Source organism: Chiroxiphia lanceolata, chromosome 2 (assembly GCF_009829145.1).
Source record: "Chiroxiphia lanceolata isolate bChiLan1 chromosome 2, bChiLan1.pri, whole genome shotgun sequence".
Classification (NCBI taxonomy): domain Eukaryota; kingdom Metazoa; phylum Chordata; class Aves; order Passeriformes; family Pipridae; genus Chiroxiphia; species Chiroxiphia lanceolata.
In genome coordinates, this window is record NC_045638.1 from 81,581,034 (window position 1) to 81,711,805 (window position 130,772).

At 45.2% G+C, this 130,772-nt stretch overlaps 2 protein-coding genes and 1 long non-coding RNA gene across 4 annotated transcripts in view; 1 reads left to right on the forward strand and 2 right to left on the reverse strand.

Annotated features, from left to right (window-relative positions):
- The window catches only part of CWC15 (CWC15 spliceosome associated protein homolog), a 17,282-nt gene extending 8,306 nt beyond the window's left edge, over positions 1-8,976 (forward strand). Inside the window, exons 6-7 of one of the 2 annotated variants that reach the window (XM_032678774.1) lie at positions 7,871-7,989; positions 8,521-8,976. In XM_032678774.1, the coding sequence (XP_032534665.1) occupies positions 7,871-7,989; positions 8,521-8,650 (249 nt within the window). In that variant the 3' untranslated portion in view covers positions 8,651-8,976. The remainder of the gene's footprint in view (positions 1-7,870; positions 7,990-8,520) is intronic. The other variant, XM_032678775.1, reaches the window with a different exon arrangement.
- A 20,808-nt stretch (positions 8,977-29,784) lies between these two features.
- Positions 29,785-86,937, reverse strand: AMOTL1 (angiomotin like 1). The gene is made up of 13 exons (XM_032678773.1): positions 86,892-86,937; positions 74,965-75,111; positions 71,572-72,457; positions 59,688-59,964; positions 55,335-55,479; positions 54,193-54,282; positions 47,760-47,905; positions 41,557-41,706; positions 37,854-38,044; positions 36,429-36,554; positions 34,751-34,977; positions 33,771-34,040; positions 29,785-32,801 (listed from the first exon to the last, which is right to left on the reverse strand). The coding sequence occupies exons 1-13, from the start codon at positions 86,932-86,934 to the stop codon at positions 32,698-32,700; spliced, it is 2,802 nt and encodes a 933-aa protein (XP_032534664.1). The 5' UTR covers positions 86,935-86,937; the 3' UTR covers positions 29,785-32,697.
- Positions 86,938-91,869: 4,932 nt separating this feature from the next.
- LOC116782316 lies at positions 91,870-114,738 on the reverse strand. The gene is made up of 4 exons (XR_004355197.1): positions 114,711-114,738; positions 99,558-99,693; positions 96,938-96,988; positions 91,870-91,953 (listed from the first exon to the last, which is right to left on the reverse strand). It is a non-coding gene; the product is annotated as an uncharacterized LOC116782316 (long non-coding RNA).
- Positions 114,739-130,772: the final 16,034 nt, after the last annotated feature.

The following is a 130,772-nucleotide window of genomic DNA, read 5'->3' on the forward strand; positions in this document are numbered from 1 at the left end:
CTAGAGGGTGCTAAAAGCCATGAAGTATTTAGGATAGCACTTGTTTTATTTTCCTTTCTTAACTGGTATTATGTTTTACCGTCATGGACATTCTCCTTCCCCCAGAAGCAGAGTTTATAATACCCAATGCCGTGTGCATACTCAATATTTGCATGTTTACATGAAATGAACGTTTGTTTCTTCCTAAAAATTAGTATGTTATTTATTTGCAATGGTGCCCACTATTGCACACTCACTGTCCAGACCTACACTGTTCATCCTTTCACTGGTTGGTGGCAGGTAGGCTCTCTTTAAAACTGGCATCTTCGGTAAATAGAGGGTGCTCTACAGATTATTAGAATTTTATTTTATTGGGGTTTTTTGAGAGTAGGAAACTCTATGTTGATGAAAAAAGTAAAAACCAGGGTGGGGCTCAGTCTTGGAAAGAATCTTTTAAAGGTATGTAAATTCCTTTTCCGTTCAGATATGGGGGATTTCATATAGCTATGTATTGCAAGCCATAATTTAAACATAATTTTGTAAGTAACCTTGTATTAATCAGTCAACTGATGTCAGGATAACATCTCATGTAAAGTCTTAATTGTGTACTTGCTGTTAATCCTAATCCATGTACAGGAATGCTTTATCTGCTGAAATGCTGCTGTCCATAGCAGGCAGTGTGGGTAAACCAGTGTCCAAGCAGAGGGAAACTGCAGAGTGAATGCCTGTTCTCTCTTCACTCTGCAGGTCATTCTTGAATCTCGTTGTTATATGGACAGATTAATGTGTCTTTTCTTCTCATCTTCTTGGAACATCCCAGGGTCTTAATAAGATTAAGTGGGTAAAATAAGTAATATATCCCAAACCTGTGCAATATGTAATTTTCCCCAGATACTTTAGTTATTTTGATTTATTAAAATGCTAGTCCAATCATTTCTGAGACTTCAGCTAGAGTAAACTGTGTTTTTGTTAACTCTTTTCACTCCTCACTTTGGTGTCCATTACTTACATTGCCATGAAAGGAGGACTGCTCCTTTCAAAATGAATATCTGGGTGAGACAGCAGTTAAAAAGAAAATATGAGAATCTGCTTTTTTCAGGTCATTTTGTTCTCTGTTAACTGCCCTTATGTGGTAATACCAATTTCCATAGAAATCCTCTAAATCTAATTTTGACAATGTTAGTTGTAAGAGGTTGTAATAGTTTGCCAGCCAAATAAGCAATTCCTCTCAAAGCTTGTTAACTTCTCGAAATGCTTACATTCTCTTGAATTAGGTAGAATCATTAAACAAATACCATGAATGTTTTTTAAAAACTGAGCATGGGAGTCCTCCTGACTTTTTTCACACCATCCACAATTGCAATCTGAGGTTGTTTCTAGTAGACACTAAACTAACCAGGAAATTCTAGTTTTGAAAGCCTTTTCTGTGGAATAATTCTAGGTCTTTATAAAACTGTACAAATGCTGGGGCTGTGCCTGTGTTAACTGTCCATGGATAGGCTTCATGTAAGCATTTCAGTGTTCTAAATTCAGCTTTACAACGCTCTTGATTTTCAATTTGCAAGTGCTTCCTTAAAAGGTAAATTGAAATAATTAAAAACAAACTTCAAATCAGTGAGCAGCTGAATGTACAAGTGCAGTTCCAGCAAAGCTGTTTGAACATCCAGTCATTTTTTGCCTAGTTGAGGGCAGACTTAAAGTTTTTGATATGTTTTCTTAACGGTTTTATTTCACCAAATGTTTCTCTGTAACTGAATATATTACTTTACCAGTGGTCACAGTAGATCTTAGCTCTGCCCTGTGTCTTAGCCGTGTCACAGGCATTCAAATAAAACATCAGAAAATGAGTCTTGATAAATATTAGCCTTTTCCCTTAAGTCTTAAGAGTGTGACTAAAACTAGAATATCAAATTGGTGATATAAGAAAGAATTTCAGTAAAGAGGCAAAAGCAGTTTCATTCAGTTATTTGAATCACTGTGTTGCACAGAGTTAGTAATTTGCACAGGATCAAGTAACTGGGGTGAATCTCTGCATTACTGAGTTTCGTTCCCTGCTGCTAAGGGCAGGGCTGTCACAATGTGTCATTCAAAAATTAGCATTCAAATCAGGTTATGTGGTTTTTATATTTTTTTTTTCAGCCTTCAGTGAAATGTGGGTATTTCAGGTTTCCTTTCAGCTGCTCAACATCTATGAAAACAAAGTAGGGTAACTGACTTTATTACAATGGAGTAGTTTCAGGAATTTCAGCACTTTCTGTAAAAGTAATCTTGCTCTGTGCTAAGGGTAGGAACTATACTAAAAAAAAATAACCATAGTAACAATACTGTTTGTCTTTCCTTTGCTGTCAGAAACAAATATGCCCAGGGACTGTTAAATCTTAAAGCAAGATAAGGAATAATTGTTTAGTTAAGGTTAATATAGTTCTGTCCACTTTTTTCCCCCCAGCTGTGCTGCTACATGGTGAGTGCAGTTGTGCAGCAAAGGCTTGCTGTGAAATCTAATTTACATAGCAGCATGTCTATCTGCTTGCTCGGGTTTGGGGCTCCCTCTGCCAGTCCAGTTGTATTCCCCACCCCACAATATTTGTGTATTGTTGCCTCTGCCCCTAACACGGTGGTTACAACGTGGCTGATGTCTGATGGATCTCTGCAGAGAGTTGGTGCAGCACACTACCTCTGAACAGCACAGCGTTGCTGGCTGTAGTGCGGGAATAATCCATAGCATGTTTTTTGCTGAAATGGCTTAGGAAAAGCGTTATAAACCACCTTGTGTTGCAGAACAGAAAGGTAGGCAAAGAGGCATTATTTTAGAAAGGGTGGAGTGAATACAGATGTATTGTTTTCCCCCTTAGGCTTCTGTTGTGGGTTTGTTGTATTTGTACTGCTGTAGCTTAATAAGCCTTTGTTCCACTGCACACAAGAACAACGGGGAGGCACTAGGAGCCGATTATTTTGTGAACAGCTGTGCTAGATTGTGCCTCAGAGGTGTGAAGCTCAGACAGCTATGAAGGTTATGTCTGGTCTGTTTGATTTGATACAACCCATGCTCCAGCGCCTGCAGTGTCCCAGCTTTCAGTGGAGGAGTGGGCAGTGGAAGATTTATGTGGAAAATTATGAAACATAATGAAAACCTCTTTTGGCTGGAAATGAGGGATTTTGTATCTCTGGCCAAAATATATCACTTAGCTTAAGTGTAAATGTCAACTTTACAACACTGTGAATTACACCTAGTATTTTCTCCACGTCATGTCTCTAAGATATAAAACTTGGTAAATTGTCTTTTTTTTTTTTCTCTTGAATACCTTCTTTGGGAGATTTTAGTGAAGCTAAATAATGCAAAAAAAGTCCTTGAGACCAGTCTTTAGAATTAGCCTGTTTCCTGAAAATCGTAGCAAATATATTGAAATGTCATCCAACCTAGAACAGCTTTGAAAAACTGAATTCCATAAATAAATTACCATATGTGCCGGGTCTTCTTTGTAAAGTGACTGAAACTGGCGATACCTTAGTCAACAGATCTGCTTCCTTCTGTTCTGAAAAATATATCTGTTTCTGCTATTATGAGTTTCAAAAATATCCCAGAGGCAGAGGAGCTAACTAAAACTTTTAGTCGAATAAAAGGGAGAGTTCATTAGACAATCCCCAGTGAGGTCTCTCCACTTGATAGAGGTTGCACCATCTTTTATCCCCTTGCCTGAAACCCAGGTCCCTCCCCATTTCCCCAGTGGCTGAGGTACTCCAGGGTTACAGGCTTTCTGACACGCCTACAATGTGTCCCCCATTCCATGGTCATTAGGGAAGAGGTCCCTAGCATTTTCAAAATGGAGGTTTACTGATCCTTTGCTGTTGATAGATCTCCTTGTTTCTGGGCAAACTGCACCTTTCTGTGACTGACAACTGAACAACCAGTAACTTGTTGCTTCCCACCACCAAATGCAACCACACTACAAACTTTGCAACAACACCTATTTATTCCTAATGATTCTTTGCTTTCACACTCTAAATCTGTTGATTTTTAATGACAAAGATAAGCTTATGCAGTTTGTTAATACTTAGTTGTTCTGCCTCTACACTTCTAAAAGACAGCAGAGCTGTGTTTGTTACCAGAGCTGAGAAGCAGTGAAGGGCCACACAAAGTGCCCATGGGCTCTGCAGCATCTCCTACTGCAAATACAGAAAACTTTTTTTCTGTATTTTCTGATTTTTTTTTTTCTGTAATTGTTGTCACTGTAAAATGACACTTGACAGTTTCTGTTAATGTTATGTTCATAATTGTTTTTATTAATTTAATAGGTGCAAAAGTAAAATGTAATCATATGAAATTCCCAAGATTGCCCCTACCACTTCTTTCAATTATAAGGCAGTTTTTGCCACCCTCCAGTCCTCTGCAATTGTAATTCACTTAAGTCAATGCAATATTTTGCTAGCAATAGCCAGCTTTAGACAGAATTCAGTTGAGCCTGAAAGGCCAAGTTGTTGGGGCCAATGTACAGGTTATGTATCCCAGCCTCCATGGTGGTGCCGTGGAGATGCAGTCAGTAGAGCCTGGAGTGTCGCTGGTCTCCTGTGTCAGTAGTTTAGTATGAGCAGAAGGCCCATCTTGACTTCATATTGTATCCTCTTGACCTCTGCCAAGACTTGAGCTCAGGTGCCTATGTGCCCATGTCTAGCTGTAGGTGTCTTAACCCAGACCTCAATCCCTCTTTTGGTCTTATACAATTGCCTGTAGTGTAATACTTCTTGAAAGTGTTATTTCGGCTTTGGGGTTTTTTTTCCTATCACCACATTTTGTCACTTCAGTCTGATAATGCTTTTCTTTGTTGTCAGGAAGTAAGCTATGTCAGGCTAATTGAGGCTGAAGGATATTACATGGGTTATGTCAAGCAGATAGAAGTTAGGATGAAGTGTAACATGCCTTTTAGAAATCTTATTATAGGAAATTTGAGTGTGCATCTTTATGTAATAAGAACACTGGAGTACTGTATGCATATTTTTTATGATTCTTAATATTAGCTTTATAATTCCCTAGTGATTCTCAATGTTTACAATTTAAATGACTGAGTGCTTTTCACTTCTCTTCATGCAGGGTAGAGAGTGCTGGAAGCATCAGCTTTGTAGGAACTGTTGAGATTAAATCCAAAATGGGAGAAGGGAGGGAAGAAGAGCTATAATTCCCACCAGAAGGTGCTGGCTGACTCCAGTTGACCTTTGATCATTAAAAAACCACTGTGTGTGGAGGGCATTGTAGTTCTGTATTTGTCAGTGGTGTGTGGATGCATTTTCATGCATCATAAAAACCCAGTCTAAGATAGTAATGCCTGCCCCAGATAAAGTAATGTGTGATGCAGAGGTTTAGTAACTTTGGGTCGCGGCTGAGGTTACTGTCTTGGAAGTTCGAGGGCAAGACTGTGCTGTGCTCTACATGCCACCTTCAGAAGAGTTCACCTGGAGTTCAGCTCTGAAATGGAAAACTGCCGTGTCTGTTTGCATATATAGGACTTGGAAGAAGTTCTTTCCACAGAAGCATTTTTCAACAGAGGACTATTATTTTCTTACAATGATCTTATTAGTGCTACCTTCTCTTGAGTATGAATTTTTGGTATGCAGCTTTCTTATTTGCTTTCAAGGTTTGTCCCAGGCTTCTTGTGTTTTCAGTGTCTCACTTTTAATGGAGCATTGAAGATTAAAGTTAATGATGCAGAGCCCACCTCACTTTGGACAACACAGAGAACATTTCACATGCTTGCATCCTGTTGTAAATTTGCTTAATGGTCTTAAAGAGAATGTGATCACCTCCCAGGAGACACCTGAAGATCAATACTGGGGTTTTCACTCATACCAGTATCCTAGATTTTGCTTAGTTTCAAATCAGTGCTTTGCATGCATGAGCTGTACAATAGTCTGAGGGCTGCTGGACTTCTGGTGGGAAGACACAGAGGGCAGTAAATTGTATTTCACTGCTGTTGGCTCCTCCATGTTACACAGAAAGATGATGGTAAATCAGAGGCTGACATGCTGTGCAGAGAAGCTGCATACATTTCTTGTCTCTTATCCACAGAGAAAAGTATAATGTGAATTTATATTTCAAATATGGGGAGAAATTGTTGTTCCATATAAAATATTTTTGCTCTCTGTGTTTCCTTATTTACTGTGGTGGTAATAACTGAAGTTGGAATGCAAATGTTGGATTTAGAGCTATGTTTGAAAATGAAAACTTTAGTTGATGTATGTTAATAACTTTTAACTGCTGTGGTTTGTGTTAAAGCTCCATGGATACAGCAGCAAAGGCAAGTTTTGCCTATGCATGTGGTTTAATAAGGGCATTACAGTGCTTGTCCTGAAGCTGTGCCCTGGTTTTAAGCAATATGCCCTTTTGGGGAGCTTTTGTCATCCCACTGGCAATTAATTGCAGCTGGTTCTACATTTTATTTGTGAGAAGCAGCGTAATGGTGGGTGTTTTTTCATAACTAAAACTTGAGTAGATTTTGGAAGGTAAAATCTTTACCAGTGATCCTGCATCATCTGGTATTCGTAAGTATGTGAAATCCGTGGTGTTCTTAGGAGAGTTGAAGTATTTTAAAAGAAAATTTCATAGAATCACAAAATGTTTTGAGTTGGAAGGGACCTTAAAGATCATCTAGTTCCAACCCCCCTACCATGGGCAGGGACACCTTCCACTAGACCAGGTTGCTTACAGCTCCATCCAGCCTGGCCTTGAACACTTCTAGGGATGGGGCATCCATCCAGAATTTCACATACCTGATTAATTTAATTGAAAAATATTGTAAGTTGTAGATAGTAATAAATCACTTAGTATTGATTAAATATTTAAAGCTAGAGAGTTCTGGCTAGCATCAGCATCGAGTTTAGCACTTAAACCTGATAAACACTTGCATCAAGGAAATTGTTTCCTCTTTTGGGATCCCATAAAAGTCCTCAGGCATGAATTTTCTGCAGTTCGGAAGAAAAACCTCACCAATCTTGTGATTTCTTTGCCTTTAATTTATATAATTTTTAAAAGCCCTGGTTTGATTCTTCTGCAATGCTAGTGAGACTTCATTTTTTAATTAGAATGTCTTCAGACCTGGTTAGTCATCCAAATTTAAATTTTTCTTTTTCCTCCTGATTCTTTCATCAGAGATCACTCCCGGCAATATTTGTGAAAGCTTGTGGAAAAATACGGTGACATAAAATGAATATTACACATCGATTCTGAAGTCTGTGAACATTTAAGTCACTAGATATGTTAATAGAGCTTGGAAGCGTGGGCAGTGAAATTACTTTGTGTTGCTTGTAGTGCATTGCTTCACTTAGGCTTAAGTTACAAGCATTTGAGAGTAAAAGGAGAAGAAAATTTTTCTGCTCCTTAATATTGGAACTTTTTGATAGTCTTATGACATCTTTTGTTCAGTTTCACTGAGGAATTCTCAATATCCTTTTTAATTGGTCCCAAGGGAAGTTTTAGTTGTGAAACCCAAACAGCTGCTGAAAACAGAGAAGTTTGAACATGCTGTAAGGTTTCTTCTACCTAGTGAATATTGTAAGATGTACTCTCTTTTCTCATGAGGATAAAGAAAGTCTTTTAAGCTGTATACAATTTTTAATAAATATGTAAATGATAAAGCTAGAATTGAAATGAATATTTGATGGGGCATCACAGCTAAGTAGAGCAGATATGAGTGTTTCTAGTTTGACAGTTTATTAGCAAAGTTAAGCTCTTTAGAGTATCTCTGCTTCTATCCTCATAAGCAAGTGCCAAACACTCTGAAAAGTCTGAGCTAGAAATTGAAGCTCCATCTGTGCAAGTGTTCACAATTAAATAATTATTATCTCTACCAACTAGAGGAGAAAAGTGGCGTAGAAAAGTAATACATCCTCTTCTGGTTCTCAGGAACAAGAGCAAAAGGCTGAAGAAGAAAGAATTCGGATGGAGAACATTCTGAGTGGTAACCCACTGCTGAACCTTACTGGCCCAGCACAGCCTCAGGCAAACTTCAAAGTGAAGAGGAGGTACTGTGCAGTTTGTTTCCTGATACCCATCCCCTTGCTCCCTCTCTCTATTCAGTCAGAAAATGTTATCACTGCTACTAGTTTTTGTTTCCTTCCTCAGATCTTGTCACAAGCAGTGTAATGTAGGATTGAGATAGTGATGCAGGTAGTGATTGTCTTGTGCCTATTAAAATTAATAAATACCAGCCTTCTTCTCAACACAGTTCTTGTTTACAGGTATTCCAGTTACTGTTGGGTTTATCAAAAATTAGGCCCATCAGATTAAAGGGGTTTTTTCTGCTCTGTTCAAATTGTCATTAATTTCTGTAAAGGTAACCTTTAATCTACTAATACTCACCTTGCTTCTAACCCATGAGTATGTAGGAGATGCCTTAGAATAGAAAAATAGATCTTCTTTTCTGAAAGACTAAAATCTAGTCCTACTGACTAGTTGTTCTTTAACTAGGAGCATCAAACTCCATTTATATGTTTTTTGTAAATCGCACCTAATTTTCGTACAAACTTACTGAAGTTAAAAACTTTTGTTTTCAGGTGGGATGATGACGTTGTCTTCAAGAATTGTGCAAAGGGGATAGATGAAACAAAAAAGGACAAAAGATTCGTGAATGATACTCTGCGATCAGAATTTCACAAAAAGTTCATGGAAAAATATATCAAGTAGTACAGTTTTATGTGGAGTGGTGCAGAAGGACTTGGAAGGTCATGGTCGTTTCCTCCCTTTCCCTCAGAATTTAAGTCTGAGTATTTGGTCATGGATTCCCAAATGATTTTCCAAGATCATCAGCATCTTCACAATTAGTAATTGCTATGTATCTAGAGTTTTTATTTCTGCATTATGTGTTTTCCTTTTCAGTTTTAATTAAACCAGTTTGTGTTTCGTGAATGTTTTTATGTTCACATGTGCTTACTTTTACTGACCACCTTGTAAATGGCAGAAGAGAGAAGCTGGTTTGCAATAAACACTGCTGATCATGTAAATTGCTTTCCGAAATGCCCTGTATTTGTAGTGATGGTGTTTCATAACTTGCACAATGTAGATAAATGTCAGTATTATCAAAGATGGGGACAAGCCGAGTATGGTAAGCAGTGTGAACTGAAAGGAGCTATACTTGCTTTAGCAAACTAGACTTCCTCTTAATAGCTAGTTAGAAACTTAATCTTCGGGGTTTGTTTCTTCCTACAGTCAAGCGAGTTAAGATTTGGCAGGATAGCTCCAAGTTCTTAGCAGCTTTCCTGCTTTTTGGGCTCTCGTGTGTCAGTACATCTGGAGCAATGCTGTGTAATGCCAAGGGGAGCCTTGAGCAGGGAATGCTTTGTGGAACCATGGGGTTTTTTCCCTCCTTAATAAACCGCTGCAGTGCTCAATCCCTCAGCCACAACCCCGTGGCCACAAGGTTCAGTCTGTGTGTGTGTCCTTCAGTGGTAATAACAGCACTGACAGAAACTTGCAAGTGTTCTCATCAAACAAGTGATCTCAAGATACTGTAGTACACTTTATTCCTTAAATGTCCATTTTAGCACTTAATTGGACAGTATAAAATATGATTGACTGCAAAAAAAATTTCAACTGTGAACGGCTTTATTTTTTTCTGCTCTTCTGTCCTCTTCACTTGCATTTGAAATCTTGGCCAAGTGATGCACTGGATTTGAGCATAACTTTTTCAAACTGTAGTAGTTACCTCTCTGCCTAGGGGGTTACAGTGGCAGAACTTGAGTGTGTTTATGGAAAATTCTAGCCCTTTTCCTTGCCTATGTTATGGTCAGTCAAGTTCATTCTTACAGACACTGTGGTTTAGTATTTTCAAGCTCTTAATTTGAAAACGTATTTGACTTTCTTTTTAAAAGAGTAAATGTAGAGCACAATGTTTTAGATTTTTGTTGGGCATGACTCTGGTATCCTGTTAAAGCTTTCCTTAGCTTTAGCTGTATTTGCCACCCTTTCATTAAGCTGTGCATAGCGTACTAATGCCAGCAGCTAATACCCATATTTACTTGGAAACGAGATTTTCAGCATGCTTAAGGTCATGTGAGCTCCCACAGCTACCAGAGGAATATGTGTTTGTGTTACTTCTGCTCCCTGCCTCATGATACAAATGATTCTTGGGAGGCAGAAAAATGGGTGTAGTTTGTAGTTCTCTTTAAATTAAAGCTACTAAAATCTTGGTATATAGGCAACATACTTAGAAGGGGGGATGTTGAAGTTCAGAGCCGTACTTATCAGGGTCTGGAGAAGCCAGCTGCTGCTTTAGGTCTGACCTAACAGCATAGTTGTCATGGCAACAGCAAAAAAAATACATCGGTCTTGCAGTATTCCAAGATATAATCACTGTGCCGAAGTGAGCAAGTGAGTGTACAGTTTTATTGGAGGGGGGAGATGTAGTTGAAATGCCAGTTCAATACCCTCACGGAAATCATAAGTGCGTAATGCCGTCGTTTGTGTTCCTGAAGTAACATAACTTTTCTTGGAGAAAATAATACTTCAGAGTCGGGTGGCTGGGGTTGGATGAGGTCTTCCTCAGGCATGCAGGCAGTTTTCTCCACACCTGCAGGAACATCCCTTTCTTAAACTTCTGTATAACACATAAGTGTGCTCTGTCATTTTTCCCAAAAGCTCGCTCTCCCTCCCTGGTTCTGATGAAAGAGCCATAGGGACGGTGTAGCTCTGGGCTGCAGCTTCGTTTGCGGTTTTTTTGTCGACATTGTTCTTCAGCTCCACCACAGAATTTGCAGATCCTATCTCTGACCTCCCCCCTCAAAGCTTTTGTATTTTAGCCTCCTGCAGTGTAAGCTGACCCACAGTCTGAGAGTCAGCAATACACCAACACAATATGATAATAAAGGAGTCTCAAGCCTTATCTCTTGGTGGGTTTTGCATCATTAACTACTGAGTTTTCTTCACCAGTCCTGGAAAATCTAAAGCGTACTGTGCTTTTCACTGGGGAACTGCTTTCAGTATGGATACTGTATTGATGTTTAATTTTCTACTGTGTTCCTTCTACTGATCTGAGAAAAAACAAAGCAGATAATTTGTTTTTGTAAAATTACAGTGTGACTGAGTTCTTAGAAAAAAATTAGACTGATATTCTACTCCTCCACTCCCAGCAGAGGTTTGTTTTTTTTTCCGGGAACCCCTGTTCAGTATGACAAATAGCTTTCAACAAGGATGGTGGACCTGGCAAAGGCAGCTTGTTTCTAGAGATGCAGTGAACGAAAGTTAACATTCAGCATTTCAAGGAAGGCAGTATTTTGCAGTTCCTAATGGTCAGGATTGTTTAATCCTGTGTTTTTGTAAGCAACACCTGGACTCACTGTAACTGGCAGCTTGAAACAAAGCCACTTGCTTTATTAACAGTTTTCCCATTGTTTATGGCTGTCTTTGCAGTAGCAGTGCAACTGAAAACCAGGATCTATTTTCCATAGGGACTAGCAGTTAACTTCTAAGGTTTTTTAAAAAGCTTTGTCTTTGAAAATTGTTCTTGGAATATGTTTTAGAATTCTGAAGGGATTAATAGTATGAGGAATAAAGCTTAATGATAGTCCTGCAGCTGGAAATAATTGTGCTGTGTGTATACAGGGTTCTGAAATGTTTAGCTCTTAGAGCATAAGGTGATCACAGCAGAGATGCAGGAGGTCTGAGCCAGGGGATAGAGAGAGAAGTGCTCAATGTTGGTCCCTTGGGTAAGTTCACACTTTCCAGATCAGACTCCTGTCGGAGGATGGAGCTTGGGACATGCCTTTGTCTGCTGAGATGCCTGTTAGCTCAGCCATAGCTGCAGAGGACAAAGATCATGTCCGGATTTAGGCTGAGAATGCCTTCGGCATTAAAATGTTATTAAAATTACACATTGTCTAAGGCAACATTTTTGGTTTCAGAAACATATTTTTAATTTTACTCTTCCTTTTAATAGACAGCTATTAGCACCTGCTGATTGCAGATGGGAGCATTTATGGATAAAGCCTTTCCTTTCCATAGTGCTGCAGCCTGGCTGGCTCCTCTTCAGCATTTGTGGGTTTGGAGTGGATTTGTTATCTAATTTCATCCATTTTTTTCTATGATATTATTCCTTGCCAAGAATATCAAATCTGAGAACTGGAGCAAGCGTGTTGCAAGGAAATGGAGAAATGCCATGAAGCGCCTTGGTACAAGGGAATGTGAGGAGAGACTTGACAGAAGAGCTGTAGGGTGCTTGGATTGCACTCAACTGGAGATGGATGCAGTGCAGAACTAGCAGATGCAGAAAGTTAAAGAAAAAACAATAAAATGATGAAATTAAGTGAAGGAAACAAGGAGATCGGAAGGAGTGTGATGGATGAACAGGAAAGATAAGCAGAGTAACACAAAGAAGCTCTTCCCACTCCTGCAATGTGGTTTAGCTGCAGAGGTGATAACTCACTAACTGGGACCAGATGGGCTCCTTTGTCTGCTCTCCACAGCTCAGCAGCACTTGTTTCAGCTGCCCCAAAGGATGAGTTTCAGTTTCAGATTGTTGCTCTTTTGACAACCAGTTCAGGGGCCTGTCAACAGGTTTTCCAAAGCACTCAGTGTCTTCGAGAAAATGCTGAGCAATCTCTGAGATTGTGGTCAGTTAAGAGGCATCTGAAAGGGAGCTGGAAGCTTTTGAAGCTCTAATTTCTATCCCAGAATGCTCAAAATCCAGTGCTCTGACACATTAATCCTGTGACTGGCATGATTCTGGTTTTATCCCAGAGTTACACCACTGGCTGTGGTGGAGTTATTCTTGGTCCTTGCTGCAGTAAATGGGAGAGCAAGACCAAGTTGTTTCTGAATACTTTGAATTCCTTTTTTAGTGAAATGTGTTTTCTAAGTGGAAATAACAATAAACCAAAGACTTTTTTTGAGTATCCTGGCCATCCTAAGAGTCAGCCACATCTTGTCCTGCCAAGTGCAGGGAGTCTGGTGAGATGAGCTGCCCCCACCAGCCACAGGGACAGTGAATAAATGTGTCTGAGAGTACCAGCTGCAAATCAGAGGTGACAGGCTGAGCTTAGGAGGGGCGGATTGCAGCCAAATAGCATCATTATGGACTAACCCAGCAGCTGCTCTTCCTAAGGAAAGAGATTTGTCAGCAAGTTGAAAACTCCCTGCAAGTTTTCTTTGCTGATGCAGCAGAAAGAGAGGAGACATAGGGACAGTAGAGTGGGGGCGTGAAGGATGTGGTGGGACCAGCACTGGATCTTCAGCTAAGCCAACTTCTGCCAGCAGGGGAGTGAGTCCAGGGCTTGCTGGGTTTTTCGGGGGTTTTTTGGTTTTTTAAATTCAGCATTCACTAGGACAGAATATAGCTAATTTTTTTAAAGTAATATCCAGGGGAATCAGAAAGTATGAAGATGGTCCCAAGCATTCTCTTCCTTTGTATTGTGATCTGGGAAAGGGAAAAAGGTTGATATCTACAGGCGTTGCCTTGTGGGAGACAATGTGAATTGGCATTGGTCACCAGGGCTAGAACAACTGCCGTAACAACTAATGCCCATGAACCCAACACAACAAATGCAGCAGGAATGGCTGTTCCAGCTCATACCTATGATCTCCCATATCCTTGGCCTCTGGTGTTTCCATGCTGGTATTTTTACAGGCACAGTTGTAGGGGAAAATGAGGAGGTAACGTGACACTCTTAATTTTGAGGTTATGAGCTTGTCCATGGAGTCACTGCCAAGCAGGGCACTGGTGTGGCAGGGTAGTGCATCTTGGATGTGAGTTGGAGCAATGCTTGCCTTTTTGCATTGGAATTTGGTTGCTGCTATTCCAGGCTGCCAGGTAAACAACAGCCTGATTGTGAGTTGCTTGTTCCTTGATGGAGTTTCTGCCTTTTATGAACCTCTTCAACATTGTAGTTGTCTTTTAAGGCTGTTTTCAGGTTTACGGGGTGGACGAGACTTTCTTGTTTGCCAGGATTATGCTGAAATCTAATCCAGTCCTCTAAAACACTTGTAAGCACTCCCTCACTCATCCCAGTGAATGCAATGTGGAATTTTACAGGTGTGCTCTATTTTCCATCCTGGGGAAGCCCAAGACATGTCCCTCACCAGGACCTCTGTAGTTCCCCAGGAGCGTGACTGCACCACTGGCACACCAGTGAGTATCAGGTGGAACAAGGCAGCTGCGTTACCATGCAAGTTTATGCCCCAGATATAGGAGTATTCACACAATGTGGGTCTGGTCCTAGTAGAGTCTCTGGAAACTTCTGGGACACCCATTGGTTTTGGTAGGGCAGCACTGCTGGTTTCACACCTCCTTGGAGATTTACCTTAATGCAGCGTTCAAATCCAGTTCCAAGAGCTAGCTTTTCCTGAAAGGTAAATGGACTAGAAACAGAAATCCTCTCCTCCCATCTCTGAAAAAAGGTTCAGGCTAATTCTAAAACTTCTCGATTGCCCTCAAATGGAAGAACTGTGTGATGGCTGTGTTGTGAAGGAATCATGGTGTCTTCATCTGGTAGAGCAGGAAGCGGAGCATATGGGCCTGGTGTTTGGTGGTTGTGTTCTCTGCCTGAGGAGCAAATGAGGGTGCCAATGGCAGCTGGCTTACTTGGTGCCAGTAAGGCAGCAAGATGGGTATGATTTGACTGCAGTGCTGTTGATAGAGTCAGGTCAAACACTTGGACCTTGTGATAAGTGGTGTATTGGAGCACTCTGGACAGTGAGCTGCTGTCGGCTGTCGTGGCTCTGCAGTTGGCGCAGGTTGCTTTCACTCTCTCTCCCTGCCTACTAGTACAGCGATAATACAGAGTGATGGAAAGCACTCACAGCTCTGAAAAGCTTATTTACACTTGTTCTGGGAGGCAGCAAAAGGGGCAGTAGTTGTGATTTGGGTGCAGAATGAGAGTTTCAAATACTGCATCTTGAGGAGGGCGGACAACCCCCCCTCAGACATGACACGTGTGCTCTCCTCTGCTTCTTTTGCGGAGTTTCTTTTGGGGGAGCTAAGCAGCTCTCATGGGGCTGGAGATCTGAAGGCAACACCCAAAAAGGGGGATGTTGAAGAAGAAGAGGAAGTACAACTGTGCTTCTCACCCCAGAGACCTTCACTTCAGCAAGTGAGGAGCTTTGAGTCATCACTTCAGCATCCAGAGGAGAGACCGATCAAGCCGCTTTCCAGGACACCCTGTACCACAGGGAACACCATTCCCTGGGGACATACGCTGAAGGTCTTCAGTGGTGGTAGAGTGGTGATGGGGAAACCCAGAACACCACAATCAAGTCTGTAGACCCTACCTTCTCACCCATTGGGAGAACTCATTCCATGACGTTTTAACAACTTTGGAGCTGCGGAGTTTGAATTCCCCCAAGTCCATGTGTTTGTTCTTTATTATGCCAACACCTTATTTCTTCTCCAAGCATTTTCACCCAGGGCTACTCACTGGATATCCATTAGCCAAAAGCTGGTCCCCACAAGGCTTCCACCAATGAGTGGGACTCACCAAGAGGGAGCTGGGGGAGAGAAAGCCCATGTGAAAGCCCTTCTCCTCAATATCAGGCACATGGAAGGAGCCCAGTGCTCATGAAAACACCCCAACATTTTTCTTCTTGCTTTGAAGTATTCAGATCCCAAAGCCAAGCCTTGGCCTCACTCGGCTGCATCTTTGTAATCCGTTAATGCTGCCCCAGGATGACGTGGAGACCACAGTGAAGACAAAACAACCTCACTTGTCTATCAGTGATATCTCTTGCAACAGCCTCTTTGTTGTTCCAGACCAGGGAACTCTTCCACATTGCAGGCTGTGAGACACTGCATGACGGGTCAAGGCAAGGCCAGAGATCCCAAGAGAAAGAAATGAAAGCAATCTCCTTTAATATAAACTACATGTTTCCTTGTCCATGCTCAATTTACATTCTGCATTTCTGACTCCTCTCTGGCAACCAGTGTTTATTTGGCAGGGGACAGGTCTCATTAGCTACAAAGGGCAACATCAGATTCTTCTGTGCCTTGTTTAAACTGTATTTTTGCTTGTGTTTTCCTTTTAAAATGATTGAGCAAATGACTCAAAAGTGGCAGCACCCTTCCCTCTTCCCACATGCCTCCGACTATTTTAAAAGTTCAAAGAAAAATAAAACATTGAGTCAAGTAAAGCATTTCAACTCACTGATTCAGAAGGGTAAAAGAAAACTCATCTCCAGAAGACAAAAAGAAGTGATCTTTCTGCTTCTGCTGAAACTGCTGGCTGACATTTATTAAAAAAAAATGGTTCATGGTAACACAGACTAATATTTTAATAATATTTATAATAATCTCTGTTTACACAGAAGTCATGTCTTATTTGAAGGTCACTTCTATTAATTCTGTATCTTTTCCAGGAATTGGACCTTCTTTCTTTGGAAAACCAAAAGAAAAGTGCAAAAGCTGTTATTTATATAAGACTGACCTGTTCGAGTACTCAAACACAGAGTGGCTGAGGGCTGGAGAGGCAGCAACAAGGTAACCATTGCCCCATTGCATTAACCCACACTCAGTGCCAAACCTTCCTTTTACCTCCACAGGCCAAAGAAATGTTCTTTTTCCAACTGATTTCCTCTCCCTGCTTCTCTTTGATCACACTGTGGAGCCAAGCATCCCACCTCATACCAGCTAACTGGGAGGAAGATTTACTCTGTTGACTATTGGAAACAATGAGCCATTTTCAGAGCTGGCAGCCCTGGCCTCTCACCCAAGTACCACCACATCTGCCAGAGGAAACTGTCTGCCCCCTCAGACCCCATACCACACCACAGTCCCTCCTTGCCCACAGGAGATGGCTCCATCCCATGGCCTCCTCCCCTGTGCTGGGATGCTCTGGCTCAGCATCCCCATTGGGAAGGCACAGTCTTCCTCCCACACAGCAGTGGCCATGCTCCACCTTGGGCTCCAACCTTGAGGACCTTAGTTCAGTCTTTTCAGACTTCAGGAGCCTCCACCACTCCTATTTTTGGCACTGCATTTCCAGAATCACCTTGTGCATTTAGAGCACTGAAAAATGTTCAGTGAAAGTTCATCACAAGTGTCATGTCAGCCAGTGAGCAAGAAATCCCTCTCATGCTTACAAGGTGCTTAAATAGTGGCTTGCCCCCATTAACCAAAGGTTCCACAGTGCTGTTCCTCTTCCATCTTCCTCCTCCTGCTCCCATGGTGTCCCCTGTGTGGGCTGGAGTCTTGGCTTCTCCCAAAGCTCTGATCTTCCTTGGCCTCCCACAGCTCCCACAGCCTGTTGCTTTGCGCTGGTCCCACTGCAATCCTCACCTCCTCCACTTTGTTGGATCATTTTAATAGCTCATTCAAATGCCAACATGTGCTGGTGCTCCTGGATTTGGGGAGATGTGTCTTGAGCATGTATCTCCCAGGTCACGTTCAGCACCTGCTTCCCACCATATTTCCTGACCAGGATAGTATGGCTGGACTAGTGCTATGGGATGGATGGATCCTTCCAGCCTAGCTTAGCAGAACCTCATTCATCCCTGGGGACTGTGTCAGATGAAGGTGTGTGACTGGGACCACTGGGTAAAGGACAAGCAGGAGCGAGGCAGGTGCTATGGATGCCCCTGCTCCTAGGGTTGCTCTCTTCTGTAAAGCCATGTCCCCACAACTCAGCACTCAGGCCGGCTCTCCTCTACAGCACTGCTGGGGCTCACAGACATTGTCAGTAGTTTGATGGTGAGGGGTTCTTTATTTTATGAAGTTTCCACCATAAAGTGAAGGTTGCACCTTAGCTGGCTGAGTTGGGGTTTTCCTAGCACATAGACGAGGGGGATGGGTGCCTAGGTGGTGGGGTCACAAGCATACATGGGTGTTTGAAAGTATATTGGGTTTCTGTGGCAAGGTTTTGGTAGTGGGGAGGCTGCAAGGGTGGCTTCTGTGAGAAGCTGCTAGAAGCATTTGACAGAACCAATGCCAGCCAGCTCCAAGACAGACTTGCTGCTGGCCGAGGCTGAGCCCATCAGCAACAGTGGTAGCAACTCTGGAATAACATATTTAAGAAGGAAAAAATTTATTGTGCAGAGGCAATTGCAGCCAGAGAAAAGAAGAGGGAGAATAAGTGAGAGAAACAGCCCTGCAGACACCAAGGTCAGTGAAGAAGGAGAGGGAGGAGGTAATCCAGCCACCGCAGCAGAGATTCCACTGCAGAGCTAGCAGGATCTCAATGCTCCATGGAGGGCCAACAGGCAAATAATTTTGTGCTATGGGGAACTAAAGGTCCAGAGTTTGAGCTTACATCCTCAACCACTTCTTTTTGGGTGTAACATCCATGTAACATCCTAGGTGGGGCTGTTTTAGCTTTCGCACCCAGCTGGTGGTTGGGTAAGTGCCTGCTCCTTTGGTGCCGAGGTACCTACTGCATCCTGGCATGGAGCTATTGGTGGGACAAGATCCCCCAGGCTACACTGGGTATGTGGTAGTGGGGGGACACCAAAGGGTGATGTGGCTGAGAGTTAAAAGGAGGGTCCCAACCTTGGAACCTCTCCAGGACCTTCCAGCTTCTCTGCATGGATTATTTTTATGACTTTCTGGATGAAAAATGAAAGTTTTGTGATTTATGCACAGCCTCAGACAAGCTGATGTGCTGATCTCCACTGGTGCTTTGGGCCAGTCTCAAGGACAGCAAGTAAATCCATTGAAGTGGCGGGCTTGTTTCCAGCCTTGCAGGCTGCTCCGATGTGTGTAGGTGTGCTAGCAGGAGCCAGGACCAATTTTGTGTCTCCAGGGGGACAGCATGGATTTCAGGGTCTGGCTCTGATCACCCTGCTCCTTGGGTATGACAGGGATCAGCCTCTTCAGGGTGCTGCAGGGCAAAGTCCCTTTGCTGTGGGGAAGTGGAGATTTCTGCTGTGAAAATATTAGATATCATGACACATTTCAGCTCCCTTTTCAGTTCTTCTCCAGACAGCATATTGCATTGTCATGTTGCCCATAGCAACTTGATGATCTCAGAGGTCTTTTCCAACCCAGTTGATTTTATGACTCTATGATCTTCTGGTTGAAAATAAGCAACCTGTGACAAAGGGATCAGTTTGCTGGTGGATATGTAAGAATGGTTTATATTATTACCGTTACTATTACTATTGCTATTATTACTATTATTATTGCTATTACTATTATTACCACTATTATTTATAACTTTGGGGGCCTTGCAGCAACTGTTTTTTGTTAAGAATGCAGAGGTGGGCAATCCAAAACAATATCACCCAGCAGGTACTTCCACAAGCCTCAGGGCACAGCGGCCTGGGGTAAAGGGACCAACGCCACAGCAAATCTGATTCTCCCTCCTTGATTTAACAACTGCTTTTCTTGGCAGGAATGTGGTGGGAAGAGGCCTATGGCATCACTAGGGCGTCCCTTTTCCCAGAAAAAATACCTATGTGTCTGTGTGTCCAGGGAAGTTGGGCAGTGCAGCGTGTCACCCACGCTCAGGCTGTGTGATGTGCTGCCAGTCTCCAGGGATGGTGCTGCTTGAGGAGGTTCCCTCTCACCAGCTCACGACCATTGCTACGTGACACACAAGTCAGAGGTTTTTGGCAGAAGGTATCTTCAGGTGGACTGAGCTGAACAGAAGTGACTCAAGGCTTTGGATGCCTTGGTTCCTGGGTGACCCTGTTAGAGTTATTTCACTATACTGTAAGTTTTCATTTTGTGTTTCAGGGAGCTTGTCAGAGCCTATGGCTCAATGTTCCAGGTGTGTGATGGGAGAGGAATCTTCTTGTGAGCTCTGCATCTAGGCCACAGTGAGCTGACAAATAACAATTAAGAACTTGATTCAGAAGTTGTTTTTGAGGAACAGTGCCTAGTGATTGGGCTGTGGACTTTGACCTCATAAGCTTTCACTTTTGATAATTTTTCTGTTGTTCTTTAAGCAATTTACTTTGCACTTTGAGGCTGAGGAAGGCTATGACTCATACATGGCTCCCCCTGCCTCCTCCTAAATGTTCAGCAGGCTCAGGCTTCCCAAGGTGGGCTCAGAAGTCATTACATCAATCCACAGTTTTCCTGGGATTTCTGGTTAGCAGGACATTTTGCCCCAGTTGTCCCAGAGCCTCCTGGAAGGAGTCTGGGAAAGCACCCTAATGTTCAGGGCACCATCTCCTACTCTGCTGCCCTGGGGCCTGTTGACCCACAGAGGGTGGACACAAGCATCCCAATGTGTGATTTTTCAAAGCACTTCCATTCCAAAGTAGGAAGGAAAAAGCAATTCCACCTAAACAACCTTTTGGTGTTTTCATTTTTTTAGGGCTGGTTTCCATCATTTCAGTCCCCCACCCAGGATCCATGCTTGGTTATTTATTGACAGGTCCCCTCCAAACCCCAGGGACATCCTGACCAGGATGGTCCCAGGAGGGAGACAGGGTATTTACAGCTGAAAACACTGGGAGAAAATGTGCTGCCATGGTGTTTTCTCTAAGAGCAGCAAATCCCAGAGGTTTCTCCTGACCCTTTCTACTAGAAACAAGGTGAAGAGATGCTTAAATGAAATGCTGCTGGCTACAGCAGTGGATGCTCCCAACGGTTCTCTGTTGGAGAGCAGTGGCAGGGAAGTGGCTCCTGTCAGCAGGACCTTCTGGGGCTGCACAGAGCAGCACATGACTCAAGCATGGTGCATCCTCCAGGCCATTGCAGCAGCTTGGGCAGCTCAGCCACGCGAGAGGCTCAGCAGATACCTCGGGATCCAGTACGATGCAGGGCGGTAGCTGGGGGAATGCCTCAAGCCCTTGCAACCTCAAATTTCACTTAGTTCAGCATCTCTGGGCTTTAGTTGCTGCTATGTAACACATACATGACCAAATAAACTGGGGGACGCACAGTAGTTCTACACAGGGGGACAGATCCATCCCTGAAGCAGATTACTTCCAACCCTTCTGGAGTGGGCTGGGTTGTGAAATGGGATATCAGAGGAAAGGATACCACAGTTGCCAGGCACCCATCCCAAGGGCAGTCCGGTAGTTCAGCATCTCTCCAACCTTCCCTGGTAGAAGGCAAGAGCATCAATCCAGCCCCTGTCCTGCAAGCTGGAAATGCCAAGCTGCCACTTTTAGCACGCTCTGCATCACTTCGCTCAGCCTGCAACCTGTCAGGTTTAGGCTCATTTTCTGTCAAACATGGATGGGCCATGTTCCCCTCTCTTCATGGCTGTCTCCTGCAAAAGCAGGAGGCTGCTCTTAAATGCTTGATACTCTTGTGAGGGTACTTGGATTTTCCAGGACACCACTGTGTTGGTGGTTCAGCATCATCATCTCCCTTCAGCATTTGAAACAAAGATATAGATATATAAAAATATATTTTTATATATTATAATATTTATTATAATATATTTATATTTCTAGGAGACATTGCCATAAATTCAAGCTTTTTGTCCTGTTAAACTTCATTGCATTTCTATTATTTTATTCTATAAGTTTGTTCAGTTCCTCCAAAGTGACATATAAATCCTTTTTTTTGGTGAAAACTTTTACGTGTTTATGTTACCACAAATTCATCAGCACATTATTTTTTGTGCCACTGGCACTGCCAGAAATACTAAATGGTCAAGACTGATCTTTGAGGATCATCAGGAGTTATCTCTGTGCAGCCTGAGTAAACTCTTAGTGAGACAGAGCACTAGTATCTCTCTTAGTTCCTTTGCTACCCATTTCACAGTTTCTTCACACCAGGTATTTTCTTCTCCATTTTAAATAAAAATTTCACATGAGACACTGTAGAAAAAGGTACTAAAGTCCAGAAGAATGTGACTGAATGCCTTGTCTTTGACCAGAAAAGTCAGTTACTCAGGAAAGCTTGAAGAATTCCCTAGCAAGGATTCCATTTGGCAGGTCTGCTGCAGACAGGCGGAGCTGCAGTTTCCCAGGGCATATTTCTTGCCTTCCTAAAATTACTGTTTTCCAGTACTGCTTCTAAACCACTGTAGATTAATTTCAAATATTTGCTGCTGGACTTGCAATTTCATGTCCATTTTGTCTCCGACTCTGGAGTGGAGCTGGTCCAGTTCCTCCAAATTGCACTTTCTTTCCCCCTTAGATGTGGTTGTTTCCATATTCCAATGTCCATCCATCTTCAGTTTGGCCTGAGATTCAGCATTTTCATTTTTCCAAAAGCCTGACACCAAACAGCCACCTCGTTTGAGGGATGTAGTATTTAAGAGGGATTTAGTATCTTTAGCCACACCCTGGGCATGCAAAAGCCACGTTTCTTTCTTGGTTTATGATTCAGGAACTTTTTGTTATTTGTTTTAATTTCTTTGGGAAGATCTTGCACAGCTTGACTTTGGCAGTTCTCATGTTACCCCTGCACTGCCTGAACTTTAACATAAACCTCTCTTGGCTGGTTAATCCCTTTTTCTGTCCATTACAGGCTTGCGGTTATTCCTAATTTTTATTTTTTTTTTGGTGGTAATTTAAGGATTTAGCCTTTCCCCTGAGAGGTCTCTTCTTCTTGCCTGGGATTGCACTCCAGATTGTTTTAAGTTAGTTGATTTCCCTGATTAATTCCCTTAATTTCTCAGAATTCCCTCTCTGCAAAAGTTAGCAGCAAGCTAACAACTCATTTTTAGTTTAAATGGAAATACATGGAGGCATTCAATCCAAGATATTTTTCTATGACAAATTCCTTTGGTTCTTATCAAATGCCCTTAGTTTTTATCAAAGCCAAGCAAAAAAGTCTTCCTTCCTGTTGGATTAATTACACTTCACCAAAGAAACCAGATTGTTGTGTCCAGGAGTAGCCACATCTCATCATTACTAGCAGTGCGATGGGAAATTAAGGTCTTCATTAAATACACCACTCCCACGCTTGACAGTCTCAGCTCTGTGACAAGACAGAAATCCTTGTCCATACACACATCTGACCCTAATGATCATAGAATCAAAGAATGGTTTGGGTTGGCAAAGGACCTTAAAGACCATAGGTTTGAAAAGAGCTTTAAGATCATCAAGCCCACCTGTCAACCCAGCATCACCACCATGTTCACCATTAAACATGTGTCATGTCCTCAAGTGTCATATCCACGTGTCTTTTTAACACTTCTGGAGATGGTGACTCCACCACTTCCCTAGGAAGTCTATTCCAGTGCTTTACAACTGTTTTTTTCTGAACTGAACTTCTTTCTGTAAAGATATTTTCCCTAATATCCAATCTAAACCTCCCCAGGTGCAACTTCAGTCCATTTCCTCTCATCCTGTCACTTGTTACCTGGGAGAAGAGACTGACACCCACCTGGCTTCACCCTTTTTTCGGGTTGTTGTAGAGAGTGATAAGCTTCCTTTTCTCCCGACTAAACACTCCCAACTCCCTCTGCTGCTCCTCATAAGAGTTGTGCTCCAGACCCTTTCCCAGCTCCGCTGCCTTTCTCTGGATATGCTAAAGCACCTCAATATCTTTCTTATAGTAAGGGGCCCAAAACCGAACACAGTATTCGAAGTGCAGCCTCACCAGTGCCCAAACAAGTATCAATATGACTGAGAACAATTTGCTTCACAGGTCTGGAAGGAAAGGTTTAGAAAAGACTGGAAGGGTTTGACAGAGATGTTTCAGCAGCACGAGGGGGAATGGCTACAGTGCTCACCCCAGGAATGCTGCCCAACAGACAATACACGGTCATATGTGTTCCTTCCAATTATCCCTCTTTCTGTAATGGTCTGCTAAGAGAAACCTTTGACACATACAGCAGCCAGCGGGATAATCCATGCAAATGCCTTTGGTGATGGGTAGAGACTCCACAGTTCTTCCCTGATGGTCCCCCACAGGGGAGATGTGGAGCTGGTGGGGTGAGGAGGAGATTGCCAAAAGGACTCCCAGCTGCTGGTCAGTGCCCAAGCAGCCCTTGCAATGTCCCACCAACAAATGTCCAGGGCAGTGCAACTCTAGAGCTGCTCCTGAGGGAGGCCTCAAAACAGTGTTCCCCTCTCCAGTGAGCCAAGTGTGAGTTCCTGCATCTAAAAAAGTCTCTTTTACTTAGGACTTCAAGCACATTTTTCACATGGGAAAAATCTTGCCACTGGTGAAAGATCCAAGGAGAAAGCCGATGTGTGCTGGGTGAAGGCTGTCAAGTGCTGAGAAATGTTTGCTCTTGAGAGGTGTATGAAATTCCTCTCTAAAACTGAAATGAACCTGGCCTGTTATAGCTGGTTTGGGTCTGAAGAGTTCAACTGGATGATGATGCAAGGAGGATTTCAAACCCAGAGGCTATGTAATAAAGAGTTTTCGAGTGCAGCCCAGTTCCTACGAGCACACAATTCCATTTTCTCCACGAAAACTCAAAGACCTGTGCTTAGATGGAGCTTTTTACCTGGAGAGGCCTATATTTGAACTGGCCTGGCCATTGTCAACAGACAGTTTTCCTCTGGCATGAATGTGTAGTTCACTGTAGAATCAAATTCTTCACACTCAAACCTTTCTTTTGCCACTTGCAAATTTTTTTCTCCTTCTTCTTCCTCTTCTTCTTCTCTTCCTAATTTTCTTGTTCCCCATGATTAATTGAATCTTTTATTATGCTTTTTCCTATTACTATTCTTTTTGGTTTTCTTATTTTCTTGTTCCAATTCCTATTCTTATTCTTATTTATATTTTTATCATAGGATAAGAGAATGGTTTGGGTTCCAGTGGACCTTTGAAGTTCACCTAGTCCAACCCACATGTAATGATGGGGGACATCAACTAGATGAGGTTCCTCCTGGTCTTAATCTTATTTCTCTTGCTCCATCTCTTCCTCTACTATTGCTGTTGCTATAGTTACTATTACTATAACACTTTTGATATTAGCATCATCATTACAGGCTGGAGTCACCCTTCAGAACAAAATCCATCTCTGCTGTATGCTGCACAAACACACGATGTTTGTGACCCCCATCCCAGAGCCTTCCTAGTTTAAGTGCCATGGGAGAGCAGGCAGGACAGGGCAGCAGGGTAAGTGGTTCCCATACTGTTCCAGCACAGAGGCAGACACCTTGCTGCCAGCTTGGTTTTGCCCAGGAGCTGGCACATGGCTGCTGGAGAATGGCACTGGGGACCTGTTGGTGGTAGATGGCAACAGGGACAAGGGATGCTGGTGCAGCCCCAGACAGGGTCAAGTGAGGCTTCAGGGCCCTGCAGGCAGAAGAGCCAGCACATACAGCCATCTGGGTAACACAATAAGGCACTCATGGCTTATCCATCTAAAAAAAGCCCTGTCATGGGGATAAGGCATTATTTAACGCCTAAGTGAAAGGGCTCTGACTTGTGCACCAGATTTAGGTTTGGGGAACTTGTACAATGATTTCATGTTAAAAGCAAAGGTGCACTGAGCTGGTGTGCAGATAATAATAATCATAATAATCAGCAACAATTACAATTATTTACAGCTTGAGACAAGGATTTGGGGCCACCACACATGGCCTCACTGTGCAAGGCACTGTACAAACACCTAGATAAGGGCATTCCCTTCCTACCAGCTGTTCAATCTTAAAACTTAACACTGAAACACGGGGAACTGGTGGCACATGAGAATCTGATTTTCCTGGGCTTTCCCTGCCTGTTTCTGGCAGGGTTGAGTTGGAAAAAGATGTTGGAGGCAGAAGGGTGAGAGGGGGGCAGTAAAAAGTCAGGGTGGATGCGTGCTGTGAAGATGAAAGCAGGAGCTACAAGAGGGGTGCTACAAGAAAGCCAGAGGGACTTTTTAGAAGGGTGTGTAGTGATAGGGCAAAGGGGAGTGGCTTTAACTTAAACTGAAAGAGGGTGGGTTTAGGTTGGGTATGAGGAAGATATTCTTTACTATAAGGGTGTTGAAGCACTGGAACAGGTTGCACAGTGATGTTGTGGATGCCCCACCCCTGGCAATGTTCAAGACCAGGTTGGCTGGGGCTCTGAAAAACCTGGTCTAGCGGAAAGTGTCCCTACCATTGGCAGGGGGGTTGGAACTACATGATTTTTAAGGTCTCTTCCAACACAAACCATTTTATGATTCTATGAGCCTGCCAGCTCTGCAGCAGGGGTGATCAGGACCAGGAGTGGGAACACATCCCTACAGGGAAACAGGGTATGGATAAGGATGTATCTTTGCAAGAAAACAGGTCGTGGTTGAGGGTGTTTCCCTGCAGAGGAGCAAGGCATGGATGATGATGTGTCCTTGTGGAGGAGCATGGATGGGGCAGGCTGCTCTGCTCACCCACTCTCCCCCATGGAGGGAGCAGACAGGTTACTGCTGCCCCTGGCATCATGCCCACACCAGACATGGGTTTGTGCAGGTGGTGCTTCAGTTCTCTAACTCACGTCAGTCCCAAACCTGATTAAGGCCAAACCCACACAACATAGATGCCCTGTGGGGTTGTGGTGAACATGCCCTATAAATAGACCCCTCTCCAGCCCCTGTGAGAGGTGGCTGGACCCACAGGCTGCCCCATCCCTACATCCTGCTTCACCCAGCAGCAAGGAAGGGAGGGGCTTCCCCATGACAGGGCTCTGTCCGAACCTGGATGATGGGCTGGTTCTGCTCCTTCAACAGTCCTGGGGCAACTCATTTGGGTGCTCCGTGGGGTTACCAGGTCCCACCTTTGATGGGCTTTGGATTTAGCATCACAGCAAAGACATAGTGGCCACCAATCCTCCAGTAAGTGCAGAAAGCCACTGGATTTAGGTACTTGGCCTGTCATTTCTGGGTGTGCTATGAATTCAGGTGGAATTCACACAAACTAATTTTTTTTGAGCACCAAATTGCAGTGTGATTTTAAGAGCAAGCCTACCAGAATGGGTTGTCTTAAAAATGCTCTGAATAACCTGCCAAGGGAGAGGACCTTCATCTCCTCACACCTTATGACACCTTTCTCCCTCCTGGAGCTTCCTCCCAGCAGGTTTTCCTACTTGGGTTAATTAAGTCCCAAACCAGATACTGGCAGAGGGATGTCAGATGCCATCACAGTCTCTTGTCCTCATTCTGAGCCCAGCTGTCCTGCAGGAAGCTTCGCATGCCTGGAGGGTCACTGGCTGCCCACCCTGCTTCTGCAGGGGCCTGAGGGTGCTCCCAGGGCATGCAGGAACTGGGGGAGCTATAAATGTGGAGTCAAAGACTCCACCGAGTAGCCAGGAAAGCCACTGGTCAGCTGTGGGTATGATCTCCTGAGAGCTCCATCACCGCCTCATCATGTGGTACCTGGGAAAACAAGACCCCATCCAGCACTGAGTTTTGCCACAGGTCCTCAGCCCCCCCACAAGATGGGGGGGGGCAACATGGACCTGGGTCTCATCTCTTACTACTGCCCTGCTTTGTGTCAAAGTGGAGGTCATTGGAATAGGACCGAGATCTGGGCTACAGCAGGGCCACGCAGGGTTACTCTGGAAAATATGCGCACTGATATTTTATTCATCTAAAGCTGAAGCGGTCGGTATGAAAGAAAATAGCTCGTGGTCTTCATACCTTGAGTCAATGAATTCCTGGGCCTTTTATAGCTCAGGAATGCTGGGCACTGGAGGGTGGTTTTACAAGGCTGTGAAACCACGGCTTAAGGTCTGGATGAACATTAATCACAGCGGGACGACAACAGCTGCTTGTGTTTTACCCATCTCTCAGGTGGTATCGCACTTTGCACATTGTGCCCTGTTTTACCCATTTGCTTTGGTCAGCAGAGAGGGGGGTTACTACCTTCACTGCAATCACCCGTTTTAGTACTGGCATTCAAGGGGTGGGCCCATAACCAGCACGTTGATGCAGTGCCAGCACTGGCTTGGCACCCGCCTCAGGCACTTCCCTGCACTTTGCTTTCCCCCCAGGCTGCTGTTTGAACAACACTCTTGCACTATGGGGAAGAGGAGGAGTGTTTCTCAAATTTCCACAATCTCTGTATAGTAAGAGCTACCAATCTGCAAGAAGAGGGTTTTGGGGTTCATGTGTAGTTGGCCTCCCAAGCCCCCATCATTGCAGGCTGATGGTCAGGAGGGGCAGCCCAGCACCAACCTCACCAGGTACCACCGATCCACTGCAGCTCTCCCATGCCCATGCTGCCCTCTTTCTGGGTGGGCAGCTCATCTGCCACAGGGTATCCAAAAACCTAAGGGTGGTCCAGGAACACAACACAGTGCTCAGGCCCAGTCCAGATTGCTGGGTTGCATCTAGACCCCAGACTGGGGATTCTGATGACAAGTAGATAGCTGACAGCATCCTTCCTGCTGGAAACTGATGTCTGCACTTGTGCACGTTTCCCTGCAGCATACCCTAAGTCCTACCCCAAGAGGCATTTAGCGACATGAGGAATCTTTTCCCCAAAAATGCACCTCACTGCTGTTTGTACACTTGCTTCTCTAAAACTTAGGGAGGAGAAAGTCTTGAATATGGTAACAAACCAGCGCAGAAGAGACATCACAGCTGCACAGTGCACTGAATCCCAGTGAATACTGGAAAGGTCTCATCATTTTGGATGGGGCTTGATTTTTGAATGCTTCTAAATGTCAATTTTGTTAATGTTTTTGGCTCTTCTGAGCTCTCTCCCTCTATGTGGCAAGTAAAAAGATCCCTGTCCATTACTTACTTTTGGGATCGTGGATTTTAATGTTTAAACAAACTGACTCTGGAATTTGCTTCTTTGCATGTCTGTGCCTGAGGTTAATATGCAAAACATACTTAACCTGCAGACTGTGTTACAGTGATATTCTCTCTATTTTTGGCTGGAGCACCTGTGGTGAAGACACAACCCAAAAATGGAATAAGCCCCCACTTTGTCATACCTGAACGCAGATGGCCATGAGACTTTTCCCATCCTCTGTTGGTTTCTTTTCTCCCATGACCTTCACAAAAACAAGATAAGCCCCAAATTTTGCTATCAAATCTCAACAATCACCAAATTTTTGTTCTTGTTGGTAAAGAGCCAGGGCACAACAAATACTTTCAGCTGCCATGTCTTGAAGATGGAGTGATCAGATGGGTCAGTCTGACCTGTGCTCACAAGGGGAATATGAGGTGCTGGGATGGGGGTGAAGCAAAACCACTGCTCAAGTTTCTGCAAACCCCCCAGACCTTTGTTGACAACATGTGCAAGGATTTGGGGAGAGGAGGTTGGGACAGGCAGAGGAGAACTCATACAAGAGAGAGAGATGCCCTTAGTGACATTCATGCCTTTCATGCCTGCAGCTCCCTGGGACCTGATTCAGGAATTTTCTAATAGATACCTTCAAGTGCATGTGACAGCCTGCTGAGCAAATCTCCCTTACTCAAAGCTAGATACTTGGGTAACTTTTTCACCCCTCTCCCCATTTATTTCAATTGCATAAACAAACATACAAACAATATTTCCACCAGGCTGGAGCATTTCCTTTGCCCGCACAACAGCTTCAAATGAGATCTGATCTTTATTCCTCACTGAAGACATTATAGTTATATACTTCAAGAATATCTAGATCTACAAGGTGTTCAGGTACCTCACTCACACTGACCCAACACCTGTCAAAAAAAGAAGCCCCAGACCCTGAAGAACATACTAAAAAAATCAGTAGGAGTTCTATGCTTAGCAGGAATGTAGGGCTGAACCATATTCAGATCTTCACCAAACTGTCTCATTAAGTTTCCACCCTCATTTCCTTCAGGTGAAGATAATCTCACTAAAATCCTACTTTTCTTGCTTGACCAAGCTCCCAGTTTGATCTTCTGCTTTGGAGACCCACTGATTTCATGCCCACATACACCCACTGGTGGCACTTGCTGTGGGGCCTTCCATTAACAATGGTGAAAAACAGGAGATGCAACCTTTAAGTCCCCACGGTATCCTCACTTTGTCTTAGCACATTGTGTGCAAAGCTTAGAGAATTGTTTTAAAAGGTCTTTCTTCTTGTAGTCTGAATATATTCACACTGGAAAAGTGAGAAAATAAACATGTTTATACATTTATTATATACAATAGTAAGGCACAAGTTTAAACAGCAAAGAATAAGAAATCTTTGGCTGACCAACAATATCAACATTTGCTGGGGGTGACACATAACGTTCTTAATTTCCCCCCTATGTACAAATAACCCTCCAGCTGTACAACACTGTACACAAACTTCTCTATACAACCAACGACAATAAAAAATGACAGTATTTTACAACTAGTTACCAACGTCACCTGGAATGGCTACAGCACAGTTTCCCAAAACCACAAAACAGTTCAAAGAGCTGGGAAAATCAGCACAAATGGAACTGTACCGCTCTGCTGAGAGGGTCTGATCTATGGCAGTAGTACTCCACACGAGTCCTGCTAGTGCTCAGGCTGGGAGGCAACCTGCTGCTCCTCCAGACCTTCCCCCCAGGAAAACTGACATCTCTTGAGTTCAACACAATTGAGGAGAATGAACCTTTGGGTTATTTAAGCTGTTGCCTACAACAAGAGTTGCCTACACCACAGTATCTAACAGTTTCCTATATGTAACCATGAACTTGGGGCACGATCAGTTGTAAACACAGCTTTGGAAACTGGAGGTATTGTGGTCTCCACAAGGAGAAGGAGGAATTCTGTACTCTAGCTGCCTTGGAGAAGCTGAGCAGAACCACTACCAAACATAACTGAAAGCCTTATCATGCATGCTGATCCAACAGTGTTTCTGCTGGACGCCTCCCTGTCCGCCTGCACACAACTTATTGAACAGTTTCATCAAAAGAAATAATACAGCTGGCAATAAAATGCTTAGGGACTTACAAGCACGTGGGTATCCTTATTTCTTGGATAAAAAAATGATGAAATTAAATATTCACAAACACTTTACTTGTATTCCCTTGCTTTGTCTTCCTCCCACCCCAGTCCTACCACAGACACTTGAGGAAGGGCCACAGAGGTGGGTCAGCAGTGATGTCACGTGCAGGCCTGGCTTTGATGCAAACAATTACAACGTTTAAATTAACTTTAGGGAAAAAAATAAAATTATCTTACAAGGCATATATTAAGCTGCATAACATCTTCCAAGGGTTTTACACATTTGGTTTCATAATGCAAAGCTGCTAATACTTAAAACACACAGTTCGCTTGCCCACACAACCTACCTACCACTACTGCATTTAACAAGTGCAAAAATCAGAAAGAGAGTGACAACAACATGTGTCTAATTCTATGTACACACAAAAATAAGTGCATAGCTTTAACATAGCAGGTTTTTTCTTTAAAAAAGGAAGGTATCAGCCAGGCAGTATTGACCACAAGGCTCTTGCCCGTGCAGGCTTTGAGTTCGCAAGGTCTTCAGTTTTCAGCAAAAGCAGAGTTTAAAATGCCTGGTGTTCTCACGGTCAAGGGCTATGATTTGATACCTACAGGAAGGGGTGATCTTGAGCCAGCCCTGAGCACACGATTACTTCTAGCACCCATCACTCTTCCACTCTAGGCAGCTTCACATTAAATCCCATCACCCTTTTTCCCAAAGCCAAGTTCTTCTTAAAGTCATTACGGTGCACCACAAGGTTCAGGAACTGCAAAGCCAATACAAAAATACCTCACAGAGGAAAATTTCCCTATCAGCATGTGCAATGCACAAAGCGAATGGTATGCCATGATCAACACAGCTGGTGAGTTGACTGCCTTACAGTCAGTCACCACCTCGTACTAAGAGACAAAGCTGAAAATGAGAAATGTTCCATCCTAGGTAAAATAAGGAGAAAAGAAACCTCAGCTCAGCACAGAAAATCCATGATGGTCACATACTGCTTTGCAGTTAAAGCCTTCCTGGCCTAATTCCACACCTCTTAATGCCCAGTCCCACATCAGCTTGAACAGCAGGTTTGTATGGTCAAGAAAAGTAGGATTTGGCTGTAGGCATTGAAAATAAGGAAAAATCTTACCACAAGCACACTGATTCTTCTAATACTATGAACCAGCGCACATTAAGAGGCATCTTCTGATTTCATGCACTTAACACCTCTGAAAACACAACCACGCAGCCCCCCTCTGAAGGAACTCTGTAGTGCACAGCCCTTTAGGGAGCTGTTGGAATCCTCCCGTAACTTTCCCTCTTGAAACCTTCCTATGGTTACAACACGGATTGCTTCAGCATGCTCCCCCCCCCCCCCCCCCCCCCCTACATTTATCCTCCATGAGAATTCCAGCCAACAACTGCTCCTACCAAAAAAAGAAGTCTCAGCAAGCTCTGAGATTGCAAGACATGAATATTTGCGCTGTAAATCCAGCTACAAGAGCAACACTTGTCCAGCCAGGAAAGAGGCACCTGACTTGCCTGCCCAGGAAAACCATACCATGCCACTTCAAATAAATACTTAGAAGAACCTGCCGTGTACACCTATAGACCAATTATTCACAAAAACTAGGCAGTGAAATTTTTGAGACTTTGAAACTTTTTGAGAAATGCATTGATACTGAGGAAGATGCAAGTTTTTCCTGCATTACTCAGAAACTCCCTCTGGCCTCAAAGGAGACAGGATTTCACTCCCTGTCCTGGCTGCAGAGAGGTAGGAAAACAGAGCGGCAGTGTGCAACCAGTCTTTAACTTCACTACTTTCTCTTTATGCCAGAAAACCCAGTTTCTTTTTGCCTCAATGATCCCCTTCTCACACGATCTTCCATTTTCAATGCCTCTCTCTGTTTAGAAAATCCCAGACATTCATTTCATCGCTCCTCTTCAGCGCTCTTGACTTCTCGCCTGGTCCAAAGTCTACACATAACAGACTCAAGCTTCATTTTGGGCAAAAACTTTATCTTCCTTCAAACTGTAAGGGTTAGTTTTCAAGGCTGGCACACTGAGGACCATCTTGGACCTGGCTGTACACACACAAAACCCCAGAGACGCTGTCCTCTGCTCAGATGAGGACTTCCATCATGTCCTGATCTGGAAACTCAGGCTTGTGGAGCAAGCTGCTCACTCTGCCTTTGCTGTCAGGCAGCTTCGTGTGGCTGGAGCTCTCTGAAATGGAAAGAAGGGAAAGTTGGTCTTCAGCTCAAATTCAACAGCAAGTTGTTCAAAGCAAGTATCAACCCATTTTTGGGGAAGCAAAGGTGGGGCATGTCCTAACTGTACGTCCTACATCCTGAAACCCAATTTGTTCAGGACACTGAGAATATGTAATGCTTAATTCCCTGCACAATGAGAGCAGGTGTGTCAGTGTACACAGACCTCAAGGGCAGGCACAAAGATGGTATTTAAGAGATACAGACCAAAGTACCTCTTTAATTAAAATCATAGAATGGTCTGGGTTGGAAGGAACCTTAACGATCATCTGGTTCAGTGACAGTCAGCCCTCTAATGATACATGGCATGTTTTTAGATTAAAAGCTTGCTTTTCAGAGGAGATGAATGTGTAGGAAATGGATATTTTCAAAATAACATGCACAAAAGAGATATCTCCTTCGTTAGGGCAGCAAACCAGCAGTTTCCACCTTTCAAAAATAATTAAAATTTTATTTTTTTATCCTCCCTAAAACAAGATCTCCACTTTCTCCATACTATTCCCTCCAGCTTCCCTTTAAAAATTAGGGAGAAAATGGTACTTTCACTAACCATGGTTTAGTTGAGAAAAAAAAGAAGAGTCTGAGTATGTGAGCAGGTGTGGAGTGTTTTCAAGGCATGAAACTCGGCAATTTTATATCTGGCAGCATGAATAATTGCATTTGCTGCAAACTCTGCCTGCCACAGGTGAGTGGAGCTTTACAGAAGCTGTTGAGCATGAAGCTCTGCAAAGCCAGACTGGGCAGCCTTGGAAAGTTCCCTCTACATAATTTTAGTTTCCCTGGAGAAACCTCCACTCCGCCTAACAAACTGTAATAGCATCACACACATACACACGCCATCAACACTGGGGTGTCTCTGGGGATCTGCTGACAGCCTGGGGGGTGCTGACATTTTGCACTGACATGGGGATCTGGCAGAGCTCACCCAGCTTCTCGCAGGCCACTCGTGTCCCCGGGGCCCGTGGAGCTGGGCTGTGTGACGGGGTGGTACCCAGCCGTCCCCGGCCGGGGAAGGAGGCAGTGCCGGGCCAGAAGAGCTCGGCAGCTTTGTCCGTCTGGGTGCTGCTGTCTTTGCTGGCCGTCTTCGCGTGGGAGGCTGCCGGCACTGGGACAGGCATGCACGACAAGGAGGGCAGAGGAGGAGGCAGTGAGGGGCCTGGTGGGTGGTCATGGTGCTCCTTCCCCAAGAGCAGCCCTGAAATCACATAGAGGTCAGTCACATGCTGGCTCAAATGCAAGTGCTGTGCCTTTGCTCCACCCCTTAGCTACAAGGTGCTGGTCTGGGTATGTCTCCAGACCCTTAGCTTGGATTAGCTTTTACCCTTGATGCTATCTGTTGCTCTTTTTCTGACATACATATAGTACTTCCCTACAAATAGCTTTTTGAAAGCAGGTTCCCCTTCCTGTGTTCCCCTCTGCACATTCATCCCAGTGGCACTTACTCCAGGCACATCCTTGCACACCTCCACACATTGATCCTATGCAGCCCCAAACCACAGGTAGTACTGCACTCATTTTCCCATTCAGCTGCCATATCATGCAGTCCTACACACATGGATGCTCACCCTCTTGATTAACTTTAATCAGGCTTTTTTTAATAGCCCAAACTTGTTATTTACTCCCAAAAAGTTGTAAACATTATGTTTTTGTATCTGGGAGGACTTCTTTCAACTCTGGCTTTCTGTTATCAATGCAGAATTATTTAATACAATTAAAAGTATAATTAAGATACAATGCAAGGTTTAAAACTGACTATTTTTTACTTAAGCACAAGGACACACGTTCTACCATGGAAAGTAATCTGCTGTCAAGGCAATGTGTGCTGAGGCACTTTTGCTAAGCTCAAGCAGAAGGATCAGGATGAAGTGATGGATGAGCCAAAATTTAAACAAAAGCTGAACTCACCTATGCTTCCCTTCCAGAGCTTCTCTTCCTTCCTCTCCTCAGCTATCTGGCTGCTGGTGAGCGAGGTCTGGCGTGAATGCACCCCCGTAGCAGCGGCGATGGAGGGGACAGACCGAGCTGGTCGCAGGCTGGCACTGTCAGCTTTCCCTGGATCTTTTCGTGACCGTTGCTGAAGGACCTTGATCATGGCATCCTTCTCAATAATTTTGGCATGGAGATTCTTTATTCTGGCAAAATATGAACACTCTGCTTACGGGAATGGAAAAGGCATTCATATGAGCAAGGCTCCGCACCCTGGGGCAGCGGGGAGGTCCCAAGGTACATGCCCTGCTGCTCTGTCCCATCTGCTTTTGAGCTACTTGGACAAGGTAGCTCCCAGCAGTTCCTCCAAGGATAACCATGCACTTCAAAACAGACAGCATTTCTAGCTATTAAGGCAAAACTTTTCTGCAAGGTTAACTGAACTCATCTATGCTGTCGCTTTATCAATGCTCCAGTAGGAGCAATGAGGGCAGTATCCTAACTGGGCTGCAGGTTGCTACCTTCACCACAATTGTTGTCAGCTGGAGTAAAGGCCTGCTGAAGCGAGATTTTTGATAAATCAAAATCCCTTTGATTTATCTAACAGCTAGGCTGGGCTCTTGCTTATCCCTCACTGCTGCAGAAATAATCAGCACATGGTGTGCAGAGCTGAGCAAAGCTCACTACTTCTCTCATACAGACCCTGAAGACTCAAATCACTCAAAACCAGGATTATCTGAGACTTTTCTCCAGGAATGATTAGCACCAAATCATACTGAAAGACTACAAAACTATATTTAAAAAAACTCCCGTACACTATGATAGTCAGATGATAGCTTGACTGTGCTGTACAATATATAGTACAATGCATCTGCATAGCTTTTGTGCAGCAGTGAAAGCTAAAATGCCACATTTGGAACACCTATATATACAAAGGAGACAGATAGTAACTTCATGTTGGCATTAGTTTTCATAATCAGATGTCTAATTTGCAATGAAAACACAAGATGCTAATCTATCTTTAATTAAGTCAATGGCAAAACTCTACTACTTCCCTGGAAGCAGGATTATCTTACATCTGTGAGCGGAAAACAAAAACCAAACCCAGTAAAAACAATCACTGACATTTTCCACAAGCAACAAATACACCTTTTTTATTAAAGTGTCTGCAGACTTGTGTTTTTCTGGGGAAGCCAACACTGAAGAAACAACCTGAATGTGGAAAACTGAGTGTATCTAGAAAGAGCAACAAGCAGGCAAGGAGCGAAGAGCAAGGCAAAGGAATGCCCTCATGTTGCTGATTACAAATGAGTGGGATTACAACTTCAGCTTTTATGGCCAGATGTTCCTGCTTCCAGAGGGGGATTTTCACAGAGATTAAACAAGCACTCAGCTGCCTTATATGCCAACCTACTTCTAATCGTAGAACAGCTTCTGTTTGGTAAGAATGTCAGTTTTGTCACAGGAAGTTAGGAAGGAAGTTATCTAACGACAACAACCCTTTAATCCCTGCTTTAACACTGAAGAGCAAAACTAAGTCAACGTAAAGCTAAGCCCATCCTTTCCAGGTATGCAGGAAGAAACATAAGGGCATCCTGGTTTATCTGAACCCAGCCCAAACACCACAGCAAGCAGGTATGGCACAAGGTCCCCTTACGTGTACTCCATGTCCTGGCAGCGCCGGTTGGCTTGCACGACCTCCTCCTCTTCCTGCCAGCCCCGCACCTCCAACGCCATCTCGCCGTAGCTGCCATTGCGTGAGTGGCTTGGGGCTGAGGCATCCCTGGCAAAGAGGGTCACCACAGTGAGTCAGGCTCCTGAGACTGTGAGGGTGGCTTTTGCAAGTGAGATTGGCACTTGCAAAGAAAACCCCAAACCCACGTTCAAAGAGCAAGCTAGCGATGGCTGCCTGTCAAGTGGAGGGCTATCTGGCACTGGGTCATCCTGCTGCAGGCTACTCTTGGCTTGGGTTTGGTCATTAATGCCATTAACTGGGTTGAAGGAAGAGAGAGCACGCTGAAATCATGGGTGACCCATGCAGGGCTAACAACCATCCTGAGGGACATGGTCAGACATCAGAGAGACTCACTCACTGGGTCCCAAGTCAGCAAGACTACGTTGCAAACTAGCAACAAAGCTCTACACTTTGCCAGTTGAAAAAAACCATGGCAATTGCTGCCTAAACTGAAGTGCAAAAGGAAAGGACCATCCTGAGTCATGCATTTAAAACTTATTTCGAAGGAAAAACTCTTCTTAGGATAATTTCTGAGGATTTGGTTTCTAAGAAACTGGGGGCAGAAGTTAATTATTCCATCCTCCTGATCATTGGAAAGTCTCACTGCCTTTTGTGCTTTTGGGCACCATGCTTTGACACAGACAAACTGGAGACAGATAGTCCAGACAAATGCAATGTGAATGGGAAAGGGTTTACACTAGGACATGTCAGGAACGGCTGAAGGAAGTAAGTTAGTTCAGACCAGGGAAGATATAAGAAGGAATATCTGTTTTCCAATATTTACAGGACTGTTTGAACATCAACAGTGATCTGTTTGTCATCGTGTACACCTGGGAAGGACAAGAATCAATGGAGGTAATTTGCAGTATAGAAGTTTAGCTCAGCTATCAGGAAAACCATTTTAGTTTGAAGATTAATGAAGCAGTGAAAGAGGGGATTTAGGCCACAAAATTTCCCTCATAACAGGTTAAAGAACTGCATTGCAGGCCGTGGAATGGATGCAGCCATATACCAACAGTCCCTTCTCACTCCATTGATGTGTTGGGAGGAGCTGCCTCACCTGTCCTGTGTAATTTGGCACCCTGAGACTTTGCCATTGAGGCTATTGCTTGAATCAGGCGCTTAGACCTGATAAACTTTTGGACCTAGTCAGAAGAATAAATCCTGTCTTAACCGAATATTGTATCTCACTGGCATGATACCACAGAGAGGTGCATTAACCCTGGTGGCGCAACTCAGCAGGGAAAGGCAAGCAGCACCCAGCCTTAAGAAAATATCCACTTTGTATTGTTTCCCCATACTTTCCATGGTGAAGAGAGCTGCCTGCTTACAGCAAGGTCATCTTACCTCTCCGTTGCAGCTGTGGCTGCAGCATTCATGGCAAAGTGCCGGATCGTACTCTCCTCCAGGTACTTCTGCTCCCATTTGGTCATGTCAGCTTCCAGGGCCAGGATCCTCTCCTCCTTCTCCCGCACCAGCTCCATCAGGGCTGGGGCATTGTGCTCCGGGAGGGTGCTTGCCTGGTAGCTGCCCTGCCTCTGTCATTGGAAAGAGCAACAGACATTCATCCCCTGCCAAGCATGGGAGTTGCTGACTTGTTTTTCCCCAATTCCATGGAGCATGTGAAGACATCCCCATGTCTTTTGACAGGGGCAGGTGGAAACCCCAGGCTAAACCCCTTAGCCTGCAGGAGAACAGGAAAATTGAACATATGTGCAACCCCAGCACATGTCTCCCCAGGCCATGCTGACAGGCTGCTCCCTGGATCTGCAGGGATTTATGGAATACCCCACACCAAGGAAAAAACAGGAAAAGAAGCTGGTTGGAAAAAGAAGCAACGAAGCTTTGAAAGATATTTTTCTTACTGCGACTTCATCCCATGGCTGAGCAGTGCTCACTATGGACAGTCAGTTTCTACCTATATATAAAAGCTGAAAGAAAGTGACATGTAACCCATTTACAACAGCATCTGGGAAAATACCCCACATGCATTTACACCAGCCTCTTCTGGCACATTAGTTCTCATGTGCCCTCAAGAGATGCTTTCTGCAGTGTAGCAGCCAAGTTTCTGATCAGAGGCACCGTGGGGTGGCTCCTATGGGATGCTGACAAGTAGCAGTGGCTGAGTAACTCTTTGCATCCACACTGAAAGGAAAGCGCTTACCCAGGCAGGATTTATCCCACCCAGTTACAGCACTTAATTAAGTCACCTAAGCAGCATGGGTAGCTGCCCTGAGCTTCTCTCACTGCACAGAGAGAGTGGAGGCAGATGGAGATTAGGTCCTCAGCTCAGGAGAGGGATGAGCACATGCCAAGGGGAAAGGTGTGAAGCTCTGGGAGAACTCAGCAGAAATAAATGAATTTTAAAATAAAAAATACAAGAGATTTGTTACACTGCATGGTGCACAGTATTGTGCTAAACTGGAAATAGTGTCACAGGACCGCTGGTTTCTCATGCATGCTACATCATGAATGTGCACTGGTGGACCTGTACCATCACACTGCAGTGCGGGCTGCAGCAACCATTTCCATTTTCGAACCTACATTTCCTTCTTCTAGACACTTATCTCCTGCTTACAAGAAACTAGAGATACTAGGGAAAGGCTGCAGCCTTTGCCTCTGGTGCAGTAACAATGTGTTTGGAAGCTGCTTTCTGGAAATGCAATATGGAGTGGCCCTTGGGAGCAATGGCTGTGACTCTGCTCCTGCAAAAATATTGTCAAATCTCTAGCAGAAAGGTAACATTTTAGAAGCATGGTCCTGGTCTACAAATGGCAGCTTGGGACATCATGGATGCCTGTCGTCTTCTGAGTCAAAAGCTCTGCCAGCCCTGCGTGCTCAGCCTCAAAGGGATTGTTTTTTGGGTCCAACTGTTTCATCAGTGATAATGAAGATTTGCCATTTGGACTCAGCTACCAGCAAGCCAGGGATAGAATAGATTCTGCCTCAGTGTCTCCTTGTATCTCTTCTGCTGACTCTATTAAAAGTGGGAAAAAAATCCCCTTTTTTTCTCTGCAATGAGAACATGTCTCAGTGGCTATAATTTTAATAGCTCAGAGAAGACAGCTCTGAAGCAAAAAGCTGGGGCATTTTGATGCCACATGATTCATTGCAGCATTGTGGCTCATAAACGAAAAGTATAAATAACAATAGTAAAAAAACCCCCAAAGTCTCCTCTCAAAGCTGACAGGTGAGAAAAGAAGTTAGAGTATCTTTCCTCTTAAAACTTACTAAGACAGAATGGGTACAGGCATTTGAGAGCTGCGTCAACCCAAAATCCAAATGCTAGTTACAATGCCAAAAAAATTTAAAAATTAAGGAATCTGTAAGTTACAGAGGAATTTTCTGCCAAAATGAACAATGTAGCCTGAACTCCCAAGACAAGGACTTCAGCAACAGTCCATCCCAAGTTACTTTATATATCAACTTGTCCCTATATTCTAGCCTTTCTTAGTTCTAGTTTTATCTTCGCTTGAATTTTAATTTTACGTTTCTCAAGTGTTCTTTCATCTACACCAGCATTAGCATGTCATACCCCAAGTAATTCCTTTGTTAAACTGGAGGAAAGCTGGCTAAGGGGGAACTGAGAAGAGCCACTGGAACAAGACTTGAACAGCAAGCCCATGGTGGACAGGGCAAGAAAGACTTACACTTAGATGGCAGCATGGAAGAGTCGAGATGAATGAGAAGGGTCTCCAGGGACCAGCAGTGAGAGCAGAAGGGTTCTGGGGGGATCTACCCTGCCCTGGGGCTGCTGGCAAGAAGGGGATGCTCTCAGGTCTGGCCATCTGATGACTCTGCAAACCACTGACACTCACTGTAGAGCTATTTCCCAATCCCATCCTGTTGGCAGGATCAGCCCCTCTGCTTTCTGGCAGCACAAGCTCTGTGTAACAGCTGCTTTGGTTTCCACTAATGCCTTATAAATAAGTAAAGGTTATAGCAGCAGATGCCTGCGATGACAGATATGAGTGAGCCCTTCAGAACTGCAAGAGCATCATGCTTTGCTTATGTTGCTGGTTCTTCCCCAAGCTGTAGTTTGATACATTTAGCACATCTGCTCGCTCTCCTCCTGAGCCAGTGCCCATGTATTTGACACTCAGTGTGGGCTGCAGCCTGACAATTCTTCCTGCAACCTCCTTATGCTTTTTTTATTTTCCTTTTCACAGGTGACTGGAATTTGGGACTTAGGGATGGAGGAGTTATAACAAAGGAATGATTGTGCATAAAATACAAGCATAACACTACCCCTCTAAGGACACAGGGCTGCCAAAAACCAAGGGGACACACAGAGAAAGGCAAATCTACACTTATAGCCCATTCTGGACTGGACTGATAAATAAATTTATTGTCTGAAGATTATACTATTTGCCTCCAGATCTGTCATGGACTGAGGTTTCTGTGAACCACATACATCAAGCTTTGCACAGAACAAGTATGGCCCAAGGTCCTGCTCCTACCAAATCCCACATAATCCCACCCTGCTTTTTCAATGAAAGACCAGCCAAAACCTGTGGGCTAAATCTCACACCCACGTGTACTGTACCTTTCCTCTCCTTCTTCTGTGGGGAGCTGATTTTGCACAATATGTCATTGCTGGAGAGAAACCTGGAAGGATGTTTTCCCCATGCAAGGGTAGAGCCCTGCCTGCCCTTGGGCAGGGGAACCAGGACCTCTCAGCCCTGCAGCAGGCAGGGCTTGTCCGTGTCCAGCAGCCCCACAGCAGAGCTGCCCCATCCTCTGCTGAAGATCAGGAGTAAGAATCATAGAGTGGTTGGGTTTGGAAGGGACCTTCAAAGATATTCTAAATCCAGTCCCTTCATCATGGGCAGGCAAAACTTCACGAGATCAAGTGTCTCAAAGCCCCATGCAACATGACCTCGAACACTTGATCCACAACCCCATCCAAAGGAATGGTTTGGGAGGAAAGCCCAACAACCTGAACCCAAAAGCAAGGTAGCAGCTAGCAGGCCTGCAAGTGACCGTCCCTCTTTAAAACCAACATCGAAGGCCCTGTGCTGGGGTACTGCACAGACCACCCCGTCCTCACCTGCTGCATCCTCAGTGAGTCCAGCTCCCGCTCCAGGCGTGTGCGCAGCCGCCGCTCCATCTGCTCCCTCTTCTCGCAGGCTGCCTGCAGCTGTGTCAGCGCCTGCTGCAGCTTTTCCACCTTCTCCACATAGGCCTGTTTCCTGCGCAGCTGTGGGGTACAGGGGGTCAGCAGTGCTGGAGGGCCCTGCACCCCCACCCTGGGCTGCTGGGACCCCTGTGCACTTGCAGGCATGCACTGGGCTCCAGCCATTTGCTTCTGAGAGTTTCCCTAGGGGAAGCATGGTGCCTCTTTGATGAATGGGGAATATGCACAGTAGGCATTGCTGGGGTAGTGCTACCCCTTTAGGAGGGAATGCTGCCCAGACCTTCCAACCACTGGGAATCTGTTAACCATGAACCCCCCTGGCCATTTCTAAGCAAGAGATATCACATTGGTGGATACTCTTTGTGCAAACACAGAGGTTGGACCCAGTTAAGAGAAATCCCGGTGGGTTTAACCGACTGGTGACATTTGGCACATTGCCTGCACCTGAACAGAGAGGGGGTTTTTTTCAGTTCTGCATATTTGTTCAACACATGTGGAACAAACAGAGTGCCAGCAGTCAGAAGTGCTCCATCTGCTCTACCCTGCTCACAGTCTTGTCCATATTGATCTGTAGATGTCCTGGCAGCTGAAGCTGGGCCCTTGTTACATATATAATGCAATTACTGAAGGAGTAAATATGACACAAGGATTTTCCAATACAGGGTTTTACAGCCAGAGATTGCTCAAGAAGCATACCCCAAAAGAGGTATGAATTCCTCTTCTGCCACCCTAAATCCATCCATGTCACAGGTGAAGTGAAATACAAGCTTGTTCGCAGCAAAAGCAAAGCTTGGCCTAAACAAACCTCACCAGGCAGAGCCAACAACTGGCAGTGTGACCTCTCTAGCTCTGTTGCAATCCAGGCTAATGCTTACAGCTCCCTAGGCGTTTCATGAAAATTAATGAGATTATAATCCCCCCTAGTCTCTGGCAACAGCACGAAGACTGCATTCCTCAGGAGCTCACGACTTGGCAAGACAGACACAGCAGTGGCTTCTTGCTGAATGTGCAATTTTGGCAGTAGGAAGGTGTTTGTGTCGCCTCCCAGCCACAGCAGCAGGGATTGGAGGGGGGTAGGGAGCTCCTCAGTGTCCCTCATCTGCTCTCCCACGTCCTGCCAGAAGCTGCAGGGTCCATCTGTATCACAGCAGCCACAATTTGGCTTTGGAGCAGCCCTCTGAGCCCCAGGGTTCACACAGTCGCACATCAGTGCACCTCTGCCCATGTGGGTGAAGTGATGCTCATGTGTCCTCTGCTTTCGAAAACAATTTTGTAGGAGATAGGCAACAAGACAGTTCTCACATTCATAAATTTACAGGGAGATTTTTGAGCCAATTCTTGACTTTTCTATCCTGCGTGTAGATTTATAAGCAAAACAATCACCCATGCATTAAAAAAATTAAGTACAAAATGTTGCTATTTGAATTAATGGGTTGTCAGTGAAGCGTGTATCCATAAGGAAGGAGGGACTACAATCAGAGATATGTGATACTAAGCTCTAACACCTCACAGACACATAGACTACAATAAAAAAAAGCTGGATGGCACCTGGAGAGGTACCAGTCCATCTTCCTGCTGCAAAGTAGGATCAACTGTACCTAAAACCTGGCACATGTCTATACAATCAGTTTACAAAATCCCCCAGGGGTAGGGACTCCACCACCTATCCCGCCAGAAAACTTTTACCCTAATGCCTAATCTGGATTTCTCTTACGCAACTTAAGCAAATTACTTCTTGTTCTGTTTCCAAACTGTGATCTGCTAGAGCGAGAAGCATTTAATTAAACAATTCTCTTATTCACAAGATCAGCAAACTTGCCTGAACAATGCCCTTGTCCCAGGGATTAGAAAAATCAAGATGAAGAAGAGCTAAGGCTAAAAAAAAGGGATGATCCAAGCAAATAAATCTGAGTAAAGATGAGTAGGTCTTGGAAAAATATCTACACTAGAAATGTGACTCCAGTTTGAGCAACAGAATTCTATAGTACGAGATTCGAGTGAAAGACTCTTACAGAGATGGAGAACCCACTATCACCTAAGTAGGTTGTTTCAGTGTTCATTACTCTAACTCTTTATTTCAAGCCTGATTTGCTCAGCTGCAGCCCCCAAACACTGCATCTCATTATTTCTTTTTATGTAGTTATATAGCAAAGTTTAATGTCTGACAGCAATCCCTTCTTCATCCATCCCTGGATGGATGAAGGGAGAGCAGTGGATATTGTCTGCCTCAACTTCAGCAAGGCCTTTGACACTTGTCTCTCACAATATCCTCAGAGGTAAACTCAGGAAGTGTGGACTGGATGAGTGGACAGTGATGTGGATTGAGAACTGGCTGAAGGCAGATCCCAGAGGGTCATAATTAGTGGCACAAAGTCTGTTTGGAGACCTGTCAGTAGTGGTGTCCTCCAGGGTTCAATACTGGGCCCAGTATTGTTTAACTTATTCATCAGTGACTTGGATGAAGGGGCTGATGCCTTCTCAGCAAGTTCACTGACAACACAAAGCTGGGAGGAGTGGCCAATACCCCAGAGGTCTCTGCAGCCCTTCAGAAGGACCTCAACAGGTTGGAGAGATGGTCAGAGAAGAATGGTCTGAAATATGACAAAGGCATGACAGGGTCCTGCACCTGGGGAAGAATAACCCCATGCACCAGCACAGTCTGGGGACTGACCTGCTGGAAAGCAGCTCTGTGGAGAAGCACCTGGGGGTCCTGGTGGACAACTAGTTGTCCATGAGCCAGCTGTGTGTCCTTATGGCCAAGGCAGTCAATGGAATCCGGGGATGCATTAAGAAGAGCATTGCCTGCAGGTAGAGGGAGGTGATCCTGCCCCTCTACTCAGCCCTGGTGAGGCACATCTGGAGCACTATGTCCAGTTCTGGGCTCCTCAGTACAAGAGAGACATGGAGCTCTTGGAGCAGGTCCAGTGGAAGGCTACAAAGATGATTAAGGGACTGGAGCATCTCTCTTACAAGAAATAGCTGAGGGAGCTGGAGCTGTTCAGCCTCAAGAAGAGATGACTGCGAATGGACCTCATCAATGTCTATAAGTATCTGAAGAGAGGGGGTCACGAGGATGGAGCCAGGCTCTTCTTGGTGCCAAGCCATAGGAGAAGAGGCAATAGGCAGAAACTGATGCACAGGAAGTTCCAGCTGAATACGAGAAGAACGTCTTTACTGTGAGGGTCACTGTGCATTGGAGCAGATTGCCCAGAGAGGTTGTGTAGTCTCCTCACTGGAGATACTTAAGAACCTTCTGGAGGAAATCCTGTGCCATGTGTTCTACGATGACCCTGCTTGTGCAGGGAGGTTGGACCAGATGACCTTCTGTGGTCCCTTTTAACCTTATCCATTCTGTGATTCATCCTCATGGGCATGGACTGGAGCTCAACCACCTCTTCACTTTAATTGTTCACAGCAAAGAACAGTTTCTGGGCCCCAAATAAATTCTACAGCTGTTTTCTGAACCCTCTCCAATTATCCAGTCTTCTATCCAAAGCATGGACCAGAAAACACAATTCCACCAGCAGTCTTCTAAATGACATGTGGCGTTAATGCCACCTACATATTTTTGAATTAAATCCTTCTACTAGCAGGCATTCAGGAAAATGCAGATGTACACAGTACACTGTCTTATCTTAATTCAACTTAGTAGCTACTGCTTATTTCTCAAGGCTTGATCTAAAAAGCTGTTAAACTTAATTACATTCTGGTGATAGAAGAAATCTGTGTGGATTTACCGAGCAGTGCATGAGCTAGAGCTCTGTTAACAATAAGTCATTGGATTTGAGTGATTTTGTGTTTCCTTTAATATATTCCCAATTATAGTAAAAATCCCTGGTTTAACTTGAAGGTTTAATACTACAGCTATATCTGCTGCATATGTCAAATTATGACCCAGAAACACTGGAGACTGTTGAAAAGTTGCTCTGCTTTAGCTATGAAACAGGACAAAAACAAGGGAAAGGGAGCACAGGCACTTGGGCACATGCCAGCAGCCTCAGATTAACTGCACTTCACCCGAGCTGCCTGATACTGCCTTGAACAATTAAAACATGGCACCTGGGCTAAAATTCATTTGGACTCCCCTTAGAATGAAAAAAGCAATTAAAAACTATCAGGTCAACATGAGTTTGTCCCAGCTGAGGGCTCTGTCAGACAAACTCTGGTAAATACTGTTGCATCACTTTCATATATGTCACCTCTAAGATCTATCATGCCCCGGGCAGGAGGTTACCCCCTCTGTAACATCTACAGTGCCCCAGGCAGGAAGTTACCACCTCCATAACATCTGCCACACCCTGGCAGGAGATTAGGAGCTCTCTAGAGGGGAAGCTTTAATCTCTCTTCAGCTCCGCCAGTCCACAATCCAGGATCCAGCAGAGGTACATTTATGTTGGATGACTAGACAAAAACCTGGCTACCGCCAAGCTCTTAGAGACAGAGCCCTAAGGCTGCAAACATATTTACTACAACCCAGCAGGCACGAGGCAGATTCTTGCACCACCTGCGTGGGAATCGGCATTTATGCTTCTGCCTTCACTAGTGTGTACTCAGCAAATCAATGTTACCTGCCAACATGACACTGACAGTCTATGGAGCAGACAGGAGATAAATGTATTTCTTCCCATCCTCTGCATGATGTCATGGCTGTAGGAGCATGTGTTGCCACCTAAAACATTCCCTTATTCAGCCACTTTGTAACGAAATGCAAATAGAAAACGTCAAGTTGCCTTTAAGCCAAACAGTGTCAAGTGAATCATGTACAGATTAAAGGTATGCTGCCTCCTGCAGCTGCCCCAAAGGGACTGCCCCAAATACACCAGGGCAGTGAGCAGGCTTTAATCTAACTAACAAAGGAGCAGTTAAACTTAATGTGATCCTCTTCTTGCTGCTGAGGGTATCCACTGGAGGAAAAGGAGTTTTTAAAGTGTTTCTAAATAGGAAGTCAGAATGGTCTAATGATCATGTACAAAAAGACAATGCCTTCAGCACTTACATATAGTACCATAAATCTTCCAGACTCAAATGAACCATTAGTTAGCCTAACAGGAGGTCTGTCTGCTGGATACCCTGATAGGAAACATTCAAATATCACTGAGGTCAATTCACCCTTTATCTTTCCAAGGCAAACAACAGCACCTAAGTTACTTGCACAAGTTTGAGAAAAGCTTTCCCTTCTCCTCACAAGACCCCTTGCATCCATGCACTCAGCAGGGTCCTGTGGATTCCCCTTCTGGCCAACCCTGGGGAGAGTGCTGGCAGAAAATGAGGCTCTAAAGCAGAACAGACCTGCCCAAGATTGTGCCAACAGTTTGTGCCAAAGCCTGAACCCCTATCAAATCTGCAAGGGTAGAGGTTCACCAATGGCCTTTCCCTCACCAGTGACCTGCCCACTCAGATGGTAAAGATTATGTTTCTTTTACTTCCCATAAAACAGTCTCCCTCTTTGTTGGTCCCATTGACAGACATTTTAGAGCCGAAAAGGCCTGTTTTGACAGTCTTGCCTGGTCTGCTAGAATGCGTAGACTTTGAACTAGGTACTAAATCCATACCTCCTGATTGAAGGTCCTTAAGGAATACAATAAATTGAGATATGGTATGACAGGTTCTCTTCAGCTCTCAAACAAAACCTCTAGCTCTCTGTACCTCTAAATCCTGGTCAGTCTGCCTTCAGCCAGACCTTTTAAGGTGTAAAGTTACCAAGCCCTACACTGCTGTGTTGCCGTGCACATCTCAAAAGCCTCCTGGTATTCTCTGGAGAGAAATGGGATGCACCAACATCACATGTCTGTATCACAGTCCCAGGTGAGTTTTTTAATTAGCTTTTTCTGTTAAGTTGTACCATTACCTCAGCCATCAATTAACTAAATGAGTTTGGTCTTGCTCCTGGTTACATGTTGAAGGCTCTACTCTGGAAACGTCTATGGTTGTGGTCTCCTTTGCTTGCTTGTCTCAGTATTGTATAACTACCCATTTTCTCTATAAGAGCGCCAATTCAAGCGAAACAGGAAGACCTACCACACTGTGGCTAGAAGAGGATCAGGACTTGGATGGAGAAAGACCTAACTGCAAGCCACATCTATCCTCAGAGCACAGAAATGTTGTCCATGCCTCACCTCCTCTTCCAGTTTGATGACCTTGGCTTGAGCATTGTTTAGGGCCTGGTCAAGGATTTCAATGTGCCTCCGCTGGTCCTCATTGGCAGAACGCACAGCTGCCAGCTCCATCTCCAACTTTTCCTTCTCCTTCAAGTGCTCTTTGTCTGAAAGAAAGACAAGAACAAGAGCCACTCCATAAGGACAGCTCACAGGCCCAAGATCACATACCAGAGGTAAGCTGCCACCTTCCTAGAAAAGCAAAAATTACGTGAAGCAGCACCGAGTAGGGCCATTACAACACAGAGCTGAGGCACAACGGGCAAGGAACTTCTACTGCCAGGGCTCAGCCCCTCAGTGCCCAGCCCTACATGACAACCAGCAGCAGAGACGAGTGGTAGCTTGGGCTGCATCTGCACTAGCAGAGCTTGTGGACATGAGCACTGCCTCACAGCTTTCCATTCTGCTGAACTGCCAGCACATTGCCCAGCAAAATTTTGGCTTGCACCAACTACTCCTTTCCCACCCAACACCCAAGCCCTGCCTGAGAATAGCCTATGTCAAGGGTTGCTTGTAGCTGTCAGCTTGGATGCTGCTGCCCTTCTGCAATGGGCAAGAAACCTCAGACCCATGGACGTGGGTTGTGCTGTGCCTGGTCCTTTTTATTTGCAAAGACAGAGATCACGACATACAGAAAATGTGGAAAAGTCAAATAATAAACACCAATCTGTGCTGGACAGCCTGAAAATGTAAAGAGGGGAAAGCATCAAGGAAGAGTAAGATAGAAGGCATCTGTACAGGCTTCCTCTAGGCATGCAGAGAAATGGAGGCTGTGGGAGACATTTCAGCTCCACAGGGGCCTGGGGTAACTTTCCAGACCAGCATGACCTAAGGATCCAGTGATAAGCACTCCTCTCCTACTAAACACCTTAACACATCACAAGCAAGACTTGTGCCAAAAAATCATCCCTTTTTTGGGTAAGATTTAAAACTACGTTAAAAAAACACAACTGGCTAAATTCAGTCAGCTTTGCTCACATCATTTTCTTCAGCAACAAACTGCAGGCCCACCATTGACTTCACTGGCAAGTTGCCTGGGGAAATGCTTGGCTCCGTCTGCTTCTGCCCTGACAGTGCTGAGAAGCCATTTCAGGGAACACGAGTGTCACAGGCCAATCACTGGATCCCCCATGTCAGAACGCAAACAGTTAATGACTGGACCAAGCAGGGGATCAAGGTTTCATTCAGGGAAATATGAGATTTCAAAATCTGGCCTTCATTCTTAATGACAACAAAAATAGAGCACTTGGAAAGCCTCCAGGAAGGAAAATTTCCTCCAAAAATTAATTTGGCATCAATTAAACATTGTTTTGATTTTTGACTTTTAAAACACAGCATTACAGAATTTATTATTTTTTAACTGAAATGAAAAGTTTCTCCAAAAACACTGAAATGTGGAAAATCTGCCCTAAACATCTAGCCCATCCCACCCAAATGTGACCACTCAAGCTGGAAGCCCCAAGAACGGTCAGAAAATGTCACATGGCCAAAACCAGTCAATTTCAGACCTGAACTACCCCCAGCAAGGCCACATTCTTCCTTAATGTCAGGTGGGATGAGAAGAGATTTAATTTCCACACCATCAGTAGGTGTCTGTAGCAAGGGCAGATGTATATGAGCTGAGCCACGTGGAACAAGGCAAAAGCCACCCAGCCATCTTCCCATTTACCCTTAAAGGAGGAATTCAGCACCTCATAACAAGAAACGCTGGCAGCAACACCGGCATGCTGGTCACTGCAGAGCCCACAAGCAAAGCCCAGTGAGTGCTGCGCACACCACGTCACTGACTGCCACCGTGGGCTGCCTTGGTAAGACGTGGCCTTAATCTTCCCTTGTTGGCAAGGAATTTTATATTGGACATGCAGACCTCTTCCTTCAATGCAAATACATTTACTTCAATCTGATTGACCAGAAGAAACATTATTATCTATTGTGCAAAAGTGTACATGTGGGCAAATTAACCAGGAGCTAATATGAGGGTGAGGAAGCTGGAAGATGAATACTATTTCAGCCCTATGGCACTTAACCATCTCGTGTTGGGACCACACGTGCTCTGCTCCAGATCTGAAACCCATATTTCATATTACAAATGGGGATAACACATAGCAAAACAGGACTTGGGATCTTCACTTTCAACTTCCTTTCAGGGAACTTGAAGCACTCAGCCTGTCCTGCTGCATTATGCTTTCTATCCCCCCAAAGGAGGAAAATAATGCCATACACAAAATAACCACCACTAGAAAGCTGGCAAGAAAAATTTCCTGAACAGCTCCCAACACTTCTCCACGTCAGCTTCAGCCTTCAAAATGCTAGGGGTACATTTTATGAATGCGTTACTTGCATTAATTTTTAGTGAAGAAGGAACTTGGCTGAACATACCTTAGGTTCTCTTCAAGTGCATACAAGGTATCCTTAAAGTCTAAAAATACTGGTTTACTGCACTACCCTTGCATACACCATTTTAACTAAAGGACTCCAGTTAATAACTGTTTCTATATTCTGGTAGGTCACTGCCACATCCCATTACAGAACAGTTCCCAAATGGCTTCTCTGCTGCAGTTCACAGTTGTAATCTCACAGTTTTCCACCCACTGCCTCTGCCTGTTGTACCTCCACACACTGTGGACATCTATGTTCTGGCTGCGTAGAAGAAAGGAGATTAAGCAAGAAGCCTGCTTCAGTGCTTCTCAAGCAGGCTTTCTGAGTTGTCAAGCTGGGTAGGTACACCAAAAGTAGATAAGTCTTGTAGCAGAAACATTAGATAAAAAGATACACTTAATCTGTATCATCTCTTCCCTATACTCAGATGTGAACTCCAGCTTGTTACACATTATATCTGAATATCAACTTATTTGACCAATTCAATGACCATCTCAATACATCCCAAGCTGCCTTTCTCCTTGCTGTGATGTTGCAGAGTGGTAACATGGACATACTTTAAAGACAGTCCTTGTTCATACAAAATGATCACTGTTGGCAGCAGAAAATATATCAATTTATGGCAGCCAGAGGGTAATTGGGCTGCAGGAGATTTGCTGAAAACAAGACTGGCTCCCATACCACATCCCTTGTGGCACTTCCAATAATTTCTCTTATGCAGGTTTGCATTTTCCGACGGTGGCTCTTCACTTAAGAGCTGCTAATTCCACAGATGCTTTCTGGTGACCGTGCCATTCCTCAGTGAAACCTGAGGGACTTATTTAGCCTCTTGTCAGCCTTGCAACTCCTGACTAGCACCAGGTCACCAGGTCCAGACATTGAGGTTTCCCCCCAGAGGAGCACCAAAGTCACTGTCTGCCAATCTGTCCACCTGTCTCTCTGCCCAAGCCTCACTCAGCTCTCTATAGCTGTGGTTTGAAGCTGACTACGCCGGGACAAGGGAGGCCTGGAGCAGCAACACAGATTATTTCCTGATTATTTCCTGTCTTAATACCAAATGGTACTTAGTCTGTCCAAAACCCCACTTTAAAAAACATCTGTTGTGGGCATTTTCTTTGGCTGGATACATTCAATGGGAATATTTATTTGCCTAGGATATTTGAGACAGAGATAGATACACAAGTTCATAGCGCATGAACTGAACTTTCCTATGGAGCATGAGGCTCTATCAACACACTGCTAAAACTGTCCATGCACCCCCACTAATGGGTGAAGAGCCATGTGGATGGGCATAGACCTCAATCTGTCTCAGACACCCGAAAAAACAGACCCTCCAAGGACCCCTGTTCCCAGAGTCCAGAAATCCCACAAAACCACACAAAATTCTCAGATTTCACCAAAACATATTTTCCCATGATATGCTATATCATAAGCTTTCTCTCTGCCCTATACCCTTGAAGCCATCTTCAATCTTCCTGTCTCTCCCTTCCCACAGAATCTCTCAGGCTCCTCCTTCCAGTCTGTTCTCTTACCTGTATTGGCATATATGCCTTCATCAGTTGTTGCTTCATGTCTTTCCTTAAAATAAACTTTTTCCCTGACAAAGCATCACATAATTATCAGGAAACTAACACGGTGTGAGTTCTCTCCTACCCTGACACAACAGTAGCATTTCTCTTAGGCACAAATGCCTAGCACTGAATACTTCCAGGCACGTGGCCTGGCTTCTCCTATTACTATTATAAAGAATAAGATTTTTTTGTCACCTCCAGTCTCCATCTCAGAGCTCACGACTGCTCTGCACTGTTGCATTGCTAATGGAGAGCTCTGTGAGGAACTGAGAAATGATCCTTGCACATCCTGCTTTGCCAGACTTGTTTTTCAGGGATTTTTTCCTATTACTGGAGTTTTACCATATAAAACTTTGTTTTCAGCATTACCAACCTCAAGTATTTTATCTTTCCTTCTTCAATTCATCATGACAGTGGCTTAAATATGATAACTTTTAGGAATCTGTCAGTGTTGGAGTTTTCTTGTATAACTTGCGTTATACATAGGGACTAGAAATATGCTTTTGCTTCCTAATGAAAATTAAGATTTGCATTTACATACCTGTCTTAATAAGGTGTGACCCTTAGGAAAAAAAAAAAATCAGTTTCATGACAAATTTTTTTCTCTTCTAAAAATGGCTATTTTAATCTCAGTAGACAAGTGTACATATGGCAGATAAAATTCAGTTTTCCAACTCTCAGTTTTCTGCCTGTGTATCCCATTAAAAGATACGAGGAGAGTACAAACTGTGGTTGTGAAAACTCCCATCTTGGCAGTGAGGTGCAACCCAACCTCAGTCATGGTCTGCCCCTGGGGAAGACTCACAATCATCAGCATATAAATGTAGTCAGCAACAGAGGACTTCAAGCAAAACCTTTCAGGGACTCTCAGAAGGGTGTTTTAGGCAGACACCCTGGTATCAAGGTCATTTCTGTGAGTGTCCCAGCAGCCCACAGAACACAACTGAAGAGAACCTGCTTTACACATGCCCCTTTTTCTATTCTCGGAAGCACTCTGCATTGCATTGCTAACATTTAGCTCTCTGGCCTAGCCAGGAGACACTCCAAGCATCCAGACTGTCTTATGTGATAGGATCTGGAGAGCTATATTTGTTTGTAAGCTGTGAATTGATTGCAGTAATACGCTGAGTGCACAGCGCAAAGTTTCACTGCTATTTATTTACCAGCAGAAGCACAGAGCATGTTTATGTACTGGAAAGTAACTCGAATTGAGTCCATCTTGGAGATTTAACTCCCCCCCTGTAGCCAACAGTATATAGCAACACTACCAAGCTGTCTCTATAAGAAGAGAGAAGATCCCAGTCTCCAATTTATACTGTGTAGTTTATCCCATTTGAACTCTTCCCAAGGATGACAAGACTTACACAGCAATGCTACTTCATTAACTGATCATCCCCTTGGATTCACAGCAGTATCTATACATCCTTATGCCATCTGCTAATATGGCAAAGCTAGCATGTCATGGAAAAGATCACCAGATCCTCTTCTGGTTTGTGCACACATGCACCAAATGATCAGCTGTGCTGGCATCATTGCTGCCGGTGGGAGCCAGGAGAAGGCTCTCCAACACTTGGAGCAGCTGGTGGACATTGAAAGGCTGGTGGTGAAGCATTTTGACTAGTATCAAACACTGTACTGCTAATGGAGATGGATGTTCTGCACCACAGTAGCGGCTCATCTTCCAAGGAAGCTCTTGGTGTGATAAATAAAACAGGTTTAGTTGTATGCAGCATTGAGCTTCAACAGGATTTAAGCTTACAAGATACTGCACAGCTCTCAGGTGATCAAGCCCTTCTGGATGTGTGCTAAAGATGGTCAGGATACAAAAGAAGTCGCACACTGCCACACAGCATCCAGCTGCTTGGGTTTTGGGTTGGATGATCTCACACACATCAGTGCACGGCAAGGAAATCTGCAGCATTGTGCCCAGTCATTATGGAAGCCTAAAATTTGTTGGGAACAGATGCTTTCATAGCAGTAGAAGCTGTAAAGTCTTTGTCTCTTCAGTCCTTTGTGAAAGGTATGGTCCAGCTCTGCTCTTTCTCCTGCTGGTTAAACCATGGCACTGATAACTAGTCAGTAGAGGCTGCTCTGGGCTTTTCCCAGCCAAGAGAAGAATTTCGCTTCTCCTAGAAGCAAGCATCTCTAGAGATGACCCTGCAAGCAACACTTCACAATTTCAGATAAATATTTCTCAAAAATAAGCTGTGTTACCGTTAACTCACACTGCTTCGTTCTGATGCTCAGAGAGAAAAAAAACCCTACCTACATAATCCAGTCTGCAGCTGAAATAAGAGTATGTGATGAATTAGCTGAGTAAAACCAAGCCACAAGCACAATAACAATTAATAGCTAAGTATTTACCTCCACTTCACCATGTGTATGCTTATATATACACACAAATACATATATGCACCTTCCAAACAGATAGGCACAGTACTCACTCTGAGTGGCATAAAGGCCCTCTGTTGCCTTATCCTCATGCCCATCAAAGTCTCTGCTGGCTAGCTGCCTATTGGCTGTCTCCAGTCGTTCTGCAAAAAACAGGAAATACTTTAAGTATAAATATATGTATATAAAATTGTAGGCCAACCAAGAAAATAAGACGCGTGCCAGCGGAGCAGTATAAATAGACTCTCTGAAGGAGGACATTAAAATGGAGGTTGACACATACATAAAAGATGAAGCCTTTGACCTCTTCCATGAAGCTGTGTCGTTCAGATTTACAGAAACTGGGGGAAAAGCCTCTGCCATTCACAGCTGACATGTCCAGGCAGTTCATCTCTCACACTGTCCAAAATGCAACAAGGCATCTGCAATCTGAATTAACCAGCTTTGCAAGGGGATGGGTGCTTTCCTGCAGTGAAGAGCTGCCCCTGGTGCCTCCTGAGGGAAGGCAGCCCCCAACCCATTAATGCCAACCCTTGGGGATGACCACAGGAAAGGAGGAGTTTTTTGCAGCCAGGGATAGTTTCCTGGGAAGTTTCCAGTGAAGATCCTGCCTTCAGATTCTTCCCTTCTCCAAAAAGACCATGTGACCCATCTTGCACCATTGCAAAAAGGTAAGTCAGTTTGCAGAAGACATCTCACTGCACAAGCAGGTACCAAAGTACCCCATTAAGAACCTGGATTGGCAATAACCATCCAACATACGCTCCACTTCCTTCCTCAAAAAGATATACCCTCAATATTATGTTTTTAATACAAAAAAGAGATGGCCTTTGATACTCGCTACTGGTCTGGGAAGGCACTGAACTTGGAGATTAACGGGTAGCACAGCACTGCTCTACATTGCAATTTGCTCTTCAGCTCATTAGATCTGGACACAACATTGTGACTGGTGGCCTTGCTCTCAAATCCATATTTGCAAGTGCTGAACACAAAGGCACCATCAGGAACTGACTCTCACATTTTGCCAGGCTTTTTTGCCACTAGGGGGGTGACAGCAGTTTTGTCTTATGCCAAGGGGCAGGGCCTTATTTCTCATTACATTTATCTAATGTTTTAAAGCCTGCTGCTCTGGAGCTAGTAACTGAAACACCATGTCAACCAGAGGAAAAAAAACACACAAGCAACTGTAACGTACCACGGAGATCCCTGTTGAAGTCATGAAGTCTCCTAATTTCTCCTTCAAGTTTGTTTCTCATTGCTTTGTCCAGAGACTCCCTTTTAGTGGTGGTCTTGACCAAGCCTTCGTAAGCTTCTGAAATCCTCTGAATCTCTATTTCAAACTGAAAAGAGAGAGAGGTCCTGTTAAAGCCCTGCAGGAATGTGTCCTGCCCCAAGGTTTGTCCAGCGTGTTTCGATGAGACGTGGGGGTACAGGCGATGCTCATGCCAAGTGTCACACCAGGTACCAACTCTACAAATGACCCATTTCCCTGGCAGAGGATGGTGTGAAGCCCCAACAGCGCTGGAGGTTCCTGCATAGGGACCCCTGCAAATGGCCTGAGGGGCAGCTCACCACGCCATAACACCCCATTGGACTTGATGGAACTGTTTGGTTGCTTTTCCTCTATGACCGAGGTTGCTGCTTTAATGCCATCCAAGAGGAAAAACAAAGGAAATGCTGTATTTGTGTGGGCTGTATGCTCTCTGAGAAAGGGTTGTAGGAGGTAACGTTTACTATTCTGCCAGGTCCCTGATACGAAACTTATCTCTAAGCTGTGTGTGCCACCAGAAGTATGTTAAGCTCAGCTGTGACCTCGCGTCAATTTTAAACTATTGTGGTCCATTTCTTTCCATCCTTGACTGAAGACTGTGTTATACAAAAAACTCTCTATAACAGACTGAACCAATTGTCTTGGTCTTTCAGTCTTCTTAACTTCATCTCCTCTAAATCTGGCAAACTGCAAGCAGGGTATGCAGAGGAAGCCCTTAACAGTGAACTTGCATCTTAAGACCTGATCCAAAAAGGCTGACAGGAGATTAGTCCTGGGCAGAGTTTTGCTGTCCAGCTTAATCCATCCAACTAATTTTTTTTAATAAGATAATGTCATGTTAAGTGATACAGTTTTGGTAAAATGTTTGCTGCAGGAATGATTAACACTGATGTAGGAATCCGCTCCTGCATGCCTGGCCCTTGTGTTTGTGGAGAAAAGCTTGATAATGTGCACAGGCTGGAAACCACAAGATATATATAGCCTCCCACATACCTTTCTAAATTTGGCACTTTTTTGGCCTCTTGAATCACGGCTGGGACAGATTCGTGATTTTTGAAGCCAGGGTACGAGCTCACCTCCACTTGCTGTGGAGTTAGGTCCCTCTCATTAAGTTTTAGGTGTGATTTGCCAGGGATGCTGCAGCTGTCACCCCACTGTCTGCGTTGGAACCTGCAGCCAGACTCCAGAAGCTTGGACTTGCACTTCGCATGATGCTGGGGCCACTCTGCCTGGATAGGCAGCACCTCCAAACCACACACCAAGGAGAGCCTGGCAGAGCCACGATGGTGAAACCAGGTTATCTTCCCCAATTTCTACTTTCAGCTCACTCACGAGCACAAAAGCTGAAGCAAGTGGGAAGGTTCAAACTGGACATGAGAAAGCATTTCTTTACTGAGAGGGTGGTCAAACCCTGGAACAAGCTTCCTAGAGAGACAGGTGATGCGCCAAGCCAGTCAGAGTTTACAAGGCATTTGAACAGTGCCCTTAACAACATGCTTTAACTTGGTTTGCCCGGATTTGGTCAGGCAGTTGGAGCAGATGACCATTGTAGGTTTCTTCCAACTGAAATAGTCTATTCTGGCCTATGACTATGACCTACAATTAAAAGCCTATCTCATGTGAATTTTCCAGAATCAAAGCACTTTCCCAAATTGTTAACTACATGATCCCAATCAGACATCATGCTCAGTTGGGTGCCCTGACACTCATCAGTTCCCATGCCTCCACTCTCCAAGGTGAGCCACTACATGCAGGAAAAGATGCCTGCTCCCGAGAGCTCCTACCACAGCAAAGCAGACTTGCCAGCACAGTAGTGGGTTTCCACAGCCCAGCAGTCTGGCCCAACACTGCTGGTTACCACAAGGGCTCTGCTTGGCCCTCTATATGCTGTTATTTCCCAAAACACATCACCATGCAAGTCTCCTGCAGCCCCAAAGGCAAAAACTTACCGTACGAAAAGAAAGAACCTCCGTCAGCACTGAATAACATTAAAGGAGAGCAGAACAACAGCCACAAATTGTGTCGGTGTTTCTCAACAGCTCTGGGATTTCCTTCTCCTTCTTTTATGGAGAAAAAAAAACAGTTCAGCCTTTTCTCTGCCTGGTAGCTCCTGGAGCTGACCCACTCAAACAACCCACACACATGGCATGGGGAAGAGCCAGCCCAGCCTGGCAATTAAATTTCAGCAAGATAACATCTCTCAGAAAAGGGAAAGTAATACTTTGCTTTTGAAGTAAAAAAAAACTCAAAATGAAATGTGCGCAACTCCTCTTCCAACTCCTTTTAGGTAAGAAAACCAGGCAACTTGTCAAACAGCACAAGCATCAATCACCACCTTGTACCTCTCTGCAAAAAAGTCTGTTCACACACAACTGAGAATATAACAAGCCTCAGGGCTGATCTGCTCGTCCAAATGCCCAGGGAGCCCTACAAGTCAAGTTGATTTTCTCTAATTTCTTCTATTCTGTAATGAATAAAAGTGATGGGAGGGTGGTCCTACCTAGAATAAAACTGTTATGCACAGACAAACAAGAATTACTCCTCCTGACCCTTCCACTTCCAACAAGAGGGAAGAGTTTTCACACCCAAAGTACGTAATTTAACTCAATCACATTTTCAGAGGTGACGTTCAGCTGAAACTGTGGGAACAGAGGAGCACCTGCCCTGTCCTTGTGTTCAAACACAGAAAAAAAGCATAGGAGGGATACCATGCGTTAAGGATTTGGTTTCCTGAAGAAAGAATGCACTTGAGTATGTGTTTCACTTTAATACTTCGCTTACATTCCCCCAGAGTCAATGGGACTCAAGTCCATGCTCTGTTGACTGAAGTGAGACTTCAGCCTGTGCTTGAATACCTTTCTGTTGGTGTCTGATGCAATCGCCTTGCAGTGCATCCAAGATAAAGAGAGAGTCATTTCCAAGAGTGAAAAATAAAATTGGAATATTTATAGGGCATTGCACTCAAATACCTTTTACTGAACAATGCAGCTTTTGTAAAATTAATAGCTGGAATATTTCTTTTTGCCCACAAAGGCCACAGGGAAGTTAGCATTAAAGTCTTTGCAGATGTCTTCACAAATAGTTAATGTTGCTGCAAAAACTTTTCAACTAAGTTTAGGAAAGTCTGTGAACAAACTCAACTCATCTTGTTGCAGAGGAGAAGGTAGAAAAGACAGCAAAACAACCGGTCTTTTTTCTAACCTGTTTGACCAGATTGTCACAGATTTTTCCCCAAGCTGAGGCTGGGACATGGTATCTCAGAGATGCCTCTTCTCCTGTGAAGGCTGTCTCCAAGAACACCCTGACCTGCACACCATAGAAAAAAACTGAGCTCCTATTTAGACTCCTAAATTCAGTGCGAAATGACCTGCAGTCTAAGCTCCTTGGTGTATAAGTGGTGAAAAATAGAAATAAAGTAGTAGTGTAGGATCCTAAATAAATTATTTGGTCTGAACCCTTGGGACCCAAAGCCAGCAGACCTGGGGAGCATCTCTGCTTTGCCTTTAGTGAGTCTCAGTTTTAAGCAACTTCCACTTTTTTGATTTGACTCTTCATCTTCTCACCCCAGGCAGTGCTCAAGATATTGCCCTTCTCCACTGAAAAAACCTGCATGCATACAGAAAAGAGGGTGCAGGATCTCTTAAAAAAGGGGTTCTGAGCAAAATCTTTACCAAATGGTCTTTCAGGTAAGGGGGCAGTGCTTTTAAAACCAGCATGTTCAAAGACGGACGTCTAACATCAGTTCTTAAAGATCCACAGAGCAGTCAGTGAAAGCCTCTAAGACAACACAGTTAATGCATTTCCAAATAATGAGCAAGCCCATCGATGGCTGTTACACTTCCAAAGAGCGTAGAGGACCACACAAGCTTATTGTGGTGGACAAGACTGCTTGGGACAGATGTGCATGTGCTCTTGAAATGGTCCTCTCTTGCAGCTCTAACACCTGTGCAGACGGTGCAGGACCCAGCTGCAACAGCAGCAGACTCTGCCTGTGGGAGACCTCCAGGAAAAGCTTCAGTGAGACCAGCATGGAAGGTTGGAAGGGGAAAATACCCAGTTGAGAGATATCTGATGAGTTGCCCTGTTTTGCCCTAAAGTCACGGGAGCTCATAAGCCACAGGATTACAGTTCTGGGAGACCACCATGGAGAGGCAATGGTTATAGATGGCCACTGGTGCATCCCCGTTGCAGTGACACAACTATGAAGAACACCTTGGGGAACCCAAAGACATCAAGATGGTTGTTCTGCCCAGGCCCCATCCCCACCTCTCCACGTACCTTCTGCAGCTTGTCTGCCTTCTCATAGTAGCCCTCCAGCTCCTGACGCAGCACGTGGTTCTCCTCGGAGAGCATCTCTACCATCTGCTGTGCCCGCTCCACTATGGCAAAGGCGTCAGGTGTCAGCTGCTGGCCCGGCAGTGTCGGAGTCTGGGCAGCAGCAGGGGCTGGCAGCGGGGGCAAGGAGCCTGGGAGCAGAGGGCCTGCAGTGGCCTGTGAGGACATGGGGCTGTGCTGCTGGGCTGGCGGCGGCGGAAAGGGTGGCTGGCATTGTCGGCTGCGGGAAAGCACACACGGACGAGGTGTTAGAGCCGCGCGCCCTCGAAATGCGTGCAGCAGCTTTCACCTAATGATTGCACAGTTTATTAACAGTGTTGTAACTGTGTGGTCATGATTACGGTCTTCAGTCATTCCTAAATACCAACAATCACAGCAGGGACTGGGTAAATTGTCTCCTGGCCTGTCCTTGACATCTGGCATGAACAGATAAAGGAAGCACTGACTCTAAAACAGCATTTTTGCCTAGGTGCACAGCTAATACTTCAGCAGCAGACAGCCTCTTCCTGCCTCCCCTTGCCACAAACAACACTGCTGAGAAGCATAAGCCGGCAGGCTTGAAGGAAACACATGGGATGCATTACTCACCCTTCAAACACCACTCCCTGCCTGGAGCAAGACCAGCTGATTGGCCAAGCTGCGAGGTAAAAGGAAGTGATGTGAGTGACACGGCGTCCCTGAGTGGCTTTAGTAAGCGGCAAAGGGAAGGGCTGCTGGGGAGCTGCTGGAGCCACAGCTCTGGTCAATCACAGTGAGCCACAAAACCCGCCTTCCAGTGGGAGACCTCATTGTGTCACTCCCTGACTAAGAGCATCCATCACTCACCAGGCTCATATCAGAGAAGAATAAGAAGTGAGCTGGTGGCAGATCTGCTTGTGACCGAGGATTGCTGATGGGGGAGGGCTCTTTAATCCACCAGAGTCACAATTTGCAATGTCTGGGGCATAACCTAGGAGGATCTCTTAGCAGTGAGGGTAACCCTGCAGCTGGTGGCCAGGTGGAATGGGAGTCCCTCCCTTCTGTCCCACCTGCCAGCCGTGTAAGCTCAAGAAGGGAGACGACCCCTATTTCAAAAGAAGAAAATTTAGGCAGGGCACAGCTCAAAGCTGTGTCTGCTCGAGCAGACATCTCCATCCATTGCACAGGCAGTCTCGGAGCTTCGGCAGGGTAAGCAGTCCCATGCAGAATCTCACTGTGCACAGGCTGAGCCACTCCTCAGCCCAGAGGCCAAAGCTGTGAAATTTCTACACTGCACTGGTTTAAGAGACTCAGCCCAGACCATGTGGGCCATCGGTGTCAGAGTCCAGTTTGGCTAGAAAATATGCTGCTGGACCCTACCTGAAGTCTGCAATCAAACATATTCTGGAACTTGTATTTTAGCTTAACCACAAGCTATTAGGCTGTAGATATCATTACCTTTATTTCTGTACCCTACACAAAGCACAAGACATACTGAACAGATGTATTTACCCCACCTGGCCTCAAAGATCCATGAATGCTATTTCTTTGACAGACAATTTTGTGCTATATTAATACAGAGTAATTATGGTTACTTGTCTTCAGCACCTACACAGCTTCTTGAAACAGGGCTTTCAAAACCTCTCAGTAACCCACCACTACCTTCAACTGCAGTAGAACAAGCTGAAAAGTGAAGGTAATTTTAAAGTCCTTCCCTAAAAGTGAATAGCACTGCTCTAACAAACTTGTCTCCACCAAGCCACACAATGGCAAAGAAAGCCAGCAATTTAGTCTTATCTTCTGTCCAAACTACAGTGAAAGCAAATGGGGTTCTGCAGGCCCCCAGACACAACACACACACAGCCCCATGCTCCTATCCCAGCTTTGCCCAATGCATCACCTGTGGCACTGAAAGGTATTGAAATGGAGTAAAGAGCGTACATGTGCACACTACTAACCTGCCCAGAAGCACAGAGCAGTGTCCTTGGGAAGAAGATTCCATCCCAGCTTCCTGCAGCCAGCATTGAGGAAGCCTGTGCTAAGCTCACTCTGGCCTTGGGATGGCTTTTACTTGCACAGCATAGACATTCCCTAAGGCTGTGTCTCTCCTGGTAAATTAAATATCCATGGAAGCAGCTCAAGAGCACAGGAGAGGCCATTCCCCCTGGGCAGCTCCCAGGGCCAGAAGGATTTGCTCTCAGCCCCAGGAATACCAGTTCTCTAGCAGAGGTGCAGGCTAATAACTAAGGAGCTACATGTCTACTAAAAGTGGATAAAACTTTCACAAAGACAGGAAGTCAAGGAGGTGCTGTATGACACTTCACAACAAAACACATAGAAATTCATAGAATCACAAAATGGTCTGGGTTGGAAGGCATCTTTAAAAATCGTCTAGTCCAACACCCCTGCCATAGGCTGGGGTACCTTCCACTAGAACAGGTTGTTCTAAGCCCTATCCAACCTGGCACTGGACACTTCCCATGCTGGGGCATCCACAACTTCTCCGGGCAAACCGTTCCTGTGCCTCATTACCCTCAGCATAAAAAATGTCTTCCTTTTATCTAATGCAAATCTACTCTCTTTCAGTTTAGAACCATTGCCCTTTACCTTGTGTCACTATAGGCCCTGGTAGAAAGTTTCTCTCCAGTTTTCTTAAAAGCCTCCTCTAAGTATTGGAAAGCCATAGTAAGATCTCCCTGGAGCCTTCTCTTCTCCAGGCTGAACAACCCAACTCCCGGTCTGTCTTCATAGGAGAGGTGCTCCAGCCCTCTGATCATCCCTCTGGCCTCCTCTGGACCTGCTCCCATGGGTCCATCTTATACTGGGGACTCCAGAGCTGGATGCAGTACTCCAGGTGTGGTCCCACGAGAGCAGAGTAGAGGGGGAGAGTGGTCTCCTTCCAGTTACTAGCCATACCATGACATAACTGGCTTTCTGGGCTGCAAGTGCACATTGCTGGCTCCTGTCTAATTTTTCATCCCCAGGTCCTCTGCAGGGCTGCTCTTTATCCCCTTGTTCCCTAGTCTACTGATGATGCGTTTTCCCTGCCCCAGACGGAGTTCCTTGCACTTGGCCTTGTTGAACTTCATGAGGTTTGCACAGGCCCACTTCTGAAGCCTCTCCTGGTCCCTCTGGATGGCATCTCTTCCCTCTAGCAATTCAACCGGCTGCAAAAGGCCTTCCCCTTCAAGGCCGTAGTCCCAAGGTACCCCCAGAGCCTCCAGCTTAATCCACCAGCAATGGATTAAGATACTGCTCCCTGCTCATCTCCTTTTGAAGTTTACTGCCTCTCCAGCCTCATCACTTCTGCCTGCTGCTGAGACCTTGCAGCAGGATGCCCTGGGGGTCACACAGACCTGGAAGGCCTGTTTTACCTTCCTTAGACCAAAATCATGTCTCCTGGCAGTGCTTGGAGACCTGAGGCCATGCAAGCCAGTAAGCCCATGCAGCCTTGTGCTGACCTTCTCTGCAGATCACTAGGACAGCCCACCATAGCTCTCACACCATCCCCACAGTACCCCTTTCCTTCTGGTGCTCCAGCACGGCAAGGGACACCATGCCTGTCGTGGGACTTCCATATTTTTTTGCTCAAAAATCTGAACAGTAAATGACATCATGAGTGAGGGATGTCACTCACAACGCGAAAGATTCTACACAAGCAAACGTGAATGCAACCAGGCACGCAGCACCTCCTCAACGCTGCTGACAGCCAGTCTGCGCTCACGCATTTTACCATAGCAATTAATCCAGATCAGCGTGAGTTTGTTTGTCTTTACCAAAAAAAGGGACACGATTTTAAGCAAGAAAAAGCTTGGCTGTTACACCCTACTAAGACACAGATTTTCTGTAGGTAAATATTTGCTCACTTCTTCATGGGAATAGCGGAGACCAACAGAATTGAATTGAACTCTGAATCTAAAACAGTAGAGATATCAATTTTTCTTTTTCATTATGAAGCAGAGCAATCTTTGTTCATCGATACACCCTTTAGACCCTTGCAGGAGCTCTTCACATGGCACTTTTGGGAAATTTCAACCTTTCATCAATTTAACATTTTTTCATCACTTTAGTCTGTCTAGCTTTACACTACAGAGGAAGGAAAGATCCCAGGGATCTCCATTTTCTTGAACTGCAAATGACTTCTTGAGCTACTAAAGATTTACACCCTGTAGCAGCAGCCAGCCACCAAAGTCTCAGCAGCCACAGCCGGGATTCTCCAAAGTGTTTTCCAACTTGGAAACTGAACAGGTACAATCAACTTTATGCCTTTTGAAGCATGGTTGTTCAACATAATTAACATCTTTCTTACTTTCCTTTTACTTGTTTAATCTGTCTCAATTTAGTTCTGACTTAACCAACTGCAAAATCTCTGAGTATATATGCAATAAAATCAACAGAGCAATTCACATTAACAAATCAACATTTGTAAAAATAGGAGTGTTATAACATCAGCTTAGTTCCCATCCAACTTCTCATGTAAAGCTCCAAAGAAACGCAGCAATGAGGATTATCCTGAGCTCCTTCGGGCTTAGTAAAGAATGACATTCTCAAAATGCTTCCACTGTATTTTAAATGTTGATCTTATTCGGCATTACAGCATGTTAGAATCTTTCAGCCAAACGCATTCTCATCAAAAATCATCCTTCTTAAAAGCATGAAACTGTGGAACATTATGAGTTTTGGATATCTCTGCAACACCTCAGCTACATTTCTATTAAAAACATATTTTTTTTGTTGACATTATTATAGTAGGGCCCCTGAACGCTTCTGCAATGCAATGTAAAGAAGAAAAAAAAATAAGAAAACCAGTTTTTTGAACAGGGAGCACAAGCAGGCAGTGAGGCTTTCAAGGGCTACTGTGCTGAGGTCACCAGGCTCTCTCTCCTTTCAGGAATGTATAACTTGCAATATATATATAACAGTCTGCTACCTATAGCTTGCAATACAGCATCTTCAGCAAAATACTTCACCACAGACCTCACCTTCATAAGAAATTCCTCAGATTTTGGGGCCACCCAAGACCCCAAATTCAGGCATGGTCTTAATACACCTCTTATACTGGAAAATCTGGGAGCAAGAATGACCAACATAGAAGAATTTGGGGGAAATTTGTAGCTGTATGTAGGAATAAGAAACCCCAAAATGAAAAGTAATTATAAAGTCCACTTGCTGTTGATGGACAGGAAATCATAAATACAGAAGAGCTGCTGTTCAATAAAGCCAGGCAGTATAAGGAATAAAATGAAAATGCCTGTAAATATTCTGGAAAGGAAATCCACCTCTGCCCTGCTACAGATACAGTGAAGCTCTCCTCTATGTAGGGAGGGAGAGGGGTCAGTGGAGAAAGGACTTTGTTTCCAACATACCATGGCATTTACATTCATAATTAAAATGCCCTCCTCTAACCTATTTAGCTCATCTTTCTCTGAATGCTCTGCCTTCCTTTGCCTCTAGGGCAGACTGGCCTATTTCATCTCTCAAAGACTCTCCCAGGGAACTTTATCTCCTAACATGCATCTACTGGGGATGCTCTGGCTGAGTCAGCGAAAAGAAAGAGGCGTTTCTGGGGTGCAGTTTTCAGAAACTGCCTTAGGCTTTTACCTTACAACACAAGTAAAAAAGTGTGTGAAAGGTGCTTATTCCTGCCCATTGACTGGGAGCATTCAGTCTGTATACTAACCTCAGACTCAGGTGTTTGCCTGACTTCACTATGACTTTTGCAGTCATGAAGCAGACTTCAAATGCTATTCTTTCTCACTGAGAATAACATAGAGGAAACAGCGTTATCACCATGCAGGAAAAAGACAGGATCCTGGGAAAGTCACTAAGCCCAGTCTGATGGTCATGGCGCAAGGAAACACAATTACAGACCCATTATTAAATGCTGCTACAACCCGAAATGGGATAACATTTGTCATAGCTCAGACATGGCCCTCATGGTATATTCTCTGGCTTATGGAATCAGCAATAGTTGCAGCACCTTGTAAACGCAAAGGTTTATTTCAGAAACCATTTTGCAGACTTGGATTCACATCTTCTGAATTAACTGTTTTGTTAGTGATATTTGTTAGTGCTGGAAAGATTTGGCCCGGCTTCTTTGGGGCAATTATATAAAGATTTGCAGGGCAAAATGATCACCTGAAAAGACATGCTGTATTAAACACATCTTCCATAGTTAAGAGAGGAACAGGATACTGTATTTCCTCACAGAGATTCAATCCAGAACAGATCCTCTTTCTAAAACCAGCTGATTTTCAGCAAAAGAAAAGCTCTGCACAACTAGAGGAAACAACTGGGATAATAACAGAGAAGGATAAGGAGGAACGACATGGGCATCACCCAGGCTGTGGGAATAGCTTCATTTCTCTTTCCTTTATTTTAATGTAAGGTATATTAGAACAGGAGAGGACACAAAACAAAGCTCTTCTGCAGGGTTGCCAGCATCCACGTCAGCTGGAAGTGAAGCCTCCAACCCACGCTCATGCTTGGGCTATCCTCACAGAGAAACGCCAGCACAAGTCAGCTTGGGTGTGACATCCCTCGGCTCAGCCACACTGCCAGCTCACCCGCCTGCCTGGGGTGTCTCGGGGAAGAAAGGGAGCTCCTTGTAGTCCTGTCAGCAGCCACAGACATGTGGTTGAATTAGTAAATATCAACAGGTTGTCTGAAAACAGCGGGAGTATGTGTGGGGGGGCTAAATACACAAATAACCAGAGAAGCCGCAGACTATTCCAGCAGTTAAATATAGGCTTCTACATCCTGGTAGGGTGGAATTTTATGAGGCACATAAAGAAATGGGATGTATTTAAAAACAGCACAGATTTATTCTCTTCATTGATTCTGCATGCTGTCTTTTAAAATGCATGGATTAAATCAGAATTAAAAGCTGCCTTCATGATTGTCTTCTGCATGTAGCCACAAATTAAGCCTCCTCAGTAAGCAGTGGTATTTCCAGTTCAAGGCTTCATTTGCATTATACACGCTTTTTATTAATTAGTGCAGAGAAAGAAATCATTCGGGATAAAAGACATCAGGATCTGACAAGGGCCACTGGGATCAATGAAGGGGATTCATTGCACCAAGTGATCTGGATCACTGCTTAAGCAGGACACAGAGAAACAATACGGACTTAAGCAGGTCTAAGTTCATCCACCCAGGAAAAAATACAGCAAGCTACAGTAAAAGGGTGGGAAATACTATGCTGGGCTGTGACAACCGTCACATGCCTGACCGGATAACAAGCTATATGGGGAGATCCTGGGGTGCCAACAGCAAGTGTTAATGAGCTATACAAACAAGGAACACTGAGTCGCATCGCAGAGGTGTTATTACATCTGATTAGCCTCTGGTCCAGCTGGTACTGAAACAGTGTTCGGGTCGGCTTTCCACAATGAAAAAAGGGGTTTTGACAACGGTGAAATAAGTACAGGACTCCAGGCTCCATCTGTTAAATGTATTAAAGGACTGATAGCACAGGGCTCCTTGCTATATCTGACAAAGATATTGCAAAATCTCTGGTAACTAGAAAATACAGACTGAAACTAAGATGCAGATCTATGCCAGAGATGGCAATTAGCTAGTGGAACAAGTCTGTAAAGGCTGTGATGAATTCTCCAGACGAAGAGTGTTATAATCACCAGGACTGAATGTTTCACAAACTGGAATTAATTCACGGCATTGTGCAAAAGACTAACTTAGATTAGTTCCAAGTCCATTTACCTAACAAGCTGTAACTTTCTGAACATGCACCTAAGAAAAGATAGCAAAGACACTATTAAGGAATAGCTGCACATCTAGGAAAGGAAAGGTTTTGTAAAGATTATTATACTTGGCCAACTTAAAGCATTCAGAAATTGTGAGTCAAGGCCCCAGGCATCAAGCAACTGGCCTAAAAATATTGGTATTTTAAAAGGAAAAATATTGGTTCATTTTTATTTGCCTTCTGGCTATTTCTTCTTTTGAGCTTCAAGGTTAAAGCTCTGCTCTGCAATTGTGATGTCCATAAAGCAGAAGTCACTAAATCTAATTTATATAAATGCTGAGATTACTGCATCATATGACTTTGGGAGTTCTTCAGGAAAACACCCTTTAGAATAAATTTCAAGATTTCATCCTGATGATTATAAAGGCAATGTTTCCTTTAAAACCAGTCACAGCAAAAAAACCAAAGCCAAACCAAAAAAGGAAATTAAGCAGCAGCTACGGTTATCCCATCTCCTTCAACAGTTCCCTGCCAGTGTTCGTCCATTTCCAGCCACGTTTCCCTTGTCAAAGAAGGACTGGGGGGGAGACCCTATAGGTCTTTTCCACCCCTGGTATCTGTGAGTGCTTCTTCTGGATCAAGGCAGCTCTGTGCTTCTCTCCTCTCTTTTCTGGAAGGCAGAAGCCTTTTGCATGGTCCCTGTCCAGAAGATGCCAGGAAGGATGGGCTGGGGAACTGATATGACCAAGACAGAGGAATGGAGATACTGGGATACATGAGATTCCCACCTGACCATGGGCAAAGCTGTTTCCATTAGCTTCTTTCCCAGGCCCCCTTGATGAGTTGAAAGCTGGATTTTCACACCTCACTTGCCCTATAAGGAAAAAAACAACCCCCACCCCTTCAGTTAACCTTATGAAACCACGTAGTCCCCTACCTCAACATTTTCTATCAAGGCTTTCCATCCCAGCCAGGTGGCTGGCAGGGAGCCTCCCCAGAGCACAGGTAATGGAGGAAGCAGTGAGCAAGGGCAGAGCCACAGGAAGGTCTGTGTTAGGGAGCAACCCAGCAGTATAACACAACCCCCATGCATTTTCCAGCAAGCGCTCAGGGGCTGCCACCCAGCAAGTCCTCTAGTAGAGACTGATTTCTCTGGATGTCCCAAGGTTAACCTGTCTTTATCCTCTCCAAAGAGGAATATTTGGGGTAGAGATCATTTTGTGAAATTGCATTTTAACCATCCCAGACCTGGGCAAGCCCATCCTCTGATGGAGCCTGACATGTGCACAGGGATGCACTGGAGCACAGCTGCTGCAGATGGAGAAATGACAAGTGATGAATGGCAAACAGGGATTACAATTGCTTCCCAAAAGCTTATGTCAGCCAAATCTTCCTGGGTAACAGGACCACAGCGGGAATCCTGCAGACCATCGGACCAATTATGAGCTGGGATAAGCACAGAAGAAACCAAACCAGTTCATACTGATTGCAAACAAGTCCAGGTAAAATGTCAGCAACGAATATTTCAGCGCACCCAAGCAACAGGAAAGGTTGACATCCCTGCGTCAAAAAATATAGAAAGAAGCCTGAGATGAGGATGAAGACCACCACTTTGCTGAGACCCAGAGGCTTGCTGTCTGATATCTGCACAGCCAGATTTCCCCCCAGTCACTAACACTGTGCAAAGCAAGGCCTCAAGATACAGTCTGCAAATGAGTAACTCGTGCCTCACAGGCAGCCAGCAGGAACACATATGCAGGAAACATCCCCCAAAATCCAGGCACCATGTGAAAGGAGCCAAGGACCCGAAAATACCCACCTGCACACTAGGACCCAAACTGCCTTAAAGAAAGCATATAAGAGACCATACACCTTAGAACAACCTAACTTTGGTGAAACAACCCCCACCATGCCAACCTCCTAACCTATATATGTAAAAGCATGCTGGAGTAGCCAGCAGGGATAAATGCAGACCAAGAGGTATTAAGGCCTTTGCTGAGTTGCAAAAAAGATACCACTAAAGATTGTTTTAATAAGTCTGCAAAACTCAGCAGCTCTGCTCTGCCAAGCTGCCAGTCCTCTGCTGCACAGCATATCCCTGTTGCATAGCATATCCCCGCTGGTGCCTCTGCACCTGATTGGAGGGATATTTCTCCACCATCATGCAAAGAAAACAGCACACAGGGGTAGCAGGCATCCTCTCTGCAGTGTGATTTGGGAGTTTAACTGTGCTGCCTTATCAAGAATGAGCAGTGACAACCATCATGAGCTAGTGAGTTACTCCCCATAGCTGCTGGGGTGATCCTGCAGTACCTCAGCAAAGGCTGAGGACTGGCATGGAAATCAGCACTGAAATCAAGGGTTTTCTCAGCATTAACGTTGCTGATCAGGCACCAGGGAAAGGCTCTGGAAGTGGCCCCAAAGGGTTTCCCACTTGACATAACAGCTGTTCCAAGTTAGCTGAAGCAGTGTATGTAGCACCTGGGTCTGCTCACTTATATGGACTCAGCAGAACAGACTCTGTGAGTATTGAACCAGCATTTTCCAAGAGTGAAAAAAATACTCAAATAAGCTCATTTTCAGTGGGGATGAATCTGCACAGTGGTGGAGATGTTTGTTGGTACTGCAAATGGCTGCAGGAAAGTATGGCCCCTGTTGTGGCAGGAAATCTGCAGTATATGAGAAAACTGTGGTTTAATCATGTTTCAAAATGGCTTTTTGTAGTCTCTTTGCTAACTCATGCTTTCTTCTTCCCAACACCCCCCACGACAAGTGTTATCCCATGCAAGAATGTCCTGAGAAGATATCCTGAGGTGTTCTCATTGGCCCCTTTTAACCCCTTCCTATTGGTTGTTAACCCCTTCCTGCAACCTGTAATTGGTTACCCTGTGAATCCTCCTAAGCCTACAAATGTAACACCCCCAACAATAAACTCTCTCTTGCCTCCTCTCCACACCGGTGTGCTGTTGGTGTGCTGTCTCTGTGCCGGCCATGGAACCACGTGGGTTGTGGAAGGAGGGGAGGGCACCTCTCCCCTCCAGGCTCAGGACCTGAAGAAACCCCTGATGCTGGAGTTCCCTTTCCCTATCCTTCAAGACGTCGGAATGGTTCCTCAGATGGAAATGGAACTAGAACTGGGTCGCCCCACGCCACGGGGGGAAAGAGACTCAGACCCTGTTGTCCTCACATTTGTATAGCTCTTTCTTTGCATAAACAGATATTTTTGCTGAGGTCTTAAAAGTACTGTCTTGCTCTTAAAAAATTGCATAAACTCTGCACATGTTTGATTTGGGAATCAAAACGCATGTGTAGCTGAAGGAAGACCAGTGATGCTCAGCGCAGGCACTCCACTTGTTACAGCCACCTTGCAACAGTCACCAAAGCCACGCTCTGAGTTCCTCTCTATCCTGACACAAAGCCTGTCCCTTCTGCAAACATGGAAAGGCAGAGCATTGCCTCCTGCATTTCATGCCTTACACATTTTGGAAAGGAAGAGCGAAGTCAGCTGCACCACTTTTTCTCTGTGTCTGTGCTGTGGTAAATTTACTGTGTGTAACTTAAGGTGATGCCAACAAAATCTTTGGAGATTCTGGGGTCAGAAAGACCCAATGAGGCAGCATGCAACATGTTTGTTCACACCAAACAACTCCAGCCTTCCAAATCCAGCAAAGTAACTGTCCAGGAGGTCAAAGAGACAGTGATGAGACAGAGAAACACTTGCATTCAGGTACTGTAAGGAAAAGGAGCCCTTAATGCATGGGCTCACCTCTGAAGGCAGGACCTGCATTGCTTGCAGGGATCAGCACACAGCCAGCAAACGCTCTGGATTATTTTTAATGAGCTTGGAATAAACCCGTGCTCACGGGGAGGCCTGGCATGAGGGGCCCAGTAGTGTGAAAGCCCCACGTGAGCTCTCTGGGAAGATTTAAGTAGGGCGTAAGCGGCATATAAGCTTTATAGAGCCCTCTAGGAGATGGAGGTGCCTCCACCAGCCAGCCCTGCCAGCCCGGCCATGGGATATTATGTCCCCATCACAGGTTGTGATGTCCACATCACACGGTCCCCACCATGGCTGTGTTTACACAAAGCCCAAGACCCACACATGCTGGCTCCTCCAGCAACGGCAGGACCAGTTGCCCCTGCAGACCCCCCCACGATGGGCATTACCTGCTGACCCCATACTCTGGGGGAGGCTGGTAGCGGACCAGGGCCAGCTCTGCCCGGGCAGGCTGGGGGTTGGCATAGGCGGCCTTGAGGACGTCCTGTGTCGGCTGCTCGCCATAGAAGAGCCCGTGCTCCTGTGCCTTGCTGCCCGGGGCTGCTGCCTTGGCTTTGTAGGGGTACTCGGGCGGTGGGCCCCGTGGGTCTGTGGCCTTGCCAGGTGGTGGGGCTGCCTTGAAGCCCTTCCCGCCTCCCGGGGCTGGAGGGTGCTGCTTAGCCCCATTCCTCTCCAGTGAGAGCTGCATGATCCTTTCGCTCAGCGAGCGGACGTGGCCCTGCTTCAGCTCCTTCAGCGCCTCATCCTTATGAGCCTGCCCGCTGTTGGCCCGGTTCACTGTCGGCCTCCCCTCCGTCCTGGACTTCTGGCTGGAGGAGCCATAAAAACCTGGGGTGGCAGTGGTAGCCGACTGCGGGGGCTGGCCACGGAAAAATTGAGACTGAGCCTTGGCCTCCTCATAAGTGGGGAGCTCCTCAGTGCCGTGCGGGGGCTGCGGGGCCCGGGGCTGCTTCTCCATCGCAGCACCGTCCCCCTGGTGCTCCTGCCCCTGTGGTTCCTGCCGCCCTGATGGCTGGACCATTGGCAGGTCTTCGGGAGCAAGGTTTTCTGCAGAGGAGAGAGTGCTGGCAGTGCTGTTGGAGGGGCCGGCGCTGCCCGTCGCCTGGTGCTGTATGGCCAGCAGGTTCATGTTCTCGCTGGGGTTGCCATACCTCAGCCGCTCCTGGATCAGGCGCTGCAGGACGGTGCCGGCTGCCACCTCCTCTGCCCCTCGCATCTCCGTCTCTGGGACCCGGCGGAAGCTGGGTGGACGCAGGGTGCAGAGGGTCTCCTCGGCTGGGCAGGGAGAGAGAGGTTGCCATTAGCTCTGCTGCCCAGGAGTCCAATACCCCCACTCTTTCTTACCTGCTACCTCCTATGGCTGTGACTCTGTCCCAGATGCACTTCAAGGCCAGTGCCCTGACAGCAGAGGAGGTATGGTTGGAAGCCACCAAAGGAGGCAGGGCCCTCCTCCCTGCTCATCCCCCCAGTCCCAGACCCTAATTCTGTTTCCAGTGAACCCTAAAAATATATTCCAGTCCCCTCCTTGGCCCTCCCTTCCATAATACTCCAAGCATCCCATATCCAGAGCTCTGAACTCCCAAGTCAACAAGGGACAGGCCATGTCACAGGGAAATTTGGTATTTTCTAAAACGCACAGGATAGGATAGGACAGGACAGCATAGGATAAGATAACTCAGTTGGAAGTGACCTACAGTGATCATCTCGTCCCACTATCTGACAATTCAAGGCTGACCAAAAGTTAAAGCATTTTATTAATGGCATTTTCCAAATCTCTCTTTAAACTCTGACAGGCTTGGGGCATCGACTGCCTCTCTTGGAAGCCTGTTCCAGTGGAACAGAAGATGCCTGGAGATGCCTTGCACAGCTTAGAGAGGCAGCCTGTACGCCAATACTAAACGAGATGCTGTATTTTTGATGACCGAAACCATAGGTGTACTGCATGCCATAATAAAATAAACCGCAAAATGTGTCACAGAAAAACTGTGAAATGGCACGGAAAATAAAAGGGTCCTAGCAGTCTAAATAAAGAATAATCTGTGCTTTGGCATCTTCCTCTAAAACTGCCATTTCCCTTCTGGCTGATAATGCTGTTTCTAAGGGAGTCAATACTAACTGTTGTAGTTTTGCCGGGTCAGCACAAGGAAGACATTATGGTCGTAGATGTAACACCAGCATTTTCAAAAGAGCAGCTGCACAACCCTAACACAAGCTACTGAAGTAATTCAGAGCCAATGGCACCATCTTCGCGCTACATACACAGTGGAGCTTGCCTAGAGCTAAGCATCTAGAACCATTTGGACAACACTCTCAGGCACATGGTGTGATTCTTGGGGTGTCCTGTGTAGGGCCAGGAGTTGGACTCGATGATCCTGACAGGTCTTTTCCAACTCAGCATATCCTATGATTCTATGACATAGCCATGGCTGAGAGGTTTGAAATCCCTCCCTCCTGGAGCCCTCCTTCCACTCCCATCTCAGAAGTGCCATAAGATATCTGCCTGAGCAATGTCTGAACCCAGAGGGATGTTCCTGAAAGACTCCAGTTCAGACAGAAGTGATAATAAACCCAGCTCCAGATAGAGTCCTCCAATGGCCCTAGGCATGAGGAGGTGCTGTTTCCAGTTCAGTTTTTTGAGATCATTCTTGGTAACTTTTTCTCTCCTGCTGTTTCCAATCCTCAGAGGAGTTCATCAGAAGGACTTACATTTGGGTTTTGGCATTTGAAAGTAGTTAAAAAACAAATTTTCTCTTGAGGTCAGGTATATTTCCCTGAGGTTTCATCAGTTACTGCACATGCTGTGGGATAAACTACATGCAACCCAGAGGCCAGAGGGAAAGAAAAGCCTTTGACTTGTAACAACGAGAATAGGTCATTGCCACTAACAATTCTGTGGCAAAGCCTTAAAGATGATTGTGGGGCTCAAGAAGGAGAGAAGATTCCCAGACTGCTTCATTCCATGCCTGTCCTAAAAGATACACCTCTCCTGCTTTCCCTGAAACAACATTATCTGCCTGCCAGCCTGACTCACTGGGGTTGCAGCCCAGTCACCAGCTTTCGGAGGGTCTGTCAGCTCCTTGGAATGGTGTTTGAGCCAGGAAGATACACAGACACACACATCTCCATCTACCTCTGTGCTCAACAGCCAAGTATCCATTTGCTTTATGTATCCCTGCAGTTACAGCAAACTCTTACTGCTTTATTCATGTTATGACAGTGCACAGCAGCCTCACCACACTGGACATTTTTGCAGAAAGGCAATAATGTCTCCATAACATATCAGAAAGCTTACAGTCTAGGTTGTTAGGCAATGCCTGAGACAAGCCCGAGGAAAGTGGATAAAGCCAACATCACGCGGTCAAGGCAGCTCTTTATAATACATCAGGATTTCCACTCCTGTGTTAGTCATGTCAGCATCCTGGGAGATGGACTTTAATTGCCTCTAATTGAGGTCCAAAGGGATCGACTACAGTGAGCTTTCAACAGGGTGCCTGCAGTCCTGCTCCATCAGCAAAAGAGCCGTGGACATTGGTCCAGCTGTGCAGTGAAGAGCAGCCACGCCCTGAAGGACCAGCAGAAATGCTGCACCTCCACAAGCACAGGTGACAAGTTATGATGGGTCATAACACTCTAGTCAAAGGTAACTCCTCTTTGACTCTACCAAGGATCAGAAGCTGGCCTTCAACTCCATAAATGCTATTTGTAAAAGGTCTAAACTGCTCAATTTATGCTTTGGGAAGTAAATACAGTGGGTTCATACAGAAGCGTGGCCACGCACTTACCAGCTTTTTCTTTGGCACTGATCACTTCAGCTGTTAGCGGAGAAACATCATGCCTGCCAGCAAACAACTGGTGATCCTGGTAAAGAAAGCCAGCGTCTTCCAGTACCTGGACGGGGCTGGTAGGCTTGTAACAAACAGATGTGGAGCCTGTAAGAAAAACAAATGGGATGTCAGTAAAGAAACCACTTGAATGATAAAATATGAAGCCATGACTTATGACAGAAATCCAAAAAAATTTTCTTGAGCATGGCTAGGGGTGGTGAAACCCTTCTGAGGCCATTGAGCAAATCAAGTCTTCTGTCCTCACCTCCCAGATAACACATTAGCTCTGAGGAACAAGAGGCAAACACCAAGTCATCAGTGCTGTTTCATGCACCAAACCAGCCTGGTCTTCAAGGTACAAAGCAGGGCTTATAAGAGCTAACAGTGACAAGTCACAAGCTCACAAATCAAGGCATGTCCCCAGAACATGAGGCCAAGAGAGCCAGTGTAAAACTGAAAGAGGGAGTGGGTAAAAAGAAGGAAAGGTGAGGACACAGCCACACATTCAATAGGGCTAAAGTCTGTGAAAGGCTTTACCACAAAATCTGCTCATGAGTAATAGTTTAACAATACAGAAAATTGCTGAGACATAAAATACAACCAGTGCTATCAAGGGAGAGAGTTTATAAATCACTTCGTCCAGATGTTCTTAATAAGGTAAGCAGTGGATGTAGCTGGAGGGCCATGGGAATTCGTCTGGCAGACAAACTGCACAGGAGCTGCATGCCCCAGCTCCAGCATCCCACAGACATAGATGGCTGGACTGCGCTGGTTTTGGTTGCGATAGAGTTAACCTTCTTCTCAGTAGCTAGTGTGGGGCTGTGTTTTGGATTTGTGCTGGAAACAGTGTTGATAACAGAGGGATGTTTTAGTTACTGCTGAGCACTGCTTACATAGAGTCAAGGCCTTTTCTGCTCCTCACTCCACCCCACCAACAAGGAGACTGGGGGTGTACATGGAGTTGGGAGGGGACGCAGCTGGGACAGCTGACCCCAGTTGACCACAGGGATATTCCAGACCATATGGCATCACGGTCAGCAATAAAAAGCTGGGGAAGAAGAAGGAAGGGGGGCACTTTCAGAGTGATGGTGTTTGTCTTTTCAAGTCAGTGTTATGCATCATGGAGCACTCCTGTCCTGGGGATGGCTTAACATCTGTCTCCCCAAGGAAAGTCATGAATTAATTCCTTGTTTTGTTTTTCCTGTGCATGTGGCTTTTGCTTTACTTATTAAACTGCTTTTATCTCAACCCACAAGTTTTCTCACTTATACCCTTCCAATTCTCACCCCCATCCCACCAGGGAGGAGCAAGCAAGTGGCTGCATGGGGCTTGGTTGCTACTGAGTCACTACAGTGCCCCAGCCCCTTCACAATCAGTGAGCAAGAACAAGCCCTCCTGGCAAGGAACAAGGCTCATCCTAAATCTGTTCTCAGGGGTACTCTCCAGTGTGCTTGTTTTAACAAGCTGATACAAAATGCATCACAGCAGTGTTAAGCCAGGAATGACATTGGCTTGACCTCATAATTTATGCCACAAATGACATTGGCACAACCCTACAATTCAAGAAAGACACAGACAGACTGGACAGGATCCAAAGGAGAGCCACAAAGCGGGCTGTTGAACCTGTCTTATGAGGAGAGGTTGAAGGAGTTAGGTCCTTCCTCCCTAGAGGAGAAGCCTAGAGGGAAGCCCTCATCACAGTGTTCCAGTATTTAAAGGGGACTACAGAGAGGACAGAGGCTCTCTCTTCACAAAGAGCCACATGGAGAAGACAAGGGGCAACAGGTACAAGTTGCACTATGAGATGTTTTATCTTGCCATAAGAATGAAATTCTTTACAGTGAAAACAATCATTCACTGAACAACCTCCGCAGGGATGTGGCAGACTCTCCATCACTGGAGGTTTTCCGGATGCAACTGGACATTGTCCTGAACAATCTCATCTAAGTTGCTCCCTTCCCTCAAAAGATTAGACCAGATAATCTGCTAAGGTCCCTTTCAATCTGGGCCGTTTTATGATTCTACGATTTTTTACTTTCTACTTATTTTTCTGAGCATTCCCTCATTTTTATAAAGAGAAGGTTCTTTGAGGTTCAAATCTTGGAGATGAGCATCTCCTGACCCCAAGAACCTGGCACAGCAGGGATACAGCAAAATCACTTTCCATTTACCCCACTGATTGTCATAGGTTTAGACTAAGGGAACGGCCATTGACCTCTGGCATGGCCACTGCCATGGCCACTGCCAAGGGACTTGCTTGAGCAGGAGGTGAAGTGCTCAAAGTGGCACCAGCAAAGCATCCATCTGTCCCAATGGGGCATCTGTCCACCCCTGTGGGGCAGGAAGCCCACAAACACAGAGACCTGCAGCACCCTACTCTTCAGCAAAAGCAACTGGCCATGAATGACCTGGATTTATTAATCCCGACTGCTTGCTTTGCGCTCAGCTAACTGCACGCTCACTGGCATATATGACGCAGGGAAGCTGCTTTGCTCCCCTCCTTACATACAGGTCATCGCTAACTCCATGCAACTGCATGGAGCAAGGCAGCAGGAGGGTCATGAGGGGGTAGGATCCAGCCTGTCTTTTCTACAGGCACGAAGACACTATTTTCTTCTGTGCCTAGAGGAGAGGAAATAGGCATTTCTGCGAAATGTTAATGAATTCATCACTTTACCATTCATATTATGCATGAATGTTTATAGCAGTTATCTATATTTAGAGAGCAAGAGGGAAAGACTGCTCGCTTGAGTAGATCTAAGCTGAATATGTTTGTGAAAACAAGCATGGTAGACTGGTCTGGAAATTGTGCTGATGCTGACACAGACTCAAGAAAAATCTCAAGAACCCTGATTTCCAAAATTATTGGCCTATTCTGGTAGAGAATAGGATTAAAGACATCCTTCATTACTTCTCCACACACAGTCCTGCATTGGAACTTGAAATCCTGGATGAAACAAGCGAGTTTTGAACCTGAGTCTGTTTTATGAATAAAAAATAGATTGGGGTGAAACAAAGAAAATCTGCACACCCAAGGAAGATGAGCAGCTTCAAGCATTACAGGCAACCTGAACAGCCTGCAGATACTGGTTTGGCCTCACCACTCACCAAACAGAATTCAAAAGAAATAAACTGTTAGTAAAACTGTATGCTCGCCTTCTGCATTTCGAGTCTGTAGGCACCCTTGAGTCATGGCTTCAAATTTTCCGAGATGGAGAACAAAGACATACTTTTTCTATAATAAGAGCAGAAATTCTCACCTAAACTTGTCTAACTTGTCTTTGGTTGTCGTGGCAAAGCAATATTCTACCAAAATCAGGACAGGTAAATTCCAGCATTTGCCAAACTGATCAGTTTCTGATCTCTGTTACATCAGAGTCAAAATCAAGTAGCTTGAACCCAGCCAAAAACTATCGCACTTTGCTGTACCCACATCGATGTTTTATCATCATAAAATGATGTAATGATGTTTTATGATGTTAAAAATGATGTAACGATATTTTATGTTCATTCACAGTAGGTTTTAATGAAATGTCAGATGTAACTGGCAAAGAAATGCAGATTTTGTGTAACACAGAAAATAGTCGCCAAAAGATCAGTCCTTGGCACACAGCCACAATCCAGATCATGAGCAATAAGGTACCACTTGCAAGTTTAGTGAAGCCTCATGAGCCATTTGGAGCATGGCAAAAACATTTTTTCTTTCTACCCTTGGTGTCACTGAAGCCTCCCAAATCCCAGCTCCCCTCTCTGAAGGGAAAGGCTTTGCTATACCCAGCTCTCTACGGGATGCAAGGTGCCTGTCCCATGCTCAGGCACTTGTTCCTTCCCCAAACGTCCTCATTCCTTTACAATGCTCACCAAAAGAGCAATTTTCATCCCTATAACTGATTCCTGGTGCCAGACCAGTGGTGTCCAGCAGTCATGAGTAAGCAGCCGCTTGAGGGTAACCTAGAATGAAGACCGTCACCACTCCAAGGACATGTCCCTGGGGAATGGCTTTCTACCCATATCTAGTCCAAACATCCTAAGACACAAACCACAGCTGCTGCCCCGTGTTTTGTGACTGCCACTACCAAAAAGAACTGGCCTCATCATGTCTGTAGGTGCCTGCAGGCAGCTGCCAGCTGTGCTGCACCCTCTTCCTCTCCCCTCCCAAAGCCAGCCCAGCCCCCCACAGCCCCAGCATGCCAGGATGCAATCCAGTCCATAGCCATCACCTCTTCAACTGCCATATATCCAGTGTCCCTTATAGCTAGTTCTGTAAGACATGACCACATCTCTGGCCTAGTTCAGTCCTTTCTAAATTGGGTAGCTGCTCCAGGCCTTCACTTCTGCATCTCTACCAACTCTCCTACATCTAAGTGACTGCCTGACACCAATTCATTTGTTTTCTTTTCCTTTTTCTTTTAGATAAGCATGCATTACACTGTACAGAAGCAGACATATTATCCTGGAGGTTACTGCATAGCAGTAGAATTCATTTGAAGATTCAGAACTATTTAAATGAATCAGTCACTAAGATTAACACCAGAAAGTCAGCCAGGACCCAGAGACAGAGGAGCAACACTTAACCATTTCCCGTTTCTGATGTGGTTTCAGTCTGGTTTTGAAAAGGATCTAAAGCAAAACCTCATAGGAAGCTCACTGCTGTGACATTAGAGGAAAGCCATGTTTTTAAAGCAATAACAGCATCTCAAGAAACAGATTCATAAAACAGTCAGATAAGTTGGTTTTCTTACAGCCAAACTGTACTACTACTCTCGTCTTCAGTAAAACACCAGAAGATGCCAATCGTGCAAAGACAGTTCGCTGTTATTTAGAGGCAACGCCTCAAGGTAGAGTCCAGGTAATGAGTTTCTGCATTTTACCCCACTGCCTACCCAGCTACCACACTGTGGCTGCCTGCAGCACAGCCCATGCTGCCAGCACGTATGGCTCCTTCTCTGCCACACAAAGCCACCCAGCCAAACAAAACCAGAGTTGTGCTCCAAAAAATCCTCTTTCAAGCGGTTCAAAAAAGACTGAGGTATTTCAAATACCATCCAAAGCAATCATCTGAAATTAAAAAGTAAGGCAGCTTTGCACTTTCCTATAAACCCTGCCACAGCTTGTAAGGGAAGTCCAAAAATGACAGAACAAAAATTACATCGTTTCCAAGCCCACATCTGTCCTTCTGTCTCATAGCCAAGCCAAAAAAAGTATAACTACTTTATTCCACATTTAAAATATTTTCTATTCCCTGTTGCCGTATAAAAATCTCAGGTCAACAAAGGAAGATAATTATTTCAGGAAAACAACAAAAGGACAGTCAAAGCATTGCAGGGTTCCAGGGGCTGCATGAAGGCTGTGCCATGAATTGCCCGGAATGGACCCATCAGTCCCTCCAGTGGGTCACAGGGACCTTGTCGAAGCCGGACACCCCATCCTGGCCCAGGAACCTTACTCCTAAGCATTGGCCCAGTCTTGAGAGCAGGGATTGCCATACCTCAGCCACACAGCCATGCCACTCTCCCAAGGCTAGGAGGAAGATCTGAGTTTCCTTTAGCACAGAAAAAAATAACTCATATATTCCGCTTCTTGGTTTAGGTAAAAAAATTGGACTTCTGACAACATCACAAGGGATGTTCTTGGTACTTTCAGCAGCTCTCCTTCAGTAGTGCTACAACTCCTTTGCATCCCCAGCTCCGATGAAGTGCAGAGAGTCAGGTAGCCACTGGTGATTGTTTTGCATCAGCAGGTCCCCAGTCAATGTACAAGCTTTCTAGGTCAGTTCTGGGGCCGACGGTCACTTCTGGGGTGGCTAATTCATTCTCGCACTCCAAAATTCTGCTTGTGAACCTCACATCCGCTGCCAGGGCTCCCAAGCCCTGAGAGGACTAAAAGCATCACTAATATTATTTTCACAGGAGCAGAGCAACATCTTGCAGGACAGAACTCCAACACATATAATGTACACCAGATGTGAGTGAACAGCACCTCTCATTTCCCACATGAAAGCCGAGAGAAGCTGTAACCCTGTGCCTGGTAGGATTCACCAGACCAAGCTCCCCCTCCACAGCTCACCCTAGGGAAAGAAATCTTCATCCCAGTATTGGCTCCAGGATCCACATTGTGCTATTCCCTTGCTCAAGAAGAGTTCCTGGACTCTACCATCCTGGGTACTGTCATTTCACTCTCCAGAAACTACATCATCCAAGAAAGCACTAGAAAGACTAATAAGAACAGGCAACGGAGGCAGCCAAGCCCCACCTCTCCCAAGGAATCGTGCTAACACATCCAAATTTAACTGCCTACAAGGATGAACACTTTTCATGAAGCTTCAGCCTCACGTGCTTATTTTCATACGTGCTTCCCCTCAGCAAAAACCAAGGCAGACAAGAAAAAAGGCTACGGGAGAAGCAAAGCAAAAGTGCCTTGCAAGCAGCTCCCAAACCTGGCATGAGATCAGATGGATAAAGGAAAGTATGGAGCCAAGTCTGCCTGCCCGGGAGATCCTCTTGGATGCCCGCACTTCTCCACCCTCCCAACAGAAATCAGGTGCACGGGTGTGTGGGGGCAAACAGTGCCTGTCACTGCTCTTTCATCTCAGAGGGTTACAGATTTTATAACGTCAGAACAACCCGCTGGATTTTCCCCCATCTCAGGCTCATCCCAGAGGAGAGGCAGGATGCAGGCAGAGTATTGTCACCACACTTCCAGGTACCAAACAGTTATCTGGGCATTAACCCGAAAGAGGAAGGGATGCATATTCCTTAGGCAGCCACGCTAGGCTTTGCACAAATATATGCATTTTTAAGGTCTCTATGTATTATAAGCTACAAATTTGCCTTTGCAGCTGTAACATTGGGTCTACTATGTGCAGCCAGCCTAAATTTATTCAAAGAATTGAATCAATAATTGAAACTTCTGCTTTGATCAAAGTTGCCAGTGGCACATTGACGACTCATGTCAGTGTTGCTGCTCTGAGATAAAAGGGTAAGTACTACAGAGAGTTGAAAGTAAGGGAAGAGACTGTCAGTAAAAGAGTGAAATACAAAGGCTGAAATGGAGCTCACAAGTGAGACAACGCTTCTGCTACAGCCGCGCCACTTGTCAGCACAACGACTGTCTGTAGACATTTTCACTACAGCATAAATTCTGATTTCCAAGCAATAAAAAAACCTCCAAGATAAAAATTCATCATGTAAATTCTTAGAGAAGAAATTTTTTCTTCCACTGGGGGGAAAAAAATCATCAATCAGCTAAAACATACAGACAAGACACTTGCAGAGCAGGAGTTTAAGCTATGATTAACTTTGCTGTACTTACAGCCTTGAAAAACGATCATGCTACAGAAAAGCACTGGCATGATCCGTGTCACTTGGACATTTAAGCCCTTCCATTAATTAACCAGAAGTGAAATAGGACCTAGGACTGTGGATCATTCAGTCTAGTTCCTTGTTACTTCGAGCAACTACATTATAAAACTCCTCATTTGAATTGAATAAACAGCATCTTGAAGAAGAATTTTTTTCAGCCTATTTGGAGGAGGTTTCAGGATCTCTCTTCCTCAGATACACACAAATATTCCTCTTGCTTCCCACTTGCAGTCACTGACATTGCTCTTTATCCATCTATTTTTTTTGCCAGTGGTGTCCTTTAGGTTAAATAGCTTTCTCCGTGAGTCATTCCCACAAACTTGCAGTGTACAAAGGAGCCTGGGATAAGGACAGAACAAAAATAGTACAAAGACTGTACAGTACTCTCTAACTGAAAAGGCAGACATTGAACTCTATAGTATGGATCTTCAGATTTCTAGAACTTTTCCATTTTTTTTAACACAAGCAACAAACCATCAGCTAAGGATCCACATTCATCTGATCTGTGTGAAGAATTACTTGTGATAACCCTACACTGAGTGGAGTCTCTGCACTATCCTTAAGTGTCAAAACTTAAGGCAAAAAGAAATTAGACTTCTTCCCACCCAATATACATTACGAGTCTTCCCTTAATAAATCATTATATGCAATGTGTACACAGCAACATTTAAAATGCAGAAATTTAATAAAGGTATTATACATAGAAATGCTAACAAGATAATTGCCTTTAGTTCTTGCTCCCAGACAGCTCAGCTCAGATTTAGAACAGGGAAAATCACAGTAACAGCCAATGACGTGAAGTCATCATCTCAGAAATGACCCCAAAACAGTGCACATTGCAGGCAGGGGGGACACATCCCAGGTGACAGGACATGTCACTGGCAGGGACCCTCTGTCCATCCCAGGTAGCCATCACGGGGAGGAATGCCCCCTGAGAAGTGCCTCCCTGCTTGTGAGGGACGCAGCAGTCCAGACCAGGTTCTGGGGAAGACCTGGATGCCTCCTGCCCTCCATGCAGTTTGGGGGACCCGCATGTCATACCCTAGCCCAGCAGAGACTTAATTAAAATATCTGCTCACAACATACCAAATAAAGTGGGAGAACTGAGGCATAACAGTTTTTTAATTACTTCAGTTAGTTCAGGTCTTAAATAGAGACTGAATTGCAGTAAAAGTATTTTAATTCATTAAATCATTCATTAAATGAAATTAACAACGGTATTATTTTCCAGCCTGAGACTTGATCACTGGAGTTACCGTTGTGCTAGCCAAATTGGTCAGAGCAGATGAATCCCAAGTATGGCTCAATTATTTAATCCCACGCTGTGTTTTCCTGAGATGTGGCATCCCCCTGTAGAACACTGCCCTCCTCAGCAGGTGCTGCCTTGACCCATGCTGGCCATTCCTGCCTGGCTCGCACAAGAAACGACACACTGCAACTCTAAGATGTGGTACAGACACTCGTCCAGAAAGGCACAGTCACACACCGTGGTGGGACATATCCAAGCTAGACAAGGCTACCGAGAGCCAGAAAATGCTGCAGGACCTTCTGCCACTCACAGGATACACCCTACTGTGTGGCAAAACTCTGTTCTCACATGTGCTGATCCAAATCCAGAGCAACTTCACCAGCTTCTACAGATTTACTCCAAATTTACACCCATAGAAGCATCTCACCTCCTGGAAAAGTCACTAGAAGGACAAAAAAAGAAAATATACTCTTCTTAAATGCAACATTTTAATAGAAAAATTGCCCTAAGATTTTTTTTTAATAGAGGTGATGTTGTTCTTGTTACTATTACTTTTGTTTTCTATCTACTTCCATCTATTTCTACTTCTGCCCTGAGTGAAAGGCAGGCTGCTCCATTTAAAAATTCAGGACACAAATGGGAACCAGATTACATCTATCCCAAAGCTGCCAAAAAGCAATTGCTGTATGAAACCGAAAATCCTCCTGGGATTTTTCTCAAATCCGCAAAATATTCCCGAGCACTAAAGTTTCCACTGGGACTATTACATTAGCAGATATTCTGTGTGTGAAAACCCAAGTATGCAGTCATTCTCCTAATGGTTTCCAGGACAAGGAAGCTGTGCAAGGCACACACTTTCACCTTAGTACCAAATATCATTTATACCAGATCTAGCTTTTAAAGTGAGTTATACACCTATCAGTGAAAAAAGAAGGCACTGTGGACTCAGGCTTTCATTTCCTGAGGAAAGCTGCAATAGTCAGTAGTAACATCTCTGCATAATCCTGAAATTCTGCATGCATACAGAGTCCAGTTTTGCCTGAATCCCCTGGGGTTGCTGCTGGGACCCCTACAAACCCCCTTCCGTGTCTCCTCGCTGGAGAAATGCAAAGCTTTAGCTCTCTGCTGGCGTTTCTTCACAAAGCAGCTCTTGCACAGAGCACCAGAGCTGTATCTATGCACCCATCCCTCAATCCAGGATGCAGATGTGCAGAGGGTTTGGTCCAGATCGCTGGGGGGGGGCAGGACTCAGGAACTGCCCCCATGCTTGTCCACAATGTCACAGGTGGAAATAAAAAGTAAATGAGAGCAACCACCAATCCCGCAGATATTTGGGCTTTGGAGAGACAACACTTGCCACTTAAAGCTGCCCTCCTCCAGCAGCTGAGCACTTTCCAAAAGAAGAAGGAAAACAAAGTTCCCCATGCCAAATGCTGGCAGACATCAGGACTGAGGAGGATGGACATGCAGGTGATGGGGGGTAGGGTCCCACTGGCCCCACACAGCCTTGGGAAACTGGGAGACCTAGCCCCAGCAACGCTGTGGGGCACATATCTCCCTATTTAACAACCTAAAACCAGCTTCCCCGAATTCACCCCCTCACACTGCTGCTCCAGTCAGGGCTGAGGATGAGGAAGGCTGGGCAGGACATGGGGTGGCGGGGTCACAGCTCTTGCCCACCCAATATTCCCTGCCCTCACCACTCCAACATTTCTCAATAAGGTATTTATAGGACCTTTAAAAGAACTTTTCTAGCCATTAGCAATGACTACAATTACATGCAAAAATCTATATTATATATAAATATGTATAAAAATAGAAATAAACAAATATATATAGTGGTCTATTTTTTATTTATATATATGTAGCCATATGTGACTACATACATAAATATATAAAAATACATAAATATATATCTACATATATTTTTATATATATAGCTTTGTATCTCCATGTACACCTGTGAGCAGGAATGGTGCTGCCAGCTAGCTGTACCCTGGAAAAATCATGGGACTCATGTTTACAGCCACCCTTCTCTCAGGAAGCTTTTAGGCTTATTTTTATACATAAAAAAAACAAAACCTGAGCTCGGTGGATGCTTGAGAAGGGTCTTGCAGACCCCCAGCCACTACGTCCCAGCCTCAGGCAGTAGCTGCCCACGGCTCTCGGGATGCTCACACAGCACCAGGAAAGAGAAAAATAACCCCTCTTTCCACCCAAAGAGGAAAAAGCCCAAGCAGTGACCTTCCTGTACTTAAAACTATGAATCACAAAACCTGGCAGAAAGATTCGGGCTAAATTCACGTGGGTTTTTTTTCTTTCAATGCTGCTTTTTTTTTTTTTTTAGCCGAAGTTTAGCTTTGCTCGCTGCATGGGTAGGAAGGTTAAGTATAAAAAAGTTCCCTCGCACCATCCCCCTACAACAACGTGAGAAAACGCTCCTCCGGCGTGGGAGGCCCCTCCTGCGTGTCTCCTGTGGCCGGCGCTGCCGCCCCACGCTCCCGCGGACCCAGCAGGACGGGACGGCACGGTGCCAGTCTCCTCGGTGGGTGCTCCCGGCTGGGACGGGCGGTGACAGCCCGGCGCTGGGGACCCACGGGGACGCCGCGATCGCTCCTGCAGGAACGGCAGCGGCCGCTCCGGGTGCCGCTGGAAACGTTCCTCGCGGTCCCGGCCGGCGCTTCGCTCTTCCCGGGAGCGCCGGGGCGGCGGAGCCTCGGCGCGTTCCTCCTTCAGGATATCCTGCGGACACCCCACTCTGACGAGGGCTGCTCGTCCCGCGCCGCTCTGCCTTCCCGGAGAGGGGAAAATTCGCGGGAGTGCCCAGGGAGGACTCCGGGAGCGGAGGAGCAGGAGCAGCTGCGGCCGCCGGGCTGGAGGCTCGGCCCTAACAGTGCGGCGGGGCGGGGAACGACGGGCTCGGCCCCGCTCCCGCACCGCCTGGGGTTTCCACGCATCCCGGGGGCAGCGAGGTGCGCTGGGTCCAGAAGCCGACTGAGGGCTGCCCAGGCCTTCCCGCATCCTCCCGGGGAGCGGCGGGGCACGGCACCGCGCACGGGCGAGTATGAGAAGGGACATCTCGCACTGGCACTCCCGCACCGCCGGCGTGCTCCCCGGCACACACGTGGACGCGGGCACACGCACCCCCCACGCACCCGAGTCCGCACGGACACCCGTGTGTGCGAGCATGCACGCGCGGACACGTACTTGCGCGCTGACACACGGACACGTACATGGACAGACACACGGACACCACCGCCCTTCCCCGGCGTTACCTCCGGCTCCGCGCCCCGCCGTCCCCGGCAGCACCGCGGCCATCCGCGCCGCTCCCCGCCGCCCCCGGGCGCGCTCCGCCGGCCGCCGCGGGCCGGGCCGGGGCGGGGACAGGCGGGGGCGGGCACAGCCGAGGGGGCGGGCTCGGGGGCGGCCTGGGTACTCCCGGGGCGGGGCAGGTGCTCACACTCGTCCGGGCAGTGACCGCTGTTGCCGGCTGTCCGGGACGGGCGGTGGGGCAGACGTGCTTGCAGAGAGCTCCGGTCCTCAGGCTGGGCCACGAGCTGTCTGCTGGAGCCTCGCAGCCCCAGACGAGCCACTGAAGACACCTGAGTGCGCCCGGGGTGAGCTTGGGTGGCAGCACGGCCGCCCCGCCTCATGCCTGGTGATGCTCGAGACCTAAATCCCGTCCTCGGTACCGCCACGGGTTCCCTGGTCCCTCGCGGGACAGTTGATGGGGGTTACCCCAGGCAAGTGAATCAACCCCGGGCATCCTTCTCATCTCCCAGGACTTCACTTGCTCCCTGTGCCTGGAGGAGTGACTGGGCCGTATATCACTGGGGCAGTACCCCCTTCCTAAACCAACCCTGCATTCCTGAGCACAGTCCTTTCCCCTGCTGCCCACCTGCTCCATCACACGTGTTCACATGAGCGGCGGGTGCACATCTTTTTCAGTGTCAAAGGATTTACAGCTGATGCCAAACACAAGCACTCCGATAATGGGGACACAGGACATTTGACAGCTCAAGGTGTCTTTATGGTTTGGCACACCAGCTCCACAGGATAAGTGTTCATTAGGGCTGGAACAAGCCACTGCTCTCTCTCCTCAGACCACTCCAACCTTACTGCCAAGGGTCTGATGCAGGGAACATGGAGGGAGAGCCCTTTGGGTGTTGGCACCACACTTTATTCTCATCCCTGCAGCTGTGTGGGCACAGACTGGGTTGGGCACTCCCGCCACACCCTTTTCCCAGCACTGCCTCACAGGGTAGGCATCTTTTTGGACAACTGGTGCTGACAGGACACTCCTTGCATTTCCCCATCTCAGTGCTTCAACTTCCTTCAGCCCAGCAAGCTGCCCAGTGATCCCTGAATTATCCATTCGATTTGTACTTCTTTCTCCCAAGGACTGATGGTGGCTTCTGCCCCCTAAATACTGTGCCAAAGGGATAAAAACAGGTAGAAAGAAATGCAGCAACAGGCTGAAGAAGAACACATGAAGTACCGCTACAGCCCTGTGAATAGGCACAGCAGGACAGGAGCTTGCCCAGTGCCATAACCACAGGGCTGGATAGATGCAGAGAGGACTCCCAGCAGCTCCAGGCACTGGGAGAGTGCTATGAATCACAGCAATCTGAGGCACTGCTTTTTTGAATCTCAAAACCCAGCTTTACTCAGAGTTTGGCTTTTGCTTAGGTGCAAGACATGGGAAAGCTACAGTATATGGGAAACAGGTAGAGGAGGAAAAAACATGGATGATGAAATCAGGTTCCTCAGTACCCACATCAGTGCATCTCCATGGCAGCAGTTATCCCAGAATGATGTTGCAGGTGTGAGCTGAGCACCCTCAGATGTGCCCCTCCCTCCATGCTGGCACGCCAAAGTGAGGTGCTGGTCTGGTGCTGTCCCTGTGGGTGTCTCTGAAACTGAGGCATCTATTATCTGTCTGCCTGAGGTCAACTACTACAGGCTGGGGTTACACTTAAGCAGGGGACCAGTGAATTGCAAATATGCTGCTGTTTGCAGTGAGGGGGTAAGGGGAACCATTGCATCCTTGACCTATTCAGAGGGAAAACTACAGACTAGTAGTGCTTAGGGTACCAGACCCTAAGAGGGATGTTCTGTTTCCCTTGTCACCTGCAGATGCCCTGAGTATTTGAGAGTAAATTAATCCCAAATTCAGGTTTTTGAATGCCTAAATTCTCTGCAAAAACCTAATGACAATTAGACATCTCTGTCTCCTGGAGGAATTTGCCTTGGATTTTTTTACATTGTATAGCTGACCTCTCTTAAATTCCCAAGAGATGTATGTTGGCTTTGCTTATAGACACAGGTGAACCATGAACCAGCTCAGCTTTTACTGAAAGTGAAATTTTGCCCTTGGCTTGTCAGGTGCCTGTTCACAGCGGTGGATGAAATGGGATGAGGGCGCTGCTGTCTGAGCCCCGTTCATAGTAGCAATTCAAGCGCTACTTTTTGTCATGTTCCAACTTTATCATTAGATTGGGCAAAATGGGACACATTATTTTGGTTATTCTGCTTCCTAGTCTCTGTCATGGGGGACTGGGGACAATCTGGCTGTACTGCCTTTGGCCAAGTGGATCCAGCCTATTCAAGAGCTTATTTTGTTTCTCATACTGGCCCCAGAGTCTGTACTCCCCTTTTACCTGCTACTGCATGGTGATCAGAGATTATTTCAATGCTAGAGAAACAAATATATCAAGAAAAAGGATTATCTGCTGTCTTGTCTTTCAGTAGCATTGCAAGGTCCTGGTAAGCCATGCTGTTACATTTCCAAGGAAAAGATCGGTTTTTTCCTCCTGAAGAATAAGTGTAATTTCAATTTTCTCCCACATTATTCATTTCCTGGTGTGTATTTCCACATGATTTTCAAAATCCTTTTTTCTGTTCAGCTTCATTTTGATTTGATAAACTCATAAGTGACCACAAAGGACAACCGGTTGGAGAGGGAGTTCTCTAATCTCTTGTGATTTGATACATCTGATAACATCTGGGGAGCTGTGTCAGCCCGGGAGGCCAAGGCAACCACAACTCAAGCTTCTCCCCTTTGCAGCTCCATTATTTTAATATATTTTTATATTAATTAATTAATTTGCTTATTTATTTATATATTAAAATATATTGTTTCCCCAGTTTGGGAATAACTCCACTATTTTGATATTTCTTCGTCTGTTTGTTTGTTTGTTTGATGTGGTTCTTCTAATAAATTTGGGGAAGGAAAGAAATTAAATCTTCCACCCTTTTTGGTTCTCACCTGCTCAGCCAGTGCCAGGTGCTACCTCAAATCCAGTTGTCAAGTCAGCAGAGTGGAGCTGACAGTGCCATCTCTTTTCACTGCCTCCTTCCTGCTTCTCCCTAGTAGCTATGGATCCGGGAGACATACATCATCCATGCATCTCATGTCTGTTATATTCTGCCTTGGAAAATAAACTCCTCTCATGGATTTCCCAAGCATTTTGGTGAGCTGAATGGGAAGGGAGAAGCATTTCCAGGTGCCATTATAGCTCTGCCATTAGCAGCCCCCTGGATCACTCAGCATCCCTGCACCAACCCAAACACCTGCTGACTGGGGATCTCTCAGTAGTTGCTACTGACAGACTCAGGGCCAGATCCCTGAGGCCCTGCAGAAGGGATGTGGCCATCCCAAACCACGAGTGCATTTGGGTATTGATGCTTGTTACATTTGCAGCCAACCATGCATGTAATCCCACAGATTCCTAATGCTGCAAGCAAACAAATAATTGGCCTGCTCTGCCTGACACTGCGGCAACCCCAAATGCCTGCACACAATTCCACTTCTTGCTGTCACTGCTGCTTTTAACGATGGCTGATGGCCCTGTTAACACCGCTGCTGGGGAGGGCACAAATAACTGCCCTGTGATGCTGAGACCACAGCAAGAGCTGAATCAAGAAATACACTGCACAGAAACTTTCACCCAGGTAAATTTAGTAAATAAAAGCCACAAAGCCTTTGACAAGAAAGATGCCCTTACCATTATCTCACGTGGACAATACTCTATCTCTTCTTAGTAGTCATAGGCTTCACCTGCCCCTCAGAGACGCATCTCCCCACTCTCACCATCCTTGAAACATCTCTAACTACCGAGCAGAGTCAGATCCTCTTGCAGCACTGGAGCAACACTTTCTAAACCACATCTGCAGAAGGTTTTTAAGTAATTTGAAACCTGAAAGGCAGTGAACTTGGTGGTTCGGGGAGCCCCAAAGAAACACATCCTAGTAAATTATTAGCTACTGTTAAGATTTCTGCAACAAAAACAGCAACAACTGTGTATATTTATCATATCTCCTCTGATACGCTTCACAGGTAGCATTGTATTTGAAGGCAGCAGAAATATATGCACATCTGTTTTTCCAGTTCTGCCAAAGAGCTTTCATTTTTCTCTAATAACTTGACCTGTTTGGTTTCTGGCAGAAGACAGCTAAGCAGAGCACTCACTCTCTGGATTCTCTCCAATATGTGATGAGGTCAGGACAGCAAAGAAAAAGAAACAGCTGGATGGCTACAAAGCAGCGGGAACAAACAGGGCGGGACCAGGGCTTTCTCTTTCCTTCCCTTTTTATTTATCCAACGGGATTTCATTTCTGGGTGTATTTATTCCCCAGGCACACAGTATCACCAAAGCAGTGTTTCCTGCAAGCTGCTATTGCGGGGAGCCTCCTCCAGCAGGCTCACCGTGCTGAGGGTGAACAGATAAGTAGCACAGCCAGCTAATCCCTCCTCTGGTTGGCTGCCGAGAAATGTGAGGCGCAAGTCCTAGGGGTTCCCACTGAGATATTGCATCTCCTACACAAGCATTTTCATCTCGATTTTGGCAGGGTGAGGTTCATGCCCTCCCCTCCCACTTTATTATTTTGATTCATCACATTCTCATTACTCTACCCAAGGCTTTCTGGGCTGGGGGCCTTCACCTTGCATTTTTCAATCATTCTTCTTTCTTTTTTTCTGATATTCGGTCAAATCATCTTAAAACAGCAAGCAGAAAAATTACCAGCGGCGTGGGAAGGAGGTGAAAAAGAGGGGAGGGATGAGGGAATGGAAGATGGGGAGAAGACATGCCAAGCACAGGAGAGAGACAGAAAAGCAGTCTGCACATGTTCCCCTCTTGGGAGAGTTTTTCTCTCCCTGACATCACTTTCTCCATAGTCAGAAATTCCACCTCAGGATTTGCCAAGGAGACAACACAGCATTTCTCTGCTGGGCCACAGAGCAAGTGTGAAATGTTCTGTTTTAATGATTCACAGAAAAAAAGGAACACAACAGTCACCATCTGATTCATATCTTCTGAAATCCAGCAGCCAAAGCTGTGGGAAAGGAGAGACAAATGAAAAAAGGAAAGGAAGAGAAGGTGGAGGTTTGTACATTTTTTTCTTCTTGTTGGACACTGTGGACCTAAGGAAATACAAGGACCATGTTGGATTATTGCAAAGTTTAAGAGCTCCTAGTGTCCTCTGTCTGATGTGGCCTCCAGTAGATGACTGCAGAGAAAATACAAGGAACATTCCAAGTGCTGTTTTCTCTAGTACATGATCCTGTTTCCTTTCCTGAGCCAGAGGTTTTAGCCACATCATCAAATTTGAGAGCCCTTCATAGACCTTTCTTCTGAAATGTTTTCTAATCACTTTTTGAGCCTATTCATATTTTTTGGCATCCTGGACATTCTGTGGTGGCGAGCTGCACAGTGGAATTTTGCACTGCATGAAAATGTACTTCCTTTGTGTTGTTTCAAGCCTTTCCTTATTCCACAGACTCTCGGACTGGTTCAGGTCCGAAGGGGCCTCTGGAGGTCATCTGATCTAACCCCCTTGCTCAAACAAGGCCACCTAGAACCTGTTTCCCAGGACTATGTGCAGGCAGCTTTGGAATATCTCCAGAATGGAGAGTCTACAACCTCCCTGGGCAACCCATGCCAGTGCTTGGTCACTCTAACAGTAAAAAAGTGTTTCCTGATGTTTGAAGGGAACATCTCATGTTTCTATTTGTGCTTTTTGCCTCTGGTCCTAACACTGGACACTATGGAAAGGAGTCTGATCCTGACCTCTTTACACCCTCCCTAAAAGTTATTTATAGACATTGATGAGATCCCTCAGAGCCATCCCTTCTCTATGCTGATGAGACCCAATCTTTCAGTCTTTTAAAACAGGAGAGGTGTCCCAGTCCCCTCACCATCCTTGTGGCTCTTTGCTAAACTATCTCCACTATGCCCATATCTCTCTTGCATTTATTTACTTCTATACCATTCATATCTCTTGCACTTCTACTGTATCTTACTTCAAGTATCTCTTTTCCACAACATCCAGTTGTAGTTTGTTCAGTGTCTGTTTTGGAGAAGCTACTCTCTTCCTCACTCCCCTTTGCCTCCCTACCTGGTACTTCTCCAGGTAACCTCAGAAACGTGCTCACTGCTCAAGGTACAGGTGAACCATGCACTGACTTACACAGCAGCAGCAGACCACAGAGAAGTTTCCAAAGGTTGGGCAGGGCAAGCAGAGCACCAATCTTTAAGACAAGGACAGAAAGAAGAGTTAAGAAGTGATTTCTCAGTCATTGTTAATTCCGTCATTGGAAGTTTCAGAATTACCAACATTTTTGCAAACATGTTGGTAATGTTTGCAAAAGGAGAGTATGAATAACATCCTGCACAGATTCAGCAAGAACAGAGCTAGACAGACTCATCTGATCTTCTGCAATGAGGTAATAAACCTTGCAGATGAGCAAGAAGGTGCAGATGCTGTACATGTTGATGTGTAAGTAAGGCTTGTGATACTGTGTCATATGGTATCACTATAAGCAAGAGAGGAACACCTGGACTACAACAAAATATGAAAAGATGAGCGCATGACTGGTCAAAACTTTTCTGAGAGATTAGTTACCCATGGTACGATGTGACGCAAAAGCCCTGTCATGAATCTGGTCCTGATCAGCATTTCCATAAAGGACACAAAATCCAAGCACATCTTTTTACATTTGCAAGGTACAGCAAGCTGGGAGAAGCTGCCAGAAAGCTGGACACAGGACTAGAGGTCAAGGAAGACATGAGCAGGAAAAAGGGATACAATTCACTGATCCTGCATTGGATTCTCTTTCAGTCCCTCCAAAGTAGGCAAGAAACCCTCAGTATGACCCGTGGAAGGCCTTTTCTCTACTTATTCCTGCCTTTGGCTTAAATTACAGAAATCTATTTAGACACTGAGGAAATACTTCCAGTGCAGTGAAGCACTGGGGTGGCTTGCCTGGGAAGGCTGCTAAGACAAGGACACATTGGTCTTCCACACAAGGTGATGAATGAACGAGAGGCACTAGCCCTGCCTTCAGGCAGGAGGGGAGTGTAGCTGTCTTCCTGAAGTCCTGCTCAGACCTGCCTTTCTGTGATTTTTATCCCAATGATCCTTTCTTACAATATTGATGTTTTGTCTCCAGATATTGTTATTATAATACTACTTTATTCTCTGCTCCTCTGCTCCTGTTGCTCAGATGGCTGGTTTGACCAAGGGTGAGTATTTTTGACCTGGTATTCTCTGACTATACAATCATTTCAACACAGCATAAATCCAAGCTGCTACTAGGGTGGCATTGTCCTCTTCCCCTCCAAAATGTGCTTGCTCTTACTGCCTGGCACCACAGACCAATCAGCTGTGCCTGACTTAGGTCAGGGAGACTGATCCAGCTGAAAACTCACCAGCTGGGAGGGAGGCAAGTGGAGAGATCAGTTTTCCATTACTTGTTCTGCTATCTCACATCCTTTATCTGTCTTGTCTACCTTGGATGGAGCAATCACATCTTGTGCTATGTTTGGAAAGCAGAGTGGAAATGTAAGGTGATACAAACACTGGTTTGAATAATCTTTTCCAGATTGAGGGATATCTAAATTGCTGAGCAGAGGAAAGTGGTGTTCAAGGAGATCCTCCTGCCCCTCAGATGGGAGCAGGGCTGTGCAGGAGCCCTGGGAGATGCCAATCACCACCTCAGAAGGCAACGGATCATACTGTATGGCACAGACTATTTCCCTGTTAAAATAAGGAGGATGCCAGCAACCAGTTGTCCCATGTGTCAGCCCTGATCCCTACCGCTCCAGGGTCCTGCCCCTCAAGCAGGGGTCACCTCATTTTGTACATCTAAATCATCTGTCTAGCTGCTACTGCATTTATTTGCTACTCAACTAAAATCAACCAAATCTTGATATTTGGGAGAGGGAACTTTTTCTTTGTCACTAAATATGTTTGCTAAGACCTGGAGGGTTTGTTAAGGTTAGGAGAAATGAACACATGTCACTGAGGAAAGGGACTGTTCAAGGGATAAGACAAGGAAGATCAAGAGAAAAAAAGGAGCTGGTGTAAGTTCTATCACAGAAAATGCATTTTAAAGTTACTTGACTTGTTTTAACCACAGTCGGGTAATGAATGAGGTGCCCAAGGGAAGGCTCTTGGCTTTATTCCCATTCCCTGTAAAGACACTCCTCTGGGTGAATGCATGTCAGAGCAGTCTCTATCCTGACACCAAGTGGAGAGAGTTCACACAGACTCCTTTAAAATACCATCAAGTGTATGGAACTGCCAGTTAGGACAACACAGGATGTACCACCATTCTAGCACCAGCGAGGCATCATGCGGTTTTTGTATTTATAGGATTTTGTTTTGAGAATCTGTCTCCCAGCAGCAGAAATAGACACTGGAGATAGTTATACATGACAAAAATCACTCTCTGGGCTCTTGCAGTTTTACCCTCCTATCCCAAGTTTCCACCAGTGTCATATGTGGTGAGCATCCCAGTGGGTGCATGTGGATCATCTTTACTGGGGACAAAGTGGGTTTCAAGAGTGGTAGGGAAATCACAGTATCACAGATGGGTTGAGGTTAGCAGGGACCTCTGGAGTTCATCTGATCCAACCCCCTGATCAAGCAGGGCCACCTAGACCCCGTTTCCCAGGTCCATGTCCAGACAGCTTTGGAATATCTCCAACTATGGAGAATTCACTGCCCTGAAAGTGAAGCAGAAGGTGTCTTTTCCTTGGGAGGAAGGGCTAATGCTTGGTCACATTATGGTGATGGACATTGTGGTGTGCCACAGTGGTCCCACCAGGCTGCTCCATTTCCAGCCTTACCAGTTTTCTCAGGAGCGCCTGGAGGCTTGTCTGGTTCTGGACTACTCAGTACAAGAGAGACATGGAGCGCCTGGAGCAGGTCCATTTGAGGGCTACGAAGAGGATTAAGAATCTAGTGCATCTCTCTTACAAGGACTGGCTGAAGGAGCTGGACCTGTTCAGCCTCAAGAAGACTGAGGAGGGAACCTCATTGATGTCTAGAAGTATGTGAAGGGAGAGTATCAAGAGGATGGAACCAGGCTCTTTTCAGTGGTGCCGAGCAATAGGACTAGAGACAATGGGTGGAAACTATGTACAGAAAATTCCACCTGAACATGAGGAAGATCCTCTTTACTGTGCTGGTGACTGAGCACTGGAACAGACTGCCCAGAGAGGTTGTGGAGTCTCCCTCCCTGAAGATATTCCATTCCATCTAGATGCAATCCTGTGCAATTGATTGTTCTTGAGTAGGAAGGTTGGACTAGATGACCCCACTCTGATCCTTTCCAACCTTACATGTTCTGTGGTTCTGTGACTTTGCCCTTTCCTTGCACGTCAGAATTCCAGGGCTGAGTGGCCAGAAGCCATCCTTCAGAAGCTTCCCATCCTGCAGCTCAAGTCCTCACCCCCACCTTACCTTGAGCACCTGTAACATATCCTGAAAAATCTCTTGACTTTGGCCCTGGGATTAAATGGAGATCACTGCCAGGTGGGGTTCCACCATGGATTCAGCTCTGAAGCCTTCAGCTTCCCTTGCCCATCTGAGGTTGTTTTCTCCCTGAATGTCTTACTCTTCACTCTTGCTTTGCACACCTCTACTTCTGCCTCCACGGGTTAAAAAAATCCCTCATCATTTTGCAAGGTGCCAGAAAGTCGCAGAAGCTCCAGTGCCAGCTATGGGCTAAGCTCAAACCCCCCGAAAAGAAGCAACACCATCCTATAGTGCTCTGCATCAGAAAGGTGAGATCTTTTTTCCCAGGGGAAGAAACCCTGCATCAATTTAATGCAGAAAAGTATTAAACATATCTAGCACTGAGCTGTTCCATCTCTCTGACGGATGGCATTCAAAAGCAACACAGAAAGGAGGCACCAGTGCTGATAAATTTACGCAGCAAAAAGTATTCAGCAGCTGCCCTGTTTAAGTCATCTTCTAATTACTCAACATAAAAAAAAACAGGGAGAGGAAAATGTATCATGTATGGACTTACCAAGCTGATCCAGAGCAAAGAGGGCTGGAGCACCTTCGGAGAGCTCATTGTCTGAGGGAAGAAGAACAAATGCTTGGAAAGGTCAGCTGAGAGATAGATGGGGAGAGCTGGGGTGAAAACACTGTTTTAATCACACTGTAGATAAGCTCAGCCTGCTTCCAGTTACCCTGACAGCTTCCATGTGTGTGTTGCGGGTTTTCTTTTAAATCTGTTATTGAAAAACCGCAGAATCAGGTCAAGACAGAGACTTGTCAGGATGAACCCTTATACCCTTTCTAGCACTACTGAAGAGCAAGAGCTCCTCTGTCCCACCTCTGCCCTCACCGGGATTCCCAGCAGTGCTCCTCTTTTCGCCATGCCACAGCTCTCTGCTCCCTTTCTCTAGTTCATCTGGCACTCAGGGCATGGCCAGGAGCATCCTGCCCACAGCAAAGCTTTCCTGCGTGCTACTGTCTACTCCAACAAGAGCAGCTGGAGCAGGTTTAACCAGCAGGCACAGGAAAATGCCCTGGCCAGAATTTTTCAGAGGCTGAGCAAACCCTTGAGTCATCTGATAATAGCACTGCTGTAATTCAGTACCTGTGGCAGGTTAGACCACGTGCTCTAAAAAGCCCTGAGCTGGTGACATTTCTCACCAAAAGCTTGTACAGGATTATTTTGGATCCCAAGACCAATCCCATAATGAGCCTACTCATTCTTGTCTGCTCTCAGCTGCAGAGAACAGCACACACTGATCTCTCACGGCCAGAAAGATCTGTAGCCACAGAGGAATATGGGGCCAAGTGTAGAATGCCATTTGTGCCTTGGAGTTGGTGGGAAATTTGTTATTTTCAAACATTTCTTTCCATGTGAAAAATTATGCTAAATTGCAAAAACTCAGTGCAAATTAAAAAAAATAAAAATTGCAGAGGGTGGGATCTTTTCTGTTGATTTTTTGAGGGGGTTGATGTTTCGGGGGTTTTTCTGCTTTATGACTTGTGACATTTTTTCAATGCATGGACCAGATTTAAAAACCTTTTGGTCTGGAATCTGTGGACCCCTATGTTCCTAGGGGTTCCAGGAGAATGTTTAAGAAGGAAAGGTGCATATACCATACAGCAATCCATACTTAAGAGTTCTTGCCCCATGCTATAAAATGCTCTTAGGCCTGCCAGTTAGAAAAAGCTGTAAGCCACTAGTTTAGGAGAGCAATGGGCTGCATACACCAACAGCCAATGTATATTTACAGTTGACTCTTTTGGATTTTTATAAACTCCTGGTGGCAGTGACTGCTATCGTCTGCCTTTACACACACAAGGACAGTGCAATTCTGCATTCAACAGGTATTTGACCACTACATCTATAAACAGTAACACAGACCATGCACATAGCAAAGATTTATAAGAAATAACAGAAGCAGAGATTGTTCTAATGGGGGGAAAAGGGTGGACTGCAGTAAGCATCCCTATGCTTGTCCCTTGCGAGCACCCTGCATAGGGTACCTGCAGAAGCAGAAGATGTGCTGTCATAAGGTTGCTGCCCAGTGGTGCTTGTCTGGGGGAGACTGAACCCAGGACTCAACTGCATAAATCTACTTTATGGGTTCAAAAGCATAATGCTACTTTTCTAATTCAGTTCTCGTGGAAAAGGAGGTGATGCCACATCTTGGATGATCCCTTTCCCCTTCCCCCAGCATCTGGGCTATCAGCAGGAAGCCAAAGGAAGCAGATGGAGATAAGCAAGCACTTTGCCAAAGCAAAATGTTTCCGTTCCCAGGGTGCTGCCATCTGGAAGTCTGTGGTTATTTTGGTTTTAGTCCGGGGCACAACACATTCCAGACAAAAAAAGGAGCTTTGCCCATGGAGGGGCAGTTTGTGCTGGCCCAAGGGACAGGGACCTCTGGTGATAAAAATGAGCTGGGGCTGAGCAGGGAGCATTTCTGGCTGCTCCTGCGAAATGTTCAAACAGGGATTAAAAAGCAAATAAAAGCAGCTGGCTGGAAATTAGATAGAAAGTAACCACTAGAGGAAATAGGTCTGCTGGCTACTTCCCATTGTATCTGCCTCGAAGAGCTTTCCTGAGACTGGCAGTTTCTGGAGGGCAATAACCCTAACCTTGAGCTGGGAGGTCTTGTGCCATGCTGAGGTGAGCTGAAACCTTGAATGGTCCTGCACAGGAAGCACCAGTTAGGACAGCTTTGTCACTGCTGGGACAGCATGTATCCCCGCAGCCATCCTAAATTGTCCCACACAAATATGACTAAAGAGAGAAGAGAGCATTTTATCAGCTCTCCTGTCGCTCTTCCCCAACCACAGTCATCTACAGAGTCCTGCTTGTGGAGAGTGAGGGTGGTCACATCCAGCACAAGTGGCGTATTAACTTGCAAAAGATGGATGATGGGACCTTTTATTTTTTCTGGTAAATGGCCACTCCAGAGAAGGAAAACAAGCCACAGATCAAGTGCCTGTGTCAATGTGACTGGACCAGAGGTTTCCCACTTTCATACCTAGTACTGCCTTGCTCTGGACATAGCCCAGCAAAACCTCTGGGACCATTGCAAGCACAGTGCATAGTAGCAGCACATTGAGAAGGCTCTCAGCACTTTCCCCAGGTGGATTAAAAATCAGCAATTATATCCTACCTCCTTTCACACTGGAAAAGGGGTGGATCCCACCATGAGACAACCAGTTTGTTTCATCCAGCTTCCAGTTTTCACCAAGGTCCATCTCTGATCCACAGCACCAAAGATCTGCTTGCAATGCCTCCTGCTGCTCTCTCTGGGGAATAACCAGAAGATACTCTGAATGTCTGTCATGCTGCTAGACCATGGTCAGCTGTGAGAACCTTACCTCAACAGAGGAAAATGTCAATATTACAGGAAAAAAAGAAAATTAATAAAAAACTTTGAGAAAAAATCCACGTGCCTCGCAGGGAACTCTTGGATCAAGGAGTAGTTGACTCTGCCAAGCCTCAACTTATCACCTTGACAAGTCTCTCTGATGTGTCAAAAGGCCAACAATGATTGGACCTCTTGTATTTTCTCTTATCGGTCTGACCAACACTTAGAAATTCCTAATCCATTATGATACTTGCAGGGATGGGGGTTTATTTCTGAGCAGGGCGATGTTTCATGAGGGCATCCATCGGGGATGTGGGCCTTGGCTTTACATGCCCAGCCATCAGGTCCTGACCAGTGAAGGGAGTGAGCAGGAGTGGTGGTCCTTATTCCCACATCCCAGCCCCTCCACGGACAGGAGTTGCAGGCTGGGAGTTATGATCAGTTACACATTACAAGACAGTGCTACTGCTGGCCATTGGCTCTCACCGCTGCCCCAACCCTGGAGTGGTGCTGTGAGCTATTAGGGAGTAATAGAGATTATTGAGCAGTTTAAGATGAAGCTCCCTACCCTAAAACATTCCTTTCTGGCGTAGATACTGAATTATTTTCCCAACTATCAGTCATGCAGTGCAACCTACAGGTTTGCTGCACTTGGGAATCCACATGGAGACATTTTTCCTCCCTTAACTCTTTGGACCTGTGCATCTGGGAAATCCCAGATGTGAGTAGACACTGGGAGAATAACTCATTGAGAACAGCCCTGCACAAAAGGACTTGGGAGTTCTCCTGGATGAAAAGCTGGACATAAGCCAACAGTGTGTGCTTGTAGCCCAGCAAGAAAACTGCATCCTGGGCTGCATCAGAAGCAGTGTGACCAGCAGATTGAGGGAGGTGATTCTGCCCTGCTATGCTACCCTCATGAGACCCCAACCAGAGTGTGTGCTCTGTTCTGCTGTGTTCTGCTCTGGGGTCCTTGGCACAAGAAAGATCTGTTGGAGAGTGTCCATGCTAGAACATCTCATTTATGAAGACAGACTGAAAGAGTTGGGGTTGTTCAGCCTGGAGAACAAAAGGCTCTGGGGACACCTCGTTGCAGCCTTCCTGTACCAAAAAGAGGCTTATAAAAAAGAGGAAGAGTGGCTTTTTACCTGGGCAGATGGTGAGAGAGAGAGAATGGTTTTAAACTAAAAGAGGAGAGATTTGGATTGGATGTTAGGGAGAAATTCTTTACTCACAGAGTAGTGAGGCACTAGCAGAGGTTGCCCACAGAAGCTGTGGCTGCCCATCCCTGGAAGTGTTCAAGGCCTGGGTGGGGTCCTGAGCAACCTGATCTAGTGAGTGGCATCCCTGCTCATGGCAGTGGGGTTGGAACTGGATGATCTTTAAGATACTTTCCAACCCAAGCCCTTCTATGTTTCTATGGTTCTATGATCCCTGCTGGGGTAAGCTCACAGGGGCATTTAATGCATCCCTGGATCTTCAGGATTACATGGATCTGGGAGGCAAGAGAGTCCTTCTAGCATCAGCATCAGAAAGAACCCAGTGGTTTTGGGATGCAACAACAGGTTACCATAAAACACTTCTGCCTCTGTGATAAGATATGAAAATGAGGTGGCAACAAGGACTTTCCCTGGCACTATCTGAAGCAAACCAAGACCCAAGATGGCACGAATAGAGCTGCTTTCATGGTGAGATGAGTCCAGTGAGACCCGCCACACTAGCAGCCAGTCAGCCTCTGATTTTCTTCATCACCTGTCCTAGGAACTATTTTGTAATTTAATGCTGTCACCCTAATTCAAGGCACTCCTGGGAGGGACAGGCAGATATTGATGAAGGGACACCATCACACCAGCACCATCTCCTTGGCAAATGAGGCAAAGAAAGAGATGCACTGGGGCCCCATCTCCACAAGGAAGCAAAGCATGGCTGAGCCATGCCACTGCGTTTCCCAAGCACTGATACCTCCTAGCTACCATCCTACTGGGGGGAGATGCTGCACCTGGTGGGGTGGGGGGAAGAGCCTGCAGGAAGGGCCAACAGCCCCACATGGACAGATTGCCCCAATGGCTCCCGGTGCGGCAGAGCCCAAGCCCTACCTCAGCCCACTGCCAACTCGCACCAGCGTGAACCATGACTGTGCCAGTGCTTACCTGGTTGGCCAGACCTGCAACAGGTCATTTCATACATTCTCTTGCTCAACACCTTAATTAAGCAGAATTAAATACTTGTCTGTATGTGTTTGCTGAGCAGCAAGCAGGACAGGTCACTACGTGTGCAGGCAGAGCTGGACTGGAGTTTTTCTGATGTAGTAAATTCACCTGAAGTGCAATTAAGAGGTACTGAGACTCCAGGCAAATTCGAGGTGGATATATAATTAGTTTTAGCTGAAAGAGAATAAAAAGAATTCTGAGAAGAGCAGCAAGGCTCCATTTTGACATTTAAAATATAAAACTTTTTTTTGTAGTTCTTTCAAATGCCATTTTTGATTTGAAAGTGACCTAGTTTGCTTTTATTTTCTTTTTTCTTCTATTTTTTTAAGTTATGAAAAGCAGTAAATAATCTCAAACCAGAATGTCTCATGCAATGCTTTTGAAAAGAAATCAAAGAAGAAAAGAAACATTCTCCTTCGGGGGTGACCCAAACCAAAAATTATTTTCAATTTTTCCCTTCAGCCACTGAAACGAAAAACCTATTATTTGTACAGTTACACTACTGAAAAGCATCTCATCAATGTGTACTACTGGCAATTTCTTCTTTTTACCTGCCAAGGGAGGGGTTTGTCTGAGAATTCAATATAAGAGAGAAAGAAGTAAAGGGCAATTTAACAACGTAGCATAGAAGATAAAATGGCTTTTCCATATCTACTCGTTTCTCTGAAAGAATGAAAAAGCAGACCTACAGACCTCAGCTCTCTGCCTGCTGTCCCACTCTGTTCAGAACCATATAGACATGAAACTGTGCAGACACAAGTCCCGAGCTCCCATCACACAGAAAATTATTTGCAAATGTAAAACCTTCCGACTTCACTGACACATAAGGTCCAACCAATATTAGAGAAAGCAAAGGTCAAAATTTTTGGGGGGCAGTAACACCAGCAATGAGAAACACCTAAAAGACCATAAACCTCGGTCGTTTTTGTTGTTTTGGGGCATCCATCACTTCATTTCACAGCAGAGCCTGGTGCCAGCAGAGCCTGGTGGTGTCAGGTCTTCATAGCCAGCATCACAGGATCAGGGATGGGTTTGTGGTCCCTGTCTCACCACAGAGCATCCATCGTGCCCACCCTCTGCTGTGGCTGCCCAACAGGATGGGATGGGAGGCAAAGGGATGGGTATAAACATGGAACAGGGCCCACTAGCTGCATTGACGTTCATGCAATAGACCTTTCAGTAAAATGCAGAACTGAAGAAGGATGCATCGCCACTCAACCTGATGTCTCACAAGGGCTGAGACATGAGCAGCTCCAGCTGCTTGAAGGGCTTGGCCTTGTTGCATTCGATAATCAACACCTGTTACCTCCGTCTTTCAAAAAGAAGACAGGTCAAATGTGAGATTTTGACAAAAGGTCTGCATGAAGGTTCTCAGTCTCCTAAGGCAAGGGGGTCTCGTTTTACACACCTACAGCTTCCATCAGTCCTCTGAGGAAAAACAAGGTGAGAAAAGACTCACATTCCTGCTCTATGTCATATCATGATACAATATAGAAAGAAAAAAAAGGGGGCTGAATGAGTTAAGACCCCTTTCACTCCACAGTTTTTACTACACCTAAATAACACCCATGCAGATAACAAAGCACTGTCCATTTTCAACCTAACCTGCAAATCTCATCCAAACCACAGAAAAAAATTGCGTAATATTGTAATGACCATTTCAGCAAAGTTTTACAAGCCCTCTAATCTGACAGAAGTGGCTGTGGGAGCACAAGCCCCAGTTAAGCTCCTTTGCTGCAGCATTTCCATTTCAAGACAATCTGCCATGCAGCTCCTCTGGACACTCACCAGCTGCACAGGGAAATTTTTTTTTAATACCATAAACTGCAGAATTCACATGGCCAGAACAGCAGGAAAATAAAAGGTAATCACCTGAGACTAACCCAGACAGACAAGACATTAAAGTGTCAAACCCTCAGTGCTACAGCACGCAGGGGCTTGATCTGGAGGACAAGTAAAGGCTGGCAGTGTTTGTACAAGCACTGCCCTCAAAATTGGCTTCATCCACGTGGCTCACCAAAATCAGGTGAGTTGAGTGGTGCTGAGTAGTGTTGCAGGTGCTGTACAAAGGATATCCCATTTCTTCGAGTTATCGTTTCTCCTTGCATATGGCTCAACTGCAGAGATTTAATGGCATCCACCTGCTTGACTGGGGGTAAAATTCAGTGGCATCTTCCAGAAGACACAGACTCAGCTACTTCTCCTCTTCTCCATGAGGAACAAAGTAGGGCACAGTTTCACGAGATGCTCAGTCCAGTCTGACCTAGACATTGCTAGAGCTGGTGACCAGCTGGAGGTGGTGATCACTTAGGGCTGGTGATACTTACACACCACCTTGCTGGTCTGAGCCCTCTGAGTAGCACATTGGAGCCCTTTGCACTCAATGATTTATTTGTTTAGATGAACAACCTTTCCAACCCCTTGTAGCACCTAGGAAGAGATCATATATAAACCTTTCTGAGCAGAATCTGTCCTGAGCGAGCCTGGCATTGCGGGCTGTACACAGCTGGCTCCTGGGACCATGGCAGCCCCAAGCAACACCACCACATTGCTTGGTGGCCAGGCCAGGGCAAGTGACTGTAGAGCCACCATCAGCCTGTTCCAGTCTGGTATAAGATTGAGCATTGGCAGGGACTGTGACAAGAAAAAAGGCTACACAACAGCTGAGGTGGTCACAAGCCACAGAAGGTCTGGCAGATGGGCAGCAGGGAGGACACTGAGGAGAGTGGGTTTGGGTATCAGTTTGGTGAGGGAGGCTGGGACAGGAGAAAAAAAATCTGTTTCTGTTCATGTCGCAAACCCTAGGGTGGGGACTGGCATTGCTAGTGTGTTCTCCAGCAAGAGAGGGCACTGACCCTAACCTGTGCCTCCGAGTAATTTGTGGGGTTTGGGATGGATACTAACCACACTAAAGGGACAAGGTGGCAGCCAAGGCAGGACTCAAGCTGAGAGAGGAAGCAGAGACTGAAGAAAAGAGCTTTGTCCAGCTAGAGGAGAGGGAGAGAGCTTGGCCAGACCACGGGAGAAGGACTGGGGCAACAGCCTTTCAACAGCCATATGTGGGATGAAATGCTACCAGACAGATCACTTTCCCTGGGATGTTTCCAGTACCCTGCAATAATACAGGGACAGCAACATAGCCTTCTTCTCATCAGGCACGAGCTGGGAATGTCCAGCCCCACGGTCATCAAAGTGATATAGATGTGCTTGTGGCACCTACACAATGATCCAGATTCTTCCTACTCACGATGAGTCCAGAGAAGTCAAAGTATCCTCTGACCCACAGTTTTGCTCAGAGTAAAACCTTTGTGTCAAAAAGGCCACGCGTGCCGAACGTGGGAGCAGCGTTGAGAGGAAGTCACATCACTTGGGCAAGCAGCAGCTGCTCTTGAGCAGGTACGGCTGTCCTGGGAAGGCACTGCCTTCCTGCAGCTGCTCATCTGCCCGAGGGCAATAAGAGCAGGAATGAGAAGGTCTGACGAGCCTTATAGAGCTGAGCAGGGCAGGATCAGGCCTTTGAGGGGACATTACAAATTCATTTAACCTGGAGCCCGATGATCACAGCAAAAGGCACAGTGATAAACTGCTTCCCCCATACCCCAGAACTCAGCCTGATGGCTGCCTTTAATCACCCACAGCTGTTCTTTATGCCTTGGATGTGCTCCCCTTTAATTAGCCCAAAAGGTGACTAATGAACTATTTGTTAATGTCATCAATCAAAAAGCTCTATTTGTAGTTAGTCTGAAAGACCTTTTTTTTTAAAAGCATCAAGTTTCAGCCAACTGGCACAGAGCATGATCACAAGCTAATTACATGATCTCATGACAGTTATCTCGAACTAATACATCATTAATCTGATTTTACGACAGCTAAAGGAGAAGCCCAGAGTCAAGAAGCACTTGAAGGCTCCACAGCCCCCAGGACTGGAGCCCTTTTTATAAAAGCTGTGGGTTTACACACAGCAGGCACATGTCAGGGCAAGCTGTAAGTTGTATTGCTCCCCTTGCCCTGACAAACAAAAACATTCAGGAGCTGGGAAATACACAATCTCCTCCAAAGGTAGCTTTCCCCAAAGCATAGTCACTGTCCCCCTGCCTTGGTTCAGGCCTATAAGGATGACCAGAGCAGGAAGGGGCTTGGAGTCAGGATCCCAGAGTTGCTCAGGAATCCCAAGGCATTTTTTATAAGCTTTCTGTTTGACAAAGCCCTTTTGAAGGACCTATCCCAGTCTGGTCTCAAGGGGCAAGTGGTTAGTTTCAGGTCACCTGCAGTGCTGGGCATGGGTGCTAGAAGCTCCTCTCTATTCTCTATATCTTTTTGGATATAAAGGTAGGAGGCAAATCAATAAATACGTTCCTATTTACATGTCATGATTTACTTTGACTAGCTCATCGCTAGCTAGGAACAACCATCTGCATACATAACCAGGAACCAGACAAAATCTTGAAAACCTTGGAAAATACTATCTTCCATTTCAGCCAAGCCCTTTCTCTCACCCCTCAGCAAGGGTACCCCCCGAAATGGTCCCAAAGGAGTTCACGAACTTGTCCCAGCCATCCCACAGGTATGGCAGGATGCCAGGGTCTACCTTGCAGTGCTCCAGGACCAGTGCTCTGATTACAAAGCACAGGAGGTGCTGGGTGTGCATATCTACGCAGATTTGGGGTGGGTTTAAGATGCTCCAAGTCACCCCATGGAATAAAATTTCTTTTCTTATTTCTCTGGTTTTCTTCCAAAATCAGTGAATTGAATTGCAACTCAACAATTCAAACATTAAAGTGCTTGAAGTGAAGCCTGTGTCTCCCTTTGTGACTATTGCAGAGCTGGCTGTACTAAACTCATAGCTCCAAACATCACCACACCTCAGCTGTGCCAGTTATCTTCACAAGCAATTAGCTGCCAGGTTATTTTAGCCGTAACAATCACTTATCTACTCAAGAGAGAATAATTTCTCTGTGCTCTTCCCATGACCTCTCAGAAAATACACAACTGCCTTTTTTTTGCAGTTCTAAGAGAAAATGTTCCTGTTCCAGCCTCAGTTCAGACAAGAAATGGTAAAGTAGAAATGGTAAATCTTACCTGACAAAACACCCGTGATTTCTCTGGTGACAAAAAGTGTCTGTGCCTCAGTGCTGCAAGACCAAAGCTTTCCTGGGAAATGTTTGTCCTCTGTTGGGTAAGAGCTCCACAAAAACTATGCAGCCATTGCCTGGACTTGCTTTGGTTTGGGCAGGTAAGTTACGGGAATTCAGCTGCTCCTGTGTGTTCAAAGAGCTTCAAAATGCTGTACACCACCTATCGCATTATGGTTCCCACAAGTATGCAAGGTATGCATCTGTCTTCCTGAGTCACGTAATTATCTTTGGGAAAGTAACCTGCAGAAGAACGGCAGAGGGAAAAAAACCCAAGCAGCCATATAAATCCCTCAATGGTCATCAGGAGCCCTACAAGAAGATGTCCTCGAACAACGGCATTGCTAATCCCTGTGTCCCCAATGCCAAGCTAGCGGAGATGATGCTAGGCTGTCCACTTCCTGCCTTCCTCAGCAGTTTGCAGCACCACACGCAGGAAGTATCAAGGAGAAGGAGCAGCACAGTCTCAAAAGCAACCACAGCACTGGAAGAGTCGATTCAAAGTTCATTGTGCTGCACAGGTTATGGGGTGGCCTCTAGCCAGGAGGAAATGTAGGGTGAAATAGTCCCTGATGACTGCTGTTAATGAAGACTGAGTCATCGGTGACACAGAATGAGAAAATGATGTGATGCAGCAGTGTCTGGACTAGTTACATCTTGATAAGGATGGTGGGTGTCTTCCTGGGTTTTCTGTTGAGTCAGAAGCACCTGGGGAAAGTGATACCAGGAAAGGAATATCTGCCATGATCAAATGCCACCTCAGGCAGTCTCAGAAGGGGAATAAATAATATGAGAGAATGGAATACCACGTAGGTGAGTTTTCCAAAGAAGGCCCTTGTACTAAGCATAAGGAAGGAAATAAGGCCAAAAACGAAGAGCAAACAGTGAAGGGAGCCTTGATTACACCACCTTCTCACAAGGAAAAGCATGGTCTTACCATGGTGAGAATGGCTCCAGCAGATGTTCAACCTCTGCAATGTTTTTTCAGAGTTACCAGTTTTCCCAGGTGCCTTACAACAAGGACATCTCAGAAGTGAAGCTCTAAATCCTACATGACAGTAGCAAGCCCACTTCAGCGTAGGCAGCCACGCAGTTCTGGCAGATGTGAACAGATCTTGGTTTTTGCTCTATCTCCTGAAAGACCAGCTCCATTTATAATCTCTCTTGGTGACTTATGGTACTCAGGAAATTATTTCAAAATTTTGAACTCAGCTGTTAAGTACTTCCAGCTACCAGGTTAGACAGAAAACCTCACACCTGGGAGTCAAACAGCTCCCATTCCCAGGGCCAAGAGGGCTTCAAGCACCGATGTGCACTGAATGACAAAGAGAAATGTGCTGTGCAGCATTTGAGCCAACTCTGGGGCTTGGTTTTATCACCCTACTCCAGCTTTGGCCAGCACTGCTTAATGCCTCCGTCAGTATCTGATGAGGGAAGGTTGGGATGCTACCAGGCATGAGGTGGATTTCAGTCTGCCTGTGTATTCAGGAAGCCAGCAGATCCAGGAGCAGCAGATATCAGCTGGGTTAACAAAGACCATCAGATATCCTGCATTCCTATACCTCCTCTAAAAGCATATCTCAGCTCTGGCCACGAAGGGAAAAGCGTTCAAACTCTTACCAAGAGGCATTTTGGGTAGTGCCAGCATGCTGTGGTAGCAGGCAATTTGTGGAGCAGTGAAAGATTCTGGCTGTGCTGCCACCTGTGCACAGGTGAGGACCTGAGAGGAGCCCTGGCTGTGCTGGTATGTCCCAAAGCCATCCTTACATCCAGGCTCACTCACTGCAGCTGCAAAGCAGAAGGAGCAGCCCTGGCAGTGTCAAAGCTCTCCCACCAAGCCTCTGAGTTGCTGGTGCACTAAGCTGCATCCTGAGGATGGGGATGCCACAAGGCTTCAACTCCACAGTGAGAGAAACTTGGAGAAACCACTCTGCTTGGGCCGAAGTCAACTGATGGACATTTGTGTAATGGAGGCTTTGGGTTAGGCTTGTTTTTTTCAAAAAAATTCCTACATAGTGCGCTTGCAATTACAGTAACACCAAGTCCTGATGGCTTTTGCAGGCCTGCTGACTCGGGGCATGCGCTTACCCTCCTCCCAGCATGTCTGTGCAGGGCTGTGGTCACCCCACCATGGCACAGGCACATCTGCTCCTGCACAAACATCCCAGGGAGCCAAAACTGCCTTCAGAAAGGTGAGCAGCTGGTGCCACATAATTCACAGCGCTCCACGGCTCTTATGCTGCGAGTCACGAGCTTCCCAGCAGATTTACAGCCAGTGGCACCGATCTGCCTCAAAGACAAAATGGAGTGGATATTTTCAGCCCAAGCAAAGCTCCCAGGTGAGTCGAGACGAGGCAAAGATGAGCAGTCATTCTCCGGGGTTGCATCTGCTGCAGAAGGGTTTACCCACAAAACGGGTGCCTTTTCTCTCTTCCCATCCTATGCTGAGGACAGGGGATGGTGCTGGATATCACCAGCCTCCTGCTCTTTCTCCAGCCACATCACCTGAACTTTGCACTTGGTGCCCATGTAAAAACTCCCATCCCTCACATCTTGTCCTGCTCACCAGTGCTTCTGAACTGATGGGGGAAAGGTCTTCAGAGCAGGGTCTGTCTTCTGCTGCACATCTGCCCAGATGCAAACACACCACCCCCCCAAAAGAGTGGAGCAAATGGAAACAAATGAGAGAGGCCATCCCAATGTTGCTGGCAAATTCTATCTGAAAACAGACACTTTTTCCTAGGAAAACCTTTCTGGGCTTCACCTCACAGGGCAGCTCAGGGACGAGGCTGGGAGATTGCCCATATCCTGAACACTGGTGGGCTCCTGCACTGCTGCTTCTTGAGTAGCAGCAGAGTCTCTTGCCTGAGGGCTGGTTTTTCTCCTGTCCCCACGGCCAGACCATGCCATGCATATAATGCAATTTCATTCGGAAATACTGCTGGGTTATCTTTGCCAAGACAGGAAGAGAAGGAAGGATGACTGGTGTCAGGAAGGAGATAAGTTCCAGGCCAACCTCAGGCAGCAGAAAGTCTGAGGTTACTTGTGGGGCAGGCAGAGATGGGCAGCACTTGTGTTACTCAGTGGTGGGAGTCAGAGAGGAGTTCTGTCTCATTGATACCCTGATGGCCAACGCAGCCATAATCAGTGTCATTTTCTCCCTGGTGAAGGACAGGGCAAGCTGAGGAAACTTCTTTGCTCCAAAACACAAGTACATCCTTCAATGCAATGGAGGCTCATGCAGGATCTCTGCTAGCAGGTGTGAAACACTTAAACTTCTTGTTTAAGCTGCAGTATTTTTCAGAAGACTGAATTAGACATAAAATATTTACAGCTCTCTCTTCAGAGAAAGCTGCTTTTGGGGCTGTCATTCTGTGGTAAACAAAATCAGAGCTCTGAAAGGAAAAATACAGAGGGAATCCAACAGCATCTTAACAAATCACTTCCCCAGGATCAGACAAGAGCAGAAAAGGGGTTGGTAAGGTGGTGGTGATACTGGTGACTGTGGGAAGAATTAATGACCAAACCACACCTGTGTAAATGACGCTTTGTCCTTCCTTCCTTATCTGACTTCTTGTAGGGGTTATGGCATCCCACACTTGGTCTGGCTGCTAATTTTTCCTCTTTCAGTTCACGTCTGCTTTGGAACCTTTGCTTCCTGCAGCTTCCTCTGGCTCACCCATGCGCAGCCCTGATCTCCCTCAGCCCCATATTTTTCCATCCAAGGGCAAGCCCATGCTCAATCCCAGCTCATCCAGCACCTGCATGCCTCTCCCGGCTGCAGGAGCCCAACACTGGACACCCCAATCCCAGCTCTGCCAGTGAAAGATGCTGGCTTTCAGGAGGTGCTGGTGTGGGGGTCCTGGGTCCTGGCTGATTGTCTAGCTGACGTCATGGCACACTTTTTGGGACAGACACACAGATGGATGTTCACTGATGGTTTCACATAGGTGAAAGAGGTAGGCTGGAATATTTAAAAAGCAGACCAAATGGGACCCCAATATAACAGTAAGCTGCAAGCTTGCTCACTTCTACCACATAAAATAGAATGTGAAAGTCCTTCTGTGATGGTGGGGAGAAGAGAAAAAAATCTCTTTTGTCTCCTTACACCCAAGAGTCTGGCGCTGATTTATGAGGGTGTGATCTCTGCCTTTGGAGTCAATCATGGCACGGGCACCTAACATCTTCCAGTGGGATCAAAGAAATGCGGCCACCAACTGTTTTCTCCTGTTTCTCCTGGCTGCCTGCCCTTTCCCCCAAACTGTGCAGTGGGATGCTGTGGACACCTTCCACCCCACATCCTTTTCAGGTCTCTCCTCTAGTTGGAGAAGGACCTGGATGCATCCAGGGCTCAGCCCCACCTGATTCAGGGTCCCCTCTGTCCACTGGCACAGGTGAGCCAGGACTGCTCACTGGGCATGAGGATGGTGCAATTATAACCCCCACCCTAATCACACTGAGCAAGGGTTTGGCCACCAGTCTTAGGTACAACATGGTGGTGGCTCAGTCCCTGTCACCAAGCCCCTGCCTCATTCTCTTTAGTTCTTGTGAAAAACTGGAGATCTTGGTTTTGTTCCACATCACAACAAACCCAAAAGCTGAAACTTCACAAAAGAGAAATGCCATTTTCCAGCCAGGTCTACTTGCTGCTTAAGAAAAAAATCCTGTTGCCACTGGAAAAATATCAACATTGCAGTAGCATTTGTTCCAGCTGTCATCTCCTTTCTGTTCACATTACTACTTGAGTATTTGTTAGACTTGTGTTTTGCAGCAGTAATGAGGTTTTTGTTTGTGCATGTTACTTAAACTCTCATCAAGGAAGTAAAGTAACAACTATCCACCCCATGGCCTGATGATTCACAAGAGACTCTGATGAACACACTGATGCCATGTAACCAATATGAACTACTGGTGAGGAACAACCATAAACATTGTCTGCTCAGGTCAATTATGGAAGAACAGAAGAACAGTGCCTAACAGGATGTGTCCAGCTGCATCCTGGAGACTGAGACACCAGGTGACTTAATCATCCCCTGAGGCAGTGTTACTTTCACATGCATATCACTGAAAAATTCATTAGCAATCCAAGAGTGGTGGTAGAAATTCTCAAATGGAAACAGCTTCAGGTTTGGGGCAAAGAGAGACCTTGTCAAGTCAATGATGTTCTCCCTGATGACTTTAAGAGATCATGGACCAAAGTAAGTGGATGGGAATAGCTCTTTCTTTTTACTGTATGGTACACAGCAACTGCCCTACACTTCTTAATAGCCAAGAAGACACCTCCATTAGTACTGACATGTTTGTGATGTCACCAATAAACTAAAAATGCTTCCTGTGGCTTTACCAGGCACTTCACTCTAACAGTCAGTCCTACCCACATTGGTCACTACAATTCTCTAATCAGAAATATTGTAGACATGAACTCTTTTCAGAGAGCTGTTTAGGGTTTTCTTTTGCTACCACTCTTAAATGAAGAATAAACTTTAAATTCTATTAAATATATCAATTTTTGCCTGACTCCTTCTCCCCCAAAGAAAGAAATTGCTCTCATGCCTTTTTCTGTTCTTTCTGCAACCCATATGCTGGAAGCATTCTTGGTAGGTCTAAGCAAATTGGAGGTATTTTCTTCTAGGGTATGGATCAATTCCATGGCTCTTCTCCAAAAGATGGTGTGACAGAGGCTACCTTTTCCCTTTTCCTTCCTTCCAGTAGCCACTTAACTCAAGCTCCCCCCAAGAAATTATGGCAGTCCTTGTTTCCCTCCATATCTCAGCCTTGTCTCTCTCCAACAAGCAGACAGGGCCTCTTGCAAGCCCACCTTCCCCTCCCCTATGGGGACACTGAACCACACTGAATGTACAACTTGGGTTATCTGCAACACCAAGATTTAGGCTTTTTCTTCAAGATTTTTTCATGAAGGATGAAACTTTTCATACATTGTGTGTATGGAGACTGAAGGAAATCAAATCTACCTCTTTTCCCCCGTGGGCAAGAGGGGGAAAATTCTTGGCTGTCTGTGGCTTGGGCCATGCCAGTGGGGTTTCCACTGCTGTTTTTTTCCCAGGCACTGTAGCCTACACATGTTTCTGAAGTTTTCCAAAGGGCTGTCATTTGTGTCCACAGTGGCCAGGACCCACAGAGGCCGCAGGGATGCTCCCTGCCCATGGCAGAGCCTTGTCGACCCAACACTTGCACACATGAGGGTCAGCAGCAGCTCCTGCAGCCTCTGTGCCCACCCCACAGCCTTCCAATTGCCAGAGGAATCAATATTTCCCTGGAAAATATCAACTGATCTTTTTTTTTTCCTTCTTCCTCATTTCAGGAATGTACTACTTTCAACAAAACTTCTGCCAGGAAAAGTTTCTTAGGCTGGAATTTTTAGTTCATGTGTGGAAAAACCACCTGGGAGGCAGCAGCAATCAGCACCTTAACCCTTCGGTTATGATCTTAAATTCTTAGTCTTTTTCTAGCAAAATCAATAAAAAAAAAAAAAAAAAAAAAAAAGATGAGATTTGGTCCTCCTGTGAAGTTGAGGGGAACAAAAGCTACATAAAGCCAGAAGAGGTTTTTCCCAGTCATAGCATGGACTGTTTTACTCCTGGAGGAAGTTCTCCACGCATTTTCCATGATCTGCATGTCCAAGGCCAGGATTGCACCATCCAGCCTCTCTACCGCTCAGCTCTGGGAGACGAGAAGGGCTCCAGGCTCCAGTGGATGTTTAACAGCTTGTGGCCAAACTGAAATGCAGAGGTGATGGATGTTCTATGCTAACTTGGCTCAGCCCTTCTGCCCATCCACATTCTGCCTAGGCAGCAAAACACCACACATGGCTGTGACTGCTTTTCCCTACTGGCGCCAAGTGAGTCCATCCTCACAAATGAAAATGCAACACTGAAACACCTTCAGGACAAAACTCCTGTTCCTCACAGCTTGTCCTTCTTACCAGTTCTTCTGAACTGGTGGGGGAAAGGTCTTCTGCTAAGCATCTGCCCAGCTGCAAGCACTGCGGTCCCCCAAAAAAGCAGACAGATGGAGAAAGAGGGTCGCATTAGGCAATGGGATGAAAAAGGCCAGCCCACTGTGGTTGGCATATTCTGTCTGAAAACAGACACTTTTTCCTAGCAAAGCCTTTCTGGACTTCACTTCATGGGGCAGCTCAAGGAGGAGATGGATGGGAGCTAGTCCTTACCCTGAGCACTGGTGGGGTGCTGCACTGCTGCCTCTTGGGCATAGGAAGAGAAGGACAGGGATGGATGGGAAGCTGCAGGGAGTGGGGAGGGGGGGAAGGGCTGCCATCTTTCCAGTGCTGCTGTGAAATGAGCCCTCTATTTCCCTTGTTTTCCTTTACCTGGCACCCAAAATGAAACTGTTACCTCCAGCCCCATCCAACATTTTATTTTGAACAGAACTTTCTATTCTTTACTTTATCATTTTACTGACAAAGCCACCACTACCAAAAAGTAACATCGATTTAGGTGTTACACTTATCAGAGTGTGTTTTCTTTCCTCCTTCAATTTGTTGGTTCAGCAGCAAAACCAAACACAGCCATCCCCATGCCTGCTCTCTGGCCACCACTGGATCAATAAATAACAGCACTCCATTTCCAGCTTACCTCGAGAGGTCCCTTCTTGTACTGGCAGTTGTATCCAGCTCTCCTGCTGTGAGTCTTCCCATCCCCAGCATCTCCTTACCCCCAACTGTGGGGCTGATCTATCTGCACAGGAAAGGCTCAGGAGACCCTGTTACAAAACTGGACATTGGGTGCCATCGTTTGGGACAGGATTAAAATCTATGTGGTGGTGGAGTTATTCCTGGCTCACGTCGGCATGTGTGGGCACAGGACTTGGTGCAGGGAGCTAACATGAGCCTTTGACATCACTGGTTAAATTTAGGGAATTAGCACAGACCTAAAATGCTCTGGAGGGAAGCTAGTGCTAAGGTGACAGGAGAGAGACAACATCCTGCAACCACCTCTCACCCAAGCACAGGGTACGGGATGGAGCCAGGAGTTTCTGCACCAGTTCCACTGCCATGCTGCATCACCCCTTCAAAAACAACCCCCCATCAAGGTACACTGTGCTTTGCTGCAGAACAGAAGCAGACACCCTCCCTGGGCATGCCCATGACGTGGCCAAAGAGACCCATCCTGAAATCCCACAGCCCCATGGAGCTGCTTGTCCTTGCTCTGCTAGTCCAGGTGGAAGGCTGTGGGGTGACAGAGAAGCCCCCTACATGGTGATAATGTGGGAGGGGAGGTAACTCAAAACAGGTCCCAGTTCATGGACTCCCCAACAGCCCTGTGCAGCTGCCACGTTCCCCCCCTGAGGGTGCTGCAGCTCCCCCTGGCCAGACCAGCCCTGACAGGAAAGCACCTCCAAAGAAAAGGAAGGTAGAAAAGTCACAAAAGAGGCAGCTCCCTCCAACAGATGAAGAGAAAATTCTAAAATCCAAGAGGAGTCTCTGAATCCCAAGTCTGTCTGAAGTTTGTAGAGATGGGTGGAAGATGTAGCTGTGTAATTGCAATGCCAGTTGGTTTTGGCATCCTCGGTCCTTACAGAGGATGACTTCTGGAGTTTATGGTGTACTTCATGGCCACTACTTTTCTCTTGATTCTTTGCTGATTCTTGCAAAGCCCTCTCTAATCTCTCTTTGAAGAACATCCCAGGAGGCTGTTGCAATAATATCTTTGAATTTTCACAACTTCTGTATGGAGACCATGAGACACCCAAGTGTGACATGATGAGAAGCAGCTCTCTGTTTCTGAGTGTACCATCTTGCACGAGCAACTGCCTTGTTTTGCTGCAGTCCTGTGGCACCTGAATAATGGACACTGGGGTATTTTGGGTGCCAGGAAAGAACCATCTGTTTGGTTTCCTGAAGCAGTAGCTCTGCAGCCACCAAACAGCTAGTGAAATAGCAGTCATAGGAAGCACCTAATTCCAAGCCAGACCATGAGAAACAAGAGAATCCTTGATTGCTTTCTCAGTACTTGTCCCTAGCCCATGGCAAGAGCAAAAGGCAGTGGAGCTGAGCAGGCTGATGGCCCTCAAGCCCAGCATCTTGTTTCTGACATTAATGATGCCTAAGAGTATGCTAATATAATCCGTAGAGTTTACTGTAGTATAATGAAATTTTCTTCAGCTTTTAATAAAATTTATTGGATATGTGGAAGGACTGCTGACAGCATTTCCAAATTTCTCTTTCTTAAGGAAAATCTTCACGATACCTTCAGCCTGTGAAGCTGCTCCATGCCTTTGGGATGTGGGAGGTTCAAGTCCAGGGTGTTCCCTCCACAGCAAATCCCACATGGGCCCTTATTAGCACTGTGCAATGAGAATAGTATGCTCATTGCATCAGGAGGGTGATGTGTTTCTCATAATTCTGGAATAATTTTCATTGCAAAATTCAAATATTTTTCAATTTAAATTTAAATATTTACTCTCGGGGTATAAACACCTGACGTCTTCAAGGATCAGGTACCATCACTTTTATTTTCTTTCCAGCATTGCCACTTGTGCATCTAGACATTAATTTACCTGTTTCACAATCACTTTTCACTTTATGTCATCTCCCACACTTTCAAAGTCTGTGATCACTGAGGACATTTGCTGTAATTTGACTTTCCAGCTAACAAGAAAGACACAGTATTTTTCACAGATCAGTCATTCTTCTGCCCTCTTTTGTTCTCCCTTTGATTAATGTGTCTTCTTTGATGCTGCTCAGGGACACGTTACAAGCACTTTCATCTTCCCACCTCCCAGAGAAGTCACTGCAGGTCATCAACAATTTCCACCAACCCAATTACCTCTGCTGAAGGGCACCTGGTTCTAGCTCACAGCTTTCATGTCCAAATGCTTGAACATAATGAGCTCAGTGGTGATTACTGTGGATCCAAGCATGCCTTGTGAAGAACCAGAAGATGCTGGAGCAGAATTCCTGGGTCATCATACTCGATTGCTGTCTGCCACAAGGAATCACATCATAACATTGTGCTAAACCAACTGAGGTACATTTCACAGGTAGTTACATCCTCTGTATCTCTTTTTACTCTTAGAAAGATGTTTTCACCTTCCAATGGTTAAGAACATTCTTCTAATTTCCAGTCTAAATACATTCATCGGCGGTTTATGTCCATTTGTTCTCAAGCCTATGTTCTCTTTTAGTTTAAATAGTTCAGTTCTATCCCCTTTTCTAACCCAGGAATCTATTTTTAAAAGAGAAATTGTAACCAGCATATACAGCACTGAGTTTTTTATACATTTTGACTGGTATATATAGGCCCCCTAAGGCTCCAACATGCAAACATTCATCTGCTTAATTTTATTCTAGCATGTAGGCCTATTAAAATTAGAGAGACTACTCAGAAATAAATGAAACATAACTTTGCAAGAAAGTCGTATAATTAGCTGCATCTATGTGTGTTCTGCATCCAAAAATATGTTCTTCTTTTCAAAAGTATCATATTATGTATTTGCTGTCAGTAGAAATGAATATCCTTTAATTTGTCTTCTTTCCTTATGAAATTACAGAGCGCTATGACAAATTAATACAATTACTTAGGTTTAAAAGATGTCATACGCATATCTGAAGCTGTAGTGCTGTCTCATTAATATTGTGTTAAGAGTAATACAAAAGCAAACCCAGAACACTTCCAATTCAGCAAAACTCTTCATCCAGCAAGATGCTGAGCGTGAAGCACTCTTTCATTTCTTATTGCTATTTATGGATTTTGCACGCAATTTAATAATGAAAAGCTAGGAAAACTTTGGCCAAGTTAACAGCACATTATCCATGAAAGTAGAGCATACACCATTTTTACCTACACATGGGTTAGCATGTAGCTAACAAAAATGTATTTATTGAGTGATAAGGCAACCAGCACTCCCCACCAGCTACGCCTACACAGTACCTGGGCACGAAACTGAATTATTATGCCACATTCCAATGAACTTCTGGTAGAGAAATATCTATTTCAGATAAAACTGCTTTGCTGTTTTACCAACATAAATTCCTACATCTGGAGTGCACAAGCACAGACTCAGCCTGTAGTAACTGGAAATATGAATTACTCATGGTGCTGCATGTCAGCTTCTCCTCCCATCCACCAGCCCAGTGGTTTCAGTGAGAAAATTAGTTTGTCTCGTGCAACCATACTGATTTCTTTGCTCTTCTAACTTGTATGCTGGAGCAAAAAGTGAGCTTCAGCAGGTCCTTCCATGCTAGTCCATTTGAATTCTCTCTATGTATATGTATATACAGAACTCTCTATCATTGTCTCTCTCTCTCTACCCTCCAAGAGCTAGACAGCCAGCTCCTAGGTAGACACCTTAGCTCAGGTGTCAGTCCTACGAAGTTGTATCAAATGTCCACTGCTGCACAAATACCCTGATTGGACAGTGTTTGAAGTCCCATCCACAGGGACTGCTCTGGGAGTCACACTCATTATTTTTTCCAAGATCAAAGAACTTGTGGGATTTTATTTGCTTGGCACATATGTAGTCAGCTTTGGGCTCACCTCCTTTGGGCTCACCAGCTTTGAGCACTTCTGTCCAATGCTTTTAGCAGTGCAAATGCAACTACTGAATCAACCCTAGTCTCTCCACCTGCTAGCAAACCCTTGCATTTCTAGCTCATAAAATAGTCTCTGTATTCCCCAAAAGCATTTTTTTTCTTATTTTTGTTAGCAGTGACCTGCCTTTTCAGAAGACATGAGCATTTCCAGAGGATGATTTAGCCAAGCAGCCTACCAGCTCTCCTAAAATGTCTCCCACCAGAGGTGCCCATTCTCCTCCATAGATGACAAAGAAACCCTGAAGCAACTACTTCAGGCTCGGATATCTGATTTCTGAGTGTCCTAAAGACGGGAGATGATTGCCACCCAAAATGCATTTACAACTGTAGAGTGCTTTCAAAGCTTTCTAATTGGGAAGCGCTACAAAGATGAGGTTAGGTTCACCTGTTTTAAGCTCTAAAACTCATCCCACGAGAATGGAGGAGCCTGTTTTCAGGCTTAATGACACTAATTAATGTCAGATTAAGGACACTAAATTCCTGACTTAGGATGGTTTGATTCACCTCAAAAGCTGCATCCCTCTCTCATGTCACTGACACCAGTAGAGATAAGCCATAGCTGGAAGAAGGTGGCCACCCCCTGCAGTTCCTGTGTTCCAAGAAGGCTGGAGCTGGGGCACCTACAGTCAGTTTTGGTTTGTATTTCTTATGTTTAAAGGTTGTGATCTTCTAAATTATTTCAATGTCTTAAACTTTAGGTAAGTTTCCATTCCAATGCCCAATGACATACTTGCAAAACTAAATTAGGCATGATCCTCCTGTGCCTGCTAGTTGAGGTGTGCTGATGAGCTATGAAGGTTTTCCCAGGAAGAGATGGTGTTCTGCAAACTGTGATTTCTCCTGGCATTTTTAAATGCTCTGTGGTTTCCCTTTGGGTGTTTCCTCAGTCTGTTTCTGCTGCTGGTGTGTTCAGGCAGACTGATGTGTCAGTGAGCATGTCACAGAGATACTCCATGTGGTAGCTGCATCTACACAAGGCAGCAGCCAGCTCCAGAGAAATGCTTCCCTCTAGAGTGACATAATAGAAAAACAGTGTTCCTTTGCCTACCATTAAACCAAAAATATCATATTTCAATTGAGTCACCCACAAACCTCTAGGAAAACAAGTAGGAGGCTATGGCTATTCTCTGGACTGCAATTAGCAGGTGATTTTAATAAACCTGAAGTCATCGAATCACAGAATCACAGAATGGTTTGAGTTCAAAGGGACCTTAAAGATAATCTAGTGCCAACTCCACTGCCATGGGCAGGGACACCTTTCTCTACACCAGATTTCTCAAAGTCCCATCCAACCTGGCCTTGAACACTTCCAGGGATGGGGCATCTTCAACTTCTCTGGGCAACACTCAGCATAAAAAATGTCTTCTTTACATTCAATCTAAACCTACTCTCTGTCGGTTAAAATCCATTCCCCTTTGTTTTATCACTATCTGCCCATGTAAAAAGTGGTCTGCTAATGATGGATCAGATGGAAGACAGAATTTCTTTCCATAGCATATTCATGTCTCTGTCTCTCTCTTACACACACACACACACGTACACATAAGCACACACTTGCACATGCATTTTGTTGTCTTTCTGCATTCTCCAATTCTTTTTCTTTAGCACTTCACAGTGATTTCATTTCCAGTTCAACGACGAGTCAAACTTTCTCTGCTTCAGAGTTGATTTTTGCTTTACAGCTCCATGACTGTAGGGACTGTACTGGTTTTTCCCAAGACGTTACTTTGGAGCTTCAAACAAGGACCTGCAGTTTCGTAGCTCATCTGCAAAAGATAACTTCCTCCAGAGAAACTGTGTGGGTGAGTGCCCTGCTTTGAGCACAGCTTCCTACATCTTCAACCAGGACCTGCGGGCAGATGTTCTTGGCTACTTGAACCTAAACAGGTCAAATTGGCAAAGCTTTACTATTTGACCCACAAGTTACATGGCAGCCATTTTTGTCAGGGGTATGCACACCCAGGGTTGTGCTACTTTAATTAAACCAGTGTAATGTTGCATGTTTAAGCAGATGCATCTTTAAGTTTAGTACTGAACATTTGACATGTCATAGCTGGGTCCATACTCAGTTTAACAGAGTCAAAACCAGACCACTCTCATAAAACTTAGTGTAAATATCATGGGCCTTGTTCTCTTCTGTTTTACTCTGGTAGTTATATCACAGTAGCGACTCCACTGACTTCATTCACACTTCTCAACCTTAAGGGGAAGGGAGGAGGACTCACACATGCTTTGTTTTTTGTCAGGTTGAAGTTACAATTGCTGAAGAAAAATTGGTTTGTGTTTTGATTTCCCAGAACTCATAAAAACAAAGTGGCCAGCTGAGATTGTCATGATAAGTTAGAGAGGCAAATCGTTCAGAAATGGTGCAGAACATAAAGAGTAATTTTGTATTATTATGATATTCTTTGCTTTCTGGAGAATCTGAGATGAAAACCTGAAGAAATCAGCCTGAATTCTTCTATCTTGCTGCTTGATACAGGAAAAATTCCTACTGACATTAAGAAATTATCTTTTTATTAAGTGTCTATACACTTGCTGCTTTTGGAAATTGAAAGCATTTTACCTTAAGCATTCATATATGCAAAAAAACCACGAGCAGAAAGCCAACATGCCATGTTCTAATGCAAAATGAAATATGACCTTTTAAAGAACCTTAACTTCTGAAGAGTAAATGTTAAATCTATATATAATTCAAAATTTATTGGCTAAATTCAATTGCTGAATTCAAACCTGTCCTGAATAAAACCATTCTCACATTTGTTTTTTGGCTTTATTTATTCTCTATGGTTAACAGGAAGGCTTTTGGAATTTTACTGTTATTAACGAATTTACTGAGGAAACCTGCTTTCAGAAGCAGAGTGGCTACCACGCCCATGCCCACATGCAGCTCCAGTATCTGAAGTGCTCAAGGGCTTGACCCAGGAAGGAATGGGGGTTCCCAGAAGTCAGAAGCTGCTAGACTCAGCCCTTGCCCTGGAATTGCCAGGGCAGAGTCTGGATCAGGTCACCAGTAAAATGCAAAGTGAGATATTGCAAATTGATGTTCATTTCCTAGTCCTCACCACCTCTGTGAGTGAGCTGTTTACTGCAAAGGTAAGTTATTTCAATAAAAATATAAAGTATTGGATACTGATGCATGAAGATGCCATAGCTTTCCTTGACCCACAAATTATTCTGCTGCACTGTTATCAGGGAATGAAAACATTGAGCCAAACCGAATTTTATGCTGTTAAAACTCCCACTCTCATTTTTAAATTAAATTACTTATTTGAAAAGAATTTGAAAAGTGCAAGTGCAAGTATTGCCTTTGCAGGAAGTGTATGCATTTAATAGCCCCATCACGCTAATTTAAAGAAAGTCTGATCCAACTGGGTATGGCAAGATAGTAAGAACTGAACTAAATTTGGATATTGAGAGTTCTCTTATTGATATATGAATAACGACAGGTACTCCTTGGCCTTGACAATTCACCCTGCCCTCAAATTAACTCATTAGATCACTTCCCCTTCGCTCCTTTTTGAAAATATTTTCCAGAAAGTTTGCTTACCATTTAAAAGCATGTTAGCTGTTCATGTGCCAGTAGTTAAACTCACAGTCATATATGGCTCAGTTTTCCTATAACCACCTCGTGGATAATAACTGAGGAAAGATCCTGGACCAGCATGTGGTCAAAACACAGAGATTGACAAATACAGGAAACAGTAGAGGTAGACAAATACTGGATACCAATATCAGCCAAACAATCTGTAAATGAAATTACCAACTTCTTAGCTTCCTAATATTTGAACTATAAACAGGAAATGCACAAAATACTGCCATCTGAAATGTGTGACATGATCTTTTTATCTCCTTGAATTCATCAGCTGAATAGCAATGCTTATAGTACAGAAAATCCAAACCACAGTAGTGTTATTCAGTGCCGCATTTGCACAGCTAAAGGCTGTGCTTTAGACGGGGAAACAGTTTGGATGGACACACACTGGTGTCCATCAAGGCTAGACTGGAAATTTATAAACTCCTTGCAGAAAAGGCTCAGTCCTAATTTATAACTACAATTTATGTGTTTTGGGAGCCAAATCTGCACAGCAGGTGCTGTCTGAGCACAGCCCTCCTTCAGGTCACTGTGGCAGGGAGACAGCAGGAATATAATGACTCTTGAGTTGCACAGACTGAGACCAGAGCAAGACTTTCCTCTGTTTCCAGCCCATGTGCCAGTGGGTGTTACTGTGTTCATCTATTCCTACACTGTACTGCATCGACATCAGTGTTCATTTTCCAAAACATCTTGCCAGTGCCTGTTTCCTTACCTGGGTTACCTCAGTATGCAGATTAACAACGGAATGAGTTTAGAAAAAGTTTCAACATAATATATTTTAGTAATTCAATGTTCATATTATATATCAAAAATATTCCTGCGATGCAATGAAACTTTATTTCTTAAGAACTGTTTGAAATCTCTTGTAAAGAGACAGTAAATAAATTCTGCAAGTAGAGAAGTGACCTTGAAAAGGAACCCAGAAGCCAAATGTATGTGCCTGCGGAGCAAGACATGGTCTATTTATGCCCCAAGTCTCAAGGCATTAGTGATGGGTTTGCCCCTGAACACCAGAATTTGTACTGAAATATCATAATTCCTGTTGCTGTGCTAATGTGGGCATACAAAGTCCTTAGCTGTCCTAATTCAGAGAACAGATTATTTCTTACTTTAAATATAAAACCAGATGCTTTCCCCTCATTAATGTGAGAGAGATTTGGAGCAAAAGTGTACTGGTAGCCTTGAGATTCCAATGAGATTTCTGAAAATAATTTTTTCAATATGAGGTTATCCCCTTCACTAGACAGAGAAGCCGATCAAGCAGCTCCAGGCTTGGCTCCCCAGGGTTGCTCTGTCTCCCCGTTCATGGTTATGGGGTACTCACAGGCCAACCAGATCCTGCAAAAGAAACATCTGAGAAAAGTAAATGGACATTTCTTATCTGCACCACTGCTACTTCTTTTTCTTTTTTTCTGTATATAGGGCTGTCATAGAACTATTCTCCCCATCACAGGTGGACATAGGCCTCCCAAGGTCGCATTCTAGATGTTCAACCAGAGGCTCAATTTCGCAATGAAAACTGTATTTTTTCATATTTAATATATATAGTTGGTGAAAGGAAAGCCATTTTTTACCATTTTTGGACTAAACATGCAGAAAGCTCCTTGAAAATCAGCTGAGGAGCAGGAATGATGCCTTCAGATTCCTCTTTCCACTAACACAACAATAGGATGCTCTTGGAGGCTGCTGCTTCTCCCTTCCTGAGGCCTTGCTCATCACATCCAGGCTAACCTGTGCTGCCTGCCTAAGAAACAGCCCTGCCTTCCTCATCCATCTGCCCCCACTAGTCTCAAAGAGCAGGGCTGGCAGCAAAGCACCACCCTGTTGTGGTTCCTGCTGTGATGTCCTGGTAAGATGATGTGGAGTGATGCTTGGTGACATGCCAGCTCCCATGTCTGCTGAGATGAACTGGTGGGTTGCCTGCAGTGATGCTTGCTGTGCTACTAGGATGATGCCTGGTGGGATGTCTGCTATGATGTGCAATGATGCACCATGGTGGGATGGCTGTTGTGATGCCTTCCACATTTAGTCATCTTTCAAGACAAGCGAGACTAAGCATTTCAATATTTGTAATTTTTTTTTCTTTCACCAGACTACCTGAGTATGTGTGTTGTGTGCAGATATGCAAATACATTTAAATTTTTGTTTTTACAGGCTCTCTTGTTCTGGAAGGAATGTTCCAAATGACCCAGGCTCCAAAGGCATGCTTCCAGCGTAGCCCTCACCATAGCTTTGAGTCTCCCCTGAACACTAGCAGAGAAAGAGAAGCAGTTAGCTTAGGTCCTCTCCTGCAAATACCAGTGATGCTGTTCACACCCAGCAGCCCTTCACAGGCACACTAACAGGTTCAGAACACGGACACATTCCACAGTGTTTCAGCAGGGAAGACTTTGCAGCACTTGCTAATGCCTCCCTTCCCTGTGTCCACTGCCGTCATGGGCAGATCATCCTGACCCATATACCCCAAATGAACCCTTTGATTCACCAGGAACCACATGAAGAAGTTGCATCTTGCTCAGCTCTCCCAAGGCTCCCTTGGACCCCATGGACTTCAGCAAGGAGCTTCTGGGCAGGCAGCACTGTTCATGCCCACCAAACCTGCACTGCAGGAGGTGGAGGACCATTTGTGCACATGAACACAAAGTCACTCAGATGCGGAGACTGCACCCACAGTGAAGGGTTACAATGTCACACTCACAGAGTGCCTCTGTCTCTGCTGTTGGTTCCACGTTCACGTCCTCTGTCTCTTGGCTTGGAGCTCAGACACCATATATGAGGTATGCAGCAACCATCTTGTGTATATTCTAGGTTAGTCTTTCTTCTTCAGGATACCTTCATTTCTGATTTTAAATGTTATGAAATATCTAAATGCACACTTCTTCCATGCATGATTTCACAATATATTACCCGTTGCAATACCTGTTTAATACAGTTTCTTGGCCATCAATGTTGTTATTACACTTCACTCTAAAATTGTACTGGCAGCAGGGTGGAACTGCTGTGAGAAATTGTGGAATCAGATTTATGTGAATTTCTTTAAGAGAAATTCTGCAGTTATAATTTTCTCTTCCAGGAGGAACATGTATTAGAAATTGCCTTTAAAATCTAAGACTGTATGTGCGAAATTGTTCTATACACAGTGTCTTCTATTTTTAATGAACTGTGATCATCCTAAAGCAATAAAAAAGTTAATATGGATTGCTATGCACCCTTTGCAATGCAACTAATGACTCTGTCAGCAAATTCCATATTAGAATTTTAATTTATATTTATAGATTTAAAAATATGACAATTTCTGTAAAATAATTAAGGCAAGATGAGTTTTATGAGATGAAGAAATGCTAAAAATAGACATTCTCTGCTTCATTTGGTCCAGATATATGGTCTGGTTTTGAATTTAGTATTTTGTCAAAATGCTGAGTGATGGCAGATACCATCTGAACCAAGTTACTCCCCTTTAGCTTGACTGTCTGCACTGGGCTCTATACAGATGCCAAACATTTGCTCATTGTGGTGTAAATCTCTCCTTGCCATTCAGGGTGCATGCAAGGAACCAAGGGATGCATTTCTCCAAGACCACAGCTGTGACACCTTGGGTTAGAAATCCCAGGTGGCCTGAAACATCTGATTCCCAGGTAAGGCTCTATTCCTGGATCCCATAACTTCTAGATGAGTCATTTCTTGTGACTTTGCTTATCCATCTGTGCTTCCCAATACCCATTCACACCTCATCTGGTAGTGCCTGACAATTGATAGCTGATAGTTATTGTATCAATAGCCAGTGAGTAGTTTAGGTCGATTAAGGAATCACTGTCAAAAGCATTAGCAAAAGAAGTTTAATATGAATTTATAAAAGTGGGACAAAGTTCAATGGCAAGTTTCACTCCACTAGTTACTATATAATCAGTTTAGAATCAGTCTAGAATGATTTACGCAGGGACACCAAAGGGTAAGAGTGTTAAAGGGTAAGAGAGGCTCCTCCATAGACTCACAAAGTTCAGAGAGGACCCCCATGCTTTCTAAACTCCTGATGGAGCCTACATGTGGCTTAGTCCAGACTTAGCACCAGACGTGGTCAATGGTTTGTGTCTTAAAATATTTAATAGCAGCTAATAATTGACTAATTTAACATTTACAAAATGATTCAGTAGAATTTACTGTAAACACAGCAGTAACATAACTATAAATCCAATATGACAACATTCATACTTGCTATAGAATGTTTAAATCTATTCTCACGCACATGCACACAGAACAAAGAAGTATGTACAAAGAGATACACCTCTGACTTGAGAAAGCCTCCTCCGGCTCAGGGAGATACTCATGTCGGATGCCTTGGCATTTTTTAGTGGGTGAGATGTGAGCCTCTAGGAGTGGGGGTGTCAGCCCAGGCCCCATTGTCAGCTTCGGTACTCCAGATATCACAAACTTGAGAGCTGGCAAGCTCTGAGAGATGTCTCACTCAGAGGGAGATGCTGGCACAGACACTGTGGTCCAGGAGTGCTCAAAGGGTCCCACTTGGGACCTGTCTGACACATCTGTCAATTTTCACCTTGGCCATAGTCAGAGACAGTAGTTGCTGGAATTTTCCTCATAAGTCCAGTAAAAAAATATTGTTCCACTTAGGTTATGATCCAGCTAAATAATGTTCCAAGGCTATCCATTAGAAAACAGGAGTTTGGTAGGCAAGAGAAGTTCCTGGGAGCAGACAGTGTTCCTGATAAGTTCAAGAGGAGCTTACCGGCACAGGAAGTCACTATTCAAAGCTGAGGCTTAATGAGCATTCTTGAGAATATAAACTGTCCTGGAAGAGTGGGGGAGGATGTACTACTGCAATCCACTCCATTACTAATATCAATTTGTTGTGTTCCACAGAGTGGCAGTGTAGTCGTCTGTAGCCTCTGTGCCTATAAAAATGTAATACTATGTTCTGATTGTGAATGGAGGTAAATTACTGATCAAGATACCTAATTACTAATATTTTGTTAAACATGATTGAGCAGTATTACATATGTGAGGAAGACATTGCAACAATGTCACATATAGAATAATGTTCAATAACAAGCATAATGCAACAGAAATTATGAAAATTATAATGGAATGCAGCATTTCATTTAGAGTTCCTGTTGCTGTTAGAGACCATCTCAGTCATATGTCCCATGGTGATGTTCTCCATCTTTCATCATTCTTTCCAAGACACTGTGTTTCTCTTCTGTATCATTATAAACAGTGATTAGAGTTCCATGTCCATGGTTTCGGATCATAGAATCATAGAAAGGCTTGGGTTGGAAGGAACTTAAAAGATTAGTTCCATCCCTGCCTGGCCACAGGCAGGGATGCCACCTGCTAGATCAGGTTGCTCAAAGCCTCATCCAACCTGGCCTTGAACACCTCCAGGGATGGGGCATCCACAACTTCTCTGGGCAACCTGTTATTAGGCATTCTAGTAGTTGATGCAAGGTCATGGTGTTGCAGTAATTTCTTCACCAATGTAAGATTCATTGGGGGTAGGCAATAAATCTTGATAGGATGTGTAGTTAAATTGTAAGAATTGGTGGGTTGTGAAAGGACCGTCACACTAGGTAGATTAAAATGTAAAATCACTTTTTTAAATCCAAAACCTCTTGAAAAATGGTGCCCAGGTCTGCAAAGACCAGTGTTACCATGAGGAATCATGCTCAGTGTACTGCTGGTCCTCAGCACATGCTCTTAAAATCAAACCATTACCTTCCCTTGCTCATCCTTCTGTCTCATAAAAATGCTGGGCAGTCCATTAATTAACATTTAAATGTATTTAAACCTCTTGATGAAAACTGCTCTATGAAGTGGAGTATATCTTGAGTGCCAGCTAAACATGCCAAGAACAAAGTATGTGTGTTTTCTACTGTGAGCTCACATTAAGTTTACGTTATTTGAAATATAGGTTAAGCCTGTGACTGTCAATTAATTGCAGCACAGTAATGCTCATATGTGGCTTTCATCAAAAGTGCTTCACATTTTGTGAATTACAGAGAGATGAGTAATGAAATGCTGCATTTTAGTGAATCATTATCTGTATCTGACAGTTGCAAAAAGTGAAACATGAAAAGCTAGACTGTCTGTGCGACCAAGACATGGGAACTAAATGTAATTTAAGCTGCTTCTTGATGATGGAGGCCTTTATATTTTTACAATAAGACTAAGTGTTTTGCTGAATCTCTGTCCAATAAACTAATAGATTACTGGAGACGAACCTGTGGTTTTGTGCCAGGCTCTCGAATGCAGCTCTATGTGCCTTCCCTGGGTCACACTAGACCAGGGGACAAGGCCAGCACCAGCTGCTCAGGTTAACCCATTTAACCACCACAGCTTGCATCAGGTGGGGCAAGGGACTCACCTGAATGTGCCCTCCTTTAAGGTAGATAATATCTGCCAAATAAGCATATTTGATTTAAAGATGAATCATAGCAGAGGACTGATGATAATCAACCCATAGCAACTTTTTCCAAAAATCAAATATTGTATTAAAATGATTTATTAGTGATTACTAATGACCACTCTTCTGAATCCATCTAACTTTGACTTCAGCCACTGGATTTTGTTGCAACTTTATCTGATACACTGGAAACTCCACAATCCAATTTGTTCCTCAAATAAACAGGGACAGGGATCAAAGCTGACTCTCAATCCTCACTTCATTAAGCTAAGTACCTGACCTCGTTAAGAGTCTCACAACAAAGGCACTTTTCCCAATACTTCATTAAATCTGTGACTCACCCCTAAACTGTCCCAGTGTTAGATGGTTACCGAAACCATCACACTCAAGAAGCACCACAACACTGCCAAATGAGGAGGTGCACTAGCTCATCTAGTCCTACTTGATATTTTCCTGTGTGCCTGCATTACCCCTGGTAATGTTAGGCTTTCCTGCAGTATGAGAGGAAAATTCAGGCTGAAAGGGACCTCTGGAGGTCATCTCCAAGATCAGCCCCAGGTGCTCAGAGCTTCATTCGGTTGAGTCTTGAAAGACTCCAAGGAGAGGGGCTGCAAAGCCTCTCTGGGAGGAGGGGTGTATTTCCTCATAGGGAAAAGGTTTCTCCTTATGTCCATCTAAACCTCTCATATTTTTGCTTTTGCCCATTGCCTCTCATACTCCTGCCTTACATTGTGTATTGGGTCTGGCTGAGCTGGAGTTCATTTCCCCACAGTAGGCCTCACAGTGCTGTGCTTTGCACTAGCAGCTAGAAGGGTCTTGATAACACATCAATGTTTTGGCTACTGCTGAGCACAGCACCAACACTGTAACATTCCATCCTTAGTTGAGGGCAAGATCCTGGGAGGGGACTCATGTAGGCCAGCTGACCCAAACTGACCAAAGGAATGTTCCATACCATATGACGTCAGCTCAGATATAAAACCCAAGGCACAGAGCAGGAGGGTGGGCATTCCTTGTCTAATGGCTGCCTGCTCAGAAACCGTCACACGTGCCGAAGCCCTGCTTCGCGGGAGCGGCTGACCATTGCTGCTCATGGGAAGTAGAGAATAAAACCTGCTATCCTTCACTTCTGCATGCGCAAGCTTTGCTTTGCTTTTTTGCTTTAAATAAACTATCTTATCTCAACTCACGAGTTGTCTTTTTTTTTTTTCCCTTTTCCACCTTGCTGTCTCCCTTGTCCCTCTGGGAAAGGGAGTGATAGAGCGGCTGGGTGGGCACCTGGCATCCAGTCAAGGTCAACCCACCACACACTGCCACACAGAGCCTGGCTTGTGCTCCTCTGTGCCCTCTCTGTAGGCTCTGGGGCTGCCCTTGGCTCCTTCTCAAAGTCACACACTTTCGGGAAGGATCAAAGCCCCAAGCTGTATAACCAGGCTGACAGGATGAGTCACCACCTCCTGCTCTTCAGCAAGAATTTGGCCATGGCTGGAGGTAGCCTGGGCATCCACAGGTTCTGCTCCTCTTCTTCTACCCATTTCCTGAAGTTTGGGTCAGCTGGGAGTGTTACAGTAAGGATTTTGCTATCTTCCACTTCAGTGATGATCCGATTTGTCTGAGGCAGTCCAAGGAGAAATTAAACCTCAGACTGCCCTAATAAGGAAGGCAGACATGGCAATAATAGCAGCAGTGTTAGCAAAGCCTTACTTCATGATGCTGGATTTGGGGTGGGCCGTCAAGCCCATTACCCAGCATTCTGCACTGGTGGGGTCTTTACCAGCATTAATCACTAGGAAAGATGTGAAATGTGAAATAACATCTTTAAATTTGGAGTGATTTAGTAATAAGTGGTTTTTATTGGCTGCTAATGCATATTAGATTTTCTACATTATGATCTTTATAATGCCTGATGCCACTTCCTGCACCTTGCACAACCCTTGAGTGCTGATGGAGGCTCTGAAGGAAATAATTTGGCTCATGGCTATAACTGAAGAATCTTGCCAGTACTGGAGTTGGCCCCTGACATCCCCATGCACAGAAGTGTGAATAGGCAGATTTCAATAATGAAGCCAACACTGAGTGATGAGTCACTT

What these genes read in the sequence shown, in the direction of transcription:
- AMOTL1 (XM_032678773.1), bottom strand. Translation starts at nt 86,934, where the DNA reads ATGGCCGCGGTGCTGCCGGGGACGGCGGGGCGCGGAGCCGGAG. An exon ending in AGGCAGACAAGCTGCAGAAG is followed by an intron (nt 55,480 to 59,687) that starts GTACGTGGAGAG and finishes CTCTCTTTTCAG; the next exon opens with TTTGAAATAGAGATTCAGAG. An exon ending in CTTCAACAGGGATCTCCGTG is followed by an intron (nt 54,283 to 55,334) that starts GTACGTTACAGT and finishes TGTTTTTTGCAG; the next exon opens with AACGACTGGAGACAGCCAAT.